Source organism: Spea bombifrons, chromosome 8 (assembly GCF_027358695.1).
Source record: "Spea bombifrons isolate aSpeBom1 chromosome 8, aSpeBom1.2.pri, whole genome shotgun sequence".
In the NCBI taxonomy this organism is placed as follows: domain Eukaryota; kingdom Metazoa; phylum Chordata; class Amphibia; order Anura; family Pelobatidae; genus Spea; species Spea bombifrons.
This window is the reverse complement of record NC_071094.1, coordinates 41,977,316-42,117,553: the sequence shown is the minus strand read 5'-3', so window position 1 is coordinate 42,117,553 and position 140,238 is coordinate 41,977,316. Positions and strand designations below refer to the sequence as shown.

Below are 140,238 nucleotides of genomic sequence, written 5' to 3'. Positions count from 1 at the left end.
ACATGTCACAAAATTCTGTATAATACTATAATGTATTAGTGTATATGTGTCAGTGCATGTACAGTCACGTTTTACAGTATATCCACTAGCGTGTGTGGGTCAGTATTCCCTTATACACATCTGTATAGCTGATTTTTGCCACGCGTGTCATTTTGCACCTGTGTGTGTTCAGATACAACTCTTATGTACACAACAACATCACAAAGTCCCCTTATAAAGAACTGTGTGCACTATACCTGTGTACCATACCTACCTGTGCTGGGTGCGAGGGAATGAACTACAGCGTCTGGGCTTAGTGGTAATGGAAGGAAGTTTCACCTTACTGAGTGGTGATAAAAAAAAAAAGGGGAACAGCCTCCCAGCAGAAGCGGTAGAGGGTAATACAGTGAGGGGATTTATAGACATACGGCTCCTGAATCTAAGACGAGACCAGCGACTGATTAAGGTCTGACTCTTTACAGCAGGAGAAACGGGTGACTAGTCGAGGCCGAACGGGGCCGATCTGCCGGCGAGCTCTGTGTTTTTATGTAACATTTTTTTTTGTGAATTTGTTTTCATTCATCCTGACGTTCTGCGGATGGCAGCTGCACACTTACAAAAGATGTGCAGGGGTGGATGAATGAGGGGTCAGAGAGGAAATGGTATGGGGGGGGCACCGTGACACAGAGGGCTTACGATAACTGTGACCCCAAAGATTGAGGGAGGCTGCGGTGGCTGTGAAACATAGAATTTGCCAGCAGATCGGCCCTATTCGGCCCCTCTAGTCTGCCTTAAAGTCTGCCTTAGTCACCGGTTGGTCTTGTCTTAGATTCAGGAGCCATATGCCTATCCCATGCATGTTTAAATTAGTGAGGGCACTGTATTAACCCCTCTACCACTTCTGCTGGGAGACTGCTCCACTTATCTACCCTTGTGGTAGCCGGTGTGGAATTCCTTGTGCATTTTGGAGACAGCTAGCCCTAAATGTGTGAACAAATAGGATGGGGGTGGGGGGTAATGCAGCACTGGGGGTCCCTCAGTGCATGCTGGGAGTTGTAGTCCAGTAATAAGTGGCGTGTGCCACTGATGAAGAAAAAAAAAAAGCGTAACCTTACACTTTATATAAATAATGAGTTCTCATACTTTTCACAGATTTTCACCTCGCCCGTTCCCGGAGGAAAAGCGTCCCAGGGGGGAAGCAGCACAGCATGGACGCCCCCCCCACCGCTCCCTTCCGACCGTCGGTGAGTAAATGCATATAAACCGAAAAATAAAACCAATAATTTAAAAAAATCAATGAATATGCATTAACTTCTAATTATTTTGATTGAGAGAATTTTGGCAGAAGATTTGGGGGCCGTTTAACCTCAAAAGCTACATAAAGAAATAATGCCCTGCTCTGACCTTTCTTCTGTTGACCCCTCCTCCTAAAAGTGCCAAAGCCAATCAGCTTCCTCCAGAGAGGAGAAATAACTTAATTTAGATTATGGTTCGAATAGTCGCGTAATTGGTTTTAATTAGGAGATAGAACATAAACTTTATAAAAGTATTCCATTCTCAATTCACAAACATGGGTTCCCACCTTGGCCGGTCCAGAAATAACCCTCACTGCCCAAAATCTACCCCTCATCATCCTCCCCACCTCTTCTTCATGTGCCAGATATACCCCGCACCCTTTGGACCTGGTACTTTATCGCTGAACGATGTCGCTCTCTTCTGCTCTCATCCTCCATACAGCAGGGATTCCTGAGTCGTCGTCTGAAGAGCTCTATAAAGAGGACAAAGAGTCAGCCCAAACTGGACAGGACCAGCAGCTTCAGGCAGATCCTCCCGCGATTTCGGAGTGCTGACCATGATAGGTGAGACCGTCATCCTCCTAACTACCCCGTGTTACTAACTGAGAACCCTGTGTTTCCCTACCACGTACTCCCGGAATTCCCACGATTCCATGTGTCTTCTACTCACACGTTCCTCTTCCACATCTCTGTCCTCCTTATTTTAATACATCTCATCTCCTTCCGCCCCTTTCCATCCATGGCGTCCATCATGCCACACAACACCAGTGAGGTCTCCTCCCTCCGTACCCTGACCTCCTGCTCATTACTTAGCATCTTACGGTGTTACCATCAGCCAGTCTTAACCGGTCCTTCTTCTTACCTTCCACCGTACCTCATACCGGGAGCTGCCTTCCTATTTTACCCGTGACATTCTTTGTCATCTGACGGTATGAACTCGAAACCCATTAGAGTTTTAGGCCTCCTCTTCCAACGTGTTCCCGCTTCACGCCTTCACATCACCTTAGACACGATTGTAAGCATCATCTGAACTTCTCCTTGGGGTTTCTCCTACTTCTTAACCTCACATCACTTGGTGGCTCTCCCCGTTCTTGTGGTGCTTGTTACGGTATCACGCGCGGTCACCGTCCATCCCAAGGCACAGCTAGAGCTCCGTCACGTCTGTCGTTTCTTGGCACGTGGCTCGGCCCTTCCGGCCCCTCATCTTGTCTGTCCTCCTCAGGGCACGCCTCATGCAGGCGTTTAAGGAGTCACACTCCCACGAGTCCCTGCTGAGTCCGAGCAGCGCGGCGGAGGCTTTGGACTTGCAGCTGGATGAGGATTCTGTGGTGAAGCCGGTGCACAGCAGCATCCTGGGACAGGAGTTCTGTTTTGAGGTAATCTTTTTTTCATAGAGGGCCATCGGCCATGAGAGAAACGGGGGTAGGGTGACCACATCGAATAAAATGCTGCCCTGCAGAATGGAGGATGTATAACTGACTAATTGGTTCCCTTCCATGAGTCTATACATCCTGGGTACTGCAGGGCAGCACTTTACCTGTGCAGGTCACCATTTGTGAGATGGGTAGATAGATTGGGTTTCTCAGGTGGCGGTGGATGTCACCCGGTGGAGGTGGCAGATTGTGGGTCACTGTGTCAGCGCAGCACTGTCAGTGTGTAGCTGTTAATGACTTTGTAACTGTGTGACCTTGTGTCTAGGTGACCACGGCATCCGGCACCAAGTGCTTCGCCTGCCGCTCGGCTGCCGAGAGGGACAAATGGATCGAGAACTTGCAGAGGGCGGTGAAGCCAAACAAGGTACAGATTGTGTTATACAGTCCTGTGCTGTACTCGCTGCGTCTGTGCTGTAAGTGTACTTTGTGCTGTGTGTAGACCTTTGTTATGCCCAAAACAGAATTGTTTAATGTGATGTTCCGATTGCAGTGTGCTGTATTACTGTGTTACTACCTGTGTAGTTCCTTTTACACCTCTGTCAATACCTGCAATATATAAATAACTATTGCCATAACTTTATAGAGGTTTGCTATATAATATAAAGGCCTGGGCTATATAGAGCCATATGGTTCTGTATACCACAGTCCTTCTGTATACAGTATGGCATCATGGATTGTGCTGAATTTAGCTGTATTATAAACATGCATCTGGATGGTTAATCCAATTATTCTACACATACATTTTTCCCATATATATTACAGTAATAACCCCCAGCGCTGTATACAGTAATAACCCCCAGCGCTGTATACAGTATAACCCCCAGGGCTGTATACAGAAATAACCCCCAGCGCTGTATAGAGTAATAACCCCCAGCGCTGTATACAGTAATAACCCCCCAGTGCTGTATACATTAATAAACCCCCCAGCATTGTATACAGTAATATAACCCCAGCGCTGTATATAGTAATAACCCCCCAGCACTGTATACAGTAATAACCCCCAGCGCTGTATACAGTAATATAACCCCCAGCGCTGTATACAGTAATATAACCCCCAGCGCTGTATACAGTAATATAACCCCCCCAGCGCTGTATACAGTAATATAACCCCCCCAGCGCTGTATACAGTAATATAACCCCCCAGCGCTGTATACAGTAATCTATATATATATATAGAGCAGTCCATACGAGTGAAAAGCCTTGTTAAGCACGCGAGGCTATATGTTCAGTGTGATGATGTCACTGCACAGAGCTGTGATGCAAACGTTGTGTTACATGATACAGGGATATATTGTGTATGAAGCTGTGTTATATACCGGATAGAGAAGTGTTGTTATGTATAACGCTGTTGTGTGGGTAGCGGTGTGGCATGACAGACAGCCCCATCTATATAGTGCCCAATTTGTTAAGATTCTGGACTGTTGGCAGCTATGGGTGGCCCCTTTAATCCTTGTTCCTCGAGAAATCTCTCTGCGTATGATTGGATTTATTGATGAAAACGCGCAATTAGTTCATTTCCTGTTCGGACCCTGCATCCTTTCTCCTCAGTCCGCCTTCTGCAGCTGCCAGAACCAATCAGCTTCCACTGAAGGGGAGGAGCAACTTAATGATACAGATCTCGTGACCAACAGCTAAGATGGCCGCCCTCACTAGCACATTTCTAATTGATGCGGGTTTCATTAAAGCTACAAGTATTACAAAATCTGAGGCCGGGGCGCGGACATTAACATACCCCCCAACTTCTACCCCCGAGCCGGAGCTTGGGAGACAGCGTGTCACATTATTATTATTTATTGTTTTATATAGCGCCATCATATTCCGTAGCACTGTACAGTGAGATGCGCAGTATGGTTGGCAAAATGGGGACTGTCCCGTGCAAAACGGGACAGTTGGGAGCCACGCATTAACCTGTTGAGTACAGAATCTAAAGATTCTTCTATTTTATCTTGTTTCCGTGGTGACCACGTTCCCTCCGTGTCATTCAGGGACGCCTGACTAAAACCCTCAGCCATCCTAAGTGTTTCCTCTAGAATACTTACAATTATCCCGAGACGAGACTACAAGTCATGAGTCAGAGGTCGGTCCCATCTTCCTGATCATCTGCCTCTCAAGTACCAGGTCCTACCCCCCAAAACCCCGAGGTCCCCCCTATACGCCCCCTGTCACCCCCGCCTATAAAGTCTCACGTGCCCCCCAGTTCACCCCTTTTGAATGCTCCATCTGGATTGTGATGGGTTTATATTAACCCTATGATGTCCCTTCAAACAAAGAGGTCACACTGCGGATGGAACGGGGGGGAATACTCTACGCTTATCCTCAAATACCCTTTGCAGAGCGCGTTTGGAGGAGTTTATGACCATTCTGGATGATGGTTTCTTATGCCTCTGCTTGTGCACAGGTGTATCTGTCCTACTGGCTTTATAAGGCCATTTCATTGGTCAGGATCAGGTCAGGATCGAGGGTACTTGAGGACACTTTAAAGAGGAGTGTTATAAAGCACAGAGATTTAATTGGAAGTGTTAAAAAGCACAGAGCTTTAATAGGGGGTGTTATAAAGCACAGAGCTTTAAAGAGGAGTGTTATAAAGCACAGAGCTTTAATAGCGAGAGTTCTAAAGCACGGAGCTTTAAGTTAAGTGTTATAAAGTACAGAGCTTTGAGGGGGGGGTTATAAAGTACAGAGCTCTGTAATGCTTTTTGCGAATTGACCCCTGGTAATTTTGCCTTACCATATGCCTATTGTTCCTATGGGGGTAGGATAGGGGTTGCGGACCCCCCCATCTCCCACGACCCTTTATCCCACTGCCAGAGAATCGAGCAGGACAGGGACCCCCCTCCCACTATATTTATTCATTCCGTGATGGGGTTTTATAGATAAATTGGTGGATCAAACACACACTTTCTCCATTCCAGAGCTCTGAACACGATTCCGCCGCTTAAATATTTCTCTGATTCTGTGAATTCTCATTTGAGGTTTCATCGTCTTTACGGTCGTTGTCTTGCCGTCAAGATGTCTGTTTAGAAAATTTGTAGAAATGCAGTGCAAAAAATAGCAATTTCGGTAAAACAGGCAATCCAGAAGTTTTCTCGTCACATTAGCTTCATAAGCGCTGTCCGTGGTGCTGAAAAGAAACGACAATCTATGGGGACCGTCACATGTTATCCAGCTGGGGCAGAGAGCTTTGGGGTGACCCTACAGGGGACTCTCAGGGTTTGCCCCCCGAGTCTCAGCTTTTTTTGCCCCAATCTCAGGATGAAGGGGCAGTACATTATGACATTGCTGCTTGAGCACAAGTGACTCCATTAAGTGCATCTTTAACTAACAAGCATGAGGACGCCTATTAGAACTATTCAGTTAATACACCTGGTAAGTCACTCCATAGACTCTTCACAATGAGCTATTAAAGGGTTAATATTTCACGCATCTCAGGGATTCCTCATTCCCAGGTATGGCGATGAGTTAAATGCTTCCGGGGGGGAGGATGGGGGTCATTATCCAATGGACAGCTAGGGATTTACGAACTTGTGGCCCCTAGGATCCCCTAGGATCCTACAGTGCCGAGTGGATGTTGGCAATCGTCTAAGGAGCGTACTGGGTGTTTTAATTGGTAGTCATTTCGTCTACTAGAGATTATTGTGATGTTAGGCAACAGGATGTGTGGACCAATGGCTGAAGAGCATTCTGGTTCGGTATCTCCCGTAGTCTGGGATGCCCCGTTACAGGACTTTAGCTGCACGGAATGCGCTGATATGGATCGGACGTCAGCTCCTGGGGCCGCTCCTCGTTAATTAATTAACATTTTCACATCGCTTCAATGCTCCTTTTATAACTTTGGGTCACAAAGCCGGAATAACATGCCTGCGAGTGATCTCTCGGTATGACAGGAGAGCATTCCAGGGCAGTTTGATGTCATTGTATAGCGTGAGGTCATAGATCTGGGCTTTTGTAGGGAATTATATGTCCTTTCTGTAGAAGCGTTTGAAGTGATGCATTATACTGTATGTTACTTTATGCAATATGTTGTAATGTACAGCCGAGCTCTCATCGCTTCGTGTCAAGCTGTGCTATATGATGGGGAAATACAGTATACTATATATAGCCCTCCTCATGTATTAATTAGCAGCGCTGCGCTGTTTCGTTGTGCCCGCAGATGCGTGAAGTGTAGTCTATACAGGGCCCTTTTGCTTTGTACGCAGAGATGGTGTCCCTGGGGCTGATTGTTGTTAATAAACATATTTCATGTACAGAAAGAATCGGCGGTCCAAGAAACCCACCCCGTAATTTCCGCTTGGAATGCATAGGGCCGGGGGTGTCCAACCTGCGGCCCTCCAGCTGCTGCAGGACTACATCTCCCATACTGCTCAGCCAGCCCCTTCGCTGAAAGAGCATTATGTAGTCCTGCAGCAGCTGGAGGGCCGCAGGTTGGACACCCCTGCATGGGGAAACGCTTAAACCCCCCCCCCGCCGCACGTGTCAAGCTCGCCGGTCCGTAGCCCCCAGACTGCAGTCTAGCCCTTGGTTTTCAGCTCTGAAGCCACATTTGCCCCCCGCACGTTACTCCGAACCAACAGATGTATAACCATTTGGGCCTCAAAAATATCACTCTCTCTGAACTAAACTGGCCAAGTACCGCTCAGCGTGGCGCACATGCCCAGCGGGCGGCTGCCAGCTAGCATAGCTCTGTTTGAATCTGTTTGAGTTTTTGTAGTTTATACAATGAGAACAGTTGTCTTAAATTAATTTTATTTTCATCTTATCGAGAGGGTGGTAGATAAGTGGAACAGCCTTCCAGCAGAAGTGGCAGAGGTTAATACAGTGTGTGGGGGTGTGTAAAACATGCATGGGATAGACATACGGCTCCTGAATCTAAGACGAGACCAACGGCTGATTAAGGGCCGGATGGGGCCGATCTGCCACGAATTCCTTTGTGTCCCTGCTTATAAAGATTCAAATAAACAGTGGGACTATGCATAAAAAAATGATTCTGATTTAAACTTTGAAAAGTGGATTCATCACCATGGCAACCAATGAAATGCTCCAATCACTAGCAACATTCCACTGGTCGCCATGAGCGTAAGACCACCTTTTAAGCGCACGTAATCCCCTATGAGTACAAACCACGGTGGGCGTGCGCACAAAAAAACCACGCAAGAGCTTTAATGCATGGGATATAAAAATAAATAATAAATAATTTAATAATATAATAAATATAATAAATATACTAGGAAATCTATTAAATATTAAATTATATATATATATATATATATATGATGTGCGATAATGACTATATGTTATTACAGTATATAGTATACAGTATTATAGTATCCAGGCAGATGTTGCATTGTTATATGATGTGCGATAATGATTATATATTATTACGGTATATAGTATACAGTATTATAGTATCCAGGCAGATGTTGCATTGTTATATGATGTGCGATAATGACTATATGTTATTACAGTATATAGTATACAGTGTTATAGTATCCAGGCAGATGTTACATTGTTATATGATGTGTGATAATGACTATATGTTATTACAGTATATAGTATACAGTGTTATAGTATCCAGGCAGATGTTACATTGTTATATGATGTGCGATAATGACTATATGTTATTACAGTATATAGTATACAGTATTATAGTATCCAGGCAGATGTTGCATTGTATTCATGTATTGTTGGTCGGTTCGCACGGTGGATTCGTGTCCCTCGTCCACTCACACTCTCCCCCTTTTCTCAGGATAACAGCCGGCGGGTGGATAACGTCCTTAAGCTATGGATCATCGAAGCCCGCGACCTCCCCCCCAAGAAGCGCTACTACTGTGAGCTGTGTTTGGATGACATCTTGTACGCCCGCACCACCAGCAAGGCCCGGGCCGAGACGGTCTTCTGGGGAGAGCACTTCGAGTTCAACAACCTGCCCGCCGTGCGGAACCTGCGCCTGCACCTGTACAAGGACACGGACAAGAAGCGCCGCAAGGAGAAGAGCAACTACGTGGGCATGGTGAACGTGCCCATCGCCAGCATAAGCGGGCGCCACTTTGTGGAGCAGTGGTACCCGGTCTCCCAACCCACCTCGTACAAGGGCAAGAGCAGCTGCCCCTCCATACGCCTAAAATCCCGATACCAAACCATGAGCATCCTCCCCATGGAGCTGTACAAGGAGTTTGCCGAGTATGTTACCAACAACTACCGGATGCTGTGTGCCGTGCTGGAGCCGGTGCTAAGTGTCAAGAGCAAAGAGGAGGTGGCCTGTGCATTGGTGCATATCTTACAGAGCACGGGGAAAGCCAAGGTACTTATCTGTAGTCTGTGTAACACTAAGCGGATCAGCCCCCAAATATACGTATTAGAAAGCCACTCCATTTAGAGATCACCCTTACTGTCTGTGCGTTATAATTCCTCCCCGATCAATTCTCTTTCCCACTTTTTAAGCTGCTGTCCCACTCCGGTGGCAGTCCGTTCTGTCTGCTTTTGTAAAAGTGGGGAGAGGAGAATGGGAGGTAATATTTACATATTTTCTGTGACTTAGTTAACCCCGCAGGTAGTTGATGCCCCATGTCATCTGTGGGTATAACCAATGTAGCCGCCAGCTGCACCGGAGGTTCCCCGGGAGCCGCCGGGCTTATTAACAATGCCCTTTTTGTTGAAGGACGTTCTGCCTTAGTTTGTAGGAGTAGCCGTCCGACATACCCCACTAAGCGTAATGCCGTATCTGTAGGGACACAGACAGGTGATGAAAGGGTTAAAGCAGTGGAATTCCTATGTCTAATGTATATATAATGTATATATAATATATAAGTGTGTGTTATGGTAACCATGCAGCTTTTTGACGATTCCATAGGTCTGGCGTTTACTTTAATCATTTTTTGCATAATTTTGTTAGTGATTTTACAGTTTGGATTCCAAAAAATAGATTTTTAAACCTAAACTTAAAAAAAAGTTTGACAGCGTTTCCCGGGGCCGTGAGCTTGGATTGAGAGGACGTAGGAGATGTTCTTATTTATTGTTTTATATAGCGCCATCATATTCCGTAGCGCTGTACAATGGGTAGGAGGGAACTGCTCAAAGAGCTTACAATCTAGAGGAGGCTGTTTGTGTTGGTCTCTTGTGTAGCTAGAATGGCTTTCGACACACATGTTTTAATGTTCGCATTGGGGCCGATCAGCCCTATTCGGCCCATCTAGTCTCAAGAGTCAGACCTTAGGTCTCAGTCGTTGGTCTCGTCTTCAGGAGCCGTATGCCGATCCCATGCATGTTTAAATCCCCTCGTTGTGTTAGCCTCAAACACATCTGCTGGGAGGCTCTTCCACTTATCTACTACCCTTTCAGTGTGACCTAGGCTTTCTAGTCCTCGCTTTGACAAAACTATATGACGGTACTTTCCTGAACGGATGTTCCCGCACCTACCTGCAGCTCAAAGAGGGACACTTGGGGGGGGACCAGGTGTTTACCAAGATGTTTTAGGTCATTTTGTCACTGATGCTAGCTGTTTATGTACCCAAGTAAGGCATTTAGGGGAAGAATGTATTTTAAAAAGCTATTACATGCTGCTTCTATACACATTATCGGGGCTTTTAGGGCAGTAGAACCCTCTGATACCTTCATACCCAGCAAAGATTCTGAGCTCCTAGAAAAGAGGGGCATCAGGGGAGGACAGAGTGCCTGTCAGTCTTTAGGGGCCAAATATGTAGGTATGAGTTAATAAAATCCACCATCTGTGTTCCCAATTAAAGAAAATGTGTCCTTTGGTGCAGGTTTGCCAGTAATTATTGCAGATTGCGCAATAAATCCTTCCGGGCTCCGTGTCCTTGGGCTCCATCGAGATGGATGCGATGTCAGGGCCTTGCGTGCCTAATAATGATCCAGGCTAATTACGCCCTGCATCTAGCATGTCTATGCAGTCCTAAAGCTTGCTCTCTAATCCAGTCCAGTTAACCAATACATCAACTGCTGGCGGCTCTCACGTGATGGCTTCCAGGCGGTTCAGCGGTGCGTCCATAGAGGCGACACGCGTGTAGGGTGCGGATTCATCGGTAGATCGATCTTGCTTCACGTTGAAAAGCGTTGTGAGAATCTATATCAATCAGTTAAGTTCTCTTAAGGTAGGATTTGCCTTGTTTGTCACGATGGCTGCCTTCCACGCATCGGCCATCAGAACGCGTCCTTGCCTTTGGATGATGGTGAGGAGACCTGGTTCCTTCATGACATCATATGTCACAGTAATGATTGCGTCATAGTTTTATTCTAATTATCGGAATGTGACAGCTTCCTGTTTTAATGCCAGGTGAGACCATCCCAGTAATTATTGGCAATATATATATTATATATATATATATATATATGTTCTTCAGGCTAGGAAGATAACTCCTTATGACTTTATTCTATGGCGGGGCATTGCTATGAAAGCCCTTGATTATCCCACCTGGTACTAAATGGGTTTTGGTGCCCCCTCACCCCAAAATAAAAGCTGACTTGTAATCCTATGAACACCAAATCGCGCTCTTCTGTTTGGAATTGTATTTTTGGACACGTCAGGATTTCGACTTCACCTGGCCGTGCTTTGGAACTTTCTCTGATAGATACAAATATGAAGCGTTTCCAAATCCAGTAGGTATGTTCGTAATGATAACGGGCCTTACATGTTTTCAAATCATATAATTCGCCCAAAAGAACCATCGCTTGGCCACAAAAAGGTATCTGAAAAGAAAAAAATAACAACTACAATCAATTCGCTTCTCTTCCCGAGACTAATTCTACAGCTGGCACTTTGAGCCGCTTCCAGACTCCGAGAACATTTTGCATTGTGAAAATTTGTCATCGGCGCTGGGGGGGAAATAAACCTACCGCCTTCCTTCACAAAGAAATAAATGTGAGAAATCTATGGACCGCGCTAGAAGGAACTGGAACGTTACGTGGAAGTTCTGGAGTTCCCTGACTCTTCGGGATGTGTGTTCCGGGTGGTCTCATTGTTTGTTCTTCAAAATGTATATCAAGACCACATGATGGAGTGAACCACGAACCTACGGTCCAATGGAACGAGCAGGTAGAATGTAGATATAGAGATAATTTGTAAAGCGCTAAGCATCTTTCTTCAAGTAGAGCGTAGTGGAGCTGTAGCCAATGCCATTTGCCCATAAAAGTTGTCATGACTCCCTTGTCTTATGTAAGTCCTACTGAATTCTGTCACTAGGCTCATCTGGTTCACCTGTCCTCCTGCATAGAAGATAATAAAGTATATCAAGCTGTTTGTGGTTTTGGATGGGATTAAGTCATTTACCAGTTTTATTTCTGGTGGACAACATGAGGAGAAGATCGTACATGAGAAACGTGCATTCTGAAGCGGTGACCTCCAAGATCTCAAAAGCTTCTGTAACTACATCGATGATGGCCCAATAATAAGCGTCAACTTCAAATGAAGACTACATTTTACTAAAACATTGATATCCAATTACCTTTTAGATTAAAAACAGAGACCAAATACCGTCTTTCTTCTGTCGGTGAGCTCCTCAAGTTGGTCACCCCACATATTTCCACCCGTATATGCCGGCCCTTTTAGGTCTGCTTGGGTTCGGCTGAAGGACCTCATGCTGGAAGTGTCACCATAAAAGATGGAATGTGTTTAGAACCTGTGGACCTTTTCAAGTGCCGTTAATATATGACAGACGGGCAGAATTAACAAAGAACAGAACCTTGACTGATAGCAATGAAGACATTTAAGTTCCTACAGAGGTAATGATATCCTCCCAAAGTCGGCCATGAATCATACGAATTTATATTGGAACCAGGACTATGCCTCCATTCCATTTGGATCAGCAAAATAGGAGCAAGCATCCAAGGTGGACCTAGATTACATCGCTGGGTGTCAGACTAGAGGCCCCAGTAAATACCGTAATAATCAGAAGGACCGCCGCGTAGCCAATAATCGAGGCATGAAGCCGCAGACTGCATCTTCAGGAAAGCCCTGTGGCTGAAGGTTGTGAATGCCCAACATATAGTTATTTGTACGGCTACCTGTAAAATAATTTTAGGTCGGACACAGAATGTCAGTGTGGTGCGTGTGTGTGCGTGTGTGTGTTGCGTGTGTGTGTGTGTGTGTTGCGTGTTGCGTGTGTGTGTTGCGTGTGTGTGTTGCGTGTGTGTGTGCGTGCGTGTGTTGCGTGTGTGTGTGTGTGCGTGTGTGTGTGTTCAATCTGTCCTAAGCAAGCAGAAGTTGGCATTTTAAATGATTATTATTTACTTTGGAAATATTCCTCCATATTGAGCCATTCGTCAGATTCCTCGGCCGGCTGTCCCCGACGGCAGGTTATCTGCTATTATTGTCTGGTCTATTAAAGCGCCCTATAAATATTACCCTTATTCTCCTGGGCATTTCACGCGTGTAGACTCAGCCTTCCTCTCTTTATGGTACCTGCTCATCCTGGGTCCCAAATATCTTCTCTCATGATGGTTCTGCATTGTCTAAGTCTGTGCTAAACCACTTTAGTCTGTTTGATAATAACAACACCAAAAAGAGCGTTCCGGCCCGTCTAGTCGCTCGTTATTTCTGCTGTGAAGACCATTAATCAGTCGCTGGTCTCATCTTAGATTCAGGAGCCTATCTCATGCGTGTTTAAATCCCCTCACTGTATTAACCTCTACCACATCTGCTGGCAGGCTCTTCCACTTATCCACCACCCTTTCACCCCTGCACACTGTGGTCTGTTTCTAACATTTTTTATGTGTGTGGCTTTGTATAGAAGAGACGCGTTTAGGAACATACTCCAGATATCGGTTGTATGACCCCGTGCATGCATGGGTGTGGGCTTTATAAATCTGTCCCTTTTGCTCTCAATCTGTCTCTATCCCTACTTTTTCTCTCCCTCCGCTCCCTCCATCCTCAGGATTTTCTTTCGGACATGGCTATGACAGAGGTTGATCGCTTCCTTGACAGAGAGCACCTTATTCTCCGTGAGAACACACTTGCAACTAAAGCCATAGAGGAGTATCTGAAACTGATAGGACAGAGATACCTCAAGGAAGCCATCGGTAAAAGCTCCCCCTCGGTTCTCCGAATGTCCTCCTCTCCTGCTGTCTTTCCTTCGCTCCCACCTTCTCTTTGGCTCTTCCTTCTCCATCCCTGCATTCTTCTCTTCCCAGGTGAGTTTATTCGGGCTCTGTATGAGTCGGAGGAGGACTGTGAGGTTGACCCCATGCGCTGTCCACCCTCTGTACTGCCCGATCACCAGGCCAATCTCAGGATGTGCTGTGAACTCGCACTTTGCAAAGTCTTCAACTCCCATTGGTAAGTTCTTGGTCACGTCTTTCGGTTCGAATCAGTAAACTCTATCCTCCTCGCTCTAGTATTCTTCATTGTCAACTCTCTCGGCATCTTAGCGTATTTCCTCGGGAGCTGAAGGAGGTCTTTGCGTCCTGGAGGATGCGCTGTGCAGAGCGCGGCAGGGAAGACATCGCAGACCGACTCATCAGTGCCTCGCTCTTCCTCCGCTTCCTGTGTCCGGCCATCATGTCCCCCAGCCTCTTCGGCCTGATGCAGGAATACCCTGATGAGCAAACATCTAGGACCCTCACACTCATCGCTAAGGTCATCCAGAACCTGGCCAACTTCAACTTCAAGTGAGAGTAGGGGCAGTGGGGGGGGGCTTCGGGACATAGAGACCGTCCTAGTCATTGAACACAGTGTTGGGACAGAGACACTACTAACAGAAATGAGTGCTTCAGACAGTTGGGTTATGTGGGACATGGGACGCCATGACCTTTTCCTTTTTTGGGGGGAAATCGAAAGCAAGTGACAATGCCCTGACATCATTACAGACTCCACATGACTTCCTCTGCCGTCACGTAGCGCATGCATACGATGTAAACGAATCCTCATTGATTAGATATGTTTACACGGTAATAAATTGACTGAGCTTGGGCAACATTTGGCAGATACGGTATGGCAAGTTCTCGATGTGGCCTGGAACAGAGTCCCGTTGGCTTTCGAAAGCCTGCTGAACGTAACTGCCGATTGCAGAGTCACTTCAGTGATTATCCATGTTTCTAATGGATACTTCTGTCCAGAGGGTTTGTTAGCTCTTTATCTGAAGAGTTAGTTACTCCTCAATTGAAGCTCGTTCAACTTGGTGATTAGGAACCAATTCAAGATGGTCATCAAATTATTGCATGCTGTCAGCGTATCATTTTCCCTATAACGAAGGAACTGAACACAAATTTACTTGGCAGGAGAAGAGCAGCAAATCTTCTTTTTGTTCATTAATCAAAGCTCATGGCCTAGTATATATTGTGATCTTCATTAGTAGTAGGGGATCACCTGTTGCACTTTTACACAATTACATCCTACACTTGGGGTCTCGGCACTTGACACAACAGACTGAGAGACAGGGTGGGGGTAAGTAGGCCTTCTGTATTCAGGGTGACACAGTGGAACTACTGCTCTGCTTCTAGATCAGTACTGAGATACCCCTCTCAGCAGGTTCAGCAGTAAGGAAGAACACATGTCCTTTATGAATGAGTTCCTGGAGGCAGAATTGGCCAATATGCAGAATTTCCTGTACGAGATTTCCAACATGGATGCGCTCACCAACAGCAGCAACTTCGAGGGCTACATCGACCTAGGGCGGGAGCTGAGTACCCTGCATGCTCTGCTCTGGGAAGTGATCCCCCAACTTAGCAAGGTGAGTGCATGCTTGGTAAGCAGGTACGTGCCTCCATTCTTCCGTAGGTCAGTAAAGGGAAAGGTACTAAGGCTTGGTAAGTCGGCACTCTGGCCCTTCAAAGAGTTCTACGCAATTTGTGTGTTACAGTAAATGGTGGATATATTGGCATTAAGAATATTCTCCAGGATAAGGACCATATGTCCTGGAGGGAGCTCTCTCCAATGTATCACACGTTTATAGGGTTCCCTACAGAGGTTTAACCATTCGCTGACCACGTACGACATTCACTTTTCTCTTGTTGAGATGTTACTTCCCTTTTCCATAATATCAGTTTCTGTGTCATCGAACCCCAGGATGCCCTCGCAAAGTTGGGTCCTCTTCCGCGCCTTCTCAACGACATCAGTCTTGCGCTCAGGAACCCCCACATCCAGAGACAGCCAAGTCACCAAGAGAGGCTGCCACCCCCCAAACCCGTCATCCTGAGGGGGCCATCTGCTGAGATGCAAAGCTATCTGGCGCGAGACCTCAACAGGTATACACACATGATAGAAATAATTATGAAGGGGGTTATGGAGTCAAACTAAGGAGACTTCAACCATTTCATCCCTTAACAAAGACTCCTCATTCTATTTCACCAGAAACTGTGGCCTGCGAGGTCATCCTCTGACCTAAAACGCATGGACAGTTCCTAGTAGCAAGTAACCGGGTCCTTGTGTGTGACATCAGCCGTCTCAATGAGATTCAAGAGGCAGGAAAGATAGAAACCATGGAAATTGAGGGAATTTAATAGCAGACAGCTGGAGGAAGTAGGGGAACAGCAGGGAGAGCTAGAACAGATTGGGAATGAACAGCGATAGAGACAGAAGCAAGGAGGGAAGAGCTCCATGATCCTGAGCGTATCCACGGAACGTAGACATTTTCATGGACATAATGACTGCCATTCAGCGACGTGATTGTTCTGGGATATTATTTGGTTAGGGATATGTTATTTAAATGTATATCTTTTACTCCAACGAACGTGTCTCTCCCTCCCTCAGCTCCATGGACATGACCCGTCTCCCCTCTCCAACGAAGGATAAGTCCTCCAAGGACATGTTCTTTGTGTCACGTCGTCCCCTCACACGCTCCTCGCCTGCCTATTGCACCAGCAGCTCGGATATCACAGAGCCGGACCAGAAGATGCTAAGCGTCAACAAGAGCGTGTCCATGTTAGACTTGCAGGACAGCCGCATGAACAGTGTGTCCAACCTGCAGGCTGTAGGGGACTTGCTCAATTCCAGCCAGGCCTCCATATCTGGTGGACTACGCCCGGGAGGCCGGCTCTCCCAGGGAAGCGGGTCCAGCATAGCGGCCGGTCTGCGGCTCAGTCAGATGGGGGTCACGACCGACGGGCTCTCGGCTCAGCAGCTGCGCATTCCCTTGTCCTTCCAGAACCCGCTCTTCCACATGGCCCCCGACGGTCCCACCGGACCTCCCCCTCACGCGGCTCCTCACAGGCCGGACCCTGGAGCAGACGCCTTCGCCCCTTTCCACGGTTACAGCAAGAGCGAGGACTTGAGCTCCGGGAAGCACCTGCTCCACAGTCACAGCTACAGCGACGAATTCAGCCGGCAGGGGTCAGAGTTCAGGTACCCGCCCCACTAGGGGGCAAACGAGGGTGCATGGACTGTGAGATGGGGAGAGTAGGAGGGGGATCCCACACATTCACTTATAGGAGAGAACATTTCAACCAATATGCCATTACTATACAAAGCTCAAATATATAGTACATGGGTGAGAATGGAACTGGTGTGTGTGTGGAACTGTTTATAGAATTCTGTTTATAGGCTTCTGCAAAAGCCGTAAGAGGCTAAGTATGATGAACACTTAGAGGAAAAATATGAACGATCACCAACGTTCAGCGTTCATTGGCAGGACCTGGTCCCAAAACCTGCCACAGTTATTCTAGGGCCTCTAATGAAAATGTAATGAAACAATTTACACTGGACATTCGTTAGCCACGTATTGCGTGCCAAAAGCTTGTTGGTGGCTGTAATTGTATTCAGTCATTGCCTACGGAAGCCGACGCCACTGAGGATCTTACCAGCACAATGCAAAGTAATACACGCTGTTTGGCCATCTTGGAAGGGATGCCATTGATGCACCGTAATATTTTTTGGAGAACCACAGCCGCAGAAAGTCTTGATAATGGTCAGGACAGCCGGCCGGTGGCCCATAAACCCTGCCAGCAAGTATGAATAGCTGGGCTGCTAGGACTCGTAGCTAATACTGGGAGAGCCCACTTTAAGTCTGAGACAGAAACAGCTTAGGCAATTCATCCCCATCCTTCATTGGGTCCTCCTCCACATACATGTGTCTCCTTACCGGTGGTAGGGTTGGCCTTGCTAGCGCGCATGCTCGGGAAGACAGAACTGGGCCTGGCTCAGCCCCAGCTTGGCTTGTCCTGCACTATAGTCTGTTCACCCAACTCTATCAGATATTACTGGCAACCGGTACTGCTGCGTACATAGACCTGCTGGACAGCAGAGCATACTAGCAGACGCTGATGTTGATGACTGTGTTAGGTTTTGCAGCTTTGCACATGGTGTGTGTGTGTGTGTGTTATCCATACAGGACTGCATCAAGTATTAGGCATGAATAACCACAAAGGGCTGCATTTAGACCTCCTGTAAATGCGTATATTCATATGTTTTCGTTTTTTGGAAGGATTTTCTGTTTACTTTGTACGTCTTTATTTTGCAGCAAGAGGCAGCTTTCCCTCCAGGATAATCTCCAACACATGCTTTCCCCTCCACAAATCACCATTGGCCCCGGAGTGCCACGCAGGCAGGACTCTCAGCCTCCTCCCCTACACAGGGGCAAGTCCCAGCAGCTGACGGTACAGGCCGCTCACAAACCCCGTCCTAGCAGCGGCAACCTCCTGCAGAGCCCAGAACCCATGTACGGAGCACCACGAGTCAGGCAACAGTCGGTCGAGAAGGACACGGGGGGTTTAAAACCCACCATAACCAAGCAGGTACCTTACCCAGGGAGCCGTATACTACGTGACAGGGCTGGCCCTGCCTAAAATATGTCTTTTAGCGTTTCATTCATTTTCTAAAGCGCTCTTTCTCATTCATTGTCTGCAGCATTCCCACACGCAGTCCACCCTGAACCCAGTCACTCCGGCCTCAGAACGCACCGTGGCCTGGGTGTCCAACATGCCCCATCTGTCTGCCGATATCGAGAGCTCTCACATAGAACGGGAGGAGTACAAGCTGAAGGAGTATTCTAAATCCATGGACGAGAGCCGCCTTGAAAGGGTGAGAGTATCTGATGCTACACGTGTATTTCTCTACCTCCCTCTCCTAATCCCATTTAATTTCTAACCCTCCCTACATCTTCCTTTCTTTTCTCTGTCTGATCCCCAACCTTACTTTCCATGCCAATGTCCCTCGTATCCATTTTTCCCAATCCCCTCTATCTCTCTCTCTCTCCATGTTCTATCTTCTTTCTCTTCCTCCTCTCTGCCACCTCGTCTCTGGTTCCTTTTCCCCCCACCCCACCCCAGGTCAAAGAGTACGAGGAGGAAATTTACTCCCTAAAAGAACGGTTGATGATGTCAAACCGGAAGCTGGAGGAATACGAGAGGCGCCTTCTCACCCAGGAAGAACAAACTAACAAAATGCTGCAGCAATACCAGTCCCGCCTGGAGATCAGCGAAAAGCGCCTGCGTCAGCAGCAAATGGAGAAGGACACGCAGATCAAGAGCATCATAAACAGGTTAGAAATGGTAAATACTCTATTAATTACTTCTGGGGACTGGGGGGAGGAGGGCAAAGTGGGATCCACAGGTCCTGGGATCCCCGCAGGAACTGTCCCTTCCTAATCACCAGTAACTTCCCATTATATATCCCCAATAATATATCGAGAAATGCAACACTACTAGTATGAGAGCTTCGAGAACCCAACACATCATCCTCAGAGCGCCTAACAGCATAATAAAGTATAAAGTTACCCTGTGCATATCTGTTACGTGGCATATATAACCCGTATAGAGTTCCTTCTCTAAACCCAATATATATTTATATATATAGCAATTACTGTCCCTTTTGCACCAGAGAACCCACTATTAAATAATGATGGAGGGGGCTAAAATAATGATGGAGGGGGCTTGCCCCAGTCTGTATAAATACCCCTGTTATTTTTATTATTATTTATTATGTCCAAATTATTAATATACATTAATACAAACACGTCAGGCATTGTTATGGGTTTATATATATAATATATATATTCCAAGGAGAGACACTGGGATATCTCAGGCACCTCTTTCACCCAATCTGGTTGTAATATTTTATTCCTTAAGCTATAATACCTTTATAATGTTAGGTTCCCTAATTTACACGCATTACATCCTACTGCGCACATCTCTTTAACCCCTTCCCTTCTCATATGCCTGGTGATTGGCCACAAACCACATGTAGCATACACCAGAGGGTCATGTGTGTGTAATGTGTATGTGTGTGCATGCTGGAGAGAGACAGTGCTGTGAGTGTGAGGACACGCCACAATGGGTTAACTTTACCTAGCCATACAGCACATCAAAAGATACCATTTAAGCAAATGAGAATGACAGAACGAACAAGCTAATCACGTCCTCGTAATTATCATAGCACATTTATCACTGCTGAGAGGCATAATTAATGAGCTAGAGACTGATCCATCCATCATGATGGAGGGAAATACCAAGTACCAAAGCCAGCATGCGCAGTATCATCGCAGGCCTGCGGGAGGCGCTCAAACAGTGATCTTCTACCCATGTTAAAGACCTTCCAATCACTAGAAGAATAGAAGGTTTGAGAAAATGGAAACAAGTTGTTGGAGTTTATGGTTCAGGAGCAAGGTGGAGGTCCAAGACCAGCATGATCTGCAACATCTCCTCTGTGCTGCACTAGGAGATGTGATTAGAAGTCAGAGGTATCGTGGTTTACATCGCACTCCCCAAAGGATTTATGTAGCCCCTTCCTTTCCTCCCTGGAAGAACCATGCGGGGAACCACTGAGATCTTCAAGGGGTTATGGAAGCCAAAAGGCCAACCCAACTCCATCATCATAAACTGAGTCTTCCGGGACCTGGTACTTCCAGCGGCCATAGGCGCCCATAGCCTGGGCCAGTGAGGCAAAAAAGGTACAAGGAAGGTTTAAACCGGCGGAAAATACCTTACAGCCGCAAAGTAGTTCACATCCCGAAAAAACGTAACACCAGACACACGTTAATGCAATTATATGTGATTTATTATGTCAAAAGGGGACAGCCCAGTGTCAGCATCAGCCAGCGGCTACAGTCCAGAGTACAGAATGTCTGGACACTAAAACACGCGGTCAGACGTTCCAGAGCTTCACATTCATAACCGGAGATCTTTTCAGACTGTCTAGGTAGGGAGGTAGCGGCGCGGTCTTCTCTGAACAGACAGCGGTCCATGATCCAGCGAGCACCGTGTGCCGAGAAACAAGTAAAGCGCGGAGAAAGATAAGAAAACACAACAAGCAGAAAGAGCAGCTGCACGCAATAAAGAGCCATAGAACACAATTTGCTTTTTGTTATGCTTTTTATTCTCAAGCCTCGGAATGTTAGTTTTTAGACCAATAGGTTCTCAATCTTTGTTGCCACCTCTCCTGATACAACGTTAGATAAATCTTTTTCGGGTTTCCTGTAGATTCAGAGCCTGACCTCTTGTTGTCAGATGAGTCCCTCTGAAATATCCCTCTAACCTCCTGACTGCCAGAGAGGCAATAAAACGATTTCCAGCGAGCCAGCGTGTTATTGAAATGGTTGTCACTCTTTCTCAGGAGGCCACGGTCAACACGGCAAACCAAGAAACCAAGATATTGAGGCTTAAGTAATGTGACACCGAGCACGGTATAAGAAATCCCTTCTCACCCCCCAGACAGATAACAACCCCACACTTATTAGCCCGGGAGCGCAGGTTGCAATTTGTGGAGCGCAATAGAAGAACGCGGCTTTTGATTTACAAGAAGCAGGACTTCGGAATGGTGACAAAGTGTGGCAATCCTTAATACCCACCTCATGCTACAGAAGGTATTCGGAGATTGTCCATGTCCATCATACATGCTCCACGGGATTATTTCTTGGAACTCATGGAACCCAGACAGGGAGAATGTTTGACGCATGAATATGTAACATGCGGTTTGCGGGCGGCTAGGACTTGTGGCCAAGCGCTCGAATGTGGACTACTGGCTGTTAGGGTGTACAGCTACCTCCATTGGTAAAAAGAGTCATATGAACTGGTTGGTCAAAAGGTTTTGGCCCAAATCCTTTACATATAACTAAGTTCCCGCAGGAACAGCACTCATATGAGAAATAAATGCCTGGGAACCCATCCTATCGTAGCGCCCACTGGTAATTCCAGCGCTTGTACTGAATGGACTACGATTCCCACCACCTTTAGCGGGCCGAAGCTGTTAATCGATGCTCTGGTTGACCGCTCTAGAATGATCTCCCTGTATTTTCTAGTGTATGTGAGTGAATGGTGCACCAATGCTTGTGCATCCAAGAGCTATCTGTATGAACGGTCTGGCATGTGGTGTATGTGTTGTTACATATTACACACATGTGCCTCGGTGTATCCTGCGGTCATCTTTGGGGGCACGAGCAGTTCCAAGCACATGGAACAAACAGATGGTGGTGCTTTCAGCGGCCTTCTTTGTTTCTCCCGCAGGTTGATGCTGGTGGAGGAGGAGATCAGGAAGGATCACACCCAAGAACCCATCGATATGAAGAGGAGACTTATCGAGGCTCAGGTGGAAATTACAATGTCATTGTGCCTTTCTGTGTCACATCGTCATCACACCCTGTCTCTGTCTCCCATCTTAGGTGAGAGTATGAGGGATAAGTATTGAGTCAAGGGATGTGGGGTTTTATGATGTGCGTGATGTAGGGTCATCACTGGAAAGTATCTTCTACACAAAATATCGGAGCTGGCCCCTAGAGAATGTAAACATGCGCGGGATCGGCATATGGCTCCTGAATCTAAGACGAGACCAACGACTGATTAAGGTCTGAGTCTGATGGGTCTGATCTGCGGCTAAATTCTATGTTTCTAAGAAATCTCACTGATTTATCTATACATTATCCAGGGCCAGCCAAGCCCTCCCTGCAGCAGAAGCTCACTTCATGTTGTATATAGTATAGTCAGCAAGAAGAAACTGCAGACTCTCCTGCAAACTTCAACGTTAGTGAATAAACCACAAAGAGTAGGAAAGGAAAACAGCGCAAGAGAGAAAGAGGCCACATAAATGGTGGCTGGCAGAAGGTCACAGATGGCTAATGGTTATGCCAGAAAGATGTATAAAGCCAAGGAATGAGACAGAGTAGGAATGTTGCAGGAGCATGTGAAGCATATGGAGAGTCAGTGCAGACGGCAAGCAAATAAGGATCTTAACCACATCACAGCCTTAAAGTGGGCCACGTTTGAACTATGCATACTGCAGGGCTGTACTGATTACAGAACAATGTCTTTCACATGGGTCCATTAAAAAGCGATGATCAGGAGAAACAGATTATAATAAGAATGAAGAGGGACAGCAATAAGAGGGAGAGATTCGTAAGCAGAAGAGTAAGGTGGATTTAAGCATCGTCGAGGTAGGTAGGGAGCCCATTAAATCACCTACGTCTCGTCTGCATCATTACATTCCCATTGTGTTATAATGAGACTGGAGAGTTTATTGCGTAATATACATAGGAAGTTAAGGTTTAATGCTTTATGTAAAATGTTTGATATACATAGGGGGTTTAATGTATATTATGAAATACATTATATAGATTATGATATTCACTACCGTTCAAAAGTTTCCATGGAAAACAAAGAAATTTCTGGCTGTAGCATGATTGCCAAAAGAGTTTAAACCTAAACTAGGATTAGCGAACACAACGTGCCATTGGAACACAGGAGTGATGGGAGTGATAAAGGGCCATTGGAACACAGGAGTGATGGGAGTGATAAAGGGCCGTTGGAACACAGGAGTGATGGGAGTGATAAAGGGCCATTGGAACACAGGAGTGATGGGAGTGATAAAGGGCCATTGGAACACAGGAGTGATGGGAGTGATAAAGGGCCGTTGGAACACAGGAGTGATAAAGGGCCATTGGAACACAGGAGTGATGGGAGTGATAAAGGGCCGTTGGAACACAGGAGTGATGGGAGTTATAAAGGGCCATTGGAACACAGGAGTGATGGGAGTGATAAAGGGCCATTGGAACACAGGAGTGATGGGAGTGATAAAGGGCCATTGGAACCCAGGAGTGATGGGAGTGACAAAGGGCCATTGGAACACAGGAGTGATGGGAGTGATAAAGGGCCATTGGAACACAGGAGTGATGGGAGTGATAAAGGGCCATTGGAACACAGGAGTGATGGGAGTGATAAAAGGCCATAGGAAGCTAGGAGTGATGGGAGTGATAAAGGGCCATTGGAACACAGGAGTGATGGGAGTGATAAAGGGCCATTGGAACCCAGGAGTGATGGGAGTGACAAAGGGCCATTGGAACACAGGAGTGATGGGAGTGATAAAGGGCCATTGGAACACAGGAGTGATGGGAGTGATAAAAGGCCATAGGAAGCTAGGAGTGATGGGAGTGATAAAGGGCCATTGGAACACAGGAGTGATGGGAGTGATAAAGGGCCGTTGGAACACAGGAGTGATGGGAGTTATAAAGGGCCATTGGAACACAGGAGTGATGGGAGTGATAAAGGGCCATTGGAACACAGGAGTGATGGGAGTGATAAAGGGCCATTGGAACACAGGAGTGATGAGAGTGATAAAGGACCTCTGTATCCCTATGAAGATATTCCATTCAAAATCAGCCGTTTCCGGCTACAATAGTCATTTTTAATATTAACTGGATTTATTTTCTTTCAAGAACAAAGAAATTTCTAAGTGACCCCAAACATTTGAGCGGCAGTGTACATTGGAAGTTTCATGTATAACATGATTTTTATATTAGGCCCGGTTGGGGACTTGAAGGCTGGCAATCAGTTACGCAGGGTATAATTAACTGTTGTGATGTTCCTTTCAGTATGGTTACGTTTTCCTTTACATCCAAATATTAGACGGGTTTTCCTTTTTTATTTATTTTTTATATTGTTGCGTATATTTTTTCTACGTACTGTCATGAAACTTTAGTTACAGCAGCTTTACTAACTTACACTGTTAACTGACTCCTTTTTGTAAGATGGAGAAGACCTCTTATTGAGTCCTGTTGGACTATAACTCATTCCATTGTCTTGATAGTGATGATGGGAGTTGTATTGCAACCTCTTGGTTAATCCCCCAGTGGCAACCCAGACCCCACAGCACAGTAGCTCCTAATCGCCGGTGATTAGACAGATGGCAGGTATACTGTTGCCACCAGTGCATATGCGCTACTGGTCCTATTAATGGGTAACTAACGTTTGCCTCCCACCAGGAAACCCTTTCCTGAGCCAATAAAGGTAGGCAATGGGGAGGAGGTAAGAAGGTATTGGGGTGACAGAGAGGAAGTTGGGGGTGATATTTTGCTCCCCCTGAAAAAAATCCCGCAATGTACATGGTTTCGGGTCAATTCTGTGAGACCCTGCTCTGGTGACTCAATTGGCTTCTGCCACAGTCACTCATTAATGATGTCATCACCCCCATCGCATACAATAGTAGGTAAGGTAAGACGTGGGAGGAAAATATTGAGTCATGCCAAGGGGGTAGCAATGCCCTGACAACACAAAAAACACAACCAATCACCATACCTGGCTGCCGTGTGAAGGTGGAAATGATGCATTATGGGGGTAACACTATGTCACTAGTCTGGACCAGATACTATGCCGCATAAAGTAAAGACCTTATTGTAGGAATAGACACACAGAAACGTCTTATTGAGGCAGAACTCTACCAGTTACACGGAGTGCTAGGTCTCATACTGGTGGGCCAGTGTGGGCTCATGCCCTGATATCTGGCTCAGCTTGAAAGAACTTGGCCATGTCTAGCTTCAACCCACCACATCATACCCCAAGTTACTCCCAGTTCTCCCACCTTAATCTATAATTTGGCCAATATTTGCCATATTTTTACCTTTTTCCATAAGGTTTTGAAGACACCGTATATATATATATATATATATATATATATATATATATATATTTAAAGGAAACGTTGCATCCAGTAGCCAGGAGGTTACTCCATGCACCCACCATCCACCCAACAGGCACTTGTCACTTAGGTCTAAGCTATCACGAGCCTTCAAGATCCCTACAATCGGGATCTCATACCCTTCTATTTTTTACACCCAAATGCATAGTTCTTAGCCTTGGATTCTGTCTACTTAAAGAGAAGAAGGCTACCTGGGCATGTCTTGGTGCTTTAAATGACTCTGTCTACAACGTCTCATCACCAAGTACAGCCCTGGTCCCAGTGGACTCTTTCCACTTCAAGACGTCACATCCAGGGGCAACTTTCCAAGGTTTCCAGGGCAACACAGCATCTCACTCATACCCACCCACACAGAGACGGTGTTATCTGCGGGCCACTCCACGTCTCTGGTCTCATCTCATTCCCTGCTGTACAGCACTGCGGCATGCATTGTCACCTTATGGAAACGAATTCATGATAATTAGGTGGCGTGCGGGCATTTGGGAGGATATCACACGTCGCCTCCTGCTATCCAACGGGTGTGCGTTTGTTGTAAAAGAAGGAACAGGAGATTTCTCTCATCTCACTAGATTCCGAATATTTATAGTTTAAAAAACAACAGTGATATCTAGTAGAAGGAACTCGGATGCTTGGACAACCCATGGCCACATTTTTGCCCCCTTTTTTTTGGCCTAGATGGGAATACTTAGGAAAATAGTCACATTCCCATTAACCCAGGACTGAATATCTAGGAAGACGTTCCAGAGAAGAAATTGAAAAGGACCTGTGAGGAGGCAGTGAGGTTGCCCTAGTGGTGATGAGAAATTCCTTTGGAGATACTTGATGTCCATGTATATCCGGGTAATGGGGGTATTTTTGAATGTACAGATTCCATACGTGCCTAGTTATGTCTGAGCACATGTTTATCCATCAGAATGATTAGCCCAGATGACCTGGCGACCACAAAGTGGTCCAGGATCTGCAGAGAATGTCCCTGTCCATTCTCAAAGTGCCGCAGTACATTCTTTGGACTTTTCTCCTGTTCTCTTGTCTTCTTCTGTGGCCTCTTCCAGGGTTTACACTAGTATTTAGCTTCCTTTGTCCCTGGAGCTGCTTATCATTCTCAAACTCCAAGAACCCATTTGTCCCTGGTGGCCTAACCGGGGACACTGATGATGACATCAGACACCCTTACAGGAAGTCGCGTATTGGCGATAATAATTGCACAATTTGCAGCGTTATTGGCAATGCGCGCCCTCCGTACACAAAGACGCTGCATGCGGCAACATTGCTGCAGTGTTCTGAGCTCCAGAAGGCTTCAGGTTCACGAGGGAAGACGCTGAGGAGTACTAGAGGAAATAAAGAATTGACTTAAATATACGGTAGCTCTACCTTTAACGGGACAGAGACGGGTGAATGTTGCATAATGTTCAGCTGCTGAAGAAGGGCCTGATGACAGTGGCCCTGGGGCACCCGGCAGCTGCACAGATGTGTGGGCTGCTTGAGTCATGAGAAGAGGGGGCAGAATTCCCTCCAGGCTTTTTGGTGCCACCTGTTAGCCAGCAGCGCAGGGAGAGTGCCAGCTTGTGGTGCGGCATGTAACGTAAGCAGAACATGCCCGGCTTATTAACACAAAATATTCCCACAAAGGATTACGGGAAACTTAAAAGTCCTTTGTGGCTCTGCGGGTAGAAGACGTTTATGTGACTTGTAGTCCACTAACAGCAGGAGCCGCACATCTGACAGAAACTGCCCCATCCAGTGGGGGAAAATGAACAGAAACGAGGGTTAGGAGAAGAATGTTCTGCAGTCAGAAGGTTTACATTTATCACATTATCTAGGAAAGCTGCTCTTTGTTGATTTACTTATTCGTTTACATCATTTTATATACCGTAAATTGATATGACTCTATTAGCATTTTTTATATGTTATATATTGTTATGTTTGTTATATCAGCCTCATACCTGGGAACTCCCCAAGGCGGCTCATCCGAAACTACCCCCCTTCCTGCTCTTTAATGGGAGGGAGCAGCCATTGTACCCCTTGCTTGGCAAGCCAAGCACAATATGTCAAGTATGCCCACTAGGTGGCGCTAGCCCAATACATGTTATATAGGCGGTGGAAGAGGGCCGAACAAAATGTCACTCCCCACTCCCCAGGAGTTCAAGGACTGCCCCAGAGGATCAGTAATCAACTGTGATTCCAGAGCCTATGGGGCAAACCCGGAGAGTTCCCAGGTATGATCCGCCCTACCATTTATCACATTAGGTACCATGTGCATACTCGTATATTATATGTCCACCAGCTATTTATTAAATGATTTATTGGTATTTCCCATTCACTGGGTGAGATAATGTAGGGTTAAAGAAAAATGTTAAATCTTTTCTTCTCTCCCCTTGTACCCTCCGGTCTGATGACAATCTCTGCATTTTGCCACATTTGTGTGTATCTTATCCATTGCTAATGTGATGTGATGATTGCTACCCTTATCATTTCTTACCCCCTTGCCCCTCTTGTAATCTTCTTGTCAGTTTTTGTCCTCCCCCCTAACCTTTCCAGTGCCAGAGGGGTGAGCAACACATTGCGTTCAGGTGCATTGAACACCCTTCTGGCAATCAGATGGTTTAATGTACGAATCCCACTTGCCACCTTGTCCCCCGTTTTCATTACCTGCATACCTTACTGAAGTGGGGAGGGGTGCTCTTCGGCTCTTGGAGGTGCCCCCCTATAACTAGGGGCCACTCATGCTTATGTCTCTGATGTATGCCCTGTGCTGACTTCATATCACAGAGTCTGTGTCACAGACCTGGCATCGGCGGATGCGGCTGATTGCCGAGGGAACTCCACCCAGAGCCAGAGATTACCCCTACACCACTATGCCCCAGCCCCACCGATTCTCTCGGCAGCACCTGCTGGAAACAGGTAAACAAGGACGAAAGACGGATAATTACCCGGCAGTGGGGAGGAATCACACGTCCACAATCTACCCTACACACAGACGCACGGCTGAGACCAATTACCCCGCACCATAAATACAGCCCCTGACACACCAACAGAGAGGTCTCTCTTCCAACAGAACGACCGCGATGTTGTGCAGTATTACCCCTAGATACACGGAAATAGTCCTCCCGTGGAATGTAATCGTTCCATTTCTATCAATTAATGCTGCATGGGGTCTCTGTGTTCTGTTTGCGTGTTTGCCTCCCGTGATAGTTAACATTCCTTTGTACATAGCGGTTTCTTGGTGTTAGTATGTAGTGCTATGTATATGTGTATGTATACTCTTTAATAGCTGTGTAGTTTTGCGAGTGAGTGTGAATTCTGTCTGTGTACTCTATATATATCTTGGTATAGATATATATTCTATATAACAATGTACATCTGTACGTGACATTAGTAAGTAAGCTCTACCTCCATCTTTGCTCCTACAGGAGAAGAAGTTTCCCTCCGTGGGTTCAGCAGACCCGCGTCTGAGGCTGGCGAGTCCATGGAATGGGGCCCTTCCACCTCTGCCTCCTCGACTCCAAATCACAGAAAATGGAGACTTTCTAAACTCAAGTGACCATCACTAACCGGAGCTGAGGGGTCCATCCACGAGCCTGGGTGGGAGGAGGAGGGGAGATTGGGATTTCCCCACTGAGGCATCTGTCCACGAGCCTAATGGGTGGGGGGCCGGGATCCTCCTGTCCAACCCTGACTCTGACCCCCTCCCTCTGTGCCGTCCAGACCTGCGGCCGACAATCTGTGTGACCCCCAAACACATGTGGGAAGTAGAGAGGAGAGAGAGAGAAGGGGACAGCGCACTGAACTATACCTAATCATGTAACCCCGAGCCCTACACCTGAGTTTACCTTGGTCTTCTCTGCTTATCCGTTTCTTTTTCCTCCACTCCAAACATTTGTTTATTTTCCTCCAATCCCTTTGTCTCCCTGGCTTCCCTCTCCAAGCTCTCCGTCTCAGGTCCGAGGCCCTGGGATTCGCACTGACAGATCTGCACTGTAGGGGACACCCCCCAACTGTACCACACACATATTTCCACTTCTCACATCTCTCACCATCTTTTATTTATTATTCCTTTCTCATTGATCCTCCACCCAAAATCTCCCTCTACCAATATAATCAATTTTCTTTTACCTCTCCATATATCCTCGCCCCCCCCATCGATCTCCCCATATCCTCCCACTTTTCTGTTCTGTGTGAAATGAGAAAAAAAAAATTCACATGAGCCAACCAGCTGAGGCGACTCCTGTCACATGGGAAATAGGGAGAAGGCTTGGAAAGAGAGAATGAAAGGGCAAATGGAAGAAAATGTATGTACATACTAAAGAACACAAAAGAAATCATGGTAGAAAGGGTGCAGGAAAGAGTCGAACAAACCCCATTGCCCTTAGTGTACGGAGAGGAAGGAAAGTGATTGTGTAAAAGCAAGAAATAAGGAACACAAGGTGTTTGGGGATCTAGAATGAAGCTTGGTGGAGTGAGGGAATTCTATGGATCCAGAATGAGGCAGCTTGGTGGAGTGAGGGAATTCTATGGATCCAGAATGAAGCAGTTTGGTGGAGTGAGGGAATTCTATGGATCCAGAATGAAGCAGCCTGGTGGAGTGAGGGAATTCTATGGATCCAGAATGAAGCAGCTTGGTGGAGTGAGGGAATTCTATGGATCCAGAATGAATCATCTTGGTGGAGTAAGAGAAATCTAGGGGTCTCAAACAAAGCAGCTTGCTGGAGTGAAGAAAGAGTCCTAGTGAGGATAGTAAAGGGGTTCTTGAATAAAGTAGCTTGTTGGTATGAAGAAAGGTTGATATTTCCTGAACACGGCTGTTTTTGAGATCAGGGATTGAAGGATTTCTAATGGTTCCAGAAAGATGCAGCTTGTTGGAGCAAGAGATGGCGGTGGCTTCCAGGAGGAAGCCTCATGCAGGGGTTGGGGATGAATCCTTCCAGCTGGTTATACAGGTACATCGTACATTTTACCTCCTTACATGGGCAGCTGATCTGGGAGACTAAGGATCGCTCAATTTGTATGATTATTATTATTATTGAACTTTATTTATTTCGCTAAACCTGTCAATCCACGTGGAGCCGAACGAGTGATGTCCTTCGCCCAAAGAGCTTACAATCTAACTCCGCTTCCTGTGACACGGGGAGATTACAAATACCTTGGCCTCAAAGGTCGCATGGAACTTGCGGTTGGATGGGGAGGGAGGCGGGAAGGGGGTAGTTCTACCCAAATCAGAGGTCGATGCCATAACCCGCAGGGCCCCTCTTCACCCTGGTGACAGGAGCTGCCTGCCCTGAAATGAATGTGTCAGTAAAGATATTCTGATTGTATTTGGTTCTTTTTGACGTTATGTGTAAATATAAAACATTTAAGAAAACGAGAATTCTGAGTCCTTCTGTAACGCGGGAAATGGGCAAGTCATCGATGTTCCATTAACAACATGTCAGATAACACGGATAAGCGCGTTGGGATTATCTGTTCCTCGGATCCAGAGCATGTAACTAAACGTGCAACAACCTTTAACGTGACAGAATTTCCAGATTCATATAGCCACTTATTTCACACGAAGCATGCGCAATATAAGATAAATAGAACATGAATGAGAGATAATACACACGCCCTCGATAGATAACAGTTGACACTTTTGTGTATTACTAAAACACGCTGTTTTTCCTAAAGATTACATACGGTAGATCCGATGCGCGGTTTAATTCCACGGCCCTCGAGATCCCAAGAGATAAAGTTTAATAGAGCCTCCTGCTGGGTTTTAAGTTATTAAGACACTAAGATTTGTGGGTTGAACTTCCATTGACGTACATGTGCTGCAGTCCCTTTTTCTGATTAAGGTTTGAGGATAACCTGATATGGATGTGTAAGTGTGTATTAGGATGGGTGTGTAAGTGTGTGTTAGTATGGATGTGTAAGTGTGTATTAGTATGGGTGTGTAAGTGTGTATTAGTATGGGTGTGTAAGTGTGTATTAGTATGGGTGTGTAAGTGTGTGTTAGTATGGATGTGTAAGTGTGTGTTAGTATGGGTGTGTAAGTGTGTGTTAGTATGGATGTGTAAGTGTGTATTAGTATGGGTGTGTAAGTGTGTATTAGTATGGATGTGTAAGTGTGTGTATTAGTATGGGTGTGTAAGTGTGTGTTAGTATGGATGTGTAAGTGTGTGTTAGTATGGGTGTGTAAGTGTGTGTTAGTATGGGTGTGTAAGTGTGTATTAGTATGGATGTGTAAGTGTGTGTATTAGTATGGGTGTGTAAGTGTGTGTTAGTATGGATGTGTAAGTGTGTGTTAGTATGGGTGTGTAAGTGTGTGTTAGTATGGATGTGTAAGTGTGTATTAGTATGGGTGTGTAAGTGTGTATTAGTATGGATGTGTAAGTGTGTGTTAGTATGGGTGTGTAAGTGTGTGTTAGTATGGATGTGTAAGTGTGTATTAGTATGGGTGTGTAAGTGTGTATTAGTATGGATGTGTAAGTGTGTGTCAGTATGGATGTGTAAGTGTGTGTTAGTATGGATGTGTTAGCATGGATGTGTGTGTATTAGTATGGATGTGTAAGTGTGTATTAGTATGGATGTGTAAGTGTGTGTTAGTATGGATGTGTTAGCATGGATGTGTGTGTCAGTATGGGTGTGTAAGTGTGTGTTAGTATGGATGTGTTAGCGTGGATGTGTGTGTTGTGTATGGATGTGTATGTTGTGTATGGATGTGTAACAGGAGTGTATACGTGCTTGTTAGTTATTATGAGGACGTGTAAGCATGTGTATGTGTGTGTGTGTTCATATGTGTGCCGGTGCATATGTTGCCGGGGCTGATGGGGCCATTTGGCTTTACTTGCTTCCCCCGGGGGCAGAAGGTGCAAGGTCTAACCTGCCTACCACAGCACTCAGGCTTGTTCTGCAACAGGATTGCCCTTAGGGAGGGGGCAAGAAGGACTCCAGCCCCAGGTCCCAAATTTAGGATGGGCCCGCAGTACCCCTGCTTAGCGTCTTCCTCACACGCCACACTTCAGCGCCCCGCTTCTCTCGCTGATGAAGAGATTGTGAGCATGAAGGAGACAGAAAGGGACTGCGATCCCCGAGGACAGCCCTGGAACGAGAGGAGAAAGGGGAGAGAGGAGAAAGCGTCCCACAGAGGGACGGACCCTCCTAAGGACAACCAGATGGAATGCATTATATTTACTTGGAGTTTATTTTGTGTTAATTGTGCAGACATTTTGGGGTAAATTACTTTAAAATACAAAACCACCAGTCATTGAATACTGAATGCCCCCCCCATTATCTCCTTTAATCCTTTCCATTTTATTTCTCTCACCGGAGAATCTTTGTGTTTAAGGTGTTTGTCATTTAATAACCTGCTGGTGACTGTATTTCTCCGCTGGAACGCTGGGGATATCAGTAACCGGGGGTTAAGATCTTTTAATTAAGATCTTTTAATTAAGCTAGATTTCTTTTCAAAAGTACATCGAGATTGGGACACATTTTTCTTTGCAAACAGCTATTTGATGATTATTGTATAATAGCAATAAGCCCCAGCTTTGGCAACGAACGGATATATTATATATATATTATTATATATTATATATATATTTTATATATATATCGCTACACGTTCCACTGCTGGGTCATGCTACAGATAAAATGTAAAACTGGATTAAAGATGCTGTTCCACTTAGACAAATCATTAATTGTGCTAAGCAGATCTGGCATTCTATCCCCCCCCCCCAGAGGCTTCAAATAAAAACAACCCAAAAATGTATCAAAAGCCTTTTCAATTTCTATGGCAACAACCTGTTCCTGGGAAAACTGATGAATGAGGCAAAATGTTACATGATTTAATAATAATTTCTGGGAAAGGCTAGGGGACTGATAAGCACTGGGAATGCTACTTCTAAAGCCGCATTCGATTCAAGTTCTAATGTTTAGAATTAGTAGCATCAGATTATATATTATTGCATCACAATATATTTTTAGAAATCACATTCCTTTTAAAACCATTCTGGTTTTTGAATAAAAAATGCAGCTGCATATTAGCCATGCTTTCTCGCTCTGTTATCTGAGCCCAGTCTACTTACCAAACACCCCGACTCCTTATCATACTGCCTGTGAGAAACAATAGAATGGCTCGGTCTTAATCACTCAAGCAATATATATATATATATATATATCTATAAATACAATTTTTTCATGGGACTTCTCCTTTAAGTTAAGTCAATGTCAGTGAATATGATCTTGTCGATTACTACATTTGGAGCCACACTGTATACCCTGAAATAATCCGGAGATCAAAGAAAAACATTTTCTTTCAAAATTTCGTAAGCGATGCGCATGCCCACGAAAAGTGCGTCATCGTGCCGTTATTTTCTCCAGCCCCATCGCTTTTTACTGGTAAAAGGGAGCATTTTGAGCTTTATTTTTTCTCTGTTTTAACTCATTATAGCATGAAATTATCTCCCTGCTGCTGGCTTTCATTTGTAGGAATTATAAATAAATCAGATTAATTAGAATTCCTTTTAAATCAATGGAAAAGCTATTAGCTGTCATGTAACAGTTTTCGTTTCATGTCCTGTTATGATAAAATTATTTCTTAACGCCTATGGGAAATCTACAGGACTTTTTTTTTGGGGGGGTGGGGGTTATTTTGAAGCCACCCTTAATAAGGGAGACAAAGCGAAAGAACTGGCATGTTAACGCTATGACACCCATATACCTGACGAAGCGATGCGCTCATTCATTTATCATCGAGCAGTTAGACACTCCAGCCATCATATACACTTTTATATTACATTGCATATAATAGCTGAGAGGTCCCTTTAAATGTCTTGGATGTCTCCCTTGTAAATACATAGAGGGATTCTGCGGAGGAGCAGGAGGTCCTTTTTTTTTTTTTTTAAATATACACAAAACGACCAAAGGTATGTGGACACCTGACCATCACACCTATACGAGCTTGTTCGACATCCCATTCCAAAACCATGTACGTTATTACGGAGTTGACACAGTTGTAAAAATGTCTTTGTATGCTGTAGCATTAAAATTACCCTACACTGGGACTAAGGGGCCCAAACCCTGAAAAACAGCCCCTGACCATCACACCTATATGAGCTTGTTGGACTTCCCATTCCAAAGCTATGTGCGTTATTATGGAGTTGATACAGTTGTCAAAAAAGACTTGGTATGCTTTAGCATTAATATTACCCTTCACTGGAACTAAGGGGCCCAAACCCCGAAAAACAGCCCCAGACCATAACCCTTCCTCCACCAAACATTAAAGTAGGCACTGTGCATCCTGGCAGGTAGCTTTCTTCTGGTAGGTAGCGTTCTCCTGGCTTCCACCGACCCCAGATTCGTCCATCACACTTTGTGAAAGTGAAGCGTGATTCATCACTCCAGAGAACGTTTCTACTGCTTCAGAGCCCAGTGGCGGTGGGCTTTACACCACTCCAGCTGACGCTTGGCATTGTGCACAGTGACCTTCCGCTTGGGTGCAGCTGCTCAGCCATAGAAACCCTTTTCATGAAGTCTTAAAAAGAATTTGAATATTACGCGTACACAAATTTTATTCTAAGCAGAAAATGTTCAATGTAACACAAAGAACTAAACGGCACGGGCGATTCTGATAAAGTATAGTAATCGACGGAAATAACATACATAGCAATGAGGAGCTGTTGAGCACTGCACCCCTGCATGCACACATCCAGCTGCAGGCTATGGGATTGTATGTCCCCAAACATTTTGATGAACCTATTCTTTTCTGACTCCTTATTGCCCTCCTTGGTAAACTCCTAATTAGCGAGGAAGATACAGTATAGACAGACAGACAGACTAGATTGTAAGCTCCTTTGAGCCGGGCCCTCCTCAGCTCATCTGTAAGTCAAACTGTTATGTTACATACTACTCGTTATGTCCTGTCTACCCATTGTACAGCGCTACGGAATTTGATGGCGCTATATAAACAATAAATAATAGTAATAATATATGGGACGGGATTGCAGGAGCTTCATCCTTCCATCTACAGCTGTTTGATCCTATAGCTTCTCAATGTACATAAGAGCAGTGCTGACCCCTGCAGGTGAATCCGAGGCATTGCACGTGTGCGTATTATATATTCATGTATACGTTTCCGTCTTATAGATCTGTCACTTTTCCCAAATACTTCATTTTACAGTTTATTATAACAGATACAGTAAAGCGAACCTTATGTGTACCCCATGGGGGCCGCTGTTCTTTCCTACCGGTGTGATTATTTGCAATGAGGTAAGGTCAGTGGCCTGAACGCGTTACTTACAAGCGATCTGTACCCGGAGCCTACCCTGGCTGGACGCGGCCAGGACTGCCCTGACGTCAGAGGGCGGTACCGCTGTCAGTGGGCTGGCCCGTTGATGTCGGAGGCGTTCCCGCTGGCATCGCGGGAAACACCCCCATTTAAAAGAGACACCGCGCCCCCGAGGATCCGGGTGTTGAGTTCTCCGGGTCAAACCCCAAGAGTTCCCAGGTTTGCTCATTCAGGGTGTCATAAAGCGCCCCCGGGCTAACCCCCCCCCACGTACCACCAAATGGGCAATTCCTATAAAAACGGGGATCCGAGGGACACGCTTTGAATTTCCTCCATGACTTTTACATCTGGTGATTCCCACAGAATTCTGTTTGTGTTTATTTTTATACTTTTTTTTATCTCTTTTACCGTTATTTTTTGTCTCTCTGACCCTTTTTGCTCACATTAAATATAGATTAATCATTTCTGTCTTTGTGCTCCGATTTTAAATTCATAGATTTTGGGGATAGGCGGGTTTATCTCGTTACAATGTTTCTAATCTGCATTATACATTTTTTCTCTAGAATTTGAGTAATTCGGGGGGTTACCGAAGCCTCCTCAGGTATTTGTAAAACCTTTAATAGAAGTTGGTGGTGACAGCGAGTAACATTTGGGGTCGTGTCTGGGTTACGATGTAGGGGCTCCGGGCCCTGCGGGGAGAGTAAAGACTGAGTCTAAGGGATAGTTTTCACGCCCGTCACGGTAGGGTCACCCGGTAGCAGCCCCACGTCTGACACCTCCAACCTTCACGTCCTCGGAGATAATTACCTCAGGTCTCTCTCTTCGGCTGTCACTGGCTATATCTTGCCTTTGGGTTTTTAGGTTCCAAGTGCATTACTTTGCATTTTTCAACATTGAACTGCTGCACCCCCCCCCACACTCAACCATTCTTCATTTGACTTATTCCACCAGGAATGTCTTCCCAGGAGCAGACCTTTGTATAATCTGCTGGGGGTTATATCACTGTATACAGCGCTGGGGGGGTTATATTACTGTATACAGCGCTGGGGGGGGTTATATTACTGTATACAGCGCTGGGGGGTTATATTACTGTATACAGCGCTGGGGAGTTATATTACTGTATACAGCGCTGGGGGGTTATTATTATTATTATATAAAGCACTTCGGGTTATTATATTCAGCGCGGGGGGGTTATGTTACTCTATACAGCGCTGGGCGTTATTACTGTACACACTGATGGGGGGTTATATTACTGTATACAGCACTTCGGGTTATTATTATATACATCACTGGGGGATTATATTAATATATACAGCGCTGGGGGATTATATTAATATATACAGCGCTGGGGTTATTGCAGTAGCGTACCTAGCGGGGGGCGGCGGTCCGCACCGGATGCCGCTCATCAGGGGGGTGCCAACTTGCCGGCACCCCTCCAGAGACGGACAGTAATGTCGCTGCTGGAGGAGAAGGCTCGCAAGGGAGCAGTATCGGAGGTCTTTAACAGACCTCCGGGTCCCTTGAGTGATTTTAAGCATGTTGAACCGGCTTAAAATCACTCAAGGGCGACGGAGGTCTGTTAAAGACCTCCGATACCGCTCCCTCGCGATCCGGGCGGCAACTGCTGCTGTGCGCCAGGGTTTGTTGTCAGATCCCGGCGCACAACACTGAAGCCGCGCCCACCGCCGTCCGTGCCCTCTGAACCGGAAGAAGACAGAAGAAGAGGAGCGAAAAGGAAGAAAAGGAGCTGACTGCTTTAAGAAGAAAAGAGGAAAGGTAGGAAATCATTCAGTGAGAGTGGATTGGTATGTGTGGAATCTGTTGATTGGTATGTGTGGAATCTGTTGATTGGTAAGTGTGGATTGGTATGCGTGGAATGTGTGGATTGGTATGCGTGGAATGTGTGGATTGGTATGTGTGGAATCTGTTGATTGGTAAATGTGTGGATTGGTATGCGTGGAATGTGTGGATTGGTATGTGTGGAATCTGTTGATTGGTAAATGTGTGGATTGGTATGCGTGGAATGTGTGGATTGGTATACGTGTGGATTGGTAAGCGTGTGAGAGTGATGGGTGTTATGCTGTACCATTTCCAATGTCTTTCATTATATAATTATGCTCTAAAGTACATCATAACTCCCATCACTCTATACTGTTCCATACAGTGGCAGAGCTGGAAGACAGAGGCCTTGCACCCCCACCGCAGGACTCCTGAAAGGTAAGTGAACTTCAAAGCGGGGAGAGGGTAGATAGTTAGGAGGGGGTAGATAGTGAGATGGGGGGATAGGGGGTAGATAGGGAGAAGGGAGTGAGAAGGGGTAGATAGGGCAGAAGGGGGTGAGAATGGGTAGATAGGGAGAAAGGAGGGTAGCAAGAATATTGAAATAAAGAGTCAGAATGAGAGAGCGAAAATGAATGGATTAATGTGTGGATGAATTGTGTGAATGAGTGAGAGAATTAATGAATTTGTGAGAATGCATCAATGAATATGTGTAAATAATTTGTGTGAAAGAATAAATGATTGTGTGAATGAAAGTGAATTAGTGAGTGACTGTAAAAGTGTTTGTGTTAATCATAGGTGTATAGTTGATTTGTCAAAAAGGCAAAGATGGTATAAGTCCTATGTGTGTGTAATTTGGGTGCTGGTCAGGTTCTATGTGGGCAATGTGGGCGCTGTTTTTTTTGGAGGGTTATTAAAGAAAGCACTATTATATGTTCAGTAAATGTTATTTAAACATATTTATTTTGCTTATAAGTTATTAATTTATTTTTTCAGATTTCTTGTTGTTTACAGTTTACAAATTGGTGCAATACATATTCTTGCCAACATAATTTTGTAAATGTCTTTACATTTTGGGGGGGGGGGGACGGTGCCACTTACAGGATCCGCCCCGGGTGCCAAATACTCTAGGTACGCCCCTGGGTTACAAATACTCTGGGTACAGCCCCGTTAATGCGTTCGTCCACCTGCCGCTCTCCCATGGTTAGTCGCTGTTTGTCCCTGTAGCGGCTCGTCTGCTGTCTCTCATCCTCGCGTCTATTGGATGGCTTCCTACAGGTCAGTCTCCTCCGGTCCGCTGAGCGAGCCGCTTTCGGCCAGTTAAATATCGTTATCTTGTTTTCTTTACCCCGGTTGCTCGCCCGGTTACTGTATCTCCGTCCTTGTTTCCCCCCGCCGTCAGCCGCAGCGCTTCCCTGTGACGCGTTTCCGCGGGTAGGTCATGTTTGTCCCGTGTGCGCGTTTCCCGGGGTTACTTCCTGTTCGTCCCGCTGTCGTTTCCCAGGGTTTGGCCATGTTTGCCCCCGTGGCGGCTGCAGTCTCGGGCTGATTTATTCGGCGCTGCTGGGAATCAGGTAACAGAGAGAATAATGACGGCTCGGGGGGCAGACTGAGGGCGAGTATACGCGGCACTCACACTATATATACACCTACCGGGGGGTGGGGCCACGGTATGGGGCTGTGGGCGTGTACCTCTGTGCATATATATATATATATATATATATATATATATGGATATGCATCTATAGAACTGTCACTTAATGGTTTTGTGTTAACCCTTTCAGTAAAGTTGCCACCTGGCCAGTGTTGTACAAGAAGGAAGGCAAACGAAAAAAAAAACCCCCAAAATAACAAAAATTACCACCTGGCCATTAAAAAAAATGCATTAATATGGGCGTATTACAGGCTGCGTCCCTGCGTTTAGCTGCCATATGGATATTCGCAAAGAGCTGCGGGTTTAAGCCCCCGAAGCATAAAATAATATTTGCAGACAGTACTTAAATATTTAAAACTAAACTGAACGGACGTGTCTGTGCCGCGGTGTCTGCATGCTGCCGGGGGCGCGCGTTTCTCGTCGCACATCCTGTCTGATCGCAAGCTCCTGCGTAACGGTCTGAAATAAGTCACTTGGGGGGGTTTGCGTGCGATCTTTGGAAACGTGGCCGTGTCATCGTGGCAACGCTGGAATGGTCCAAGCAGCAGAGATGCTCTGTCGGTTGCTATGGTGATAAGGCCACTTTTTCAGATTTGGGGCTAGAACGGGTGCGTTTTATATCGGGACCGCGAGCCGCCGTACCGCAGACTGTCGGTTTTGTGAAAGTTTTGTTCCACCCATGTTTATCTGTCTCGTTTCTCTGTCATTAGACGGTCACCATGCCTGGCAGCGAGAGAGTGCGCTTAGACTTTCCGCATTACAGTTCCGTGCTGCTCGATACCCTCAACAAACAGCGCCTGGAGGGGAAATTCTGTGATCTTTCCGTCCAGGTTCAAGGACGCTTTTTCCGCGCTCACAAAACCGTCCTGGCCGCGTCGTCGCCGTACTTTCACGACAAGCTTCTCCTGAACGACACCAGCTGCTTGGTCCTCCCCAGCGTCATTCAGCCGGATGCCTTTGAGAACCTCTTACAGCTCATCTACTCTGGGAGGCTATGTCTGGACATAGAGTCTCTGCCTTCTCATCTGTTGGTAGCCAGCGGCCTCCAGATGTGGCAAGTGGTGGATCGATGTTCCGAGCTCCTGAAGGAAAGAGAACTTCACCCGCCCCAGTCGTGGTCGAGCCGCGCCAGCGAGAGCCAATCACCCAGCAGCAGCTTCCAGCCTCCTAGGGATGATGTGCCCCCCGCGCCGCTATCACTGGGCTGCTCCGACGATGAAGAGGTGATAAAAGTAAGGGTCTCGGAGGAGGAGGAAGAGGAGGAGGAAGAGGAAGACAATCAAAGCGGAGAAAATGCCTTGGAAGGAGTTATCCCTGTTGGCTGCTCCTATTCCCTCCCTTCCTCTTCTTCTGCAGGTAGCCCTAAAATGTTCTACATCAAGCAGGAGCAGATTGACGAGGACAGCCACTTTTTGAAGGCTTTTGAGGTGGCAGAAATGCAGTCCGAGTACTCGTCCGACCTGAGCTTCGTCTTTCCCCCCACACCCTCGTCCTCCGACGTTTCTCTTTGCCTGCCGCGGAAACTGCACGGCGTCACCGAACCGCAGTCGTTCACTCTCTCCAAGCCTCTGGACCTCCATGGCAACGAGATCATTGCCCATGCCCTCCAAGCCCAGACCATCCATGCGCCCGTGAAGCTTGTGGCGGCTCCGGATGGAAAGAAATTCGGCTGTTTGTGCGGCAAGCGGTTTGCCGTGAAGCCGAAGCGGGATCGGCACATCATGCTTACCTTCAGTCTGCGTCCTTTCGGCTGCTCCGTCTGCAACAAAAAGTTCAAACTCAAACACCACCTAACGGAGCACATGAAGACCCACGGAGCCAACCTGTACTCCTGTGAAGACTGTGGCCGTAAGTTCAGGGTGGAGAGCTGCTTCCAGAAACATAAGGAAGCTTGCAAGGGGCAGAGGTGGGCTGGGGCCTGCTGGACCTACAAATAGATATCGTTTTCCTAAATTGTGGAACTAGGACCCCTAACCCAGGATTGCCCACAAAGGTCCTTGTGATAGACTCTAGTTTGGACCATGCCATAGCTTTTCTCCTGGACATCAACAAAACTTGTCAATAACCGTAACCTCTCTAACAAGGATTCTAAAAGTAAAGACTTAATCACCTGTCCATGGGAATTGTGCACAGAGACGGGGGGGCAAAACTGGATGCCAGGGGGGCTTCTGCAGAGAGGAATACGGAGTCCTTCAAATCTCTTGGTGTGGTATGTTGGTCCAAATCAAAGACCCAGTTACAATTGGTTTCCATGGTGACTGCCGGGTTTATCAGTGGGACTGCAGCTTTTCCTAAAACCCTGCGGGGATGAATGCGTTTAAAAAAAAAAAAAACATCTGAAAGAATTTTCCATAAGGAGTTGTTGGTACTTTTTTTTTGTAAATATTTTCTTGCAAGCTTCCCGAAGCACGAAAGGGTTGAGGCATCTAACGGTCTCTGTAAATAAACTTTTACACGTATGCATCACGTATGTTTTGTGTGCGAGCGGAAACAGATATAGAGCGGTTTGTCTTACAAAACGAGTTCCAGTAGCGCTGAGTATCTGCAATAAGGCTGTCTTTTTTTTGTCTGTGTTGTAGGGGTGGGAGCCGCTATCTAGCGCTGTGTGCACAGCGGGGCCGTCTGGCAGGTGGACACATTTCCCGGGAGGGTTTTTACTAAACATTAGTTTTACGGTATTTTAAGAAAAATTGTCTTAGAAAAGTAAACATTGAATTTTTAAAACTGTGAGCACTTTGAAAGGGCCGTGGATTATTCAGAGCAGACTCCATGCCTCGGATCACCTTTATGCAAATCGAGAAATTTCCATGATGTTTGACACAAACTCAAAGGCTAGGCGGCCACAGCTCCTAAAATCATGCCTCCCAACTGTCCTGCTCGGTGTGGGACAGTCCTGAGAGCTCTAGCTCTGTCCCGCAATCTCCCGGTTTCATTCTTCGGTGTCTGGGACACTGGAGAATGAGCGCACGCGCAGAATTCTGCACATGCTCAGTAGCGCTGCCCGTTTGCGGTTGGGAAGTATGCAGAAATCCTTCCGCTGGCACCCAGCTCTCCGCTCTTATTCCCGTCACCACGAGTGTCTCCCCTCCCTACTCCTAAAAAGAAAGAGGCTTCTAAATTCTTCCACCTGGTTTCTAACCCTGCAAATTGCAGCGGGGGGGGGGGGGTTGGGTAGTGGAAGATTTGTTCGTTTTGATAGTACACAAAATGGTTCACTTAATAGCAATGAGTTCATCTGTTTTTTATTGTGGTCTGGCTCTATGCAGACTTCATCGGTGCACGAAATAAATATTGCTTGTTGCCATTCATTGTGTTTTTTCCTTATTTTCAGAAAGTTGTACCCATTTTGTAGTTGAACATGGGGAGAGCTGAGGGGGTGAGGATTAAGCGTTAGCCAAACCCGGTGAGGATGAGTTTCTCTGCGCTCCCCGCATCCGCGCATGTGCCTCACACGTTAAAAAGTAACAGAGTGCACCTGGTGGCTGTTCATTGTCCTCTGTGCATTCATGCTAATTTCTTTAATAAGGATAATCTTGTAAATATGCAAAAAAAATATACAAAAATAGCTGAGTGCCCAACCTACAAAGCATGGGCCTCGCGCTATTACAAAAGGGAGAACAAAGGCCTTTCCCTTGTCACCGGCATACTGGGGAATTTTCAGGCTACGTGGAGCTTCGTATGTGGGTGGGGCTAGTTACATATGTGGGCGAGGCTATCCCCAAACCCATTAAATTGTATAGGAGTGGGTGGAGAATAACAGGGAAGTGGGTAACCCAGAGATTTACCGCCGTGGCCCTGAGAAGCAGCTCTTCCCCGGACTCTCCTGACAAAACCCCAAGAGTTCCCGAGTAATCACACTCACTTTATACATCATTTAGTTTGCCGAAAGCTTCCTCTGCCATGCCTTCCCAGCTGCGCTTTTGACTGCTTTATTTCTCAGGCCGTATATGAATGGGTTTAACATTGGAGTGAGCAGCGTGTATCCTATTGTTGCTGCCCTCTCCCCCACCCCCGAGGAGCTGGCATAGGGACGGAAGTAAACAGACACAATCGTCCCGTAGAAGAGACACACGGTGGTCAGATGAGACGAGCACGTCGACAGGGCTTTTAATTGAGCGCCTTTTGAACGCAACCGGACAAGGGCCACCACTATCTTTGTATAGGACATTGTGATACAAATAAACGGGATGCCGACCGATACGGCCCCTTCCGTCTGGATGAGCAAGAAGTTAATACTGGTGTCTGAACTGGAGATAGACAGGAGCTGAGAGATTTCACAGAAGAAATGGTTGATCTGCTTCACGCCATTGAACTCCAGAGCGGCGACCTTGAGTGTGTGAAGTAGGGAGTGTGCGAAAGCTCCAACCCATGACGTGAACACCAGCGCAACGCACACGCTAGACCTCATCCTCTTGGTATATTGCAGGGGGCTACAGATTGCCACGTAACGATCGTAGGCCATGACAGCTAAGAGGTTATTCTCCAGGTTTCCAAAGGTGATGAAACTAAACATTTGCGTGATGCATGCTGGGAAACTGAGGGACCGTGCGTCCGACACGAATGATGATAACAGGGTGGGGATGGTGGACGAGGTGAAGCAGATGTCCACTAGCGAGAGGTTACCAAGGAAGTAGTACATGGGGGAATGGAGACGTTGGTCGAACACAACACAGGACAGAATAACAAGGTTCCCCAGGACGGTCAGCAGGTACATGATCAGGAAAATCAGAAACAGGTACATCTGCATGAAAGGGAAATCGGAAAATCCCAGCAACGCGTAGCGAAGGGAGGAGTTTGAGAAGAACATCGCTGAAAGAACGGGAGAAAAAACGGGTATCGTGAATGAGGGGAAGACAGAGGGAACAGAACAAATAACTGGTAGCAGACAGACGCTTTAGAGTTAGCCAGATCTGTGTGTAGCCAATGGGAGATGGCGTCTCTAACCTGACGGTCTCTTCTTGGTTACCTTTATTAGGAAAACTAACATCCAGATCCAAATTCCATAGAAAGAGAATCTGACGGCAGATCAGCCCCATTCAGTCTGTAACCAGTTTAACCGTACAGGCCACCCTCAGCCACACTGACACTCAAACAAACATACCGCTCTCGGCCAAACTAACACATACAGTATTATCAACCAAATCACACTCACTCAAACGCATATCGCTCTGCCACACCCAGCACACTCAGCCAAACCATACACATTACACCCAGTCAACACACACTTAAACACATGCACCCGTTGGTCACCCCAGCCCTCCCAGGCTCCCGAGTACTGCCTCCGACACCCGCTGTGAGCTGCCCCCGTGTAATATCATGTAATCAGCCATCACCACTGATCCGGCCTGCACCCCGTACATGGACACCTTATGGTAGATATATACACAGTACATATATATATATATATATATATATATATATATATATATATATATATCCTATATACTGTGTATATGTATATATGTGTGTATATGTATATATATATACTTAGATAAACAAACATCTCCAGCAGTTAATATTTTCTTCTTTAATGTGTAATATATATATATATAGATCTTATTGCCAGCTATTTAATTTTTTTTAATTAATTTTGTAAGCCACATGGAATGAACGCACTCGCTGAAAGCATCAGTGAATTTATTAGTAATAGAGATCACAGGAATACGTACGCTCTATACATTCAGAGACTTTAATTATAACTTAATCCCCTACCCATAGACAGCCTCTGCTTTCCTCTTCTAAGATGTAAAGAAAATGGTGTTCATTTCCTCTCATGTAGTATATTTTTTAATTATTTTAGAATTTTAATAAATTAAAAATCTTAAGATTTTATAGATATTGTTGTATAGATTTTATAATCTACTTAATATTTATTTTATTTTTTTATTGTGTTAGGATACAAAAATATAGCAAACATTTGAAATAATAATCTCACCTTTTTATTGCTATTTCCCAAAAAAATATTCACCAAAAACAGCAATTACAAAGGCTTGTCTTATTTTTTTAGAAAAAAAAAATTGTTTGCAGAGAGTGTTGATCTAAGACATAGGGTGAAAGCATATATACTAAGAGAAATTAATAAAAAGGATGAAAAGATGAAAAAAAATAAACGCAAAGTAGAAAAACTCAGTAAAGGCTGTGAGAGCGGAGCGAGCGGAACTGGAGTGACTCCCGAATGAGTCGGAGCCATGCGAGGAAAAATATTCAGAATAGCCTAGAAGTGTCTTGGAGGAAGAAACAAGAGTTTTACAGAGAGTTTAGGAGACGACTATCAAAAAAATGAATAAGTGGGAAGAATAAATAAACACATTCAGGTGTGATGGGCGATGAGCTTCCAGATTTAAATCTCTTATTTGCCCTCGGAGAGCTCGATCCCAACAGATAAGACAAGATAATTAGGAGGAAGAGATGGCGAGCATCATGAGATTATACCTCCAGCGGCTCTGCCCTGGGCTCATGTGAGAGTCTCATTTACGGGTGATTCGGGTTAGAATGTGACGTTTCTGGATCGGTGGGGCGATTTTCCATGCAGATTTTCATCCTAGAAACCCAACAAGTCACGTATATATCTGCAGCTACTGCGGTCCAAATATCTAAAGAAAATGTGTTTATTTAACTGAAATTTCAGCCCACTGGACCGAAGTGACCGGTTCTTCTTCTGCTGGTCCTCCGTTTGCACGTGACCTTCACACACAAAGCAAGTATAAAGACACTGAATATAATAATAATAGATATAACGTGCACCCAGACAACAGATGGCGCTTTTGATTTTGTCATTTTATTTCATTTATTTGGATAATAAACTCGATGCTCCCATAGTCTTCATATATTTTTTCCCCTTCAATTTTTTATAAATTGGGGCTGCTTTCCAAGTCATTTTATGTTCCGAGTAACTCGTCGTACCTGCCGTATAAATGTAAAGCAAGCAGCCCAAATATGGTGTAAAAAGATGCTTTAACTTTCTTTTTGCTAGGTGAAAATGTCTTGTTAAATAATAATAATAACAATAATAATAAATAGTAGCATGCCCCAAAATAATGCCCCCGCAGTTCTGGTGTTAGGAAGGCACGTTGTCTCTGTAGTAGGCACGGACAGTATGAAGGGGCAGGTGGTTATGTTGGGCATTGTGAGAAATACATAGAAGGTACAATTTCTCTCCGGTGTCCTCTTGACGCGTACATTCAAGCTGGCGGCACTGGCGTTAACATTTATTAATTTATATAGCACCAACCTATTCCACGGCGCTGTACAAAGGGAATCCTAATACCCTGGACGCCTTTGGACAAATTTGGGCACTGGGTAAATTGTAGGCTAAAGTGGCAAAATACATCATCAACAGTCCTCCTTTTCTCCATTTTGCATCCACTTCTCTGCTTTTTTCCTACTACGGCCTATGGCCTTCTTCACAGCAGCTTTGACCTCCTTGTTTCTTAGACTATATATAAATGGGTTGAGCATGGGGGTAATGACACTATAAACCACGCTGACGATATGATCGGATGTTGGGGAATAGAGAATGCTCGGGCGAAAGTACATGAATATAACAGAGCTATAGAAGAGGATGACCACCATGAGGTGTGAGGAGCAAGTGGAGAAAGCCTTTCTCCGGCCCTCAGATGTACGCAGCTTCAAGACCGCCCTGATGATCAAGATATAAGAGCCCAGGATAAAGAGCATGGGCCCCATGACAATAAGGGAACCTTCGATGAAGACAACCATCTGTTGAGCATAGGTGTCTGTGCAGGAGAGCATCAACAAGGCTGGGACATCGCAGAAGAAATGATGGACAACCCAATCGCAATAAGAAAGGGTTGAGGTCATGGCAGTGAACAATGTAGAATGGAGACTGGCGATAAACCATGAAGTAGACACCAAGCAGAAACGCGTCCTTCTGCTCATGATGGACGAGTAACGGAGCGGTTGGCAGACAGCAGCATATCGATCCAGGGCCATAACAGCGAGAAGAAAGCTGTCCATGTTCCCTACCATGTGGAATAGAAAAAGCTGCAGGAAGCAGCCACTGTAGGAGATGGAGGGGTTTCCAGAAAGAAATCCACAGAGAGCTCTGGGAATGGTCAGCGACGTCAGACAAATATCAACTAGAGAGAGGTTGCCAAGCAGGATGTACATGGGAGAGTGGAGTTGGGGTTGAGTTAGGATGAGTATGGAGATTAAAGAGTTCCCCACTACGCAGAGGATATAGGCAACCAGGAAGACAGAGAAGAGAGGAAGGCGAAGGTAAGGCTTCTCGGAGAGACCCAAAAGCGTGAAGCTTCCTGCTGTCTGGTTCATAAATTCCATTTCTACGGCAGCAACTTACTGGGCTGGAACAATGGGGTCAGAAAGGGTCTCATGATAAGGGGAGACATGTCTGATTGAACAATAAGGGTTATAGAAATCCATTGTCTGCTTCTGGAATATCATCATTAAGAGAGGTCTGACAGAATGATCCTTTAAATGACACAGAACAGTAAAACAAAAAAGGCTTTTATAGATGAGGTTTTGCCAGAAAATAACTCTGAAAACAAAATGTAAGTGAAAGTTACCCAACCAACAAACCAAATCACAGAGTCCGTCATATTAACCGTGAGATAAAATAAAGGTTACAGAGAGGACGGTTACATGAGCTGCGCTTTGCGAACGACCCAAAACAGATGAAGTAAAGAGATGACAATTGTCACATTCCTTCCATGTCCGGCGCGAAGCAGTGAGATCCTGGAGATGATCACATTCCGGACCCCGGCATCCAACACAGATACCAGAGAGGGGGGAACTGCGGATGGGAAAAAGAAGCAGAAATTAAAAGAAAAAGGTTCAATAAAAGGAAGTAATGAGAGAAGGGCAGCAAGAAAAGCTGAACGAATCAATAAAAAAACTAGAAAAATAAAACCAGTCTCCGTTTCATCCACCGGCGTCCTCTCATCCCAGGAATGGGTCACAAGTGCCTAGTATGACAATATAAATAAGGCAAGGTGAGACAACGACATGCTTTCCAAATGCCCCTCTTTTCCAGGAGTTCAGAATGTTTGCTGGGTATGAGGGGATCGCAGGGTTCTACAGCCTTAAAAGCCCCGATAATGTGTATAGAAACGGCAAGAAATTGGTTTATTAATGAAATTGTGTAAATTAAATCCGTTATTCTTCTAACTGCCTTATTCAGTAAGATAAAATAAAAAAGCTTGATATGTTGTATACAGGTGTAAGAATTAGAAGAAGGGGAGCTGCCACATTATCCCTATCTTTCTAAATAAGGCAGAAACTGAATATGGACAATTTTAGAATCAGACACAAGTCTGCAAGGAAAGTCATCTCTTCTACAAAATCTGAAAAGATCTTCAGCCCAGTGCCATGGAATAACTTCCTGAAACTTCTTTAGGAGGTTATCCCGAAGGAACAAATTAGACTGTAAGCTCTGTGGTCAAAGGGAATATATATTGATTATGATCACCAACTACCAAAATCAGACTAATGCCACCCCCCCCCTGGCTCTGCAGTCTGATGAGAAGCCAACTGCATGCTTCAAACCTAAAAATCTGTAAATGAGACTGAGATGGAATAGAAAGATATTGGAAAGACAGAGAGGGCTGCAGAAGCGATCTCAGATAAAATGACAGAACGACGTAGTCTAATGACACGGAGGTTCTTGTGGTGGATGCCAGGCTGCTACATACCTAGTAGGTGAGAGACACATAGACCTTAGTTCCAGCTTCAGACCTGGAGTTATAAATCCTGCGTCTCCTCTCAGTCCAGGTTTATAAAGCGCGTGAGACCCCAGAGGAAGACATCTCCCAGTCAAGCCAATTATAAACCATTAGGGCGCGTTGGGAATAGACAGACGCAGATGGAGTAGGGATGATTGTATATTAACAGGACCAAGGTGCCAGTCAGGGAACAGATGAGTAACCAGGTGGCCAAGCCTTACCTTTAAGTTTGACTTATAGTGAAATGTATGACTACAGGTCGGGTCACATAATAACCCCAGATAATGAATTCCACAAACTTCCCGGCTGCCCTGGTCTACTGTCCTTAACTTATAGAATTCATACGTTTCTAGTTCTCAACAGCTGTCTGCTGAGTTCATATACATGGCCAGCCTAAGTACCTGTTTCATATGCCAGTTAAATCTCTTTCTGGGGCAAAAGATAAATCCAGAACATATGAAGCCAATAATGCAGGCTGGGCAACAACCAGCAGAAAGTAGAGCAGGACAAGCATAGATGTGAGAGAAAAAAGAAAGGAACAAGGGAAGTGAAGAGCAAGAGAGCAGATAACACCAAAAAGGAGAGGGCATCAGGAGAGAACCTTTTAACTAGCAATGAGTGGTGGCATTTGGACCCCCAGCAACTTCATCAGAAAAATTATTCATAATAAATAAAAATATTGCTATTATGGCTTTCTGAGGGCCTGGTAGAGCGGCAATTAACGTTTTTCACTTTTCCAAAGGCTGCCCAACCCCCCTCTGAGTAATGCCGATTCACACGGTGAATATATGATACATTTAGCTCTTTCATTATGCAAAATTATCTAATTTATTCTCGTCTTCTGTACTCCTTGGTTAGGTTATTCCCATGTTATTCCCATGTTATTCCCATGTTATTCCCGGCTTAGCTTTGACAGATTGTACTCCTCTTCTCCGACCCTTTGACTAGACCTGGGTTACAATTTTCTCTTCTTCTTCAGCACCTCGCCTTATTGTACAAGTCCTGGGGTCCGGAGAGCACTCAGGGGATCAACCTCTGGAGATAAGGTGCAGGTCTTCATTAGACGTTCTATTCTGTAACTCAGGGTCCAAATATTTAACGGCTGTTGTTACATTCTGTCCCCGAATCCCATGTATGCAATGCGAGGACTCTGGAGCTACGAAGTGTCTGTGTGTCTGTGCGGACATCACTTGCCAAAGATGGATTATCACCCCTCTCACTTCAAAACCAAGCGGCGGATGGAAGAAGAAACTTGATAAAACCCCATTTAATTTACTAGTGTCTATAATTCCTCCTAAAGATCTTCTCTAGCTCCTTTAGGGATCTACAAAGACCCAGATAATATGTATTATGCCCCATCTAAAGATGGTACAGACATCGTGATATAAGCTGAGGGCCATTGGAAGGTAAACCATGTCTGATCTATGTTACTGTGTTACTGATCTCTTCCTCCCATGGTGTCAACTTTATATTATTTGAGGCTCTGGGCAGAATTAAAGAATATCCAATATCCATTTCCACCCATACTTCAGAGGAAACGGCCACGATGTGTCCTGCCCCCCCCAGAGGACCTGATGGCTCAGTCAGCGTCTACATAGATCTTCCCTATCATGTTCCCTATAAGGCTTCCTCCAAATATTATATATGTTTTTACCAATGTTTTGATCAAGGAAAATAAAAGTGTCTGTATCAGGGCATCGGGCAGGACATGTAGCGGTCATCGAAAGGGAAATGTCCACCAAAAAAACTGCCTCTGCCTAGCAGTACCATTTTCTTCTCTTTGAGTCTCATTCACTAAAGGGAGAGTTGTGCTTTCAACTTCCTCGCTTCACTATCCATTATGAAGGGCCAACACTAGCAAGTTCCACCAGCAAAAGGGACTGAGCTGGCCCTGTATAATGTATCATTCAATGAGTGAGGAGGCCTTGAAGACATCTTACTGATTTCACTATACATTATACAGGGCCAGCCAAGCTCTTCCTGCAGCAGAAGCTCACTGGGGTTGGACCTTCATAATGTAAAAAGTCAAAAAGCTGAACACGCCTGATAATGCTCTGTTTAGTGAATAGACCCCTTAGTCGCTCATGTCCTCCATATTTAATTACCTGTGATATTTATCCTGTGAATTCTTTTAGGAATCATTGCTAACAACTGAGTTCTTTCTCGGCTTCTTCTCTGTATTCTATGTTCATAAATGATTCCAAACGTCTTGTGAAGTGAAGCTGCTATTTATTTGTATGTAAAAACAGCTCAAAAGTTTTATTAATAATCATTAACACGCATATCTAACCTCCCATGGATTTAATTTGTTAACATTGTGCAAAAGTACTTTGTACCCATTTTATCTACCCCGCGTTTTAGAAATGTCATGGCTTTTAGACAACTAATCATCATTCTGTATTTATTTCTGTACTTTCAAAAAAATATTTACCCATAACAACATTAAATGACATATTTATATTAATACTTTTTGCATATTTTCTGTTGTATGGTGTATTTCCCTTTTAATTCTTAATTTACATAAATAAATTATTATAAATCACCTTGAAGCAGTTATTCTATTATTTTTAATCCATACAATAGTCATTTGTGTATATAAAACAATAACACGATTATTTAACATTTTAGTGATTTAGTTATTTTTCACATGAGGATGATTTACAATTTTAAAAATAAAGGGTGGATAAACAAAACACATTTAATGGATATTTAATGGCACCAGATATTGTCTGAAGCTGAAGGAACCTCACGAGACCCAAAACCTTTGTCTTGGTACGGAATGTTGATGTTCTTCAAGGGTTAACACGTTCTTTGTTTAACTATTTGCCTTCTTTCTGAGTAACCTTCGGGTAAGAGCCGCTTTAACCTCGCTATTCCGTAGACAGTATATGTAGGGGTTGAACATCGGGGTCACCGCAGTGTACATGAGAGTAACGGGTTGGCCCTTCTTTCTTGAGTTTGTAGACGAGGGTCTGAAGTACATGGACACCGCGGAGGCAGAGAAAAGGGCAAAGACAGTGAGGTGGGATGCGCATGTAGAGAAAGCCTTTTGCCTACCAGTGGAAGAGGAGATGCTGAGAACGGACAATGTGATGCGAATGTATGAGAGGACAATAAGCAACAAGGGGATAAGAGCCACGACTGAGCCCTCGGTGAAGATAAGAAGCTGGTTGAACGTCGTATCGGATGAGGAGATGTCCAAGAGAGGTGGGATATCGCAGAAGAAGTGAGAGAGAAATGCAGGGCGTGGGAAATCCAGGAGAGAGGTTACCATAGCGTGAAGGAAGGCATGTAATGAGGCTCCTATACAGCACCCACCACATAAGGACAGACATGTACGGGTACTCATGAGCGTGGAGTATCTTAGAGGATGGCAAATTGCTGCATATCGGTCATAAGCCATGGCAGATAGCAACAGGTTCTCGCTGTTCCCAAAGGCATGGAAAAAGAACACCTGGGCAATGCACGACTCAAAAGAAACTCTTCTATCGTTGGATAAAACATGGAGCAGCATCCCTGGGACTGTGGTGGAAGAGAAGGAGAAATCCATGAAGGAGAAACACCACAAGAGTCGATACATTGGGGAATGGAGGCGTGGGTCCACCACGATCACACCCAACATCATGAGGTTGCCTAAGAATGTGACCAGATAAATGAGAAGAAAAAGGAGGAAAAGTGGAATGCGTAGGGGTTCGGAATCCGATAGAGCGAGGAGGACAAATTCAAAAGGAGATGTGAGGTTCATGTGTATCCTGAATGAGAGAAATATAAAATAATAGTGAGAGGACATAATATTCACGAGCGCCCGTGGCCTTATAATGGTTGGAGAAAGAACAGATTAATAAGATTTCCATTGTTCACTGTTCATTGTTCATTGGTTGTTTCCTAACGAAAAGTATGATTACTACAAAGGCCAAACTCTGTGATCTGCTAATGTATATAATGTATATTTATAAATAAGGCGTAGATTAGATTTTATATAAGGCGTAGATTCTAAGATTTCTCCTCCTTTGTAATAAACTTCTCTCTTGTACTTTGTTAAATCCCAATTAATATATAATTGTGCTGTCGCAATGCTTAATTGGTGGATGCAGTAATGTCAATAGACATTGGCAAAAACCTGGTTTTATCTCATTTTGTCCCAATTCTTTTCAGTCATGTGATATTTTGGCGACTTTCACCACACTGAGCTGATACTTTATGGCAATGCTAATGAAGTCCTTCTTCCAAAGACTCCATAGAGCAGGTAATTAAGAGCCATTCTATTGTTTCCCACAGGCAGTATGATAAGAATTTGGGGTGTTTGTCTAGTAGATCGGGGATCAGATAACAGAGCGAGAACTCATACTAACGGCTGATATGCTGCTGCCTGAACACATTTTATTTATAAAAACTTTTGGTGGGAGCTTCCCTTCAAAATCTTTCACTGGGGTAACCACTTCTGCTTCTTTATAGAATGAAAACAGTTCATTCTCTGATCATTGTAATCTTCAATCCAGAAAGAAAAAAGGTAAAAAAAAAAAAGATAAAAAAAATAAATGGAATATCAGCCGTAGTGGGGCTGGCAGAGGATTATGGGGGCTGGAGTGTCGAGATTATCCCTAGATAAACAGGGGTGAACTATAACTAGCACGGGTAACTGGATCTGCCGGCTGTCTGCCTGGCCAAGTGGAGTCCATACTCCTTCCAATGGCTGCTTCCACTCCGCCATTCACCAGAATATTGGTAAGTCTTGCCCTTGTTCATATTGAACTTAGGAAGGAACATGAGTCGGGTGATAATTGTGTTGAAACGCACGTAGGATACAAATTGGTAAAAAGTAAACAACAACCACCTATAACACGGACACCATAAAGCAACCTTTCCAATTGGCCCACTTTGCACCATTTTGGCCGTATTTTTGAAGATCACATCCAAAAATTGTATGTAGATATTAATTCTCACAATGTATATTGTTCCAGTAAACCCCACCAAACCAAACACTTACCTTACACATAGAATTTGAGCATGTAAATATAATAAGTGTGCCCAACAGCCACAGATACGCTGTATATATGTATATATATATAACTATGTACCTCGGTATATTTATGATGAGATGATGCATTGAGAGCCGCATTGTGTTCATTATAATTAATGAGGTCCCTTAGTGCCTCTGATTTCTGAAGAGCATTATCTGTTTTGTTGAAAATAGCCAACAGTAATGATCTTTTCTTCATTAACCTCAACAATCTCAATCATGGTGGAATTCTGGGGACAGTTTCATTAATATCAGGGTTGACAGACTTTAGTACCCAACACTTGATCCAAAAGGCCAAATTTATTCAGCTGCCCAGGGTACCGGTCTGCAAGGTGCCATCCCAGGGGCTGCGAAGGGGCCTTTGCCTCTAGGGGGCCCGGGGCAACCCCTGCGACCATTTGTTCCGGTCTCCTCATACTGGTTCAAAATACTTTAGAAAGTATGCATGTGTGTGTGTGAGCATATTGCTAGGCCCCATTGTTCCACCCATTGCTGCACCCATCGCTCCTCTTTAAGATCCTCCAATAAGCATACCTTATGAGAAGATCGGCAGGCCTTGGGTTAGTGGCGTCTAACAGGAACATACTAACAGGAAATCTCGCATTAACAGCCGCTCTACCACTGTACACTCACACTCATTCATCCTTTCTCCTGCTCATCTCTCCCCTTCCCAGGTGCCACTAACAAGGCTCCCCTCTGACAGTCCAACACCATACGATGACACAACCACACTCATGCTAACACCACACACTTACACACTCAAACACCACCTCTTACACACACATTCAAGCATCATATGCTTACAAATATTAACACCCTATAGTAACACACACATGCTAACCCAGGACAATTGTATGTTTTGGGCTTCTTTATTCGTAAAAAGAAAACTTTCAAAACAAACATTCTTACCCCAACCCTCAAAAACTGCATTAAAAACCTGCTTATGTTCTCCAGATAAGAGTCGTTATCATGACTTGGTTCATCAGATTACTGAGAAAGTTCCCAGGTATGTCTATTGTTGCTAAAATAATTTTAGGAGTCAAATTATTCTAGGGACTGGACAACCATAATTTATGAAGGACGGCACAATGGTGAAGTACTTTTATAGTAAGTGTATAGTATACTAAGAAGGGAAAATTCACAAAAATTATCGAGGCCCAGACCTCCCAGCATCCCAGACCTTTGCCAAGTTCAGCTTGAATACAAATGGAATAATCCAAGTTCTAGGCTTGTGGTTCGGTGTCTAAAAGCCGGAAGGAATAATAAATGAATTATAAAACAAATACAACATTGCATTGTTATGTTTTGTTTATTTTAGAAAACCAGCCCTGAAAATACAGAACTATACTGCGTCGCGTGTGTTCATTTCTTTCTTCTCTCGGGCATCTTCCTCTTACCTTCCATGATGTCATGTTTGTTGTGCATGATCAGATGCCATGCTTTGTTCACAGCCCCCTTAACCTCCTGGTTCCTTAGACAGTATATAATTGGGTTCATAAGTGGGGTCACCACACAGTAGAAGATAGAGATCACTTTGTCCATTGGAAACCTAATGTGGGAGGTTGGACGTATGTACATGAAGATGACAGTGCCGTAAAAGATGGACACCACGGCCAGGTGAGAGCCACACGTGCTAAATGCCCTCTTCTGTCCATCACTAGAGGGTATCCTAAGGACCGCAAGAATAATAAGACTGTACGACACCATGATAAGCACGAAACAGCCTAAAATAACACTCCAGGACATGACGATGAAAGCAAACTCCCCAGCGGACGTATCGTCACAGCAGAGCTTTAGTAGAGGGGCATAATCACAGAAGAAGTGGTCTATTAGGTTAGGGAAGCAGAAATTTAAGGTGGAGATCCAGACAGCGGGAGGAAAAGCGGCCAACAGTCCACCCACCAAGGCACCTACAGCAAGATGGATGCTAGTTTTGCTGGGCATCAAAGTGGCGTAATGCAGAGGGCGGCAAATGGCTACGTAGCGATCATAAGCCATGACGGCTAACAGGCAATTTTCCGAAGCCCCAAAGCCAAAGAGGAGGTAAAACTGCGTAAGGCATGAGGGATATGAAATCTCCTTGTGCCTGGTGAGAAGAGCATCCAACATTTTGGGGACAGTGACCGTAGTGTACAGGACTTCCAGCAGGGAGAAGCTGGCCAGAAGGAAGTACATTGGCTTGTGAAGGCGGTGATCCACGGCCACCAGCATGATTACTGTTAAGTGAGCCCCTATGGTGAGTACGTACATGCCAGAGAAAAGAGAGAAGAGGAGCAGCTCCATCTCTCGTAAGGTCTCAAAGCCAACGATGATAAACGAGGAGACAATGCTGTGGTTTCCATTATGCAACTTTTGCATACTCCCTGTAACACACGAGAAGGTGGAGAGGTCACATCAATACAAATATGATTAATAATCAGCAGGTACAGCTCATGCCCTCCGTATAAACCTCCTTCAACCTCATTAATAGAAATGTCTTTCATAATTCTGTTGAGATGCTCGTTACGTAGAACTACAAAATTTGACGGCAGATCATTTGGCTCCTTTAGTTTGTAGATCTACTATGACCAGTTGCACCAGAACAGCATCACCTCATGTTTAAATCTTTATTCACACTTAGCTACCCATTTACAGGGAAAGTAGAACTAAAACACGGGTCACACCGAAAGAAATTAGTATTTATAACATTAAAAATGTAAATTTTAAATCTTTAAAGCAGAATCTATGATTTTTTTAGTTCGAAACAGCAGACTGGGGGGAAGGCATTTTCGTTTGTACTCGTTACTTCCTGTTTTCAAATGTTCGGATTCCATAGGACTCACCAAGATTGGGGTGCTTTGACGAGGTGGCGCTTTTAATGTGATGGAATCCCCAGTAGTTATGCTTCAGATCGGTGCTTTTAAATCGCATTTAAATAAATCATTTATTACATTTTTTTTCATGTATCAAAAATGATAGTTTCCTGAACCAGTACGATTTTATGTTCACGGAACCGATAGTATTATAATATAAATATACTAATTCTTTGTGCTCGGATTGATTTAAAAACTTTTAAAATTTTACAATTTAATTTTCAAAATTTTAGGGATTAATAATAGATATGTGATTAATGAGTTATATAATACTTAAAGAGTAGAATTACATCTATATTTAATCAAGAAATATTATTGCAAGACAAACCAGTCATTTCATGAGAACACGCTTCAAATATTCTGTAGCCACCAGGATTGGCTAAATATTTTCAGCTATTTTAGAAGAAAGCAGCCTTATTTGTATTATTTAATCATTTGATTATAAATGTTGTATGACAGGGGGTGGCTGTACCTATAAATCCTCACCGTCCTCCCCACCTTCAAGATCTCCAGGCCACCGACTTTCCAAACCACCCTCGCTACAATCAAACCCTCGTCACCCAAACCGTTCTTTTCCTTCCGTCTTCCGTTCCCCCTGAACCTCCTAATAGATTGTAAGCTCACCGGAGCAGGGCCCTCTTCTCCTGCTGTACCAGTTTGTCTGAATGTGAGTTGATATTATTGTAACTGTATCTTGTCAGTTGTAATGTTGTTTATTTTCCCTGTCCTTTATTATAATAGCTCCAGGATCTGCCGGGGCTCTATTAACACATTTTATATTAAATATCTTTCATTCATTAATGTAGAGAAGCCGAGACTCAGCTCCTATCTTCAACTCCAAGTCCATAGAAAAATGTTGGGTGAATTATACCGATGCCCATGAAATCGACACTCACAGTATTTAATACGACAGAATAACGCTTACACACCTGCGTACATCGGGGATCCTGCCTTAATGAACCCTAAAGAATCCGAGCACCAGGTTTTTTATAATGTGTCAACAACAATTTCTTCCTCCGGGGAGTTTCACTCAAGAGGTTCACGCGATCATCTCACCTCGGTGTCCTTCTCTTTTACTAAACCAGGAGCGACACCAAAAAGTTACAGTGGAACGTATGATTATTTTACATTATCTGTCATACGCCTGGCTTTAGCACCAACATTTCATTAAACGTTCAAACGTATCAATGACGTCAACGAGTCTTTCCATTATGAGCAGACACCTTATATTCCCCTGTCCTCATTATAGGTCACATCTCGGTTCTAGATCTTAGAAGTTCTATGTTCAAAAATCACAGGGTAGAAAAAGAGGACACCGGTCAAGGAGTGTCAACCTTCTCAAGACACTAGATAGGAACAAATGCAGATAAGAATCTTTTGGCCCTTGTAGTCTGAGAATGTTATTTGGACCGAACAATCTAGGGACTCCGGGCTATCCATTGATTGGGATCGCCGCTCGCTCTGGATCACCCCAAAATGAACGACTTGGGGTTACCCGGGCATTTCTGTGTTTGGTCTCAGACTGAAGGAAGCAGGTCGTCCCATCACAGCCGTCACTAACCCGGTATGAAAAATACCCAAAATACTCCCTATTATTGTCAGCGCCCCTCAGAGCTTTTTCCTTCCTAACGTCAAAAGGACGTCAGATTAATTTCTGCATCAATCAGATTTTTACCATTAATTTACATTCAGTTTCCTTAGACAGCATTCACGGGGGGAACTGTATATTTTCCATCCTAATGAGACGGACGGCGAGGAATTCTGTTGTGTTTATTAAGTTTTTCTGGCTAGTTGTTTCCATTTGAATAAAGTCTAGCCTCGGTGCCTTATTTTCAATCTCATGTAATACAGGAGATAGAAGTTTATTTATTCGTTATTTATTCGTGAAGTTGATATTTTATGCATTCCGCTGCCCAGTGGTGGGGGTTTAGGAGATGTGTCTGTTGATCCGTTGATCTGTGAAGCTGGCATTAATAATGCATTGGGTTTTAAGAAAATAGTCAAATCGCGGCAAAATCAGCCGGCGGTGTAAGACAGAGAAGCACTTGCTTTAGCACAGGTGGGTCATTGAGATGGATTGACACTTTCATTGCCCTGGAAGAGAAAACCTGCACTATTGTAAATATTTGGGAATAGCAAATGGTTAGAATTACAAAGGAAAACAGAGAAGTGTCGGTCATATCGCTACAGAGCTGCATGAATACAACTTTAAATAAAAAAAACACAGCCTTTTGTCTGTAATTCTGACAGTTGACGGCGCTGCTGTCTTTCATTCTAGCAGTTGATGACTCTATTCCGTGGCAGTCGAAGTCTGTAGATACGGGGAACTCTCTCCATCATAGCTTTAACATAAGTTGATTGATTAAAACCACCCTTCTCTCCCTTCTTCTTCTTCCACCCTGCTATCTTCAACTATAATCTATTTCCAAGCATGACATTTAAGATGGCTGCTCCCATGGTATACAAATAAATTGGATTTTATGCTTTAAATCCGTTCCAAATTCACTTAAGATCTAGATGTTTGGCATTTGTTTGTTCCTGTAAGCCAAACTTCCAACAAATGTACAGATGTAATCATCACAATTCCGTGAGACGATGTTTTTTTTACATCCAGAAGGCCACCTGCTAATCCCTTCATTTTAACAATAAAAGTGGAGATAGGGGACAACCTTTTCTAGTATCACTGAATATTATTGATCAGCCGTCAAACATGTCACCTAATATAATTTACCGGACAATTACACTATTATTACACAATGATTAAACATATGTAACACATTTTTAGGTTTAAAGTGGCCATCATAAAGCACGTCAATCTTAAAGTGTCCTTCAATCTGCTTCCTTGATCTCAAGTTTAAAGTCTCATCCCTTTTTACTCGGGTAAAATGGATTAATAAAGTCCAGTGAAGGTAAATCTTAACTCTTGAATAGAATCTGGACCAAATATTCAAATTGAATCTCAAATCGAATCGACCAATCAAAAAACTCCCTTAAAATATCAGAAAATAAAGAAAGTAACAAAATATTTAAGATGTTTACATGTTTTTTTAAATAGGAAAAAAAAATAGCTGGTATAATGCCCTGCTCTACACTTCAAAACAATTCTTATAGAAAATAATTAGCCAGATTCTGAATACAATAAATACAGAATAATAAATATTCCTAATCTATATATATAAAAAAATAGCCAAAAAAAGATAATAAAAAGACAATGAAGTGAGGCAGATAAATTAGATAAATTGAGTCTCTGCAAAGCTTTATTACAGACTTTAAAATGTATTTAATGTTATATTTAATATTATATTTAAATATACTCCTATATAGTGAATATATATTTTACAATAGATACAATAGTCAATATTTTCATTACTAATGACAGCGATGAAAATTGATTCTATAAGGAATACCTTCTTACCACCTCGATAGCCTCAAGGTAATTAATTAGAGCTTTAAATATCATTTAGGGATGCGTTTTCACAGCATAAATCAGTTCCCAATTAACAAGCCCGTGGAGGGGTAATTAATGAGTTGTTTACCGCACACACGCACCGTCATTTGAAACTTTTTTTTTTTTGCACATGGTGTCGTGTCACTAATTATCTAAACACCGGAGGAAGTCTCGTCAGCCCTTAATTCCTCATTATCTTACTTGAAATTAAACTGTTGCGCTTAATTAACTTTTTCCGAATTAGATCCGTGGACCAGAACTGGTGGACCAGGACACAGAACAAAATGGATCTTCGCTGGCAGGGGGGTGGGCACAGTCCCTAAAATGCAGGAGACACTGATATCAGGGGAAGACGGGGTAATGGGGGGCATCGGCCAACTCCCCCCCCCCACTGCCCTGATTTATACACTTTTGGCCAAGTACCTGAAGCTTTGTCTGTTATAGGTTGGGTACATTATTTGTTGGGCCACTTCTCCACGTGACTGGATTTGCCCTCGGGGTTGAATGTTACCTGCCTTCCTGCCCCCCCTTGCCTTCTGGCTTAAAACATCAGAGACCATCAGACTTCTGCTTCGTTTCAGCTATATTATTTCTTCTGTGTTTCTCCGGCACTCTCACTCATTCCCTGCTTTTTCACATGCATACGATAGCTGGAGTGTCTCTTTCATTTAATATGATCACCCACGATGCAAGTAGTGCTGGCAGGGGTGAGCCGAGGGTTAGTTGCATACATAGTAACACGCAAACTCGCTTTAACACCCTCTCACTCTAACGCCATACCCATATATACACAGAGGCAATTCCTCTCCCTCTCATGCCACTAATCCTAGGCTCACCCCTGATGTCTCGCCATACAGGAGACGCACGCAAGCTGACACCAAATGCTAGCACACATACACTCACGCTAACACCCCACACTCCAGCATACACTTACACATACGTGCATGCACTCTACCGCCATACAATAACATACTCTCACACTAACAAATGTTTAATTTCCCACAATCCCTCAGTGAAGATTGTATTGGTATTCCTACTGTCAGCTCCTGGACTCTTTCCGCATTGTTTCAGCAATATGTGCATTCGGCTTTATAACTAGGTGTTAACAGCACCTCCTCTCCTCACCCCCACTATTTCCTTTTGTCTAAACCTTTTTTGGGCCATCACCTAAAGTTGTCTTGTGTTCAACTTGCAATTCCACAAATGTCCACCAGGGTGCTTAGCAAACAAACCTTGGCTAAGCCTGACCCAGAGCAGCACCCCAGCTGCCTCCTGCCACCTGCCTCCATGGAGCTGAACACCCAGGTATGACATCATAAATCCTGAATAAGGATGGTCAGCATGCACTTCATTATTGAGGTTGTGCAGGCTGGTGTATAGAGACTGGTCTACGAGGGAGCTCTCTGCTCTCCGTAGCCGGCCCATGGAGCAGCGACACGCCACTGAGCCTGATCACCCAACAGGTCGATCTGCCCCTTGTTACATGGAAGAGGGGCTGCTGTCCAACTAGACCAGAATATGCCGCTGCTGACTCGAGTAACAAGAATTTCAGGCGGCATTTATATCGTTTCTGGGCTCCTTTTGTTTGATGTTGCCTTTCTGTACACATGTTATGGAAAGTACTGAGCATATCTGACTTACGTCAACGACTGCGTCACTAGTAGACCACATGGCTGGAATTGCCCCACAGGGGGCAAATGCTGAAAATTGAACTGTTTTTACACTGTTGCTGCTTTCTACTATGATTGATGGCAAGTTACACTTCTGTGCTGCTCAAGCCAGGATGATGCGAGGTATCGCATATATTCCTACAGAAAATAAGATGTGTAATATACATATATATATATATATATATATATATATATATACACACAATAGGTTTAAGAACTTTAATTAGGAATACTCTGGACTGTGACCTTTCTCACTGTTGTCTTTTGTAATTGCAATTCCTCCTGAAGCCACTAGGGGTTTGGAATAAAAATACAGAGACCAAGAGTTCCCCTTTTAAAAAATAAAATGCACGTGAAAAAAATTATAGTAGCATCTTAATTGCTAGAAAATTCAAAATAGTTTGAGTAATTAATATCAATAAAAAAATGAATCAATAGTCAATTTAAATTTTTAAGTCTTGAACAAACATTTTCTTTTATGTTTTTTTTATTACTTAAAATCATTATCAATTTTGACCACACGGTGTCACTACAACACCACACATTACATACATCCAGCACACCTTAATGTATCTGTAACATAATGAGATCCATGCCATGCAATAAAAGACACTAAATGCATATTCTATGGGTCATCCAAGCACAGGGTCTCGGATGTTTAGGGAGCACTCAAACTACACGTTCTAATTTATATATCCAATTTGAATAAACGTAAATGTATTTGTATTGCGGTCGTTTATTGGAGACTTTAGTCGAAGAGCAGAAAAAGATGCATATGGGGGGGGGGATTCTGAAGACCATACTGGACTCCATGCAAATGTAATGAGACCTCTCAGCTATCATATTCATTAAAGTGCATATCATATGATGACTGGGGTGTCTCTTTAATAGTGCCAGCGTAATTGCGCACCCCCTCTGGCACACGAAGGGTTAATACCGGACTTTTCAACCGATCACTCCTCTTGACTAATTTATTTTAATACTTGTGTTTGACGAGGCCCAGGAAATCTTGTTGCTTAGGGATCCCAAGAATCAGGAATGTAAAAGGTATAATTTGCCTATATATATATATATATTATAGAAAGTGTCAGCCCACGGGGTTAGAAGGTTCATAGAACCAGCACACCGTGCAAACTGTATAGAGGGGGAGCCGCCACTGGATATATTACCCTGTCTGTGAATGTGTCATCTCGTGACACTGTGATGACATCATAACAAATGGACAGAGCAACAAGATGTACATAGTAACGGTATCCAGAGAGACACATACACAGATCCGGGGGGAAGGGACAGCGAGGGCATCGAAGAGACAGATACACGGGGCAGATGCCAGCGGCAAAGAGGCAATCACTGACTACAGGTAAGACACGGGTGACCGGTTCGCTCGGTAGACCCACAACGTCTTCGGGGTGACGTCTCAATACCAAAAGGTTGCAGGAACTATTTAAATCTCACTATTATAGTATACATCATGGAGGGTGGCTGGAAGATGGGCTGAGCTGGCCCTGTATAGTGTATAGTTAAAGGGACGCTCCAATGTCCCCCGCTGCCCCATTGAGGAACGCATATTCAAGTATTTTCTAAGTATTCTTCAATTGTTTGCTGCGGCGTGGCACTGTCCGCTTATTGAAGTGCTTTTTACACACATTGGGGGGTTTCGTTAGACCCCCTGGAACATGAGCCAGCGATGGAGCTGGCTGGCAGTGAGTACAATGCGCATGCACTTTAGTGAGCGGGTACGTTTGCTGAATACACCATGAAGATTTAAAGGGCCCATTCATTAAAATGGATATGATGGCTGCAGTGCCATTTAATGCCATGTTTCATTGCACCAGTTTAAGTATACATTATACAGGGCCAGAGCAGCCCTCGCTGGACAAGCTCACTGGATGAGATGTCCATCCCTCATTTTATTGGGTATACCTGGGGCAGGTGCCGGGGGTGCTACACACCCGAGGGATGCCCCCCTATGCAAGGACTTTCGTTAGGATGACTTTATTATTTCTCTTGTCTAGCGGTTCACTAAGGGGCTTTCTTCTCAGTCCCTATGGCGGCCCGGCCGGTGGGCTCTGCCTCATGGCGCGATGCCTCATATCAGACAATACGGCTGGCACAGAACCTGCAGCTGCTCCCCTTTAACGCCGACGCTCCATCAAACACCGAAAAGAGGCTGATGAGCCCTCAGAGCGTCTCCAAGAGCCTACAGAAAGAACGCGCGGCTCCTCCACCCTTCCACCGGGACCTGATCTCTCAGAAGTGCGACTCCCTGGCGCTCTCCTACATGAGACAGGCGCAGCATTCCGTGTTCGGCCTGAGGAAGGCGCTTCTCGAGACCAACCGCCACATCCAAAGGTTACAAAGGGTGAGGGACGCCGCGGAGAAAGCTCATGGCAACGTCAGGAGAGACATCATCACCAACCAAGAAACCGCTCAGCTCCGGGCTGCGAGGCCAAAGAGCGAGAGGGTGAGACGTTGTCTTGAGTTTCTTCCCTTATTCTGTTTCATGAGACGGAGAGAAGGCTGGACCTTCCAAACCCTGGTATCAGGACTGGTGGAGAGAAGTCTCTGCCGTGTATCACCGGTCAGTAAATCCCGCCTGATGTCTCCATTTCTAAACAGCTGATGGTTTTTCCATTCTTTCCAGCGTCCCGATGATGCCGACGCTCTACTGCAGGAGGAGAAGCGCGCTCTTCAAGACCAGAAGAAGCATTTGGAGCACCAACTGCACGAAGTCTCGAGACAGCTTAAGGTGAGAGAGGTGCCCCGGTACTCTAATTACTTGGCGTCCCATCAGTCTTCTGCACTCTCGCGCCGCCTCTCTCTCGTCGCGCAGGTTCTATACGATCATCGCCAGAAGCTCTCGGAGTTTTGCAAAGAGAAGAGTTCAGTCCTGGAGGTTGTCGGCGAGACTTCCAAACCACATTCGCCAGGAGAAGAAACAGCATGGAGTGGCCAACGTATCTGGCAAGATGACGCAGGTACCAAGTCACCTCCCAATGTACCAATAAAAACGAGATCGTGCACGGGTCCAAGAGAAGACAGAGGCTTTTACTGAGTCAACGTACAAAAAAGAATAATGATGTTAGCTTCTTGGACCTCAGCAGTCTCTTCTTTAGATGGAATGCGCATGTGACGACATATTTTTTCTAGGACCAATGCTCTCTTCTGGCTGTCTGAAACTGCAGCTCTCCTGCAAACTCCGTCTGTAATTAATAAACCCCATTATTTCCCGCCACATCGTAGCCTCTTCTGTATTCTGATCAATGATCGATACTTTGATAGATTCCGTATCGGCTGTCTCCGTAGATCTCCGGGCCGCCGTTCAGGACGCGCACCTCACCTGTCAGAGGCTGCGGAACGCGCAGTCACCACGTTGGCAGAAATCAGCGGGGGGTCCGGACCTGAGGGCAAGTCTCACCGGCGCGCTTCGCAGGAAGGCCGAGGAGAGCGCCCGCATTCGGGTAACACGATGCAACGCCACGTAGCAACACGCGATACGAACATTTAACAAACATAAAAAACATTTAACACAGACTCAGGAGCCAAATGCCTGTCCCATGCATGTTTCATTTCCTCACTGTATTACCCACTACCACTTCTGCTGGGTGGCTGTTCCATTCATCTACCACCCTCTCAGTAAAGCAAAACTTCCTTACATTGTCTAGATTTAGATTATGACCTTTTAACCCCTTCCCTACACCTGATTCCTTGCTTCCTAGGATGACGTGACGCTCGCTTTGGGAGGTGTAAGGAATTATATGCAGCGACAGCAGAGACTTCAAGATGAGATGGAAACCAGCTACCAACTTCAACTGGTCCGTATACCGCATGCAGGGCCCGGGGCACATCTGCTAGTCTCTTTATACATGCTCCTGTTCTGTGGATGCGCATGTGCAGATGTGGTGGTTAATTTTGGGGCGGGGGTTTGGCATATAAAAAAAAAACCTAACCTCTTTGACTCCAAAATGGCGTCAGATTGAATGTTGTGTAAAATAACGATGTCATAGATTTTTGATGTCATGCTGTTATGTCACCACGCCTCACACCTTTCTTCTCGCAGGGTCCTGTGTGCAGCACGGATGTCACCACGCGAGAAAGGCTCGATCGTCCATTGATGAAAATTCTTCAGAGGCACCCGGTGACCCAGCTCCCGGAGAGCACACTCATTTCCAAAGTATGATGTCATCATTAGAATTAATACCGTTTTGCTCGATTGCAAGGCGAGGTTTTTGTTTTATCAGAGATAAGACCTAATATTTTATTCACACCTTAGATCTGTGGCACCGCGGCACAGCAGACTAAGCCTAGGGGCTTATCACTGACCCGCACTCACTCTCTCTATCAATGTCTTCACTGCTTCCGTGTCCCTGTCTCCTTTCCTGCAGCTCCGCTTCTTCTCTTGCCTCTTCTTGTTCTTCTACCTTCTTTCTTCGCCCGCTTCCCAGGTAGCAGCTCCGTTATGCCCTTAATTCTGCAAAAGGCCACAACCTCCGCCTCCGATCTTTTTCTAACGGGGGTCGTCTTATAGTCAGGACTTTTCTTTTTTTTTCATTAAGATCCAAAGTTCGGGGCTCGAGTAAATACGGTCCGAGTCACTAGACACGGGCTTATTCACCAAAGCGAGAGATACGGTTTCAGCTCCGTGACTTCGTTATACACCATGAAGGTTTAACTACAGAGAGCTTCTGCTGTTGGAAGAGCTTGACCGGCCCTGTATAATGTATAGCTAAATCAGGGCGATTGCTCCTCGCTCATTGATTTATACAGCGGGGCAGTTGGAAGGGACGCCAAAGCCTCTCTCACTGGCTTTTTTTTGCCTTCTCCTTAAGGGCTCGGCCTCCCTGCAGAGATCTCTTGAAAGAACGCGTGAAAATACCGGGGTCGTGCAGAGCGCCCGCCAGAGATTAAAGGACGACGCGGGGAACAAAATGTGGGGAGAGCGGCTGGACCGAGCGGCGGTCAGACTGAGAGAGAGGAGCGCCAAGAACCGGAGAGAGAGACTGCATCTGTGATTAGAGCGCAGAGCGTCGGCGAGAGACGCAAAACACGCAACCCTGACTGAGTAATAAAGAAAGAAACGGAGCGATAACAGAGTTATTGTCTGTGTATAAAAACATATCGCATAAAAAGAGCCCCTAATGTACAGCGGCGGGTACGTGTTCTAAACACAAGAGACGTGTACCCCGAAATCGCACGCTTCCCGCCATGTGCTGCCGAGAGGGGTTATGGGGTTAAGGCACACCGGGAACTCTCCGGGTCTCGTCCGTGAAGAGACGCTCCTCTGGGGGGGGAACACTCCACGTCCCACTTCCTCTCCAAAAATGGCGCATGTCCTGCGGCGGCCTACAAAGGGGGGGGACTCCAGAGCCACAGAGTTGAAACTTTATTTCCACATACATTATCGGGGTTTTAGGGCTGTAGAACCCTGTGACGTCTTCATACAAACATTCCAAGCTCCTAGAAAAGATTCCCAAAGAGGGGCTGCTGAAAAACATAAGTTATTTTATACCGTGTTTGACAGCATGTTATACAGAGTACACGTACCTGATAAATAATGTCCTAACAGGCCACCGTAGTCCGAGTGCAGGGAGGGAAAACAACCGACACGCGTGGTTCTGTACGAGCCGGAATAAATGTCAGAAGCCATGCAGCTATAATCTACTAACATTTTGAAAAAATCTATTAAGATACTATAAGGCCAATGATACACATTATTAGAGGAGGACAGGGTAACCCCAAATTAGCATGAACTGTACAACATATCAATAACCCCCCCTCCCCCCAAAAAACCAAACAAACACTATGGGTTATTTAGCATTTATGATATGGAATTACTAATTTTCTTTCAGTGTTGAGATATACTCTCAAAACTGATAAATACAATAAGGGTGCTGTTCATAAAAATTAACTATTGACACGAACCTAAGAAATTGGTTAGTAAAGCTACGTAAAGTATAAGATGCCCCTGTGCCAGAGACCATGCCTTTACTTAAAGCGTTAAAATTTGCCAGTATCCAAAATGGAAGCTGGATTTGCAATACGTATGTGATGCCGGCCATGCGCCCACTTTTTAAATGGCGCTCCAGACGTGACGTAGCGACGCCTTCCCTCATCCAAAATGGCGCTTTTTTGCTGCGTTCGTCTATTATAGTAAGGGTGATGTGAGGGCAGAGCTGGCGTAGTGAGGACTGGGAGGAAGTGTGGGCCCCTGTATAACTGGCTAGGAGACCCCGCCCCGGCCTCTTTCCGCTCCGAGCGCCGACCGGTGAAGACATAGTCGAGGAGACACGTGAGTGTCCAGTGTGGTTTTATACTCTCTTTGCGGTTCTTACAGCGGTGTTATATCGGTGTATACGGCTTACTGGGCGGGTTACCGAGTCGGCGCGCGCGGGGTTTTGGGCCCGACGTGTAACTCTTAGCAGGAGGAATGGAACGCGTGTTAGAGGCCTGGCCTCCATGCCCCATACAGTGCATATTACATATACCCGCACATATCACACGAGTCTGCCAATAAACTCCCCTGTATATCGGTGCACATCGGGGCTCTGTCTCCCTGCTTGTTGTATATTTCATTATGGGTTTCTGGGGCTCCTTGTGCTAAAATGCGAGTCTGACTGGGACGGAGTGTGAGTGCGCTCACTGGAGTGTGTCTGACTTGTATGTATGTATATGTGTCATATATGTATATGTGTATTATACACAATCTTTTATATTACGGCCCCCGCACTCTGGATGTGTAATTGACAGGCAAATGTTTCTTGCTAACTTAACTCCTTTGTAACCCTCTCTATATAAGTGCTTGTATGTATATATGGTTAGTATGGTTCCTGCACTCCTTATGTGGATGCGTAATCCTGTGTATATTGAGCATATATGTGTGTAAATGTGCGTGTGTATGGATGTATATATGTTCATACATGTTCCCAGGCTCTGTGTAATCCTGTGTATATTGGATATGTATGTATGTGTGTATGTATATATATATATATTACACTCACCCTGATCTGTCCTCCATATACTCTTCAGTTCTATACGTTGCTTTTCAGCAGTATAAAGTGTTTGCTCTGCCTGATTTTATACACACAGTATGGCAGTGAAATGGTTAACTTTCCACCCCTGCTGGGGCTGAATGTTTTCACTTATTGAAAATTACTGATGGTATTCTTTGTGCGCTTCATGGATGCTGAGAGTCCGTAGTCTAAGTACCCCTGTGTGTTGCCCATCTGCCCTGTCCGTGGGTGGCCCCATTGGAGATCTGAGTTACTGGGTCTCCTTGAATGCCCCCCCTGCTTTGGACTGGCAGAACTTACAGTAAAGGGGGTCTCAACGGAGGCTTTTATTAACATTAAGTAGAAGCCTGACGTTCTTCCTTCTTCCTGGCAGCCTCATTATTTATATAGCGCTTTCATATAGCGCAGCGCTGTATGACGGTATCGGCATTTGCGTTTAATCTCGTGTGTATCTCTGGCTGAGCTGTCCGATATCGCGTTTCTTGATCTAATCCGTCGCTTGTTTCTTGCAGGATGGCAGACTGGGAGGGCGTTCCCGTAGGGGCCGAGACCCCCGAGATCAAACTGTTCGGGAAATGGAGTACAGACGATGTTCAGATTAATGACATCTCCCTGCAGGTAAGCATGCGCAGAAAGGGGAGTCTCTTTATGCTTCATATGGATTTGTTGCGCATGTTTGACGTACGTCTTACATCACTTCCTGGTTTTCACACAACTGGCGGCTGATTACCGTGATTTTGTGTCTTTCAGGATTACATTGCTGTAAAGGAGAAGTATGCCAAGTACCTGCCCCACAGCGGAGGCCGTTATGCTGCCAAGCGCTTCCGCAAGGCTCAGTGCCCTATTGTCGAGCGTCTCACAAACTCACTCATGATGCACGGGAGGAACAACGGCAAGAAGCTCATGACCGTCAGAATAGTGAAGCACGCCTTCGAGATCATCCACCTGCTGACTGGGGAGGTAATGACATCACAACCTTAGTAAAAAAAAAAAAAAAGACAGACCCCCTGATTGGCCGGTTTTGTCATACGGCTGGCTCGTATTTTAGCGCTACTGTCGTGCGGAGGTTAATTCTGCAGCTGTACGGCATACCGTGTGTGGTCTCGCTCTGCCCTGCGCGTACAGTGATTACCCCGTCTATTGAATATTTTTGGCGCTGAGGGTTGGGAAGACCTTAAGACAAAACCTGATCCTGGATAGAAGCAGCTTGAGTAAAGAAACGCGTTTTCCCGCTTGCCGTGTCGGACAGCTGGGGGGTCCTGGGCTCCAGAAATGTTATTCACGGGCAGCCTGGTTTTCCCCGCTCCTGCACATCGCACATAACTGTGTTGGGTGCTTTAAACTAGGAATACATGTTTCTTGGTGTGATGGGAGTTGCACTCTGTTTCTCACCGATTTGTGTTCTGGTTTTAGAACCCCCTGCAAGTTCTGGTGAATGCCATCATCAACAGCGGACCTCGTGAGGATTCCACTCGTATTGGAAGAGCTGGAACCGTGAGGAGACAGGCTGTGGACGTGTCGCCGCTGAGAAGAGTTAACCAGGTGATGACGGAGGGAGGGAAATAAAATGATGCGCGTAGTTCTGTGATATGGAGGGTCGTGAAGGAGTGCGTTGGGGTCCATGGAGAGTGATCACTGCGCGAGTGAGAATATTAACCCTCCGTCTTGTCCGTAGGCTATCTGGCTCCTGTGCACCGGCGCTCGTGAAGCTGCTTTCAGGAACATTAAGACCATTGCAGAGTGCGTGGCTGATGAGCTCATCAATGCCGCTAAGGTGAGCTTCGTACGCCGCTGAATGCTTAATAGCATTAACGGTATTTTAATATGGGCTCTAAATTCTATTTTTCTTCTCCCCGCAGGGCTCCTCCAACTCATACGCTATCAAGAAAAAGGACGAATTGGAGAGAGTAGCCAAATCCAACCGTTAAGCGCGTCGACATCCTAACGGGGGCATCCGGTGTCTCGTACAATAAAGAAATCTGTTATGTATTTGCGTCGCCTGTGTATTTTTTGTGTTCATAATCTTGTATTTCGTCATCTGCGTGATGACGCTGTGAGGCAAAGTAAGCCTTTTTGGAGTTGGGTGTTCATGAGAGGCGCCCCAGGATCCAGTAAAGCTTTAAGGTTCATAAGGTTAGTTATAGAAGGAGAATCTGAAGGATTGCATAACGTCGGTGGTAACTCAAAGATTATCTGAGAGTGAGAGCTGAGGCTTATTGAGTAAGGTTTGCAGGAGTGAAGGGGTTCCAACTCCCAAAAAACACTTCCAGCCCCGCTGAACTTCTGCTAGAAGCCCTGAGCTGCCCTGTATAATGTCAGTTTCAAGGTGCCTTTAAGATTTCACTATACATGAAATATTTGCTGCGAATGAGCCATCCTCGTGATGTACGCAGGAGCAGCAGAAAATGTGCTTGGGAATGAAACTGCCTCAAATGCCCTAACTATATAAATAGTGGTCAGGTCGGTACTAAAGCTCTCGCTGCACCCACAAAACGATTGCCCCGTCAATTTAAATAATGGGGTAACCAAATGTAGTAAAGAACACGCTATCTTGGTGATCCCCAGGGTTCCAGGTATCGAGGTAGGAATTTTAAAAATCCAAATGGCTGCTCCATCCCCCTATAATACAGCAAGAAACAGGCTCATACGCCGAGTGCCCCCAGCTAGCCGTCGGTGTGAGTGAGAAATGCCCCAGGTACTGATCACTCAATGCTGTAGTGCGGTTACTCTGGGGAGGGTAATGGGGGCCGCTTGGTTCTTTATTTCTGGTTTTGGTTCAGGTTATAAATCCTGCATCGTGGGAAGCGCCCATGACACCCAAATTTACCAAAAATGAAGAAGGAAAGTAACAGCTGTCTATGCAGTTACCTGAAAAGTGTTCTTGGTGGATGTCGGTCCTTCGTGATGGATACTTTAGCCAGAGATGTTCCTTGAGTTTCGTCTCGCTGGATGAGCTGTCAGACGGCGCGTCTTAATGCTTGCGCCGTTCTCTGAACTAAAATGAAGCCGGTAGCAGTATTTACATAAAGGCTTCACCGTGAAGTTATATGATTCTGTGGATTCTCCAGTATGGCTGCCTGAGTGCTGCGCATGCATACAGCCTCCCCCAGGGCATTTAGTCCCAGAATCCTTTATGCCCAGGCACGTGCATAGCATCCGTGACAGAGGAGTGGATGATGGGTCCGTGCGCATCCGCACGCAGCCCACGTGCTAGTGTAATCTGTATAGCGGCTTTATGGGGTAACGGGATTTACATTTCCCCTATACATTTCCTAGTCAGCGTAATGTATAGGCAAAAAGATACATCCTACAAAGCCATACCTTGTCACTTTTCAATAAAAGATACGCTTTCAGTTAATTTCATAATTTACCTGCAAATCCATTAATAGTTAATTGTGTACAGACCGTATTTTTTATTTGCATTTGGTGTCATTTTCCTCCTCCAATTTCATTTTTTACACAATTTATATTGTGCTGGTTTTGTGTCTCTCTGTGGCCATTTGAGTTATAGACTAATTAAAGTTTTTGTAGGAACGGACTTCATTAGCATCGCCATAAAGCATCAGCTCAGTGTGGCGTTTGAGCCGGGAAAGTCACCCAAAATATCACATGACTGACAGCAACAGCGGCTCCAGGTCTGCAGATAAAAGGGGTTTATTGGAACAAAATGTGAGAAAAACAGGTTTTTGTCACCGGCCGACATTACTGTATATAGCGCCGGGGGTTTATTACTGTATACAGCGCTGGGGGGTTATATTACTGTATACAGCGCTGGGGGGTATATTAGTGTATACAGCACTGGGGGTTATATTACTGTATGCAGCACTGGGGGGTTATATTACTGTATACAGTGCTGGGGTTATATTACTGTATACAGCGCTGGGGGGGTTATTACTGTATACAGCGCTGGGGGTTATATTACTGTATACAGTGCTGGGGTAATATTACTGTTTACAGCGCTGGGGGTTATATTACTGTATACAGTGCTGGGGGGTTATTACTGTATACAGTGCTGGGGGTTGTTACTGTATACAGTGCTGGGGGATATACTACTGTATACAGCTCCCCTTGCGAAAGTCTTGGCGTGAGAAGACGAGGCGGGATTCAGGGATTCGTCAGTAACAGGGATTATGCTTAGAACAGTATATTTAACCGAATAACCGATTATTATACATGACATTATACTGAGTTATGATATAATACTAGTGTGATGAGAGGGGCAGTAGGGTAGAAGGACCTTGTGCGACATCCCAGTTACACACAAAAGACTGCATGGCAGCTCCCCTCCAAGGTTTATGCGGTCCTTTGCTGACTTAGAATAATGAGGTTTTTCGTTATATGACAGGCACATCCTAAATACATCTTCCTCCCACACTGGTTTGAGTGAATCGAAGTCTCCATGGTAACAAAAAGGCACTGTTCTTCCTTTCCGGCACCACACCGGAAGTAATTTATCGCAATCGCCAACATGTACGAAAAAACTAGTAACACCTTGCACGAGGAATGATTTTCCGCCATTTTGTTGTACGTACGGCACATTTAAGCTTCACGCTGCGCACCCGTACGGAACCTTTTTATATTTCGCCATTTTCCCGTACGGACAGATTTACTTTTCCGAGGGAATGCCGTGCCCCATGTTGCTGTACGGAAACCTCGTAACTCTCTCCACCCACCTTAGTTTGCTATACCTGGCTTCCGGTTCCGGTGTAGCCGGGCGCTGCCGAGATCTAGGCAACTGGCCTGAGACTCCTGTGTAGTGTTTGGGGGGCCGCATGACGTCAGTGGCCGACCCGTGACGTGACGCGGGTGGGTCAACTCAATGACGTCTAAAGAGACTGTATAGGTGGGTGACATTGCACTGTTTACCTTTAAGAAAGCTGTATAGGTGTTTATGTTGTAGTAACAGATGTTCTAATGCCTCTCAGCCTGTATGATAATATCATGGAAATTAATGTATTTAGTTATTGATCTGATGAACATTTTAAGGTGTTTCCAGGGGTAACCAGTCGCAGGGGGAGTCATTTACACCCCAAAAACCGTCACATTGAGACCTTCTCCAGAAAGATCCAGACATCCTAGGGAGCGTTCAGAGGAGGGCGACTAAAATGGGGAAAGCCTAAGGGATCTCAATAGAGAAGAGAGAGAGAGGGAGAGGAATCTAAATACAAGAGACCATCATCTAAAACTAGAGGATCACATGCTTAGATGGATTGCAAGGAAGTTCTACTTTATTGAGTGGGTGGTAGATACATGGAACAGCCTCCCAGAAGAAGTGGTAGAGGGTAATACAGTGAGCGGATAGGCATATGGCTCCCGGATCTCAGATGAGATCAAAGACTCATAACTAATGGATATAAAACTATGGTGGGACATTTATGAGATTCTTAAGATATAATATTTATCGTTGTGTAGGTGTGATGGTAATGACTAGCGATGAGGGCTGTTTAAATAGTAATCGCTTTATATAACACTTCAGTATTGTTTACTGCGTTGTGCAATAACTCCATTCATTCACTAAACTTTTTCTCTCTATTGTGTAGGCTGTGAGCAGTTAGGCCGTCTCGCCATGGATGGGAAGGATCCATCTGAGGTGAGACTTCCGACTCCAGGGGCCGAGAGTGACAGCCACCCGGAGCTGGGGGAGCGCGGAGACAACACCCCTGACGCCAAGAGACAGAACGAGAGTGCCGGTGACGTAAAAAGAGAGGAAGGGGAGCCGGAGGAAGAATTAGATCCCAGAATACAGGTGTGGAGTCTGTTCTTTAGTCTTTCATTAGTCAGTGTGTCTGGCTGGGCGATTAAGATCTAGCCATTCTATTGTTTCCTGCCGGCAGTAAGATAAGGAGTCGGGGTGTTTAGTAGATCGGGGATCAGATAACAGAGCGAGAATCATACAAATGGCTGATATGCAGCCGCCGGAAATCATTATATTCTGGGGCAAAAACTACAACTTTAAAGAATAGAAAACAGAATGAATTCAGTGGTCACTTAGTTACTGCATTACTTGAAATTCCTCATTTTTTCTGGTTGAGCTATTTCTTTTCTGTTTTTCTTGTTCTGCTTCTCCACCTCCCTGGTCTCTTCATGTTAACCCTTAATATGTCACTTTTATGTCTGCCGTCTCAGGAGGAGTTGGAACGCCTGAACCAGGCAAGCGAGGAGATCAACCAGCTGGAGCTACAGTTGGATGTAAGTTGTGTGGAGACGTTTACTGGATTTCCACCTCTATTCCGGCGGCGGTTATTGAGTTGTCGCCCCTCTCTCTCCCTGTAGGATGCCCGCACGGCATACAGGCGGATACTCACTGAGTCTGCGAGGCGACTCAACGCTCTAGCCACTCAGCTTGGAGCGTGCATAGAAAAGGCCAGGCCGTACTATGAAGCTAGGCGACTGGCCAAGGAGGTATTTATATAAATATAATATATATATATATATATATATATATATATATAAACTAGCTTCTTCTGATTGTCAGAATGAAATAAACCATATCATACCCGTGCAGGCTCAGCAGGACACGCACAGCGCAGCCCTGCGGTACGAGAGGGCAGTCAGTATGCATTCTGCCGCCCGGGAGATGGTGTTTGTAGCCGAACAGGGAGTCACCGCAGATAAAAACAGACTGGATCCAACGTGGCAAGAAATGCTGAACCATGCAACATGCAAAGTGAGGGGGGAGAGTGTGATTTGGGAGAGAATTATCTGATGGGTGAGGATAGAGGGAGGGATGGTAAGAGGGCCCTCTCTGTGTGCTGTATACAAAACGCTAAGCCCTGTAATATAATGCATCAGGGTTATCTTGTTGGCACAACATCATCTATCCCTTGATTCTCCCTTTCCGTCTCTCTTGGTTAATCTTCCTCCCTCATATGCGTTTTCTGACCGCTCGCCAGGTGAATGAAGCGGAAGAGGAGCGGCTGCGCAGCGAGTTTGAGCATCAGCGAGTGACCCGTCAGTGTCACGAGGCCGAAGCTCGAGTGCAGACTTTACAGAAGAGCCTGAGACGCGTCATCATCAAAAGTCGCCCCTACTTCGAGCTGAAGGTCCAGTTCAACACGGTGCTAGAGGTGAGAGCTGTGGTGTTACTCGTCAAAGGGCATAAGGTTTCGTAGGTTCTGCGTTACCCAGGACTAGAAGTGCCAAGTATATGACTTTGCCCCAAGTGTCTCTGCCGTACAGGACCAAGGTGGTGTCTGCGTCACTGTTTAACAATGTGGTGGTAGAACGCCTCGTATTCTTGGAACCTGTCCTTGCGAGACGATGGCCCGTGACCAAAAAGTTAATTGCCTTTTAATGTGTTACCCTCATCTTGATCTATGAGGGACATGTCCTGACCTCTGCATTTTAGAACTGAATCAGAGAGTTCGTTTTACTCTCCTGTGCCTTTTTTTGTTGCTGTGTTACAGGAGCACAAAGCTCGTGTCACTTCTCTGGAGGCTTCTGTGGCCCAAGCAAAGCTCCGATACTCCGGAACGCTACGTAATTTAGAGTTGATCAGCGAGGAGATCCATGCTCGCCGCACTCAAGGACCTCTCATGACCCTTCGCGCTCCTCCGCTTGGAGCTGAAGCCCCTTACTCCATGCAAGATGGAGAAGGGGGTCCGTCGGCCGATACAATATCTCTTCTCAGCCTGCAGACCATTGCATCTGATCTTCAGAAGAGCGATTCCGTAGAACACTTGAGGGGCTTGGGGGACGTAACTAGTCTCGACGGGAGGGTAGAAGATGAAGAGAATGATGGGGCAGGTAGGGAGAGAGCAGGTGAGAGAGGGGGAGGTGGGGCATTTAGACATCACAGGAGTGTTAGTCTGTGAGAGAATAAATTAGGTACAGAGACGTATCAGTCTATGAAAGGACTTTGTTAGATTTTAGAGCGATCAGGGATAACCAGGGCTTGCTAGAGACATCAGAGGATAGGTGAGGTTGTCCAATTGCCCTGGGTGAGAGCAGAATTAACTTCATGACAATTTAGCTAAAGGCTTGGGGTTTTGGGGTAGATAAGAAAGGGAGACGTCTTATTACTTAAACAGCAGCCGCTGTGCTCCTGACTATGTAATAAGAAAGCTGCTGCCATAAACTTCTAGGAGCTTCTGGATGGGGCTATATAATAAACCCCATCTTGACTGGCATAGGATGGTCGGGGGCATGCGCTAATTGCTTACGGTCTAGGAGAGAGTTCTCAATTTATAAACCTCGCAAATGCTCGATTTCCTCGCAAAAACAGGCGGCCGTCCAGAGAGGACCCCTCTGTGCGGAGTAATCGTCACGGGCCCCAAATGTCATGCCAAGGAAACCTGTCAGTATTGGAGAGCCCCAAAGAGACCCTACTTTCTAGATTATCTTAACCATGTTTTGTAGCCGAAGATGACGACATTGGCCCAAGTACACGCAGAAGGAGAAGACAAGGAGATGTTCCGGTCCTGGCGACAGGGTAGGGACAGACCGGAGATGTCTCGCTGCTATGAGAACGTTGTCTGTTTGATGCAGCGCTACAAACTGTCTCTTTAAACGTACCTCGGCGTGTCCTTGTCTGAAAATTAGCGTATGTGTATATAGATGCGGGCGCTGGCTAATGTATATATTACTGTATAGCACAGGCTGTGTAAATATACCCAATAAAACATATAGTTCAAGGCAAAAGACCAGGCTGCTTGCGTTTTTCAAAGGGTCCCTTTTGGGGTATTTGAAGCCGGATGGTGACTGTGTAGGAAGAGAGTATTTATTTGTAAGGGGTATTTATTATAATGTTATTACATATTATTATTACATATTATCTTCACACAATCTTATTAAAAATTAATAATAATTAGGAGCTCTCTAACAATGTTACCCAAAGATACGTTATCGTGAGACGTTTCATGTCTGTTGGGGGGCAGCGGGCTACTTAATTGGATGATCGCCTAGATTCAGGATCGATTTATGTCTTATGTTTACGTTCACTTATTGTATTAACCATACATCATCCTGGGACCTTACGCTCCTTCCTGCGATGGCATCCATCTGGAGCTGCCATCTTGGCCATTTAAAACGGGACACTTATATATTCTACGCATTGCAGATCAGGCGGTACGCACTTTGGGGGCATGCGTCAGACTAACCAGCAAGAAGGGGGCCTTGGCCCCCTTCTCCAGGACACGCCACGTTTTCAGATATTGCTGAACACCACGGGTAAAGTGCTGCCCCCGCAGCGCGAGGAGTATAAACTCAAGGAGAGGAACCAAGTTCTCCATCCAACACTCCATGCCCTACTATAATCCAGGTGTCCAAATTGGGTCTGCCTTTAGGGGGCGTGGCTAGATACAGGGAGTGGTTGGCCAGGACCGCCCACCATACCTTAAGAGCCGCCCCATATATCCAGAGCGCTGCCTCCATTGGGCTCCTTGAGCTGGTCCAGGGGAGTTCAGATGATCTCAACCGACCCACTGCCCCAAAATCAGGACTGTCTCGCAAAACAACTTGACACTCGGAAGTATGCCCGCACCGCAGGGCAGCATTTTACTATTATATTTATCTTGGTAAAACATGGCTGGGGTGGTCGTCCCCACTCTACGTCCGTCTAAAAATCCAAACCCGCGTGGCCAGATCATGAATGTATCTGAGTGTTTAATCCTGCAGTGCTATGAACCTCAAGGTTACGTCTGCGTTATCTATAGGAAAATCCACCAAGGTGTTCAAGGTCAGTACGGAGAACGAGCGGAGCGGAGGATCGTTTCATCCCTGGATCTCCACCGAGGAGCTCCCTGGAGATCAGAGGAAAGGAAGCGAGAGGCTGCTAACAGCAAGGAAATAAAAGGCGTGGAATTCACCGCCAAGCGGCGTTCCTGCGTCATTCCAACTCATTTAGCATGAATCCCAAAACACAAAGCTGCCTTGGACTGAAAAGACGTTCCGACTTAAACGTGTCGGGCTTATTAGTCAACGTAATTGCCTCGATTTAACCCTCTCAGCTCACACCATAGATTCGGGGAAAGAAGCGCAGAGAAATGACATGGTGACGATTCCAAATTGGAATCTTGGAATCGAAGTGTTTGGGGCGAAGTCCCAGGCGCTGCAGCTGAAGACTTTAAGAGAGGGTTTCGTTAAAGAGTGATGGGATTGGAGGAGGGGAAATGTTACAACAAGAGGCCATCATCTACAACTAGAAGGCTTAGATGGGATGTAAGGTAGTTTTACTTTACTGAGAGGGTGGTAGATAAATGGAACAGCCTCCCAGCAGAGATGGCAGCGGGCAATACGGCAAGGGAATTTAAACATGGGTGGGATAGGCATACAGCTCCTGAATCTAAGGCGAGACCGACGACTAAGGTTTGAGTCTTTACAGCAGGAGAAACGGGCATTAGGGTTACTGCTGTGGTCCTATACAAATGTTTAATATGCCTGAAGAGACCTTGAAAGCTTGCAATTTATTATACTTCACGTCATCCTTCCGTTAATCGGATTACCATCATATATGTCCAGCTGACACAAATTTACATCGCTGGATGCTGGCGCGCGTATGCACTACTTCATGCAGTCACTTTTTACATGCATAATGTAAGCCATTATGTGGAATCTGTGCCCAGACTGAGTCACGGTGACTATTATGCGGCACGTGACCCCGCGCTGCTTTCATGTCCTGATTATAGACTCAGAGATTCTGTGCTGTATGAATAGAAATGACCCATTTCTGTTATTCTTCCACATTTTCGCCACCATTAATGTTTATTGCACTAAATAACTAGCGGCCTATTAGAACAGAGGATCGACCGCCTGGCTACCGACTGCCGTCGGTGCGGGGAGCCGGCAGGCAGCGCAGGGTTATATTGGGAATTGGGGAATATAATATATAGGCTTTGGTGCACGCTGAAGATCCTCCTCCAAAAAGCACTGTGTGTGGGACACGGTCTCCTGGTGTTGGGATCTCGCTCGTGCTTCTGTAGGGTAACCTTAGGCGGATCATCCTGTTCCCTTTAGGAGAAGGATAGGGGGAGTAACGTGAAGTCAGGGGAGTCCGCAGGAGGAGAGCAAGAGGTGGAAATTATCCGTCTTAAATTTTGCGCATCGATCAATTGAATAATTGTGTATCCTACTGAGCATGGATGGTTCTGGACGACCTGCGCCAAACCAGGGATAACTCTATTTCAAGCTCTCCGGCCTCCGGGTTCCTTCCCAGAAGATCGCCGCCAAGTAGGATTCCCACACAAGGCTAGCGTGACTGTCTGTGTTCTGTACAGGTGAGGCTACTACAGCATCAACCGCGATCAACGGCGTTGGCCAACACTCCACAACATTCTGGTGATGCCTCAACTGGGAGGTGGGATTTCTGCAGACATCACCCGTTTCCTGCCCCTGTACCACCCCTAGGCCAGCTTTCTCACATACCTCCTGCCCCTCACACACAGGCAGTCTCTCCCTCTTGTGTTTCCTCAGCCCGCATTATCTCATTATCCCCTCTGCTCTCTGTCTCAGCTAATCTCCTATTTCATGTCCCTTTCCCCTGGGCCTGTCTCTTCCTACCCTACACTCTCTCCTTCTCTCCATCACATCTGCTCGTCGGGATGATGCTACAGAGGTCTCTTGAGGAGTCCAATTTGGCAAATCCAATTCCGGGACGCCTGGGACCATTATGATGGGGTTACCAGAAGGTCCCATTGACCAGGAACAGGCTTCAGGAATGGTGCTAGAAGCCCAACGGAGAGCTCCGTCTACTGAATTCACTTTTACGCCTATGAAAGGCGACGAGGAGCAACTCCGCCGACAGTGAATTTGGCAGACTGTACCTGCTGAGCTGGCCTAAAAAGTCACCGGATATCAACTCAACGATGAGACTGTATTGGAAGGAGATCCTGCTCAGGATGACTCCGTTGGGACGCGGGTCTTATTATAGCCTCATGCAATATTATGAGCGTATGATGTCATTGTTACCGGATTTTATCTGCATTCTCCGGTAATTTTCCAGGTTTTAAGAAAGGCAGCTAAACGGTTAAGCTTATAAAATAGCCAGGAAAGAAAAAAATATGAATGCATCTAAATAGGAGCAATTTTCTTTTCTTTAAGAGTAAGAATTGGCCAGAGGCGATCTGCAGGGAGAGCGAGCGGGGAGGGGAGAGCGAGCGGGCGGGCGGGAGAGCAGGCTGTGTGTGTTGGGAGAGATCAGAGAGGCCCAGCTGGTGACAAGGTGACACACTGGGCACTTGCGTACCCGCTGAGCTCTGCCTGGCCTCCTCTGCCAGCTACTCCCGGCCCCATTTATCTCACCGGCAGCGTCCCCTCTGAGCTGACCCGCGACCAATCAGCCCAGAGGGGTTTCATTACCCCAACCACACCCTGGCGTTTTCCGCTGGAACCATTGAGGTACAGTGCAGCCCTGCACCATGCATGGTTCATAAAGAGTCCCTTTTAACCGTTTCCACGCTGGAGCCCCTTACACACTGCCTCTGGTCTGCCCCATGCTTTCTAGTTCTGCCCCTGTGCCGGCTCCTGGCCCCACACATTTTACCCTTTTATCTGCCGTCCATAGTGAGTGCCGCCCTGCCGCAGAGCGAACGCAAAACCCGACAGCCACGATGTCTCTCATTCTCTTATTGGTTTCCCAGTTCTGTGTTCACCTGTCTCCCCGATACCACCTGTCTATCCCCTCTACAGCCCCTTTTCATCCCCACAGCCCTGTCTCACCCTTTCCTGCCCGGTCTCACCCCTTTCCTGCCCCTGTGTCACCAGTTTTATGGCCCTGTACACCTGTCTCACCCGTTTTTTGCCCCACTACACCTCTCTCACCCATTTCCTGCCCCCTGTACACCTGTCTCACCCGTTTTCTGCCCCCTGTACACCTGTCTCACCCATTTCCTGCCCCTGTACACCTGTCTCACCATTTCCTGCCCCTGTACCACCCCTAGGCCAGCTCTGTCACACACCTCCTGCCCCGCACACACAGGCGGTCTCTCCCTTGTGTGTTTCCTCAGCCCAGATTATCTCATTATCCCCTCTGCTCTCTGTCTCAACTAATCTCCTATTTCATGTCCCTTTCCCCTGGGCCTGTCTCTTCCTGTCCTGCACTCTCTCCTCCTCTCCATCTATCCCTCTCCGCTCCCTGTCTTGGTCCTCTTCCCAGTGTGGTTGTTTCTCACTTCTCCCCCTCTTCTCTATCACTCTCTCTCTTTCTCTCACTCCCTCTATCTCTCTCTCTTTCTCTCACTCCCTCTATCTCTCTCATTCTCTCTCTCTCTCACTCCCTCTATCTCTCTCATTCTCTCTCTCACTCCCTCTATCTCTCTCATTCTCTCTCTCACTCCCTCTATCTCTCTCTCTCCACCCCTGTCACACACACTCTCGCATCCTCTGTCTGTCTGTCCGTCCGTCCCTCTGTCTCTCAGTGGGAGGTTGATGTAAAGAGACAGGAGGGGGAGGGGGGAGAAGGAGGAGAGAGGGGAGGAGAGAGACAGACAGCTAGAGAGAAAAAGAGAGGGAGGAGGGAGAGCGCAGGATGAGACAGCCCGAGACAGCCTGTCTGCCGAGCTACTGCGCTGAGGCCTAAGAGAGCCCCGGCCCGGAGAGTCAGGCGCTGCCGGAAGAAGAGACGTCAACTTTCCCCAGCATTCACACCCGGGGCAGGAAGACGGCATCCGCATCCCAGGTCGGGGCAAAGAGACGGCACCCACACCCCGAGCTGGTGCAAAGAGACGGCACCCACACACCGGGCTGGGGCAAAGAGACGGCACCCACACCCCGAGCTGGGGCAAAGAGACGGCACCCGCACCCCGGGCTGGGGCAAAGAGACGGAACCCGAACCCCGAGCTGGGGCAAAGAGACGGCACCCGCACCCCGGGCTGGGGCAAAGAGACGGGGCAGCAGGTACAGGGATCCATAACCTCATCCCTGCAGGCAGCCAATGCAAGCCAGGTCACCCCCGACTGTGTGTACATCATATAAATGTCATGTGTGTATCACATATGTGTATATATATATTGTGTGTGTGTGTGTACATCATATATGTGTAGACTATGTGTGTGTGTGTGTGTGTGTGTGTGTGTGGATATGATATATATGTGTATTTATAAATACACTAAGTGTGCGTATATATTATATATGTAGATATACACTATGTGTCTACGGTGTGCACATGCAGTGGCTGCCTATATACCCAGATATATGACATATAAATCTATATGCACACAGCGCCCAGGTGTACTTACTGTCTCTGTGTGTACCGGTGATGGAGCGTGTACCTGTCTCTGCGTGTACCGGTGATGGAGCGTGTACCTGTCTCTGTGTGTAACGGTGATGGAGCGTGTACCTGTCTCTGCGTGTACCGGTGATGGAGCGTGTACCTGTCTCTGTGTGTACCGGTGATGGAGCGTGTACCTGTCTCTGTGTGTACCGGTGATGGAGCGTGTACCTGTCTCTGCGTGTACCGGTGATGGAGCGTGTACCTGTCTCTGTGTGTACTGGTGATGGCGCGTGTACCTGTCTCTGTGTGTACTGGTGATGGCGCGTGTACCTGTCTCTGCGTGTACCGGTGATGGAGCGTGTACCTGTCTCTGCGTGTACCGGTGATGGAGCGTGTACCTGTCTCTGCGTGTACCGGTGATGGAGCGTGTACCTGTCTCTGCGTGTACCGGTGATGGAGCGTGTACCTGTCTCTGCGTGTACCGGTGATGGAGCGTGTACCTGTCTCTGCGTGTACCGGTGACGGAGCGTGTACCTGTCTCTGCGTGTACCGGTGATGGAGCGTGTACCTGTCTCTGCGTGTACCGGTGATGGAGCGTGTACCTGTCTCTGCGTGTACCGGTGATGGAGCGTGTACCTGTCTCTGCGTGTACCGGTGATGGAGCGTGTACCTGTCTCTGCGTGTACCGGTGATGGAGCGTGTACCTGTCTCTGGGTGTACCGGTGATGGAGCGTGTACCTGTCTCTGCGTGTACCGGTGATGGAGCGTGTACCTGTCTCTGCGTGTACTGGTGATGGAGCGTGTACCTGTCTCTGCGTGTACCGGTGATGGAGCGTGTACCTGTCTCTGCATGTACCGGTGATGGAGCGTGTACCTGTCTCTGCATGTACCGGTGATGGAGCGTGTACCTGTCTCTGTGTGTACCGGTGATGGAGCGTGTACCTGCCTGTGTGTTCCGGTAATGGAGGTGTGTACCTGTCTGTGTATACCAGTGATGGAGGTATTTAGTGCTCTGTGTATACCAGTGATGGAGGTGTGTAGCGCTCTGTGTATACCAGTGGTGGAGGTGTGTACCTGTCTGTGTATACTAGTGATGGAGGTGTGTACCGCTCTGTGTATACCAGTGGTGGAGGTGTGTAGCGCTCTGTGTATACCAGTGATGGAGGTGTGTACCTGTCTGTGTATACTAGTGATGGAGGTGTGTACCTGTCTGTGTATACCAGTGGTGGAGGTGTGTAGCGCTCTGTGTATACCAGTGGTGGAGGTGTGTAGCGCTCTGTGTATACCAGTGGTGGAGGTGTGTAGCGCTCTGTGTATACCAGTGGTGGAGGTGTGTAGCGCTCTGTGTATACCAGTGATGGAGGTGTGTACCTGTCTGTGTATACCAGTGATGGAGGTGTGTACCTGTCTGTGTATACCAGTGATGGAGGTGTGTACCTGTCTGTGTATACCAGTGATGGAGGTGTGTACCTGTCTGTGTATACCAGTGGTGGAGGTGTGTACCTGTCTGTGTATACCAGTGGTGGAGGTGTGTAGCGCTCTGTGTATACCAGTGGTGGAGGTGTGTAGCGCTCTGTGTATACCAGTGATGGAGGTGTGTACCTGTCTGTGTATACCAGTGATGGAGGTGTGTACCTGTCTGTGTATACCAGTGATGGAGGTGTGTACCTGTCTGTGTATACCAGTGATGGAGGTGTGTACCTGTCTGTGTATACCAGTGGTGGAGGTGTGTACCTGTCTGTGTATACCAGTGGTGGAGGTGTGTAGCGCTCGGTGTATACCAGTGGTGGAGGTGTGTAGCGCTCGGTATATACCAGTGGTGGAGGTGTGTAGCGCTCTGTGTATACCAGTGGTGGAGGTGTGTAGCGCTCGGTGTATACCAGTGGTGGAGGTGTGTAGCGCTCTGTGTATACCAGTGGTGGAGGTGTGTAGCGCTCTGTGTATACCAGTGGTGGAGGTGTGTAGCGCTCTGTGTATACCAGTGGTGGAGGTGTGTAGCGCTCGGTGTATACCAGTGGTGGAGGTGTGTAGCGCTCGGTGTATACCAGTGGTGGAGGTGTGTAGCGCTCGGTGTATACCAGTGGTGGAGGTGTGTAGTGCTCGGTGTATACCAGTGGTGGAGGTGTGTAGCGCTCGGTGTATACCAGTGGTGGAGGTGTGTAGCGCTCGGTGTATACCAGTGGTGGAGGTGTGTAGCGCTCTGTGTATACCAGTGGTGGAGGTGTGTAGCGCTCGGTGTATACCAGTGGTGGAGGTGTGTAGCGCTCGGTGTATACCAGTGGTGGAGGTGTGTAGCGCTCGGTGTATACCAGTGGTGGAGGTGTGTAGCGCTCGGTGTATACCAGTGGTGGAGGTGTGTAGCGCTCTGTGTATACCAGTGGTGGAGGTGTGTACCTGTCTGTGTATACCAGTGGTGGAGGTGTGTAGCGCTCGGTATATACCAGTGGTGGAGGTGTGTAGCGCTCTGTGTATACCAGTGGTGGAGGTGTGTAGCGCTCGGTGTATACCAGTGGTGGAGGTGTGTAGCGCTCTGTGTATACCAGTGGTGGAGGTGTGTAGCGCTCTGTGTATACCAGTGGTGGAGGTGTGTAGCGCTCTGTGTATACCAGTGGTGGAGGTGTGTAGCGCTCGGTGTATACCAGTGGTGGAGGTGTGTAGCGCTCGGTGTATACCAGTGGTGGAGGTGTGTAGCGCTCGGTGTATACCAGTGGTGGAGGTGTGTAGTGCTCGGTGTATACCAGTGGTGGAGGTGTGTAGCGCTCGGTGTATACCAGTGGTGGAGGTGTGTAGCGCTCGGTGTATACCAGTGGTGGAGGTGTGTAGCGCTCTGTGTATACCAGTGGTGGAGGTGTGTAGCGCTCGGTGTATACCAGTGGTGGAGGTGTGTAGCGCTCGGTGTATACCAGTGGTGGAGGTGTGTAGCGCTCGGTGTATACCAGTGGTGGAGGTGTGTAGCGCTCGGTGTATACCAGTGGTGGAGGTGTGTAGCGCTCGGTGTATACCAGTGGTGGAGGTGTGTAGCGCTCGGTGTATACCAGTGGTGGAGGTGTGTAGCGCTCGGTGTATACCAGTGGTGGAGGTGTGTAGCGCTCGGTGTATACCAGTGGTGGAGGTGTGTAGCACATCATGATTGTAATTTCCTGCAGACTTTGATGTGACCTCTGCTGTAAATAAATAGAACCAGGTGTCTGGGAGAAATAAATAAAGTCCTGAGCTGGACTGTCTGTGTATATGTTGCGCCGGGGATCTGTCTGCAAGTAGAAGTGATATGTTGGTATGTTTGATTAGTATATGTGTGAGTGATGAGGAGATATGTTTGATTAGTATATGTGTGAGTGATGGGGAGATATGTTTGATTAGTATATGTGTGAGTGATGAGGAGATATGTTTGATTAGTATATGTGTGAGTGATGGGGAGATATGTTTGATTAGTATATGTGTGAGTGATGGGGAGATATGTTTGATTAGTATATGTGTAGATGATGGGGAGATATGTTTGATTAGTATATGTGTGAGTGATGGGGAGATATGTTTGATTAGTATATGTGTGAGTGATGGGGAGATATGTTTGATTAGTATATGTGTGAGTGATGGGGAGATATGTTTGATTAGTATATGTGTAGATGATGGGGAGATATGTTTGATTAGTATATGTGTGATTGATGGGGAGATATGTTTGATTAGTATATGTGTGAGTGATGGGGAGGTGATATGTTTGATATGTATGTGTTTTGTAGATATGGGGCTCCCTTTTACCTTGTGAATGAGATCTGATATTTGGATGGAGGGATCCATCCTATGGCTATAATTATCACAGTGCGGATCCCTTTGTTTTGTGTGTGTGTGTGTATATATATATAGTACTGGGGGGATCTGTTTGATCTGTGTGTGTGTGTGTGTGTGTATATATATATATATTAGTACGGGGGGGTCTGCATATAGCACTGAAGGGCACTATCTCTACGTATAGGATAGCATTTGCCGTACATATAAGAACAGCTGGTATTCCTAATCCGTATACACTGATGTGGGCAGATCTCCTAAACGCCGCGTATATCTGGAATGCATCACATTTTTGAGGATTCATTGCATTTGTTGCTATTTTTTCTGCATAGATTAAGGTGGATTCCGGCATTATCCGGATCTCTCCTCTCCTCTGCTCTATTCTGTCAGTATACTCCGCTGATGACATCTATTATATATATATATATATATATAAATATATATATATAGCACTTAAACGGGATCACTTCTGTCTCTACATTAAGGGGGGGTCCCTATATAACAGCCAGCTTGCCCCCCGCTTTGCCGCATCGCCTATCCGTGTGCCGAGGATTCTCATGTATGACTAACGAACTCCCGTGTTATGTTCCAGGGCATGTGACCCCTCATCGTAAACCCCGCATCATGTGACAAGACCCCCGGCCATCGAGCTCAGGATTCGTAGACCGTATACCGAAAATTACCATAAAGAAAAGTAAGTCCGCCAGAGATATCGCTCCCGTGTGCCGGCGCGCAGCATTCAGACCCGTCCGGCCCGTATGGTCACCCGTTATTCCTGCTGGACTCGTCTGAGATCCAGGAGCCATATGCCGACCCCGCGCATGTTTAACCCCCTCGCTGTATTACCCTCTACCGCTTCTGATGTTAGATTCTGGACTCTGTGCTTTGTTAAATCCCCTTTTGTATTTAGATGTCTCTCTCCCACCCCCCTCTGTCTCTTCTGCCCCCCAAGCTCAGTAACCATCAGTGCGTCGAGGTCATGGATCTCTTGGAGAGTTAATCTTGATGGACTGTTGTGACCTTTTTACACTCATCATGTGACCCTTTAAAACATGAATTGTTCGGTTAATTATGCCTTTTATTCATCATTAGTAAATACACTCTCTCTCTCCTCTTCTCTTTGCATGTCTCTCTTTCTCCATACTACTCACTCACTCTCTCTCTCTCTATGTCCCTCCCTCTCTTGCGTTCTCTCCTTCTCCCATACTGTTTTTTTTTATCCATCTCTCTTTTTTTTCTCACTTTCTCCCATTCTCTTTTTGTATGCCCCTCTCTCTCCTTTTCCCTTACTGTTCTTTATCCATTCTCTCTGTCTCTGTCTGTCTCTCTCTCTCCCTCTCTCACCCTTTCTCTTTGTTTGTCTCGTAGATGCGTTGCTGCATCGCGCTGTTTATCGCGGTTTCGCTCGCCCCGGTTTATGCATCAACGGGAAATACCACAACAGGTGAGAAATGGAGAGAAATGAACGAGTGCGGCAGGAGAATAGAGAGGGAAGAGCTGGAAGTAGCGCAGAGGGATATGACGCAGCGTGTTTAGCTGCACCGCGCATGCGCTGCGAGGGTTTTACGTGCGCTTTTTATGTAGAAACAGCGGGGAGGACAGCGTGATGTAAAAAAAACCAGCTATTTTATCAAATTGAGATAATTCTTCCTTTGAATGACATCTGTTGCGTACAAAAGTAACCCTTCGTGTAAAGAATATGCCCACGGCCGTTTACCCACTAGTGTTATGCTTTGGCCACTCTGGGCACTCGTTTCAAGTTCCTCCTACGTTACAAAGCTGAGCCTAAGTGAGGAGCCAATCAGGAAGGGGGAGGTGAGGAGCATGCTGGGATACATAATACTCTCCTACTCTCTCTTATTCCGCCCCCCCCCCCCCGAGCAGGCTGCCGCATCATACACCCGCCCCGGGACGGGGGGATACGTTACCGAGGCCTGACGCTGTCTCAGGTGAAAGCCGTGGAGTCTCTTCCCGTGGATTATGAGATTGAGTTCGTTTGCCGTGGAGAGCGCGAGATTTCTGGTCCCAAAGTGCGGAAATGTCAGAGCGATGGGACGTGGACCGACATGGACAAACCCAGCCGCTGCCGTGAGTATCGCCCCGGTGAAGGGGTCTGTCTCTCCTGTCACTAATTACACCCCCCCCCCTTGCACTCGCCACATTGCTCTACTGCTCATAAAGGAAAAAGGTTGTCCTCCGGGTCATCCGGTGATGGGGTCCACATGCAGAAAACCAATCTGGAGGCTGGGGCAAGAGCGTAGTCAAGGGAGGGGCTCCTAGGGGCCATTTTTTCATTATTAACTACAATGACATACCTCCCAACTTCTACCCCCCAGTGGAATGAGATGGAGGGGTCACTCTTACAGTGGGATAGAGTGGCAAAGCCGGGACAGTTGGGAGTCCGCTCTAATTGTGTACGGCGTGAATGTCCACTCTTTTCACGGGAGCTCCCGTCATGCGCTTCCACCCTTTATGGTTGTGAGGAATATATCTGTAATATCTCACACATGTGCTTCCCTACATCCTCTGCTACTCGTGAAGATCGTTCTCATGGCTTGGAGATTGGAAAAGGGCTCAGTTGGCATCATACATGACATATTGTAATATATGAGCCCGAAATGGCTTTAGAATGCCTTGAGCGGGCTAGGAAAGGCGACACTCAGCTGTAGCAAACACTAGAGAGGCAGGTAGATAAATAGAACAGCCTTCCAGGAGAAGTGGTAGAAGGTAATACAGTGAGGGTATTAAACATGCGTGGGATAGGCAACAACGAGACCAAGACTGATTAAGGTTTGAGTCTCTACAGCAGGAGAAACGGGAGACTAGACGGCATCTACTGTTTCTTTTTACTACCTGTAAGTCACGCGGGAAACGGGAGCCAAGGGACGCCCTGCAAAATCTTGCTTCATTTTTCTTTCTCTACTGCTACAAGTAACCTACTTAGCGCTTATCACTGGGGACCCCACTCACAATACAGACAGGACACCCACAGGAAAAAAACCACCAGGACTTCTCTTTAACGTACGTTGCATTATTTAGCGGCTGCCTGCCGACTTCTTCATGTCTCTTTGCTGTAATGTGACCGCGAACACGGCCTTACTCGCCGTAATGTGACCGCGAACAGTTATAACAGGCTTTCCTGTACACTTCTATATACTATCCCACGTCCGGCCCCCTCGGCCCTTCTGGCTCTGAGCTCAAGGATACAAGATTGATTTATTCCTTTTAATGCTTCCTTTAGTTGCTTTAACAGAGAAATACAATCTCCTCCACCTCCCCCCCATCACCACCTCCTGAAGGCATGGAGTGTTGGACTCTCTGACGAGGTGGTGGCCACCGCTGCTTGTGTTACCCTTTGGAGAAAACCTGTACCCATCCCCCGTACTTATCTCAGTCTCGCTCTCCTTCCTCAGTCCACATCTGCCCTCGAATGCACTTGAAACTGGAGAACGGCCAAGCGGAGGTGAGAGGAATGGGTCGGGTTCCTATGGAGGGGACGAGCGTCTCTTTCTACTGTGATCCTGGCTTCCTGCTTGTGGGCTCCAGCCACAGCACCTGCACCAAGGTGGGCAAGTGGGACCACCCCAAACCTACATGTCAAGGTGAGAGACGCAAACAGAAGGTAAAGGAGATGGATGTTGGGGGGGGAGTGGGAGTCCACAGAGAGACAGATAAGAGTGTTGCAGGGACAGAAAGAGGGCATTTGGTACTGAATTTCTGTCTATATCTCTGTATAAAATGACTAAATAGAAGCAAACGCCTACTTGCATGTAGTCTTTAGTCGAAGGTGATGCCATATATTGGGCCAACATCTTAAAAGCTATAGGCTTTTAGGACCCCCGAGGTCTCTTCTTTATGGAATACATAGTGCTAAAAAGAAAATCCTGTACAGAAACCTTTGAAGAGTAGGTGGGCAGAATAAATGAGGGCTGAGTCCTGGCAAATTCTTGCTGAGACCGATTGTATTGTTATGGCGTGATTGTTCAAGAACTATTGTAGATGTCCATATGCAAGGTCTTATATCCACCATGAAGCGTCTGGTAGAGGGTTTTGATACCCAGCACACTGCAGCCAGAATGGTTGAGGTTCTCCATCCCTCACCTGCTCTTAATAAAGCAAATGTAAAGCAATGTAGTTAGCACTAAACCCTCTAGATGGCACTGTGGTCACTTTATGCTATGGTTACAGGAAAGTGTGTGTGTGTGTGTGTGTGTGTGTGTGTGTATAACACCATCACAGTCTTCAATAGTACTTTTTATTGCAAGACGCTAAAATATCGCTGTTTCAGTTGGACTGAAACATATTTTAGCTTCTTGCAAGAAAAGCTAAGTACTATTGAAGACCGTGGGTGCCAGCTTTATTATCATTTGATTATTGTTATTTTGCTAACAGCCAAGCACCATTTTTATACTAGGGAAACTAGTATTTGTGTGTGTGTGTGTGTGTGTGTGTGTATATATGTGTGTGTGTGTGTGTGTGTGTATGTGTATATATAAAATATGTGCATATATAGTAAGTACGAATTGTCCCGGTATTTCTGAAAGATCAGTTTGGACACGTTTGTGGGCACCACAGATTTTTCTTGTTGGGTTAGATAACAGCTGCCACAGCAAAAGTGATGGTGTATGTTCATTGAATTCCGTGACATTATTAGTCCTGGAAACATGCTGATGCATTATACATTATGTGAGTGACCATAGTTTAGAGTCTATAGGGGGTGAGCCTGTGATCATCCAGTACCCAGGGTACATGAAATGTTAGTCTGATTTAGCCTGTTGACAAAATAGTCCCAACCTGCCAGCTTATAGCTAATTAAATCCATACTTGAATTCAGAAAGGAAACATGTAGTATGTTGTTAGTAGTTATGTTATTTTTTTTGTTTAATATTCTGTTTTAAGCTTATATTCAGTTCAGCAATGAGAGTGGAACTGCGCTGCCCTCACTCACCACTGGGGGGCAGCATATGACTGCAAGGGACCACTGCAGTAATTACTCAAATGCAGTACACAGAAAGACACGGAGATCAGCAATTTGTTTGAATCATTATATACAAAAATTACAAAACCCAAAGGCAACCCCCCCCCCATCAAAGCAGCAGGACCTGCTGACAAGTGCCGAGTGCAGGTGGAAAGTCAGCCATGAATTCTGGGCTCACATTTACATGGAGGGGACCTGCATAACCTACTACGCCAAGCTATGAGCTGGCAATATTATACAATAAGTGACAGGAGCAAGTCTACATTTAATACAGGCTTTCACTACTGTACCATGATGGCATACCGGTGCCACCTTCATTGATAATCTTCTCCAGCTTGGCAGGGCTGCCAACAGTCCTGAATTTTCATGGCAGTCCAGACGGCTGGCCTTAAGTCCCAACTCTGCCTGCTGTCATAGCAAGTGTCTTAATCTTTGAGGCTATTGTCACATCAGTTCTTCATGCCCAGTGTTTGTCAGGCACAATGGGTACAAAAAAAAATAAATGAGGCAGTGGTGGAGCGCTTTGTGACCTAATGTGGCAGAGCATGATATAAAATCTAGATGCTTCTCAAGTATTGTGAATAGGCCCTTGTCCAACATCTCGGGAACACCAGGGACACCAGGTAATTTGTATGCATGCTGGTACAAAACGATTAGGCTATATAATCACTTATCTATTCCAGGAGTGGGTTTCCCCTTATATACAGGTAATAAACTGCGATCTTCGGGCATGGGGACACAGGAAAGGAAGATGAATGTGGGTACACGAGAGGGGCACATGGACACGGGCAGAAAGCGAGGGTGATGGACATGGCAAACGTAGAAAAAGGGGATAATGGACACGGGGACAGGCAAAATCTTTTGGGGCTGATCTGGTGAACTTGCTCAACATAAGGGTTTGTTATTGCATTACGGGTTACATGGCAGTTCCTCGTTTTACCACTGGGTGTCGCGCCTGTCTGCGGCCGCTGGGACGATCCGCGCATGTTTTCAAATATATCAGCGCAATAAAGATCATTAACAAAAATTTGTGTTGTCTGTAGAGTATATTTATATGCTGGGAAAGTGGCAGCTATGGAAGAAAACACGGGCAGACTAGATGGTGATTGGAGTATCTCTATCTGTCTATTTAATGCAAATGTTATATACACAAACACAGTATTATAGAAGGGGATCTGTTGCCATCACAGCTTTAAGCATAAGCAAATTCATTAGTTGGAGTGGAAGCCTCCTTCCTGATTTTATCTCATTTTGTTCCAATAAACCCCCTTTATCTCCAGACCTGGAACCACCATTGTTGTCAAACACCACACTGAGCTGATGCTTTATGGCAATGCTAATGAAGCCAGCTCCTCCATAGACTTTCATTACTAAATGTTTCTCTCCTTGGGGGGTGAGGTCAGGGGCAGCAATTTGATCATTTTCTCTATCCTGATGCCCCCCTACCTCTTTCAAAGGCTACATCTATTTTGCATTATCAACATATGACACAGAAGAAGACTGTGATAGGTTGTTGCCATAGAAACCCCCCCAAAAATCTTTTAAGTACACTTGATTTCTGGTTCCCTTAAATCACGTTATTTATGCCCAGAATCTGGGAAGGTTGTATGAGAGGTCAGTCAGGCGCTAGCTCGAGGGTCTTTGGCTACAGCTCCCATAACCTCAACTCGCATGTGCTTGGCTCAGAGCATTCGGAGTTGTAGTCCTGCAACTACTAAAGCAATAAAGTGCGCCCAACCATTTTAATTTCACACGTCTGTGACATCCCGTGTTATCCTCTGCACATGGCTCTGATTAACCTGTCTCTTTTCCACCTTCCTCTCTAACACAGTCAGGCGCATGGATTCTTCACGTAAGTCTGACACCTTTCTCTCTGCCTGGTAAATGCTTGCATGATATACCCCGTGTGTCTCCGCGCATGGTGTAGTCTGCTGTCTCTGTGCATAGTGTAGTCTACTGTCTCTGTGTGTCTCTGCGCATGGTGTAGCCTGATATCTCTATGCATGGTGTTGCCAGCTGTCTCTATGTGTGTCTCTGTGTATGGTGTTGCCAGCTGTCTCTTTGTCTGTCTCTGTGCATGCTGTTGGCACCTGTGTATTTGTGTGTCTCTGCACATGGTGTAGCCTGCTGTCTCTGTGTGTCTCTATGGTGTTGCCAGCTGTCTCTTTGTGTGTCTCTATGTATGGTGTTGCCAGCTGTCTCTTTGTGTATCTCTATGTATGGCATTGCCTGCTGTCTCTATGTGTGGTGTTGCCAGCTGTCTCTGTGTCTCTATGTATGGTGTTGCCAGCTGTCTCTTTGTCTGTCTCTGCGCATGGTGTAGGCAGCTGTCTCTTTGTCTGTCTCTGCGCATGGTGTAGCCAGCTGTCTCTGTGTCTGTCTCTGCGCATGGTGTAGCCAGCTGTCTCTTTTGTCTGTCTCTGCGCATGGTGTAGCCAGCTGTCTGTGTGTACATTCTGCACAGCTTGTATCTGTCTTTCCTTCCCCTCTCAGGCTGTCTTTAACGCTCCTTCCGTTTGTATCTATGATTTCCTACGCTATCTATCTAAATGCCCCTCTCCATCACCCTCGGTCTCACAGCCCTCTTTGACTACCCTCTACTTCTTTATGGCTGTCGGGCTTTATAGTTTGCCGCCCACCGTCCCTGTCTACGTTCCGATATCACTCCATATCGCTATCATTTTATCTTTATTAATATGCTGATCCCCGCACGCCGCCTGTCACTCTGATTAAGGTCCCTGGTAGGGCTGTGAGAGTGTCAGCGCTCTCAGAGCTCAGAGATAGGGATGGGGAAATGGGTTCATGAATGAGTTATGAGGAGGACGGTGGGGGGGGGTAGTCTCCAGGGGTCTTCTCTCAATCCGCAGCCGCGGGAGCTTCAGCTTGTGATCTCCTCTCCTCCCGGGACAGCTGGCAGGTTTGGCTCCTTCCCCGCAGAGCTGACCTTTTTTGATTCAACATTGAAAGCCCCTAACAGATGATGGAACAATCCTGTCTCCCATTCCTGCCGTCAGCTTGTAATATACACCCGAACTAAACCCCCCAAATCAACAACACACACATACTGTATGCACGCTGACCTTTTAATTACCCATCATTCACACTGTGTCATTGTCATTTTCTCCCCTGTTTTTCCTCTTCCCATCCTGCACCTTCTATTTTTTTTTTTTTATTCTGTATTTAATTCTCTGCCGTTGTCATTAATTTTCCATTTCACGCCTCATTCCTTCGCCCTCTCTGTCCCGTCTTACTGTTTCTTATCTCTTTCTTTTTCCTCTCTGGCTTTTTCCATGTTCCTTATTCTCCGCATTCTGTTATCGGTATTTCAGTCCTTTTTCTCTGCGGTCTGATTCTAAAGAGGGGGAGCCTTACAGGGGTCATTAACCCAGTAATACCCCAAGGGGTTATTTATCTTATTGCCACCCTCAGTCTTCTCCTCTATTTACATGCTTCTTTACGTAGTCCTTCTCACACCCCTCGCATCTTTCCTTTCTCGTTATCATCATAGTTCGTACATTGTCTGTCTCATTCTCTTGCTCCCCATTTCTCACCATTTTACTCTCCCTTCTCTCGCCTCTCCTTTCTATTGCTTTGTCTCTTTTTCTCTCGCCTCCCCATTCTTTCTTTCTTCCTTGTTCTTTCTGTCTCTTGGCCCTATCCCACTTTATTTGTGTCCTTATATCTCCCTCTGTATCCCCCTGTCTTTCTGCCTCCATGTCTTTCCTTCTCCTCCCGTCACACTCCTACCTGTCTCCTTCTAATCAGCTTTTTCTTTAAATAAAATTTTAAACGTCCAAAGACTGTAATCATCTCTATTCCCCAGTCTTTCCTTCTCTCAGTTTTGACTTCATTCTTTCCTCATTTATGTTTCTAATCTATTGTACATCCCCACGGCATATGTCGGGGCTGTATAAAACAATCAATTATAATAATCTCCCACATCCTGCTTCATTAAGCCTCTCATTTTCCCTTTTCTTTGTCATTAATTAACACTTCCTCCCATTTCTCTCATTTTCTCTTTCTCCATCTATCTTTATTTGTATTCGTTACTTCATCTTGTCATCTCCTTATCTTTTCTTTTTACTCTTTATGTTCATTCTTCTCCTTGATATTCTTTTACTTCTCTTTCATTCATGCTCAGCGTTCGTTTGAAATTAGAAACCTAGTATTTTAAGACCCGTTTGTCCCATCTAGTTGCCCGTTTTTCCTTCTGTAAAGACCCAAACCCTAATCAGTCATTGGTCTCGTCTTAGATCCAGGAGCCAAAAGCCGATCCTGCGCATGTTTTAAATTCGCTCACTGTATGAGCCTCAATCGGTTCTTCCTAATGGCTGTTCTACTTGTCTACCATTCTCTCAATAAAGTAAAATCTTCCTTCCATTCCGCCTAAGCCTCTGACCCTCTAGCGTTAGATTATGGTCTCTTGTTCTTCCTTGAGAAATAAACTTTCCTCCTCTGCTTTGTTAAATCTCTTTAGATCTTTCCATCACATCTCCCCTCTCTCTACTCTCCTTTAAATCATTCATTTTAAGATCCTTTAGTGTTTCTTGATAACACTTCTCACTTTTTCAGTAACTTTATTTCTTTCCTTCTCCATTTAAGATTCTGTAAAAATCCTTTTGACCTAAATACAAATTAATTTGAGCGAGAAGCGGAAGGGGAGGGAGAGAGGGCAGAAGGGTAACGGCTGGTACGGGGTGGGTGCAGTCACGCACCTCTCTCTTCTGACAACTGGCTTTCTCAGTCTGTCTAATTCCCCTATACCCAATCCCTTTACTTTGCTTACCCCCTTTACCCCTTATGATCCTTTCCATCTCTATTCCCCAGTGTTATTCCTTTTCAGGTTCCCTTACCTTCATAACCCGGCACCACCTCTCTTTTACCTCCACTGATTCACCACAGGGTTTTCAACTCGTTTGCCACCTCTTAGCACCTTTACATCTCTAAATACCCAAATTGCGTATGTCTCCTCCTAGCATACATTCATTTGTCCCTCCTTCATTACCCCTTCCCTCCTCTATCACTTTCATTTACTTTACCTCCATGTCCCTCATTCTCACGTCCCTCACCTCTTTGCCTTGTTCCTCTTTTCTCCCCAACACTGCATTGTCGCCCCCTCCTCACTATATCTTGTCATCTCTTTCTTCTTCTTCTCCTCACTTTTACTTTTAAAGTTCATTTTTAGAATTTCCTAATTCTCCAGTCCCCTTCCTTAAATTCTTCCTCCTTGTATCTCCTTCTCCCCCATGGTTGTCTTCTTGTTCTCCCACTGCCTTGACACAGAGCCCCATTACCATCACACTCATTTCCCCACCGTTCATCTTTATAGAACTTCCATTTCACTCCATTTTTCATTTACCCCCTTCTGCTTCTATATAATTATAGATCTGCCTTTTTGGAGAACTCTCACCACTTTCTCGAATGGTTTTTCTCTCTGGGTAAACCCTCGTCCTATCTCACATATTTCCTCATCCCTTAGTATTACGATCACCTTCATCTATATCACGTCTCAACCTCTGCCCTTAATATGTCTATCCCCCACCCCCCCGTCTTTCTATTCTCCTCACTCCTTATTATTTCCCCTCTGACGGTCTCTCCCTGTTATGTCTCCTTTCCCCTACACTTGCTCCCTCTCCCCTCAGTTCTCCATCTCTCCCTCTGTCCATCTCACATCTCTCCCCCTCCTTGCTCCCTCTCTCATTTCTCATTCTCTTTGTAATCCCCAGCTCCCTTCGGCGTGGGTGACATCAATGTGTCTCCTCCCCCCTCCTGCTCCCTCTATTGCTCCCTCTCTCCCTCTCCATCTCTCTGTCGCTCTGTAGACTGCAGAATCAAATCAGGAATCATGCAGATGCTGCGGCTTTCTCGCTCCTCATCCCCGGGCTGCTTCTCTCAGCTCTTCCTGCCCGTCTGATTCAGTTTTTGTTGCTCTCTCCCTCTCTGCTTGTTTTTTTCCGTCCATTATCTTGCTTGTTCCTCTGTTCAGCTCTTGTTCCCTCCTCCTTTCCCCTTCTTTTTTCCCCACATTCTATTTGTTTTTCCTGCCCGTCTTCCATTAACCCGATCTCTCCCCCCCCTGTTGATCATCTGCCTTTCTCCTATGTCTCGGTTATTGTTCTATATCCCTTTCCGCTATTAGACGTCTCCCCGTCGCCTGCACCCGTTTCCTTGCCCCACTCCATAATCCTCTCCGATCTCTTCCTTTCTTGCCCTGCAATGCCTCCTTCCTACCCTGGTCTGCCAGGCCTCCTCCTTCTCTTTTGCTCTTCTCCCCCTCAATGATGTCTCCCCATTTGGTCATGTCTGTCTGTCTGTGCGTTTCTGTCCTGACGCTCTCGCTGTGTGCTGTGGTCTCAGGTAAGAGAGCGCTGAACGTGGGTGCTCTCTTCCCCATGAGTGGGGGATGGCCCGGGGGGCAGGCCTGTCAACCTGCTGCACAGATGGCACTAGAGGATGTCAATAACAGGAGGGACATTTTGCCGGAGTATGAACTCAGACTTATACACCATGACAGCCAGGTAAGGATGGAACACATGGAATAGGGGGGAAGGACATGTTCATGTACCATGTGTGTTGATAGAAGGGTGACGGGGCACGGGTGTTTGAAGAGAACGCTCTGAGGGTATCAAACCAGGTGATCACCACTAGCGAGAATAGCTGGGTCCTCTGCATGGTCGGCATGAGAATAGGGGGCTGACATTGCTAATAATTGGTGACCGTGTGATGGCACATCGGTCGGACAAGTCTATTAGATCATGACTAATGGTTAGAAGAATGATTGAAATGCCAGGACACCACATAAAGGTGCAGGGAGGGCACACGGTTAAATATGGGGTGAGGGAGGAGGACAATTTATGTAGGCGTTGGGTGCAGGTGAGGAAAAGAAGGTGAGGGTGGGGTATCGGGAAGTTAAGACAGAAGATGATGAGAAAGCAACAGACTGATAGACAGCAGGGAAGAAGTAAGAGACAGCTGTTGCTGGAAGGAAAGAAAGACGAGAGGGGTGGGGGGCAAAGACAGAATGACCTTTTAGCAAAAGTATCTCCAGTGTGGGGGGGGCAGGGGGTGCAGCCGGGCTCTCTCTCTCAGGATTACCCCCTGCGCTCTCATTATTCCACTCAGTTCTCTCACTGTTACCACGGCAACGGAGGAAAGAGTAAAATATTCCAGAGAAGAGAGATAAACGGGAGAGAGAGAGAGGAATGGGCAAAGAGGGCTTTGGAGGGGGAGAGACAGATGGGGAGAGAGACAAGATCAGGAAAGGGAAGACTAGAGAGAGACAGATTGAACACTCTCATTATCTCTCTGAAATCTCTGTTTCTATTCCTGTCCCATCAATAACGCGGTGATAACACATGGGCATCTCTCTTCCCCATCACATTCTGATTACTATCTCCTCTTACTGTCTCTTCCCGTGTGCCCCCTCCACATCCCGCTCTCATTCTCTCTCTTTGTGATACTTCACTCTCACCCCGCTGTCCCTGCTCTTCATTGCCTCGATCTCTCCTTAGTGTGACCCTGGCCAGGCAACCCGCCACCTGTATGAGTTGCTCTACAATGACCCCATCAAGATTATGCTGATGCCCGGTTGTAGCAGTGTATCCACCCTTGTGGCAGAAGCTGCGCGGATGTGGCATCTCATAGTGGTGAGTAGCATCTCCTGTCTCTTGATGCTCCTTTCCAACAACTTTCTCAACCTTCGTCTCCTACCATCTCCAGTCGGCAAGCCTTTCACTTTCGCCCCGATTCTCTTTTCCTCCCAGACCCTGCTTTGCCTTCTTTCCTAATTCCGTAGTATAATCCCATTCCTCCCCCTCTCCAGCTTCTATCCCTCCAAACCCTGCCTCTACACCACTTTTCCTTGCTCAGCCCTTCTCCTCCTCTTTATTTCTTCTCTTGCCCCCCCCGCTTCTGCCCCTCTCCTAACTTCCTTTCATTATTAGTCCTCCCCACCATACTTGTCCTCATCATTTTTTTCCATTCCCCCCCCTTTATCACCACGCAGCCGGAATTTGCTACAAAAAAAGAGTAAAATTATACATTCCATTGTCTTTCAAATAAATAGTGCCTAATTAGCATACGCCAGCTATTACATGGCAGGCGGAGCAGATCCAGCGGCGTGAATGTACTGCCGTATCCTTCGTGTGTCTATACATCCGGAAATACAAGCAGGCACTAAATATTTAAGCGCATGCTATAAGTGGGTCACGGATTGTTCTATCCATCTCAGTATCTTTCATTATATAGGCCATACAGCCTACATTTCCATATTTTTCTCTATTTTCTAGATTGTCCATTGTATTTAAGTCCTTTTTGGATTAGTTCTTCTCCGATTCTTTCCTCCCATTTTATTCTTTCCAATAGTGACCATACTTTTCCTCCCTCGTCGCTTACGTTCTTGCCTTCACATTCTAGCTCTCTTACGGCTCCAGTTCTCCTGCGCTCTCCAATCGTCAAAGATTCCCGACTTTCTTCCGCACTCACCCATCGGCCACTTTGCACAATCCCACAAGAGTCCAGCTCTTCAAGAAGTGGGGATGGACTAAAATCGCGACGATACAGCAGACCACCGAAGTCTTCACCTCCGTGAGTGTTTTATAGCCATGAAGATCTCTAGACCAAGAGTATATTGAACGCTCCAAAGTTCAGAGGGTCTTTAGACCAGCTAGAGGTTACCAGTGAAGGAACTCATTGACCAAAGGGTCTCCACCACGGTCTTCATGATAATATGATCAGAAGAGGAAGCTCTCGTCTTGTAGAACCTGATGTTGTGAGAACCCGAGAGTCTTCACACTTGAGATTACCTTACAGACGCCGTGTGTCGGTAGTTCAAGGGTTCGCTGTGGCCCTAATTAGATTTCCGTAGACTGGATTGTTCCATTTACACCTACAGGGTCTCTCATAGTTATAACGCTTACGGTAGCCCACAGGGAATTGAGAGCGATCGCTCCAGTTACACGCTGAGAGGAGACGTCGGACAGACAAAAACAAGGGAGTCATAAATTAAATATTTCTCGGGGATTGTTCATGGAAATTGTATCGCAAAGAGAGTAGGAGATGTCTCATACGGAGTTGGAGGTTGAGCTTTCATTATCTAAAGATCTAGCAAGTGGTGATTATTTTCTTCAATGTTCATAGAACATTTTTAATAGATTAGCTAAAAAAATAAAAATTCTAGCCTCAGAATGTAGGGTTCTTTGCTTATTACTGTACATTCTATGCGTTAATTAGAATTTAATGAGATCCTCCCTCTCGGCCAGACCCTCGATGACTTGGAGGAACGGGTGAGGGAAGCCGACATCGAGATCACTTTCAGGCAAAGCTTTTTTTCTGACCCAACGGTGCCGGTCAAAAATCTCAAGGTAATTTCCTTTCAACTGGTTGAAACTCAGACGGGTATCCGTGGGAATATTCCATCGTGTTCCAGATTTATTGCCTTCAACGTGCTCTCCATCACCACGTATCCCGTGTGCTGAAGGAGGCGCTCTGCCGCTTGGTGGGGTTTCAGGTCACCTTAGCCAACCATCCCCGTTAATTATAGACTTCTCGCCTGTGATTGCGTCATAGATTATAGCGGCAGTCATGGCGCCCGCGGTTCCTTGAAAATGTTAAATAGGTCACTGAATTCACAACATTCCTTTTAATTTTTTATAGAGCTGACAAAGTGTTAGTAAATAACCCTTGAGTTTACAAGCCTGTACTTTTTTTATCGTTTCCATGACCCCCGCTCTCTCTTTTCTATACCGCCATTATTTGCGTTGTTTATGAATTCACTTGTCTTTCTCTCTTTTAGAGACAAGATGCAAGAATAATAGTTGGATTATTTTATGAAACAGAAGCCCGTAAAGTCTTTTGTGAGGTAAGCTTTTTTATCCCCCCCCCCAGCCAGTGATTTTCCTGATGAGTTATCTCTTCCACTCAACCTCAATTTCATTACATAAGTGAAATGAGATTATGTCTTTACAATAAATCCATTGCTTATATAATTTCACCACTAAATCCCGCTATAAACCTTGTGCATCCATTTCTGCCCTTCCAGGGCCGACGACTTTTTTTTCCCCTCTAATGTTTCTCCGAGGCCACGCAACCGTCTTACAGCCTCCCCCCGCTTCACACAGGTGTACAAGGAACGTCTCTTCGGTAAGAAATACGTCTGGTTCTTAATCGGTTGGTATGCGGACAACTGGTTCAAGATTCCAGACCCGGCCATCAACTGCACGGTTGAAGAGATGACCCAAGCAGTTGAAGGCCACGTGACCACAGAGATTGTGATGCTCAACCCCGAGAACACACGTGGTATTTCCAACATGGTACGGAAATAGCCTTTTCTCACTTTTTTGAAACCTTTCTCTCTCTCTTTATTTTCTTTTATTCTTTAACACAGTTCACCTTCTCTCTGGTGCTCGTCTCTTTCACAGACCTCTCAGGAGTTCATGGAGAAGCTTAAAAAACGTCTTGGTACAAACCCCGAAGAGACAGGGGGTTTACAGGAGGCACCTCTTGCCTATGACGCAATCTGGGCCCTGGCGCTTGCTCTCAATAAGACGGCCTACGAGCTGTCTAAGAAGGGACTGCGATTAGAAGACTTCAACTATAACAACAATATCATCAGTCAGGAGATCTACAGGGCCATGAATTCCTCGTCCTTCGACGGCGTTTCTGTGAGTCTCTACTGTCCATCACCTGATTAACCTCATCATACCTGATCTTACCCACCTTATTAATCATCCACCCAACCACAGCCATGTTCTCTCTTTTGACCGAGACGTCTCATTGTCCCTAAGGAGATCACTCATGGTCGCCTATCTTCTCATCATGTTCCCCATCATCTCTTTCCTCCATTCTTCTGGTGTCCCTTCTGCCAGGCGATTGTGTTCCTCGGGTGTGTAATTGTCCCCGAATCGCTATATATTACCGTTTCGCTACCTTCTGTTTTTCAGTTTCCTTTCATTTATTTCATTATTCCCACCAGTCAATCAATCGGTCTCGGGTTCCATCAAACCATTCGTTATCTCACTCTGCCATCATCTCGTTATCTGCGCTCGTATATCGTCACAGCGCTGTAATTACTATATTTCATCTCTTGGCTGCATTATTAGAAATTGATTAATTGTTTCTTTTTGTGTATCTGTCATACCGGGCTGGCTGTTTACTTTTTATGGTTTGGCATTTGATGAGCAGACAGTAGATGTCAGTGAGATTTATGGAAAAGAAGGGAAAATTGGCAGCCGGAGTGTATGAATCAGAGTTTTCTAATCAAATCTGATGGAGGTAATCTAAAAAAAATGTGTTTTAATATATTACTATAAAACATTTTATTTTGATGATTAGGACGGCCTGTTTTGTGCCGGGTAAGTAGTCTAAAGAGCTCCTAAAATCAGTTCCTGCGCGATAGTTGTCTTCAGAGCCTAATAATTAAAGGAGCCTGACGAAGAGGGGCTACGAATGCTATTAAGATTCCAGAATAATGGTTATCGGTTTGGATTTTGTAGATATTGAGGTTTGGGGCGAGCAAGATTTGAGGCATGTAAAGAATTGCCTGCTTATTTCTGACCCGTTGAGATGAAAGCCCAGGGGCAGGTTGTTTGACCGCCGAGGGTAAATCATTAGCCGGCGGGGTACTTTTGACATGTCCGCAGTGGCTCGCTGCTCTGCGGTGTTTCGTTGCTCGGCTCTCTCCTTAAACGGTTATTACGATCCGTTTTCCGCTTCAACGAGTCGGCGAGGAATCATCCATCGCCTTCAGGGCGTTCGGCCACCGCGCTGCCCGATATCTTCGTGTCTGAGATATGGAACGGATCACAGGAGGTTACACGCTACTTAAGAGGCGCTCTGTGCCTTTAACGCGGCGCGGAGGTCTGAGAACGCGGCCCCAGGGATTCTCCTTTATGTGCTCGGCGTGTTGGCGGAGAGAACCTTGCGGTTATTTACTGTTGATCGTTTCTTAGATGTGACGTGCGGATGTTGGTTTATACCTCGCCGCTCCCAAACCGTCGCCGTTAACCGCGTCTTTGCCGGACGCTGCTGCTTGTACCTTGATCCCCGGCATTGTCTGTATTCTGGGAATCCGCCGTCTGTCCTCCTGTTAATGTTATTAGGCGAGATAATTCAGATACCGGGAACTGCGAGCTTTGGGTGTATCTGCCGACCGGCGTGTTTGTAGATCTCCTTCTAGAGTAATAAATGCCGTGTTTATTAGGGTAACCGAACAGGCAGCGTCAAGTGAGAATAATAATAATTATAATTATTATATTTATTATTATTATAATAATAAGTGAGAATAAGCAATATTAAAGGTATTTGGGGGGGTTTGCTATCATTCTTCGCAATACATTTTCTGGTACCTTTTTCCAAACAAGCGCTGTTGATTATTTTCATGGGCGTCAGCCGCTCTTTTCTCTCCGATATATTCTGCAGCTGGAATGTGAATATTTTCCATGCCAAATGACTATTATTTACGCATCGCCCCAGTAATGTCATCATTCATGCTGCAGCTTGATGTCCTTTTGCCTCCTTCTTTCATGATCGTATCCATATCCTGACCGATTCTGAGGTCCTCTCATGTCCAATGTCCGTGTTCTTCCCTATCCCCTTGTACAGGGCTGCGGAATACGTTGGCGCTATATTCATCGCTAAGTAAAAATAAATTCCCAACCTATTCTGGTGTGCTCTTCCATCCTTTATTTAGAAACCCTCTCTGATGATGTGCTCCATCCCAACCTTCTCTCCCGTACCCCACCATCACCTCCTCGTTGTGTATCTGTGCCGTTTCTTCGTTGTATCACCTGGCTCTTGGCTTTTATGGCTCCCTGCTTTCCTCACTCTTCTTCTTTCTTCCTCCCTCCTCAGGGTCATGTGGTTTTTGATGCCAGTGGCTCTCGTATGGCCTGGACCCTCATTGAGCAGCTACAAGGTGTGTGATCGTAGGCCGCGGAGAGTCATACCTGACGTGTCAGCTCCTGATAGTAGGGGGTGGTTAATATGCACCAAGACATCCTTGGACCTGTGGAATATCGGCCATCCTACCAGCTAAACCTTCACCATCAGTACATATATTTGTGTCATTTATATAGTGGAAGTGCTGATGTGTGTTCCCAAGAGCTCACAGTCTAATCGTGTAATGAGGCAGATCAACAGGCACAGAACGAGGTCCATGTTGTGGGCTGCTAAACTATTGGGTTTTAGTACCTAATACCTTTAATAGTTGGATGAGGATGATAAGAATTGTAGTCAGAGAACTCTTGCGAGGATCCATCTGTGGATTAGAACGGCAGTGAGGGTTGAGGATCTCCGGAGATATTTCATGTCTTCGTAGAGGTGACCTCTTGCTAACTCCTTGCCCTGATCTTCGCTTTCTCTCTTCTGTCTTTTCCTCTGCTCACTCGCCCTCGTCTTCTCCCTTTCTCCGCTCCACAGCTGCTCCTCATACTTCTTTCTTTCCCTAGGTGGCATTTACAAGAAGATCGGGTACTATGACAGCACAAAAGATAACCTATCCTGGTACAACAACGACAAATGGATCGGTGAGCAAGCTGGGGCTGGACCGCCTCGCCTACACTTGTCACATTGTCATTGCGCTCTCGCATTCATTGCCTCTGTCTATCACATAAAGCCTTTGCGGTCACATTGTTCCGACTCCTCGTTTACTTTTATCTCTTCATTCCTTTCTTCTCTTCATTCCTTTCTTCTTTATTAACTCTTTTTTTTTTCTACAAAACCTCCGATATCTCAGACGTCTCTTCTATCCCCGGTTTGAACCAGAATGTCAGACTGAATTCTCTGTCCATGATTTAGTTCCCTTCTCCCATTGTTATCCGTTCCTTACATTCTTCAATTCAACTATTAATCTATTCTATCCTTATTTTCCTTTCTCCTTTGCCCGCTTTTCATGTTCTGCTTCCTAATTCTTCAGATCTTCCTTCGATTCTCCTTTCTCTTCCTACCCTCTAATCCTGTCGGTTTTCTCTCCGGCTCTCCTAGGGGGGTCTCCTCCAGCTGACCATACCAAAGTTATTATCACTTTCCGGTATGTGTCTCAGAAACTTTTTATCTCCGTCTCGGTTCTCGCCGGTCTCGGGATACTCCTGGGGTTTGTGTGTCTCTCATTCAACATCTACAATAGCCACGTGAGGTACGTTTGGCCGCAGGTGTCCACCAGAAACAAACATGAGGGTAGAGTGGCAAAATCGGGACTGTCTCTTGCAAAGCGGGACAGTTGGGAGGTATGCATTTTAAAGCCGTGCATATGCCCAGTAAATACATACAATAATGTATCGAAGCCAACGTATCGACATGATACAAACCATGTGATTCTAGGATTGTAGCGCCGTGATATCCGGAGCGCGGTACTATCGCAGCTTTCTCTTTCAGATACATCCAGAACTCTCAGCCCCACTTGAATAACGTGACAGCCGCGGGATGTATCCTCGCTCTGGCGGCGGTTTTTCCGCTCGGCCTTGACGGTTATCACATCGACACGTGGCGCTTCCCTCTCGTGTGTCAGGTGAGAGACAGCCCAACTCGACCTCACAGAGACGTGCTCAGAGAGATCACAATAAGGAACAGCCGATCACAACACTAGCGCAGATCAAACTGGGTTTTCGATGTAATTGAAGGACGTTTTACTTTGCTGAGAGGGTAGTTGAGAAGTGGAACAGCCTCCCAGCAGAAGCGGTAGAGGGTATGAGGGAATGTGAACATGCATGGGACGAGACCAACGACTTATTAGGGTTTGAGCTGATCTGCCGGCAGATTCTAAAACGTTAAAAGAATAGGAATCCTGAAAAGCAGGAACAGATTCCGCTATGGAGAGACACCATTAGAAAAGTTCTCGCACTTCAGCTCCCATCATGCTCTTCCATCTAAAAGGATGAGTAACGATCATGGGAGTCGTAGTCCTCAACCACAGGGCACTGCTGGTTCTCGCATACGATCAGAAATGGCACCAAATGTTAGGGGGGACGTTAGTTTAGTACAGCATTGACCTCTTCCCGTCTCTTTCTTCTCTGTTCCTTTGCCCCTTGATCACACGCGGACATGCGCAGGCTCGTCTCTGGCTCCTGGGAGTCGGCTTCAGTTTGGCTTACGGCAGCATGTTTACCAAGATTTGGTGGATACATACAGCGTTTACCAAGAAGGATGATAAGAAAGAGCGAAGAAAGGTAAGAGGTCATTCTGTGAGAAAAAAATTAACGTAGAAACGTGGGGGGGGCAAAAACATAAAATTAAAATAAATATAATTAAGCGTAACTGATGTAGCTTTAGCTTTGAAACTATCTTTTTTTCATTCAGTTTGACTTTTTTAATGAATTATCACATAAAACACATTGTTTAACATTTTGGTGATGATGTCATCGGCTCTCCATATAACATATGCTTTTACGGCCCTTTAAATAGTCAGTGGTGCTCGGAGGCTAGACAGGAAGTGAACGCAGGAACTTCGTAAACAGGAAGTGGCTGCTGAATAAAGTTTTATTATAACCCGTGCTCCAAAAACATATTATATATTAAAAAAGTTAATCTGAGTATTGATGCGAGCTACATTAACCCATTAATGGTATTCATATTAATACTAATATTAATATAATATTAATACTAATGATGAATGAATAATAATGAATGAATAATGATGAATGAATGAACCAGTGTGAATTAGATTGATGTAATCGCATACCCCACAGGGGGCAGTTATTTCTCTTCGCCAGGGATGAGTCACATCCCGTCCAACGGAGCGCAGCGTTTGGGGGGCGTTGGATAATCGCTCGCCTGCGATTCCGGTGGATGAGTCAGAGATGGAGAGGTGAGGAGGTGTAAGAGCGAGGAGAGTTTGGGGTTTAATATAGAAAAACAAAGCTGTAAGTAAATATATAACTCGCCCGTACGACCTTATATTAAGATCAAATACCGCAGGCGGGAATTAATTTGCATGTGAGGCCGCACAGTAAACTGACAGGGCGGGGCCAAACAATAAGAACCCATTTATCGATTCTCTTAAATTTCATGCCAGAATAATCACGGATCAGCATGCGCCACGACATGCCGGCGACTGCGGGAAGGATTAAAAAAAAAAAGCTTGTAAGCCGGAGGGAGGGATGCTCGGTGTAGGATGCAGTATGGACCTGAAGTGTTCGCGTAGGGTTGCCTTGGCAACAGACGGCTACGCAATGCAGAAACTTCATATCTGCACCTTATTCCTTCCCCCTCCCCCTGCTCGCATTATAGCCAGTATAGACTGGAAACCGGTCGATTCACGCCTTGGCCTGTATGTCTGCTACGTAGCAAATTTAACCCTTTAAGCGACAGGGAGCTGGAGAATATACATGTGTTGTAACGACGTGTATAAACCCAATTAGGAACCTTCTGGAATATGTTGTTGTTCACATCGCTGCGGTCGGAGTTTTCATTGTTTTTTGTGGTTGTCTGTAGGCCTCGGTGCCCCTTCTCAGACAAACAACCCAGCATTTAAAGAGTTAAGAAATAACGTAGGGCGCTATACCTTAACCCTAATGCCCAATGGCACCTATAGCCATACACAGCCCTGATTTTAACCGCTTCAGTGCCGAGCTCCACGCCTTAGAGGGGACACAAACCGTTCTTATTTATAAGGAGCAATTCTAGAGCCGGGTTTAAAAATGGTCTTGTCGCCATAGCAACCGGTGGACTGTTCCTGCTGCCTGATTGGACCATTCCATCGGTTGCTACGGTTATAAGCATAACTTCATTCTTGTCCAGTGGGACTCGGCTTCCCCCCTCCGGTTAGGATTTTGACCCCCCACGTCTCGCCCGACACCGTCATCCATAACCAGCCATTAATTCACCCCGCTCCGGGGCAGAAATACACCTTTTGGTGTTTGTTTTGTTCCTGGACGGACGGTATGTGAATATCTCGCTAGTCGTGATGACGTCGAGCGGCTTCACCCTCTTTATTTCTGCTGGTTTATTTTTAGGATGTACCGTCATGGTGTTATTCCTCCCCTGTTGTCAGAGATGCACGGTTTTGGTCGCACCCTCCTTAGTTTGAGGAATTTTGTTTTTGTTTTTCATATATTTGGAAAAACCTGCAGCCCGGGTTTCTCAGAGATGATTAACGTGAGTCTCGGGCGCGCAGGTTCACTGCCTCCCACAACGTGTTTGCTTTCCCTCAGTAAGGGAAACACCTGGCACGTCATGGAGGACAAGCCCCATCATGCTCAGTGGGAATTGGAGTCCTCCAGAGCCAACGGCCGCCTATGTCTGCCACATCCTGTCCTCATGACAGCCTTTGGTCTGGCTGAGCATGATGAGAAGTGGGTAGCCTTTGTCTGTCTAAGCATATTGGGAGTTGTTACATCAGCGGCCAGGTGGTCTAAGGTGGGACCGTATTTCATTGTTAGATTAATGTAAAATAATAATAATAATAATAAAAAAACTAATTTGGTTCAATAAAAAAAAAGTGAATCTTATCACCATAGCAACCAACAGAATGGTCTTGTCAGCATCGGTTGCTATGGTGATCACATTGTGCATCATATCGATCTGGAATCCTTGGATATGGATTTTTTTTTTGTTGTTCCTGTCGATATATGGTAGTCATGGCGATCGCATTTTCATTAATTAGCATGCATCGTAGCCGAGATATTTGGGGGAGAATAAGTGATAATTACATATTTTTCTCAGCGTCGCCGGGAATGGTCCCGAGAATCCCGTCGAGGCTGTGCAGACAGCTGTCTGTTTCGCAGAAGCCGTAAAGCGCTCTCAAGCTGCCAGATTCGCCGTCCTTTTAATGAGCGACATGCTTCATAAAGGAATACATTTCCGTGTAATTCCTCCCCAGCCCCCAGCGTGGAATCGCTCTAATTAATTGCCGTCCCCGAGGCAAATTTGGGAAAATGTCCTAAATTTTCGGGGGTCTGGGGAAATTATTATTATTTTTTTTAACCCTATTAGATGGTTGCACTGCATTTGGTTCTCGCGGGGTTAATTGTAGTGAGTATTGCGTCATATCGGGGGTCTCAGAGCGCAGGCTCGGCCGTTGGTATTTGGTAATCATCTCTGTAGCAAGGAGCCCCCCCGGCCGCTGCAGCTGTGGGAACAGATGTGACGGAGCTCGTGAAGCTGCAGCTCTGCCCCCCGCCCCGGCGGAAAGCGGAGCCGCAGGCAGGATTTGTTGCGGTTGAGACCTTTTCCGCGAAACAAACTTAACCCAGTTCTGTCAGCGCGCTCTACGCGGCGAGAGCGCCCAGACAGTCGAGCGCCGCGGCAGCTCCAGGACAGACGCGCTGGATATCGCCACCTTCGAGAGCCCCGACCACCCCACTACTCCAAAAATAACTCTCCACGGGGGTTTGAACCCCAGCCTGCCAGCGCGTCAAACAGATCTATTTCTTCAATCCGTCACGAACGATACGAAAGATCTGAATATCCCCTCAAAAATCTTATTCTTAGTAGAACAGCCTCCCAGCAGATGTGGTAGAGGGTAATACAGTGAGGGGATTTAAACATGCATGGGATAGGCATACCTCTAAAAGCTGCAGCAGGGGTGAGGAAGGTTTGCTCCCGAACCCCCCAAAAGCTCTGCGATTGTGTGAAAAGACTCAATAAAGTTTGATTGATTTTAGACCCCGGCTGGCTTCGGAGGGAGTCGTTTTTCTCACCTCTTACCGAGTGATTTTCTCACATTTTGATAACTTTGAGGAGAGACTTTCGTTTGTCGCGTCTGGAAAACATTAAAGCGGCTTCTAGGACAATAAACTCATACAATATAAAAACATGCAGAAAAAAGTGCCTACTGTATAAAGTAATAACCCTGAGCGCTGTATACAGTAATAACCCTGAGCGCTGTATACAGTAATATAACCCCCAGTGCTGTATACAATAATAACCCTGAGTGCTGTATACAGTAATAACCCTGAGCGCTGTATACAGTAATATAACCCCCAGCGCTGTATACAGTAATAACCCCCAGTGCTGTATACAGTAATATAACCCCCAGCGCTGTATACAGTAATATAACCCCCCAGCGCTGTATACAGTAATAACCCCCCAGCACTGTATACAGTAATATAACCCCCCAGCACTGTATACAGTAATAACCCCCAGCGCTGGATACAGTAATATAACCCCCCAGCTCTGTATACGGTAATATAACCCCCAGCGCTGGATACAGGGGTGCTTGGGGAGGTAAAAAAAAAAAAAAACTAATTCAAGAATAATCAGAGGGTGTTATTAGAAGACACGGTCTCTAATTATCCCACGAAGAGTTCAGGGGGTAGAGGTCTCGTGAGGCTCATTGTAAGAGGGTCATAATTTCTTACACACTCATGGTCACAGATAATCCCACAGCAGCCACATCCGCCCGTCCAAGAAGAAGCTGATATCCAAGACATGGTGCAGGGTGGTCACCGGCAGCCACGCCGGCTCCAGCCTCCCCGACAGCCGAAACCTGAGCGGAAAATCACTTGGATCTAAGAGAAAATCTGCTGGCCTGGGATCTAAACTACCGGCTGGAGCCGGCCATGTGCTTCTCGCTCGTCCTTCTTCCCAATAAACCGGCCTATTACCTCCCGGTGAGAACATGTTGGGGTCCGGCGGACGTCCATAAAGAGGGCTGATTTTCATCAGGGTTTTTACATTTACATAAAGGTTTGGGGTCACTTAGAAATGTTCTAGTTTTATAAAGAAAAGAAGATTTTGTCCATTAAAATAACGTGAAATGGATCAGAAATCCAGCGCAGACGGGGTTAATGTAAATGACTATTGTAGTTGGAAACGGACGACTTTTTAATGGAATCTCTTCATAGGCGTACAGAGGTCCTTTATCACTCTCATCACTCCTGCGTTCCAATGGCCCTTTATCACTCCCATCACTCCTGTGTTCCAACGGCCCTTTATCACTCCCATCACTCCTGTGTTCCAATGGCCCTTTATCATTCCTGACACTCCTGTGTTCCAACGGCCCTTTATCACTCCCATCACTCCTGTGTTCCATAGGCCCTTTATCACTCCCATCACTCCTGCGTTACAATGGCCCTTTATCATTCCCATCACTCCTGTGTTCCAATGGCCCTTTATCACTCCCATCACTCCTGCGTTACAATGGCCCTTTATCACTCCCATCAGTCCTGTGTTCCAGTGGCACGTTGTGTTCGCTCATCTGAGTTTAGGTTTACATTACTGATATTTTTTTACAGTGGCCCTGTGGGTATTTTCCTCTTATCGCGTTCACTTCCGTACACATTTCTGACACAGACTATGAGGTCATCGGTCGCCCAGATACGCCACGTTCGCCACGTTCATCATTTAATCATATTATTAGTGAAAATAAATCCCCCCCCCACGGTGGGTCACCGTCTTCGATCGGACACAGCTCGCCTGCAGTGGTGGCCGTCGGTTTATCTACCCAGATTCAAACTGAAAGTGTTCGGATTGAGAGCGGGTGAAAGCGGAGCCGGGATGGCTGACCGCAGGCTTTCGCTCCACGCGGGAATTATACGGGCTGAGCGTTTACTGCCCTCATTAAATGTTTGCTTAGAAAACTATTATTTTATTTGGCTTCCGGATACCGCGGTGAGGAATTGGGCAACCTTCACACCGCGTAACCTGTGATTACTGAAAAGGCCCTGGGGTTGGTGTAACGTTGAGCAGGTCCTGGAGTGACGCTGCGGGAATAGACAGCAGATTGTATATACAGGAGGTATTTGTAATGCTCCTCTATTGGCATACTTCCCAAGTGTCTCGGTTTTTGTGGTACGGTCCCAATTTTTGGGGGCTGCCCCATTTATGTGGGCCAGCTCTGGGAAGCGTAAACTCAATGGAGGTCTGTGCCGTTGCAGCCTCCGTAAGGCCACCTCGCATGCTCTGAAGCAGAGTGCGACGAGGCGGCTCTTCAGATATAGTGATGTGGGTGGCCCTGACCACACCCCCTCCTAGGTCTAGCCACACCTCCCTCTGATTTGGTCCGGTCCCTGCAGCCTATAGCCACACCCCCAACACAGGTCCCCATTTGGGCGCCTGAAATGACCTGGTTTAACCTAAGTATTTATATTTTGCCCTAGAAATGTGTTTATTACTGACCGTACCGGATACGGAGTATATAGGTGACCCGACGAGCGTTTACATTGTATAGATATACATTTCACTGGAATTCAAACAAGACGTGGAGCTCACAAGTACCGATATATACCGGTATACACTGTATGTGATGCGTTATTTGCATTGTGTAATTCATTGCGTTTCCTGTAGAGGGCAGCATGCTGAGCCTGCACTGCATTATGTATGCATGGTATAGTAATGTATAAGATAAAGATAAGCAGGCTTGGTAAAGGGGATTTCTTTATTGGCTAAGTTGGGTATTATATGCTCGACGAAGAGACGTAAGTAGTCCTGAAAGCTTGCAATCTAATGCAATTTAGAGAGTTCCATTCTTATTCTTCTTTTGCCTTATCTGCAGCAATCTCAGACTCTGGAGCCCTGGAAGCTGTATACCACAGTCTCACTTCTCTTGGGGTTGGATGTGATCACTTTTGGGATCTGGCAGATTGTAGATCCCTTGCAGCGAACTATTGAGGTGAGTGACACTAAGAAAAAGCCCGTAAAGACTCCATAGGAGAAAGGATGCGCTGGGCGTCACAGACAAGGGAATGGCGATGTGGTTAGAAATCGAAACGATCTTTCATTAGAGATGTCCGATAAATCATGAGAAATGGCAGAGGTCCTGCTACGGAAACTCTACAGCGGAATCTCCATTCGCCTCCAGTCCTGCTAAGCACTTCGGATAGATTGTAAGCTCACGGTGTGCATCTCTGCCCTTCCATATTTCTAAATTGTCCTTTGGCAAGTGCCCATGCGCAGCCCTTTAGAAAATGAAGATGTTTCTCTGATGTCTTCATGTCCCCTCATGTTACAAAGTTTAGATTTTTTTTGTCTTTTTATTTGTTTCTTGTGCACCCAAAACGTTCTCCAACCTCGAGAACGCTTATACGTATCTCCTGGGAATAAACCCGTAGCAGTCTAGCTCTAACGCCTCTCTCTAAACGTTCTGTGTGACATCTTCAGGAGTTTACCAAGGAGGAACCCCGAGGAGATCTGGATGTACTTATTCTCCCGCAGCTGGAGCACTGCAGCTCTCTCAAGATGAACACGTGGCTTGGTGCGTTAATGTCTTTTCTTCTTTTTTGGCAAATTATTTCTTTTCTGTGTGCATCTTGGTTGTTATTTTTTGCATATGTTGCGCAACTTCCGCTTTTTTCCACCATGAAGTAGACCTTTGGACCGCTTTTTCACCTCTCTGTCTTCTTCCCATCCTCTCCAGGTATAGTCTATGGCTCCAAGGGTCTCCTGCTCTTACTTGGTATATTTCTCGCTTACGAAACAAAGAGCGTCTCGACTGAAAAAATCAACGACCACCGCGCGGTAGGGATGGCCATCTACAACGTGGCCGTAAGTACTGGAGCCGGTCAGTCTTTGAGAGGTCCGTATGGGGAGCACCAAGGTCAGGAGCACCTGGAGACTTTTAATTCTGGAGATACCTATGGTTTCCATTCCAGTAATAATTACAGACAGACTGTATTTTTGGGAGCCCCTTCAGTATCTGATCTCTAGGGCTTCGGCCCTTCCGGGGCATTAAGGAATCTAGTGCTTAATGTCTCTTGTTAATGGTTTATGGAGCAGTCTTATCTACATCTGATGTTTTATGTCCCCAGGTCCTCTGTCTCATCACCGCGCCAGTCACAATGATCCTGAGCAGTCAGCAGGACGCGTCTTTCGCTTTCTCCTCTCTGGCCATTGTCTTCTCTGTCTACATCACCCTCGTCGTGCTTTTTGTTCCCAAGGTGAGGGCGAAGGCATCCTTTTTGTGACACGTCTCCTTAGGGCCGGGCATTTTATTTTTATAGACGGAACCCGGGCGTTGTAGTGATCCCTCTTGGCCGATATTCTGTGCAACGCATGAATCCCTGGGGTTTTTATCTGGACGCAGCTTTATCAGATTGTGTCTTTTTTGTTCTCAGATGCGACGTCTCATTACTCGGGGAGAGTGGCAGTCTGAGCAGCAGGACACTTTGAAGACCGGCTCTTCCACCAATAACAACGAGGAGGAGAAGTCTCGGCTGCTGGAGAGAGAGAATCAGGAGCTTGGGAGGATCATTGCCGAGGTGAGACGTCAAAAGGACAACCCTAGGACAGGGTTGTAGGAGCTTCATCCATTATACTGTAATGTATATCAAGCATTGTCCGGGAACAAGCAGACCACCCAGCCATTCTATAGGACCACCGTAACCTTTTCTATGTGTTTTAATTCTTTTCTCTCTTTTTCATCCCTTGTTCTTTTCATTTTATCCACTCCTGCCTTGCATCGTTCACACCTTCCCCACCTTCCGCCCTTCTCTCCACCACACCATTTTTTTTTAATTTGCAGAAAGAAGAGCGGGTCATGGAACTGCGCCAACAGTTAAGGTCTCGCAGGACACAGTCGGTCACGGCGCGAGACAACTGCTCTGACAATCATTACCCCAACTCTTCGGGGGCAGTCTCTTCTCTCTACCAGCCTGGCCTCCCACTCGCTCGATGCCTCATAGCAGAAGGAGGGGACAAGTTGGGCAGGAACAGCTGTGACGGAAGCCGAGTGCACCTCCTCTACAAGTAGGGAGACATCTCGCTGGAAATGGGCTGGGGCGCTCTCTTATTCTACATAGCTGTAAATACACTGTGTGACCTCTGTTTCATCTCAATCAGTATGTCTCATTCCTTCGCTCTCAGATCCTGTGTGTCTTCCCTCCTTTCATCCCTCCTCACTCCAGCCCACCACGCCGTCCGCCTTCCCTACCCCCCCTTGTGTCTTATTACATCTTTCTGTCTCATTATTATTCGGTTACTTTCTCTCGCACCCAGTTCTCATTGAATTTGGCACCTTATATTACACAGCAATCCCTCGCTATAACCTTCACGTTCTGGGACTGCTCGCTCGCTCCTTCCGCCGCCGTCTTTCCATGAATCTGTATATTCTCCCCTTAAGTTGCTTTCCCTCAGGGATCGTTACCGTCTCTGTTATATAGAGTCACCCGAAGTCATCTGCATCAACACATCGCTCACAACATGTTTTCTAAGCTGTGATTGACTGTTGCAATAAATAAAAGAGACACATTTTACTGTTTGGTTATTTCTGTGTTTTTTTTCGTATTTTATTTTTTTTATTTTATTTTGTGATCTGTGTGTGTAAAACAGCTAATAAGCTAATTCTTACACCTATACCCATTAATAGGATGGCTTTTATTTTAGCCGTCGTGATACCGTCTGCCATGGCTTACAGTAAATTGCTTAGAAACAATGTTTTTGGAAGTGGAATTGAATGCAACCCCAAGACAATGGCATGAATGACGTAGGCAGTTCTAGAAAAAAATTATTATTTTGGGGTCTCCTTTTTCCCCATTTACAAAATGGTCCCGGATGACGCAAAAGGTTCCCTTAGAACTAAGCTAAAAAAAAGCTAAAAAGTTAGTTTTAAGCTGACTATATGTCTTAAAATAAACATATATATTTATTATTATTTTTTTGACGGAATTAGTTCTTTTTATTAGGTGATTGGCACATACACAATACCCAAAACTAACCTTTTTTTTTTTTTTAGCTTTTAGCCTCAGGAGAGACAGCAATTGTCTGGAGGTGACGTGCAGGGACAGCACTGTCCCTTTAAGAAGAACAAGGCTGGTAATTCAGCCCAAACCCTGATTTTCTGTTAAGTCCAAAGGTTCCAAATATGATTTTTTTTTACAAGGGTCTTTCTTATGCCTCATAACCTTCCCAACCCAGGAACGGACACTGAGACTCTTCAAATATTCATAACACTTTAATCAAACTGATTCTATTGCACATCTCGATGATGATGATGATGACAAAATGGTTATGAAAACAGTGGCTTGTGTGAAAATTCCAAATGAGATTGTTTCCGCTGTTTGATATAGCAATGAGAAAAGCACCAATCAGGATGCTCGGATATCATTAAATCAGAGTATGAAGTAATCGGCTGCAGACTGTGTGACCCCGACAATCTGCCCTTTAACCCCAGATCTGAGACTGGGGTAAAAAAAAAAATCCATGTGTTCATATTACCGGATGAAGATGATGGAAGTGGTGCTTCAGCTACAAGTTCTCTTTCAATGGAGCTGAATGATGAAGTATAAGCAGCAAGATATTACCTCATTTCAGCGATCGAGGTCCGGCCGAGGTAACATCCAAAATAACAGGGCCTATTTATCTGGAATCAGTAGGGTTTTGGACACCAAATGATCATTAAGCCTTCCTCCTTCAAATAATCCAAATATTCATGCCCCCCACATAGACCTCAGAACAAAGTTAATGTATGAAGATGGGTATTGCACACTAACATTCAAGGAGCTCAGAAAGGATCTAATCACATTGGAAAATCCGTCGTGAAATCCTATGTACTCTTGAGAAAGAGGCAGTCGGGGAACTGGAGATACTGCGGACCGGATTTCAGCCTGGATTTAAACAATTGCTTTTATTGCTTGTTACAGACAAAAAGCCGGTGACAATTGCGTCTTAATTTTAGCCTTCGTTACAGCCGTCCCAGATGAGAATGGGCTGATAATTGCATGACATTAACTTCGGGGAATTAGCACGTTAGCACTGCCTAATTATAAGTCTTTGAGGTTACGGTAGTGCAAACAATGGAATTTTCTAGGTCACCTAGACCTATTATGGGCAATAAACTGAATGGAATTTCAATGTTCCTACGTAGAGGGAGACAAAGACATCCAGAGGCTGCCCATCAACCATGACTGCTCCCCATGTAACAAGGTGACTTCCACACAAGAGACACACCTCCGTCAACTGGTGCCTTCCATGAGTGATGCCCAGTAAGTGACGTAGCCTTGTACCTGGATGAACATTGTCCAGAAAATGACTTCAATGTAGGCTTCCAGCATCTAATGCAGTTCGAGGATATCCACCATTGTGGAAAGGTCCCAAATTCCCTTAGTGGCCCATATGGTTTGTGGTGGTGTTGAGCATACTCCCAGTTCCATTATTACCACCGTTTCCTGAAGGTACCCCTCCTGCATTGCTACTTATGTTCCATGGAACCAGGTAGAAGATGTACACGCCAGCCAGGACAAGAGCGATAGTCAACAAAATGGCCATAGCTATAGAGCCATAGAAGATGCAACCTCCAGTCCTCAAAAGAGAACACAAATTCCGGGGGGATCGGGGATCAGGTGGAGGACGTCCCAAGTCGACACTGAGGCTGACGGTGCTAAGGTGGAGTGAGTTATTCTTGTGCACATACAAGAGTCCACGTTTTCTGCTAAATCTCAGGGAAGGAACTGGGCAGCTTGATGGCTTACTCACTTTACCTAATAATTCTTCATTGGTGGACAACCCCGGTGGACCCTTCTTGGGTGGGACTGAGGTAGGAAGACGACAGATGGGGCAGGAGAGCACATCGGGTTGCGTTGACCCCACAGTAATCCGAGAGAGGCATTCCAAACAGAAGACATGACTGCAGGACAAGACTTTTGGAAGGTGGAAGACGGTATCGTATGGAGTGAAGCAGATGATACACTCAGAGAGGCCATCTCCCTCGGATGCTTCATTGGGGGCCTCCTCATCATTCTTTGACATGATGGAGGAGGATCATGAGACGTCTGCGGAAACAAAAAGGTCATTAAGCTGAGGAGAAAGCCGAGCAATGATCTAATGGACCTTAACATCTGAATGAAACCATTCCCACTCACCTTTGCAGGCTCCCATCACCTATCACCATCCCCACAACCACACAAGATCTGGAAGTGCCTCAATGTTTTATGGACCCCAAGGCGACGTGTCCTCTTGTGGCTCACGTACTATTAAAGAGAACCTACTGACGGCTTTTTCCCGATATATACAAAAATATGCAGCAGCCTTTTTGTGTTGGGAATGCTCCTTGTAGCAGGTTATTCTAGTTATTGCTTTCTTGATAGATATTTATATCATAATGTTACACAATGGTCCAAATTTCTTGCACGGCACAGAGGTATTTAACTAAGGGCCACGTGCTTGCACCTTTTCACTTAATGCTTACAGTAAGCGTGTGGGACCATATAATATCTATGGTGACCCAGGATGGGACCACCCTTATTTCCAAGGGGTCCTGAATGTTGCCTATGATGCCATGTTGGTCACCCCCCTCTGGCTTTGTACCTTTAAATGAGATTGCCTGTTACCCCAACGTTGGCCAACAAGGTATTGTAGTAAAAGCCGCACCTGAGTTCAGCTGTTGGAATGAATCCTTCTCGGCATTATACTGGTTTTATTCATGCATGACGGGATCATACGTGTTACAGATCCAACATGAGGACGTTCTAGATCAATGAGTCATTTAACCGATTCGGCAACTGTTTAGGAGACGTGGACTCATATCGGCCAAGTATTTAGATGCAAAGGTATTCCATGGATGCAAATGGGATTACAATGGGATAAAACTGCATGGAACACTATATTGTGCGAGGCTCATACCTCCGAACTGTCATGATTTCGCCTCCCCAGTCTCCACATATTCTACTCTGGTATCTGAGCATCCCAACTGGTGCCTTCGTCGCTGCTTTATCATACAGCTGGAATCCCTGCCTGAATAAAGGTGACTAATCAAAATATCTTTACCTCCCGACAAGTCATGTTTTTTTTTTTCCCGGTAAGGACTGTTATTATGAGACTTTTATTGCCTCCATTAGTGAGTCACTACGATAGAATCTCTGTGCTAGGCTATTATAGGGTTAATATCGGCCTCCGTGCAATGTGTTCCTGCCGTTAACCTTTTGATTGCCCGAGTGACGCTCAATGCATTTTTTTAATAGTCTGCATTGGACGGGATTAGGCTTTTCTGTGTCATCGGGGGGATAATGAACAAAAAACCTTTGCAGGGCTTATAGGGTTAATGGGAACGCAGTCTCTTTCCTCCCGCTTCAGTCCCTCTGGGCGCAGTCTCTTGTTTGCCTGGCTGGCAGTCTCTTTATCTGTATGTATGTGGTACTCCTTGCTCTGTACACTTGCTCTGTACACTCGCTTATCTTTTTGTTTCTCTCTCATTCCCTGTTCCGTACCCTCCTTGGTCTCCAGGCATCCTCCCCACCTCTCGCTTTACATTCTCTCTCTCTCTCTCTCTCTCTCTCTCTTTCTTCTTAATGTCCCCCCTTTCCCCTTCATACTAAACACAAAAGCTTGCAATTAAATGGCCGATAACCAGTAGGCGGCTGCAACCTCTGGGCATCTGCTGGATTATAACTCCCATCAACCGTAATAAATAAATTGCAAATCTTTGCCGTATTGCACTCTGCTAGACAGCCTGGTTGCTGTCTCTTTTCTCCTTGCATGCGGTGTTATATCATATATATATATATAATACTCACAGTCCCAGGATGCACAGGCGTCTCGCGCTCTTCAGATCCCAGGCTCTGGCATTGTCACGTTCCCAATCGGATTGTGAGCTTCTCTGCTCTGCAGAGTAATTTTTTCTTCTGTCACCTTTTCTCAGCTTTGGGGCAGTCTCATGGGCTGTCTAATCTGGCCCCGGGCAGCTTCGGGAATCTCGCCCAACCTGTCTATCTGGATGTCTCACCCAGTGCGAATTCGGTTTCTTTTCCGTGTTCCCTCCCTCTTGGCAGGTGCATTGATAAGGAACCCGTCACCTACAGCAATTGGCACCCGGCCACGTGACTCAAACAAAGTGAACTTCACGGTCACAATGACGGAGGGCGGGCGGTGGAATAGCTCCTCCCATTACAGGGCGATACACTGATACAGGTAAAGTAAGGATTAGCCCCTCCCATTACAGGGTGACACCGTGACGGGGCACATGTGTCCCTCTACTTGTAAGGATGACAAGTGAAGTTCTGAAGTTTTTCCTTGTTGTGCCACATTTTGCGGTGCGGCACGTGTTACAGATATGAACACACACCCGCACTTACACACACACTTACACATACTTACACCCACAAACACGCAGGGCACGCAGACAGGAGGCTGCCATTTGCCATTCTCCGCGCAGAACAATATAGTGACTCGGGTAATGGGGGGATCTGTCTGCAAGATGGACTTTTGGCTTTCTCTTTTGGCATAAGGGCGATGAAAGGGGCTTTCTGGCAGTAGGCCACGTGGAGGCGGATTTCACACTTGCCCCAAGGGCAAGCAGCCTAACAGTACATTTTGCAGCATCCCAGGAACCCCGTCTGGCCCTGAGAGAGATTTTCACTATTTTCCACCTAAGCACCACTTGTGAGATATTGCACCCCCCGCCAGTCACTGTACATGCGTGTAGTAGGGTAGCACAGCAGAACATGGGTGTGCAAAACAGCCCTCTCTGCAGGCACAGCGTCCATTGCTCCACACGCAATAGTGGATGGGGGCAGTATACCAAGGTGGGCGTCTGACCGTCTTCTATACCTACCCTTCCGGGGCACTTCAATGGGAGTCAAAATGTACAAAGACTTTCAAAATGACACATAACTTTTTATTGTAAACCAAACTTTTTTTTTGTCTTTTCATAATTTTTATTAATTTCACAAAAAAAAAATAATAATAGAACAATCAAAAAACAGAAAGAATAAAAAAATAATTAAAAAAAAACCTTACAAATACAAGATCCATGTAATATAATAGTCTGTTAAACATTAAATAGACCATACATTGAATTGGTGAATACATTTTATTGTAACCCAATAATTTAACCCTTTGTTCCTATATATATATATATATATATATATATTTATGTCCCTGTGCTCTGTGTTTATAATAAAATGTATCACAAAACCCAAAATGCATGCGCTGCGTGGCTTTCTTTGAATAGAGAAACGTTCTTTATATAATATTCAGCTCCACCTAGTGTTGTATTCTGGCATCTTCTGACCATGAATGGCAAGGAGTAGAAGACCTACATCTATTCCCTAGACAATATTTACCCATTTGTAGAACTTTTACAATAATGAGAGCCGGGATCATAGCTAAGATCCCAAATACTCCGATTTTACAGGACACCGCCGCCATTGAGGTTGTGTGTAGAACCAGGAGAAGAACAGGAAGAGGACTCCAAATGTAGAAGACATTCAGTGTCCTCTTTCTGTTGTTCTCCCGGTTCCTCGTTTCTCTTTTTTGTTTCTTCTTTCTCTCTTTCTTCTCCCTCAGTGGCTTTCCCTCGATTGGTCTCGATCAGCCTTATTTTCTCCCCTGTATTTCCCAGCCAGAAGAACGGACTGAGACTCTCCTGTCGAGTCACACTGAATTTAGCAATGCATTCCCAGGAGTGAACATCATAGAAGGATAACTCCCAGGGACCTTTGAGCTTTAAGTAGACCCCAACCATGTTCAGAGTACCTCTTTGAAAGTTAAGTGGCTTCTCCGGTGTATCTAACACTTTGTAGGTGTTAACAAAATTAGCAATACACCAAATATGCTCCTGGGGGCTGAATTGATATGCTCCTTGTCTTCGTATCTTTGGAGAGGCAACACCTACTGCCCATTCCGGCCCTGTCCCCACGTCTACCTCCCAGTAATGGCAGCCGGAGGAGAAGGAAGGGGTGCCGAGACAGCAGCGCTCAGTCTCAAAGCGGGCGTTATTGCTATCCGGTTCAACATCGGGAGGTTGATTAAAAAGGGTCATGCAGTCTTCGGACACAGAGAGGTTTGGTTGGGTGGTTTCTGGGGAAAAGCGGATGTTCTCTGAAACAAAAAGAGGGTACGGTAAGAGGGCCAAGAATGGACTGAGATAGAGACATCCTAACATGTCCTATCCTAACATTATCGGCCTCCTCTGGAAATAAAGTGCAGAAAGAGTGACTGGCAGAGCCCGGTTTTGTCTCTTGTATAAATACCTGGTTTCATGACGGCTTTTCTCCAATCTAAAATGAGTAAAAAGAACGTCATTAGCTTGAAACAATAGAAACGAGATATAGTTCCATCTAAGGGGTGCATTCACCAAACTCTCAGTTTTAGCAGACGAGTCGAATGATCCATGATCTGAAGGCAGCAGACCCAACTCAAGAAAGCCACCTGGAAGGAGTTGAGTCTCCATTGACTTAAAAGAGTAACTTCTAAAATGTTATTTGTGATATAGTCATTGGGTTAGTATGGGGGTAATGGTAGTGAATAAACTTCGTGCCCAGATGATATCAGGTTCTTATCCAGCGATCATCATGTTTGGAAAGAGCCTAAGACAAATCAGCATTGAGTGAGGTTTGATCAATACGATTATAGGTTCTATGGCAAATGCGCCAGCTTTTTGGGACCCCAGTGAAGAAAGGATAACAGAGAAATGGCGGGTTTGGGCCACCATGTGCAGTAAACTCTTCTTGGATTATGTAGTCCAAGAAGAGTTGAATGTACTTGGTAGCCCAAATTTGCCATTTTTTGTCGTCACAGGTGTCCCAAGTTAGAGACATCCCACCAGAATCTGAGGAGGAACAATAATTTGAAGGTCAACACAGCTTGCCCAAAGTTTCTGGATTAGATATGAAGTTGGTTCTTGCCAAGACATACCGATTTCAGCGGACAGACGACCTATAAAGGCAAGAGAGAGGAGACATGCTTGAGACATTTACGTCCAAAAGTCTTCTACTCGGTTATCATACACCATCAACACCATCACTCACCGACTTCCACCGTCAGTGCGTCTAAAAAAAGAGACAGCCAAAGCCATGGTTAGTAGGCATGTCGCACACCCATATCTTCCTACTTATCTCCCTTTCCCAACATCTCTCACCTTTCTCATTCTGAAGCCTCCGGATAACGTAAAACGCTCCAAACCCCCCCATTAAACAGACCAAAAAAACAAAGACGAAAGCGTAGAGCCATTTTGATTGTCGCGGGAACAAAGAGTCTGCGGAGAGACAGAAAAAGATGAGGTCGGGTATCATAAAACACCGCTAGAGTGATCCAAATCATTGAAATAAACAACATAACAACTGGCAGCCCCCATGTTATGCATTTGAAACCTAAGGTTACCTAAGTGTTACAGGCTTAAGTTCCCGAGATTAATAACCGAGGTCCCATGAGCACCAAGATCTGACTATTCATAATATGTGGACAATGATGCCACCAAATGACCCAAACTTAAGAGTTTAACTCAACAATGGAACTGTAGGAGGAGAAGTAACCAGCATTCGAGACATTCGTGACATACATGAGCAGGAGGCATTTAGGATAAGATGGAACCAGCCCTTAATGCAGCATTCCATCCATGACTGGATCCCTTAGTTCATCTCCGTTCTCTATTATGAAGGTATGTCAGTTGTCTATCCCATACCTTCATAATATGTAATCACCAAAGCATTGAGATACCAACCTGCGATACGTATATAGAAGCCGGTGTCATTTAATGTCATGGCGTTTCTCACCGCACAGTAAAGGTTACCCTCCAAGGAGTCTTTGAGAAGAATGCTGCTTTCCAGTCGAAAGTGGCCGTCCGTTTCTTTGGTAGATATCTCCGAACCGGGGGTGATTCTATTTCCATCTGTTCCTTCCCAGTATACTTCTGGTTCTGGGTACCATCCAGAGGTAGACAAGGAAAGCATCAGAGAGTTTCCTGCCACGGAGACGGTCAGGTTTGGAAGAGATCCCACACCTGCAAGAGATCGGTAAGAAAAAGAGAGAGTCTTTGAGCAAGACATGAGGAAAAGAGAGAAAACCGGAGGTTAGAATACAGGATTTAAGGAGACCAAAGCGAAAGACACTTGGTAACCAAGTCTTCTCACCACGTAGAGACCGGTTCTCCGCTGTTCTGAATTACAGACCTGTGACGTTGAGTTGCAGAATGGCCTCTTCGTATATCTGACTGCTTGTGTTCTCCACAAAGCAGTGATAGATCCCGGCGTCAGATAGGCGGATGTTACGCAGAGACAGTCCCAGGTCCCCAACCTCAGGACAACCTCGTAAGGATGCCCTCCCACGATATTCTGTAACTTGCTGCTCCTTTTCCTCCCGTCCATCCTTCAGTAGGACCACAACTGAGTGATATAAAGTCCTGAACCAACGCACCTCTAGTCCGAGAAGACTCAGAGGGGGTGAGAGAGTGCAGGGCAAAACGGCATCTGATCCCACTTCTGCCACCAATGCGCTTTGCGATTTCACCTGAAATTGACCTGTGAAGAAAGTGCGAGAAGGGCCGTTACTCACACATAAGGGCCGCCTGGGTGGTTTTGACATGCTGTCGCCCCCAGGAACATGAACTCAAGGCTCATTGGCCTTTTATGAAAGTATTACGTTAACATAATATATGTTTTTCTCAGCAAATCCTTTGTATTTCTTACTTGCTGATTATTTAGAATTATTTAGACCACATAACGGCGGGACCGAAACAACATGGAGGAACCCCAAGAGTTTAATAAAGTTGTATGAACTTTTTGTTTGCGGTCTTCCTTTTGTTATTCACTTGACTGTTGTGACGAGCTGTATATTTGTCCTCGGGGCTTGTTCCATTTTACTTTCCTTTCAACAAACCAGTATAAGCTCGTTCAAGCAGGGCTCTCCTCGTCCAGACTGTTAGATAAAGCGCCAGTTAGACCCTTATCCAATGTACTGCGCTGCAGAACACGGTGGCGATATATAATTCATTTAATAATAAGTTATATTATTATATATCAATATTAATTTAGTCATTTGGAACATGTCTGTAGCAATATTGTAGCATGGTTGTAAAAGAAAGTTAGAACGCGTTTATTAAATAACTTTACCACTCGTATAAGCATACCTGAGAGCGCTCGAGGTTTCACCCTGAGCTTCAGGATTTTCGCCCCCATCTAAGGGTCTCAGGGTGAAGGGGCAGATTCTTGGGGTCACATAGCCTGCACTCTTTCCTATTACCTCGCTGTGATCATATAAAAGACTGCCAACTGATGCTTTTGCCCCCTGTATGTTATGGTCGGTATCCCTGCTTGAACTCAGTTAAGTGGATCTTTAAATAATGGCAAGTCAAGGTTTCCGTGGGGGCCGCTATTAGAGTCTCATAGGCGGCTCATTGAGAAAGTTCCCAGGTTTGGATGTATAGGTTTACGAATTCCGAAGGTCCCTTTAGAGCGCTTGTCACTAATTTAGAGAGATGTTGAAATAGTATGGCATGCCGCGTGCCGATAGGCTGGGCGTACGGCGCATGCACGGGTTCCGGGATCGTAATTTCTCAGCCCATCGGCCTCTGCCGTGTTTCTCTTCGAAGGGACAGGTTGTTGCCACATCGGTATGAAGCTTGCATTAACAAAGAAACAGAATTTGATGTCAGAGTCGGCCCACCTGGTCTGCCCATTTAGCTATGAAACCTCTCGCCTTCTTTATTTGGTGCCAGGAGACATCGGTTACCAATCAACAATGCTCATGGTGGACGATGTTCTATGGACCTTCACAAACCTGTCCACGGACACCGGTGTCCTCGTACGGACACTTTGCCTATACATGCCAGGAAGCCCCCTAAAATGCATATGGAAATATTTTGTAAATGCATTCTTTAAAGCTGTAAAAATATGTTTAATGGAAGCTGCAGCTCCTGGGTTGCAGTGCATTGTCTCTTCTGTGTTCTGACGACTTGCGCTACCGATCGATTGCTTGAATCGGCCTATCTGTCCTTTGATATCAATGGGAGTGCCAGGGGAGTGCGTGGGCACAGGGGTCTCATCAGACCCCAGGCAGGGCCGGCCCAAGACTTAATGCCGCCTGGGGCGAAGTTTAAAATGCCTCCATTGTAGGCAGAAGGTGGACAATTGTTTAACACCATTCTTGGACCAAACCATTCCATGTGAACAACAACACCCCTCCCTGCCGGCTACGATGACAACAAATCAGAAATATGTATTGATAATTACTGGATATCCATTAATATGCAGATTTTTGGGGGGGTATTGCAAGCGTTAGTGTTTTGGAAATGACCCAACATCTGCCTGTCTACGAGGCCCAGGGCTTGTGTAACCCATGAGTGGCTCAGCTATTTCACGGAGGCCATTTCCAGTCCGTCCTGTTTGTCTACAATTTATATTACTGGTAAAAATAAACCAGAAATAAACTGTCTTGCGCCGTAACGATGACCAGGCTCTGGCGACGCCGGGTTAAGCCGGCAGAACCTGTTAGGCTTGGGTAAGGTTTGTGTACTTAGTGCGGTATGTGAGTTATGTTTGGTTGTAACACGGGTGTAAGAGGTAAGGGTCACGCGGTATTATTTCAAGGAGGTGAAATGTTTCCAATTGCAAAAGATCAAGGGCACAAACATGACCTTGAGAGTTCCACCAGAATGTTCTCGGCAACAATGTATCTCCCACTTTGCACTGCATTTAGCCACATGGAGGGCTTTATTCACTAAAGTGAGAGCTGATGGATTCAGCTCCTTGACTTTACTATACATTATGAAGGTCCAACCTCAGAGAGCTTCTACTGCAGGAAGAGCTTGGCTGGCCCTGTATAATGTATAGTTAAATCAGCGAAATGTCTTCAAAGTCCCTTCAACCATTGAATTATACATCACACAGGGCCAGCTCAGTCATTCACGCTGGAGAAACCCGCCAGTGTTGGCCCTTCATAATAATTAGTGATGTGAGCAGGGCCGGACTGGCCCACCAGTGGGCCGGCCAGTCCGTGGGGCCGACGGCCGGCAGACCAACATTTAAAACAGCAGCTAGCGGGATTGAAAGCGGCCGTTGTGCGGCAGCCTCCACCGGCGCCTAATGAAATTAAAGGGGCCGGCGTGCATGCACCGCGCCGCCCAATGGCCGTGCCTCAGCACTTCCTCCCACGACTTAAAAAGGGTTGGGACGAAGAGCTGAGGCGCGGTGCATGCATGCCGGCCCCTTTAATTTCATTAGGCGCCGGCCTCCACCCGCTGCCCCCACCAGACACCAGGGAGTCAGAAGCAGTAGCAAGTCTGGTGTGTGGGGGGGGTGTTATAACAGGGCAGAAGGCTTTTCTGGAGGCAGAGTGCCCCATGATATGCCCTTTATGCCACTCTGCCTCCAGAAATGCCTTTTAACCCTCTATATGCCACTCTGCCTCCAGAAATGCCTTTTAACCCTCTATATGCCACTCTGCCTCCAGAAATGCCTTTTAACCCCCTATATGCCACTCTGTGCCATGCTATGCCTTTTAACCCCCTGTATGCCAGAGTACCACATCTGGCCACAAGGGGCTTTTGGAAGAATGAGAGTCTGTAATAATAAGCATGCAGCCCCTGCGGCTTGTTTCACACACACACACACACACACACACACACACACACACACACACACACACATTAGCAAGATATACTAATCATCACGGCCAGGAATTCTAAACAAAATTCGCGGCCCCCTGCGGGATACAGTTATACCTCCCACATACTGCAGGGGGCAGCACTTTACCTGTTCTGGTCTTGCAACATGTGAAATGTACATACGTGCCCTGAAATATTTGTTCTCCCTTTTTTGGAAGAGTCGTTTTTTAAGTGAAGACATTTGTGCAACGAGGAAATTGCTGTTCTGTTTTTCTAATTTGCAAGAATTCTGAGAGTTACTGAGGAGGGGAAGTTCCTTTTTCCCTGCTTGTCTCCAGTTTACCCCCCACCTTGCTTTGACCTTTTGTGTTGCCAACTTTTTAGTTGTGTCTTTTTAGCCAGATGAAATGGTCAGTTAACACAATGGCGCAGCCTCCCCCAATATTCCAGGTGTTCCAGTCGGGCCACCTGTGTTGGGAGGTGTGGGGACGGGTGGGCGCCCTGGGAAGTAGGTAGTGTCAGAATGTGGCCACCTGCCTTAGAGGAAGAATCACTTTGTGGTGCTCAGTGAAACTCTTCTTCCCCAGGTCAGTTTCTTCTTTCTCTGGGCAGGGGAGCACAGTTTGGCCATGTGTTACGCCTCTTGTCTTAGGTGACCTTTTCTTTCTCTGTATTTCTAGGGGAGGTGCCGCTTCGTATAACAGACCCCGGGAGTGTATTGTTTGTTCTTTGTTTCTCGTGTTTCTACCTTGATTTTCTTCTTTTTTTCTGCCAACTGAATTAACCCTTTATCTCTCTGTCATAAAATATATTCCAAGATTATCTACCGAGGGCTGGATTTCCACGCGAGGGTCACAGAGTGGCAGCCTAGCTCGCCCAGGTGGTAGGGCCAGTACTGCAGAGTACAGGGAATTCAGAAGGATAAGAAACCCCCCACACACTAAATTTTACATATATGACCGTCTGCCCAGAGAAAGTGGAAGCTGTTCCCAGAGGCACAGGGAAAGCAGCACATCACTCGGAGACTCCGGGTCATACCCGGAGAGTGTATATTGTATACACATATATATAATATCTAAACATCTTCACTGTCAGCAATGTGGACCTCTGAGAACGCTCATAGATCCCGGATCTGCCATGAAATGTGGGGTATACAGCGATCTAACAGCGAATGCAGCGAGCCACCCCAACGTAGTTTGTTATTAACATCTTAAATACACAGACTATAGAAATTATTAAACACTTTAAGGAAGCTATTGAATAAACGAGGATATTCTGAGCCTTCACAAATTTTATGGATTTCCCTGTTACAAAAACAACAGAGGTCGGCTGAGTTGTCCATCGGTGGCATGATGGATGGATGGATGGATAGATAGACAGCTAGGGTTAAACACTTTACATTAAGAGAGGGAAAGCGAGACATGAAGATTTGGAGATACCTTCAACCAGGGCCAGAAATACCGTCCTTATAGTGACGTCAAATCAAGGCTACCCTTGCCAGGTGGTCCATAAATAGAGGGGATCTGGATACAACGGAGGAAAAAAGTACCTGAGACCGCTGCGGCCAGAGTCATTATCTGGAGACAGAGATGAGCCAGCATTCTCCCCGTTCTCAGAAGTGCCTCTCTTCTTGTTTCGCTTTTGTAGTTTTTGTTTCAGGAAATAGATTTTGATATTTTTTTTTTTAAATAAACGGGGCGTGGAGGTTTTGGAAAAGAGACGGTGGGGAGTGCAGAAAAGAAATACCAATGCACTAAAGGCACAGGAGCGACCTGAGAAAAAGGGGGGGACAAAAACTATCGAAGCAAGAGGAGAGGCATTCGAGGGACTGAGAAAGGGATCCTAGCGACGTTGAGTAACCAAGATGCAGAGACTGTTCGGAATACTGGTCTGTATCACCGTGGTTCTGCCGACGACTGCTGCAGGTAAACCCAATGACTCACTCAGATTAAGTATGCATTATGCAGGGCTTCTAAAGGGGGGGGGCTTCTAACGCAGACTTTGAATACCCAGCCCATGTGTAAATATGTATTGCCTCCATAGATCTCTCCTTTTTGTACAAGCCTCTTATTTTTCTATTAACAGCACAAACCATAACATTAGTATAAGCAGGGCAATAACTGCTTGATGTATTTATTCTGGTGTGGAAAGTGTTAAAGTAATTCAAAGGAACCGCGAAACACACCGGCAGTCCTACTTACTTTACAGAACCGCATTAGGGATTGTATGGTTTGAAGTTTTGCAACTTAACCCCTTAAGGACAATGGGCGGTCCCAAAACCCATTGAAAACAATGCATTTTGAGCCCGTACATGTATGGGCTTTGTCATTAAGGGGTTAAAAATGGTGAAGGTCAATCTCATGTTTGTGATCCTTCCTTTTTTTTTTAGTTGTGTTTCGGGTGCTGTCTCATGATACCTTGTTGGTGGCAGAAGTGGGATCAGATGTTGTCTTGCCATGTACCCTCTCGCCTCCGCTTAGCCCTGTTGGGCTGGAAGTGCGTTGGTTCCACAATCTCTATCACTCTGTGGTCTTCTTGATGAAAGACGGGAAAGAGGATAGGCAGCAACAAAGTGCCGAGTACCGTGGGAGAGCTTACCTGCAAGCCGGACCAGACGCAGGCAACCTGTCCCTTTCTCTGCGCAATGTCCGCCTCTCTGATGCTGGAAAATATCACTGCTTCGTGGAGAACACAAGCAGCTACTCTTATGAAGAAGCTGTCATGGAACTTAGGGTGGTTGGTCAGTTTAATAGTTTTTCTTTTACTAACAAATGATAATAACTCTCTCTACGTTATCAGAAATACACAATGATCGAGGTATGTGTATGGTCCGTAAGTTCTTCTTTGCTTTTTTTTCCTGTGGATCATTCGGAATTTGTTTACTACAGGGCTAGGTTCCGCACCTCTGGTGGAGGTCACACACCAAGACAGCTCTGTTCTGCTCTCCTGCTCCTCTGACGGTTGGTTCCCGAAACCCCAGATGCGTTGGGAGAAAGAAAGCCGCGATGTTGCTACAGAAGTCCAACACATGAACCGGAGCGATGGTCTTTTGAGTGTAAAGAGTAACATTCTCCTGAAAGATTCCTCTGAGGGTCTCGTTTACTGCGGAGTGAGACATTCCATCACCGGCCTCGAGAAGGGGGTCTACGTGAAGATCTCAGGTTTGGTTTTGAGATCTTTGGTGGTCTTTCATTGATGTGCTGTCAGAACGCATGATCTGTAAGGATACTGATGATAATTTAAACAGTTATGGAGCGTCTCAGAGAGTGTTGTACCATTACTCCATGGGTAGAAACTTAAAAGTATCTAGATTTTCAATAATCCACTAATCATGCGTAGTCAAAAGTAACATATGTAGCAAGATTCTGATGAATGAATGTTATTTTACCCATTAGGCCGCTGTTTCTGGCTACTTTCTTTAGACTTGTTCATGAGAGCGCTGGTACCTCTCAGGCTGGGCATAAAACACGCTATACAGCCCAGAATTTGAGAAAACCACATTTGGCTGACAACACACCCAGAGCTCACTATTCAGTCCTGTCCTTATTCGCTGAAAGGGATTAGAACATGCGCATTCTCATGGAACACTCATGAAATGATCTGCTCTAATGTCAATGCTGCTAAGAGACCTTTTTGCTGCTTTAGAGTTGATTGTATATGCAAATTCAAGTAGACAGTCAAAAACAATTGTTTTTCTTTTCCATGGAGCGCAGAAGATATGTTTCCCCGTCTCTCCTTCTGGGCAGTTTTGTTTCTCCTTCTGCTGGCCATTTTGATAGCCGGCTCCGGCACCGCGGCCTGGTATTTCTACACTTACCGCAAAGCCCAAGGTAAAGAGAGGACAGGAGTGCCTTGGACTAGCAGAAGACAGTAGGAGACCGCTTTGAGACAGAAGACAGAGACAAACTGAAGACTGTAGCGGTTACTATCGAAAGAGACAAGAGATAAAGGTCAGCGAGGTACTGAGAGGGACAGCAGAAGACAGCCATTACTGAAACTGACCAAAGTCTTATTTACTGACTGCTCATCCGCTCTCAATTCATTTTTTTTTTTGTATTTTCAGAGAGAAAGACCGCCGAATATGAAAAAAAACAGGGTACGTTTCTTTCCTCTGTAGCTTCTGTGATTCTGGTATTTTCATGCCATTACTTTTCTTGGCGCTGGGTAAATTCGTCCTTTCTTAGAAACACAGAATTTGGGGGCAGGAAGTTAAATGGTAGAAGAAAATGTTGAATGTAGGCCACACTCAGCCGCATCCTCCGGTTACCCAAACCCACCGCGGCTCTTCAGTTGAGGTGACAGGTGTTTCCAGCAACACAAATTTCCAGCCTGCGTATGAATGAACGGCTGTGTTATAAAGAGCCATTCGGCAGAAAAATAGAATGTTTGTGAAGATTGCTCCAAACTCAGCGTTAGAATTCATGATTATAAACATAAAAAAAACCCTTTGCACCATTGATATACCCACTAGGCCGCTGCCTATTACCCTGAGCAGTTAGGGGGCACCGCCATCACGTTCTTCTATATGTTTGCAAGCAAGTGCCTGAAGAAGAGATAAACGGGACGGGTCCTGGGGTGACGTAATCTTTTCTCTCTCTGTTTCTCAGGATTTTTTTTCTGATTATTATTTGTATTATTATTATTTGCAGAGCGCCTGATCCAAGAGATTGGTGAGTGTCCAAATACGCAGAATAAAACATAATAATAATAATAAAAAAGAGCATGGAAAATGTCTCGGACGGCGACAGTTTGGGTAATCCTAGATGAGACAACAGTAGGAAGACGAAGAAAATGATTACGGGGGCTACTTCGCGCATCTAGAACTTGCTGCTGTGCGTCAAACGGTGAACCAGATCAAAGACGCTCTCGCAACTCTCCTTAAAGTCTTATTTTTACCGCTATTCACCCCATCGCGCATGTTGGAAGACATAATTTATTGTACACCGTACCACCTCTTTCATCCATCAATAACTGACTGTAGTAATGAATATATTCAGTATTATTTATTTTTTCCCCCACTATTTTACTCTTTTTCTCTTTCCAGAATGGAGAAAGATTTCTGCTATAAAAGGTACGAGTAGAAAAAAAATATATAGAAACCTGGATTATAGTTAAATTCTCGATCTACCTTAACTCTACGTTACTCAAGTTTATTTTGATCACATCTCCTAGTCTTTCATTCCAGAATGACCCATCTTTTTTTTATTTTTATCATATAACCCCCGTTTCTTTTCCTGTCCTTCTCCCAGAACCTATTCTGTTTAACTCAGAAAGCGCGTTTCCTGGACTGCTCGTTTCTCCGGACTGCCGCTGCATTTCGCCCACGGGAAATCTACAAACGGAGTTAAATGACGAGCGGTTCGACACAGAGCCGTGCGTCCTCGGGATACCGCTGTTCGACTCTGGCGTTCATTACTGGGAGACGGAGATTCGAGAGCAGGGAAGCAAGTTCTGGTCTGTGGGGGTAGCAAAACAGTCTGTGAGACGGACCGGCGGACTGCGGGAATCACCTGAAGCCGGAATCTGGGCGATGAGGTCATCTGAAGATGGATTTTATCTCCTTAAAGACGTTGCTGAAAAAATCCATCCCTCAGAGACGCCGCGTATTTTGGGAACTTATCTAAACTTCGAGGGCGGAGAAGTCGCGTTTTATAATGCGGAAACGTTTGAGTGTCTCTGTCGCTTCCGCGAGAACTTTGCCGAGCCGGTGTGTGCCTTTTATTACGTGGGCTCGGGAATCACATTTTTGTTGAATCCAGAAGAACCGGCAATCCCATTTATAGCCCAACAACAGCTGCAAGGTTTTCATGAACCAGACTTGGTCAACGAGGACGTTTTATAGAGTAAAACATTCTGAGAACGGAGTGTTGATGTTTACCAGAATTTGCCAATTCATGCTGTTCAGAAATGGTGTATTTTAAGCAACTACTTCCTGCTGCTTCTCACCTTCCTCAAACAAGGTCATGCACTTTTAAGAGGCTCTAACATCTTAATTTGAATATGTACTGTTCCAAGCAGTTTACGAGCTCACTGGTTCTAAGCAATTTAATAGCTCACTGGTTTTGTAAGCCCCCCTATATCACGAAACCAACAAAGGGGTGCTGGGACAGCCAGGGATGAAATGTATGTAATAAACCCACAGGATTACCCCGTACGGGACAGTATATCGGAGGATTTATTGTGTCTTTAACCCCTTCAGGACCGGGATTTTGATACTAACGTGTCGCTAAAGGACCAGAGCCGTTTTTGTGTTTTTGCCATGTCTTTCTTCAACTGTAATTTCTCTCTTATCAATTGGTGCACCCACACAAATCATATATTGTTTTTTTCAGCACAAGTAGGGCTTTCATTTGAAACCATATTAAGCTGGGTAGTACATTGTTTTGTTTGAAATAAACTGGAAAAAGTGGGGAAAAAATGAAAAAAAAGCATTTTTTTACAGTTTTGTATACATACAAATTGTACACACATTGAACCAATGGGAAAAAATTATCCCAAATATATTCATTAAGTTGTCCTGATTTGGAAACCACCCAACATGGCCAGGATTTTTATCTATTTTGACCAGTATAGGGCAAATATTGCAAGGCATGCATCACGTTTTTGAAATGTAATTTTTTGCAAATTTGGCATGGTAGTCTAATAACTGCAATAGTTGTCACAGATACTGATTATCCCCCCAAAATTATATGTTTATGAACAGTAGATAAGTCAAGGTGTACAACTAGGGTCATTTTGACACTTTTCAAATAGGGATTTTATCGCCAATTGCTGCCAAATTTTGAGGTATTTTTATATTTTTTTGGTTTTTTTTGCATATGTTGAAATGTTGCTTTAGATTTTATATTATATTTTGTATAGAATATGTGCAACTGCAGAACAAAACACCAAATTGTGTTCACCAACATCCCCCGGTTCCAACAAGGCCTCACATGCATGGTTCATGCATTTTTTGAGGAAGCTATGAGGGCAAAACTGGAACATGCGCATTTTCCTTTTCAAATTTGGAATTTTCAGAAATTGGTTTGCTGAGCCCATATCCCATTTGGGACATTTTGGAAGCCCCCCACTGTAAATTACCCCATAAAAGTATATATTTATGAACAGTAGACGAGTCAAGGTGTTCAACTAGGGTAGTTTTGACAGTTTTCAGCCAGCCATTTCTTCACTGATGTCTGCCAAACTTCACAGGGAAATTATTTGATTGCATTTTTAACGCATACATTTCAATGTTGCACTGAATTTCTTGCACACCATAAGTGCAACAGTGGAAGAAAACACCACATTTTGTTCACCAAGATCCCCTGATTCCAACAAGGCCTCACATGCATGGTTCATGCATTTTTTGAGGAAGCTATGAGGGCAAAACTGGAACATGTGCATTTACATTTTTTAAAATATTTTTTTTTATCAGATTACTTGTAAGTGACAGGTTTAGGCCGCTGACATCAATCAGGGAGACCGATCAATAATCAGCGACTTAAAATGTCACCGACAAGTGATCAGGTAATAATTATGATTTTTTCATTTATTAATAATTTGTGTTTTTTCATAATTAACCTAGATGACCCCTCTCTCTTTGTAGAGCAGGGTCATCCATGGGCTGCCATAATGATCCGATCACTCCTATTGGCCAGGAGCGATCTGATCAGCCCAGCCCAGCATTTGACCTGGAAGCACCCTGGACTTTCAGGTCAGTGCTGTTATTTTTTTTTATTATTATTATTTTATTAATTATTTATTTATTTTTTAATTTTTTTTATTTTTCTTTATTATTATTATTTTTTTAATTTTTTTTAACTCTTTCAATGCTGATGCTCCATTGAAGCACAGCATTGACTGATATTTAGTCCCCACAAGCTTGTGGGGACTAATATTAACCCCTGCAATGCTGCGATGGGGGGTCATACACAATCGCAGCATTGAAGGGGTTAATTGAGGAAGAGGGGGGGTAGGGGTTAACTGAGCAAGGGAGGGGGTGGGGGGGCTGGTCTCCACACTCATGTGGAGACCAAAGAACCCTGTCTCCCTGTCCCTGAAGCTGCCTCTGGCAGCTGGGACACAATCTCCAATAGACTGGAGATTGTAGGGGAGGAGTCTCTCTGATCAGTCCTACAGGGCTGATCAGAGGACTTCTGGGGGGTCGTTTTTGCTGTTGCTGGTCTGCCTGGGCTTCCAGGCAGACCACCAGCAGCAGAGCCCCCTACAAAACGGCAATTAACCCCTTCAATGCCGCGATCGCGGCATTGAATGCCGCGATTGCGGCATTGAAGGGGTTAACGCTGCACTGACGCTCTCATGGAGCGATCAGGCAGCAGGGGGGTGTTGGATCAGGTCCCCACACTTGTGTGGGGACCCATTCAACACCCCCCCCCCTTCCCTGAAGCTGCCTGTGGCAGCTGAAACCGCGATTGCAGATTTTTCTGCAATCGCTGTTTCTGCCTACAAAATCACTCCGTGGGAGTGATCGTAGGCTTGGGGGCGGGTTTAGACAGGCTGTGCTGTCTGCCCAGGAGTCCTGGGCAGACGGCAGCAGCAGCGCCTCCACGATCACCGCGATTGTGGTGATGTGGGGGCGTTTTTTGGAGGAGACGTACCTGGTACGTCCCGGTCTACCGGTGACTGTTAACCAGGAAGTACCAGGTACGTCCCGGTACGGAAGGGGTTAAACCCACTCTATGTTTACGTTCTGGGACATACAAACGCTAACATACGTTAAGGTTGACCTGTCATTTTTTCCAGTTCAGGACACTAAATAATAGATGAATATTTGCAAAAAACAAATGAAAATCCCACGTTATATGTATATCAAGGGACGAGTCCACTAGATTGTAAGCTCTTTGGCCTCCTCACCTGTTGTTTGTTAGTCAAATTGTTATGTTATATACTACTTGTTATGTCCTGTCTACCCATTGTACAGCGCTACTGAATATGATGGTGCTATATATATATATATATATATATAATAATAATTAAGCCTTTTAGTACCAACTGTATGTGTGATATGTGGTTGGTAACCAGGCATGTATCTCATACATATACCCTCGTTTAATGATTGCAGTGTAGTGGGACCGGCGCTTGCCTCTGAGTGCCGGAAAGCACACGGGGTTCAGTTATGTGTACTAAGCAATTCTTGTGCATTCCGTTACTTTCTATGGTGACCGCACAAACTTTTCAATTTGTGATGAATCTCTCATTGTAGGTTTTGCATATTTTGTACGTATTTTGTTTGGTTGTGGGGTTTTTTTTTCCGTTCATCTCTATAATGCATCATTTAGTATGAAAAAAATAAAATAAAAAGTATAACATTTTTGAAAACAAAACACATTGTCGTACAGTTTCTCAGAGAAATAAAAACTGTATAAAATAAAAATAGACAAAATAATAATAGTAATAATAATAATGACAATAATAATAATAATAATAATAATAATAATAAAATCTATTCATATATACCTATGCTGAGTTTGGATGTGTGTCACATGCCTGTCATTTTCACTTATTTTGGTAGGTAAAAAGCCCATATATTTGTTTTATTCTAAAATTTGGTATTCTGAGTCCATAACTTTAATAGCGCTCACAGATCCCGAAACCTATGGTCATTTTGACGTATTTCATGCGTTCACGACGCCACCGATCTGATCCAAAAGAAACAAAAAACTTTTCAAATAGACTTAGTAATGCCGTTTTGGATTTTTTGCCCAAAATATATCAACTTGCAAACAAACACTCGTATTAGCCTCTACCACTTCTGCTGGGAGGCTGTTCCATTATCTCCCACCCTCTCCATACAGTAAAACTTACTTGCATCCAATACTATTCCTGTGAGACGAACAATAACTTCTGAGCAAGAAGCTGCCACGAGAATCATGCTAACTTGATTAAGATGTTGATTTCAGCTTTTTTTTTTATAAAAAGAAGGTAATTTAAGAAGCATCAATATGTTAAACGCCCTCTACTGGGGATGCTCTTTATTACCAACACAGGAGGCTCGCATTCACCCCGGGGGTAATAAATATGAGTGCCACTATTTCCTGTTAAGCCATAATGTACCACGGAACACATATCGTCTATCCCCTAACTCTGAAACAGATTAGGAACATTTTGTTGAACGTACAGGAAACAGTCGTCTTGTGAACCAGATCATTTCCTGTTGCTGAAGCGCAACGTGCTGACGCTTGTGTAAACCACTCGTCGGCTGCGGGCGGCCATGTTGTGTGTGGCTGTTGCTCCGCCTACTTAAATTACAACTAATCTACATGTATTGGCGCCTAAATTCACAAAACGATCGTGGTTTGCATTTTTGTTCACAGATTCTTTACTATTACCCTCTTCTTTAGTTTATTGTTAGGAAGAATCCTCACATATGCAGTACACCGCCATCTTGCTATGCCGCGCAGTGACGTAATGACGTCAGACGCCGGCGCGCTCTTTCGCTCACTATATAAGGCTGCCTCTGCGTTGCCTCCGCCTCTCTCCGGTCTTTTTGGGCCCAGCTTTTGCAATCTGCCTCCATCCGGCATCGGTGGAGCGTCCCCGGACTCATCGCAATCATGACTGAGCAAATGACCCTTCGGGGGACCCTTAAGGGTCACAATGGCTGGGTTACCCAAATTGCCACCACCCCACAGTTCCCGGACATGATCCTCAGCTCTTCCCGGGGTGAGATACATGTGTATACACGGGACTTGTCATGTACAATAAGACATTCTCCCCGCCGTGTTGTATTGCTGTGTAATTGTAACCTGTGAATGGTTTCGGGGTATAAATGCCTGTGTGTGATGGGAGTGGGCTCTATGCATCGTTCTATAGAGTTCCACTCTCTCCTCATTCACACCAAGGGTAGAGCCAGAAGGCCTGGGAGGCCATGACTTCATAGGTGCAGCTACTTCAGTAACATGGGGCAAGTTTACTCAACCTCTTGAGTTGTATTTGCCCTGGAGTGGGTAGCAGTCCATGCCACCTAAGGCTGGTGGGGTGGTTGTTTGGTTCTGGAGCTTTTCTGAGCTGCACCATTCTGGGTTGTTAGGACATCAAGATATTCCCAACCGTTCCTCGGCCTCTGAGTTAGAAATGTAGAATCTGCATGCAGTTCGGCCCCATTTGGCCCGTCTGGTCTGCCTGATCAGAGAAGATACAAATCTTAGTGGCGTTTCGGTTAACTTAAGCGCTGCAGCCTTTGTAACAGATCTGTTTTTTGTGATGTTTACTTTCTATGTTTCTTGGGTGTGCCAGCGATGACTTTATGCAGTGTGGTTAAAATCGGCAATATTGTTAATTGTTGCTTGTTTTCCTTGGGCAGATAAGACCGTCATCATGTGGAAACTCACCCGTGATGAAACAAATTACGGTGTCCCTCAGCGCGCCCTGCGTGGTCACTCTCACTTCGTCAGCGACGTGGTCATCTCTTCGGATGGACAGTTTGCCTTGTCCGGTTCCTGGGACGGTACACTCAGGCTGTGGGACCTTACAACGTGAGTATGAGTGATGGAGCGTGCATGCGCGGGATGTGTACGGCGTGGTGGGAGGAGGTACAAAAGTCCCCTTTCCTCGAAATGTTTATGGCAAAGCAGAGGGAAGTTGTGAATCTGTCCCTCCTCCCCCACAGGGTGGCACAGAAACGATTATTCAGAGGGGAGAGGACACTGTCATTGTGTCATCGTGTCAAATGTCCCCCTGCAGTGGCATCACCACCCGACGATTTGTTGGTCACACCAAGGATGTCCTGAGTGTTGCTTTCTCCGCTGACAACCGTCAGATCGTGTCGGGATCCCGCGACAAAACGATCAAGCTGTGGAACACACTGGGAGTGTGTAAATACACCGTCCAGGTAAGAACCGGCACACAAGCCTGTTATATGGTCGCATCCCAAACGCCTCTCATTCCCTATGAATGGAACAAACACTCCTGAGTGTCTTCAAAAGAGACAAATTCAACCCATGCGGACACCCCTGCAATTATGATGGGAACAGAGAGGCGTCTTCATGCCCTCTGCCCGTGATGCAGATCTCCTGCTGCTGTTAATAACCCACTGTCTGTTCCACAGGAGGAATCTCACAGCGAGTGGGTCTCCTGCGTCAGGTTCTCCCCGAACAGCAGCAACCCCATCATCGTATCCTGCGGCTGGGACAAGATGGTGAAGGTGAGTCTGCCTGTGTCTGTAATGTTGGGCTGTCTTTTCTAAAATAAGATGGTATCTTGGCTA

The 140,238-nt window shown here is 45.7% G+C and overlaps 13 protein-coding genes across 23 annotated transcripts in view; 8 read left to right on the top strand and 5 right to left on the bottom strand.

The window, feature by feature from the left end:
* SYNGAP1 (synaptic Ras GTPase activating protein 1) overlaps positions 1-30,909 on the top strand; it is a 59,541-nt gene extending 28,632 nt beyond the window's left edge. The window contains exons 4-20 of one of the 9 annotated variants that reach the window (XR_008355188.1): positions 1,132-1,223; positions 1,717-1,838; positions 2,497-2,650; positions 2,973-3,071; positions 8,451-9,005; positions 13,594-13,738; positions 13,850-13,994; positions 14,087-14,326; positions 15,183-15,387; positions 15,723-15,901; positions 16,407-16,997; positions 18,112-18,385; positions 18,498-18,671; positions 18,920-19,131; positions 22,091-22,172; positions 28,320-28,451; positions 28,961-29,088. Coding sequence is in view for 8 of the 9 variants with exons in the window: in XM_053472939.1 (XP_053328914.1) it covers positions 1,132-1,223; positions 1,717-1,838; positions 2,497-2,650; positions 2,973-3,071; positions 8,451-9,005; positions 13,594-13,738; positions 13,850-13,994; positions 14,087-14,326; positions 15,183-15,387; positions 15,723-15,901; positions 16,407-16,997; positions 18,112-18,385; positions 18,498-18,671; positions 18,920-19,131; positions 22,091-22,245; positions 28,320-28,451; positions 28,961-29,091 (3,605 nt within the window). In the remaining variant the exon portion in view is untranslated. Of the gene's footprint in view, positions 1-1,131; positions 1,224-1,716; positions 1,839-2,496; positions 2,651-2,972; positions 3,072-8,450; positions 9,006-13,593; positions 13,739-13,849; positions 13,995-14,086; positions 14,327-15,182; positions 15,388-15,722; positions 15,902-16,406; positions 16,998-18,111; positions 18,386-18,497; positions 18,672-18,919; positions 19,142-22,090; positions 22,246-28,319; positions 28,452-28,960 lie in introns of all 9 variants that reach the window. The other 8 variants (XM_053472942.1, XM_053472941.1, XM_053472939.1 and 5 more) reach the window with 8 other exon arrangements.
* An 8,179-nt stretch (positions 30,910-39,088) lies between these two features.
* Positions 39,089-41,968, top strand: ZBTB9 (zinc finger and BTB domain containing 9). Of its 2 annotated transcripts, none has more exons than XM_053473270.1 (2): positions 39,089-39,164; positions 39,955-41,968. In XM_053473270.1, the coding sequence occupies exon 2, from the start codon at positions 39,964-39,966 to the stop codon at positions 41,179-41,181; it is 1,218 nt and encodes a 405-aa protein (XP_053329245.1). In that variant the 5' UTR covers positions 39,089-39,164; positions 39,955-39,963; the 3' UTR covers positions 41,182-41,968. The 2 variants fall into 2 exon arrangements, with proteins under 2 accessions (XP_053329245.1, XP_053329244.1); XM_053473269.1 differs by lacking the exon at positions 39,089-39,164 and adding an exon at positions 39,779-39,814.
* A 1,150-nt stretch (positions 41,969-43,118) lies between these two features.
* Positions 43,119-44,280, bottom strand: LOC128503892 (olfactory receptor 1361-like). The gene is made up of 2 exons (XM_053474086.1): positions 44,211-44,280; positions 43,119-44,053 (listed from the first exon to the last, which is right to left on the bottom strand). The coding sequence occupies exons 1-2, from the start codon at positions 44,278-44,280 to the stop codon at positions 43,119-43,121; spliced, it is 1,005 nt and encodes a 334-aa protein (XP_053330061.1).
* Positions 44,281-46,576: 2,296 nt separating this feature from the next.
* Positions 46,577-47,545, bottom strand: LOC128503891 (olfactory receptor 1L4-like). The gene has a single exon (XM_053474085.1). The coding sequence runs from the start codon at positions 47,543-47,545 to the stop codon at positions 46,577-46,579; it is 969 nt and encodes a 322-aa protein (XP_053330060.1).
* A 7,767-nt stretch (positions 47,546-55,312) lies between these two features.
* LOC128504005 (olfactory receptor 6F1-like) lies at positions 55,313-56,323 on the bottom strand. Its single transcript, XM_053474215.1, has one exon. The coding sequence runs from the start codon at positions 56,321-56,323 to the stop codon at positions 55,328-55,330; it is 996 nt and encodes a 331-aa protein (XP_053330190.1). The 3' UTR covers positions 55,313-55,327.
* Positions 56,324-63,204: 6,881 nt separating this feature from the next.
* CCDC105 (coiled-coil domain containing 105) lies at positions 63,205-67,024 on the top strand. Its single transcript, XM_053473202.1, has 8 exons — positions 63,205-63,295; positions 63,951-64,399; positions 64,580-64,684; positions 64,769-64,913; positions 65,242-65,396; positions 65,655-65,750; positions 65,996-66,109; positions 66,765-67,024. Exons 2-8 carry the CDS (start codon positions 63,983-63,985, stop codon positions 66,945-66,947), a joined length of 1,215 nt encoding a protein of 404 aa, XP_053329177.1. The 5' UTR covers positions 63,205-63,295; positions 63,951-63,982; the 3' UTR covers positions 66,948-67,024.
* A 1,147-nt stretch (positions 67,025-68,171) lies between these two features.
* Positions 68,172-70,934, top strand: RPS5 (ribosomal protein S5). The gene is made up of 6 exons (XM_053472659.1): positions 68,172-68,224; positions 69,458-69,563; positions 69,696-69,905; positions 70,359-70,487; positions 70,621-70,719; positions 70,805-70,934. Exons 2-6 carry the CDS (start codon positions 69,459-69,461, stop codon positions 70,871-70,873), a joined length of 612 nt encoding a protein of 203 aa, XP_053328634.1. The 5' UTR covers positions 68,172-68,224; position 69,458; the 3' UTR covers positions 70,874-70,934.
* Positions 70,935-73,643: 2,709 nt separating this feature from the next.
* On the top strand, positions 73,644-77,585 carry SH3BP5L (SH3 binding domain protein 5 like). Its single transcript, XM_053472658.1, has 7 exons — positions 73,644-73,788; positions 74,486-74,691; positions 75,072-75,134; positions 75,219-75,347; positions 75,451-75,612; positions 75,839-76,012; positions 76,352-77,585. Exons 2-7 carry the CDS (start codon positions 74,512-74,514, stop codon positions 76,757-76,759), a joined length of 1,116 nt encoding a protein of 371 aa, XP_053328633.1. The 5' UTR covers positions 73,644-73,788; positions 74,486-74,511; the 3' UTR covers positions 76,760-77,585.
* A 10,663-nt stretch (positions 77,586-88,248) lies between these two features.
* Positions 88,249-115,979, top strand: GABBR1 (gamma-aminobutyric acid type B receptor subunit 1). 2 transcript variants are annotated; one of them, XM_053472812.1, is made up of 22 exons: positions 88,249-88,318; positions 88,759-88,962; positions 90,288-90,476; positions 93,684-93,704; positions 98,210-98,370; positions 99,364-99,498; positions 100,268-100,438; positions 101,113-101,214; positions 101,646-101,711; positions 101,971-102,162; positions 102,271-102,513; positions 104,702-104,765; positions 105,298-105,375; positions 105,833-105,983; positions 106,223-106,355; positions 106,897-107,013; positions 113,280-113,396; positions 113,885-113,978; positions 114,141-114,268; positions 114,532-114,660; positions 114,838-114,981; positions 115,245-115,979. In XM_053472812.1, the coding sequence occupies exons 2-22, from the start codon at positions 88,941-88,943 to the stop codon at positions 115,470-115,472; spliced, it is 2,685 nt and encodes an 894-aa protein (XP_053328787.1). In that variant the 5' UTR covers positions 88,249-88,318; positions 88,759-88,940; the 3' UTR covers positions 115,473-115,979. The 2 variants fall into 2 exon arrangements, with proteins under 2 accessions (XP_053328787.1, XP_053328786.1); XM_053472811.1 differs by lacking the exons at positions 88,249-88,318; positions 93,684-93,704 and having other exon boundaries at positions 88,810-88,962.
* Positions 115,980-116,454: 475 nt separating this feature from the next.
* RNF225 (ring finger protein 225) lies at positions 116,455-120,474 on the bottom strand. The gene is made up of 2 exons (XM_053473053.1): positions 120,229-120,474; positions 116,455-118,488 (listed from the first exon to the last, which is right to left on the bottom strand). The coding sequence occupies exon 2, from the start codon at positions 118,463-118,465 to the stop codon at positions 117,821-117,823; it is 645 nt and encodes a 214-aa protein (XP_053329028.1). The 5' UTR covers positions 118,466-118,488; positions 120,229-120,474; the 3' UTR covers positions 116,455-117,820.
* A 1,367-nt stretch (positions 120,475-121,841) lies between these two features.
* On the bottom strand, positions 121,842-129,713 carry LOC128503890 (butyrophilin subfamily 1 member A1-like). Its single transcript, XM_053474084.1, has 8 exons — positions 129,583-129,713; positions 124,603-124,950; positions 124,155-124,433; positions 123,573-123,689; positions 123,463-123,483; positions 123,350-123,370; positions 122,686-122,712; positions 121,842-122,533 (listed from the first exon to the last, which is right to left on the bottom strand). Exons 1-8 carry the CDS (start codon positions 129,605-129,607, stop codon positions 121,842-121,844), a joined length of 1,530 nt encoding a protein of 509 aa, XP_053330059.1. The 5' UTR covers positions 129,608-129,713.
* A 146-nt stretch (positions 129,714-129,859) lies between these two features.
* LOC128503888 (butyrophilin subfamily 1 member A1-like) lies at positions 129,860-133,875 on the top strand. The gene is made up of 8 exons (XM_053474083.1): positions 129,860-129,958; positions 130,423-130,773; positions 130,922-131,194; positions 131,747-131,863; positions 132,097-132,129; positions 132,683-132,733; positions 133,009-133,104; positions 133,283-133,875. The coding sequence occupies exons 1-8, from the start codon at positions 129,898-129,900 to the stop codon at positions 133,873-133,875; spliced, it is 1,575 nt and encodes a 524-aa protein (XP_053330058.1). The 5' UTR covers positions 129,860-129,897.
* Positions 133,876-138,503: 4,628 nt separating this feature from the next.
* LOC128503078 (receptor of activated protein C kinase 1) overlaps positions 138,504-140,238 on the top strand; it is a 3,558-nt gene continuing 1,823 nt past the window's right edge. Inside the window, exons 1-4 of the mRNA XM_053473092.1 lie at positions 138,504-138,695; positions 139,336-139,507; positions 139,716-139,863; positions 140,080-140,175. Coding sequence (XP_053329067.1) covers positions 138,587-138,695; positions 139,336-139,507; positions 139,716-139,863; positions 140,080-140,175 — 525 coding nt within the window. The 5' untranslated portion in view covers positions 138,504-138,586. The remainder of the gene's footprint in view (positions 138,696-139,335; positions 139,508-139,715; positions 139,864-140,079; positions 140,176-140,238) is intronic.

Coding starts and splice junctions, on each gene's coding strand:
- CCDC105 (XM_053473202.1), top strand. CDS start 63,983: ATGGCGGCCCGGCCGGTGGGCTCTGCCTCATGGCGCGATGCCTCATAT. Junction 64,685..64,768: donor AAGTCTCGAGACAGCTTAAG/GTGAGAGAGGTG, acceptor CTCGTCGCGCAG/GTTCTATACGATCATCGCCA. Junction 65,751..65,995: donor CCAGCTACCAACTTCAACTG/GTCCGTATACCG, acceptor TTCTTCTCGCAG/GGTCCTGTGTGCAGCACGGA.
- RNF225 (XM_053473053.1), bottom strand. CDS start 118,465: ATGTCAAAGAATGATGAGGAGGCCCCCAATGAAGCATCCGAGGGAGAT.
- LOC128503890 (XM_053474084.1), bottom strand. CDS start 129,607: ATGACTCTGGCCGCAGCGGTCTCAG. Junction 124,434..124,602: donor TCTGCAACTCAACGTCACAG/GTCTGTAATTCA, acceptor GATCTCTTGCAG/GTGTGGGATCTCTTCCAAAC. Junction 123,371..123,462: donor CGCACTGACGGTGGAAGTCG/GTGAGTGATGGT, acceptor TTGCCTTTATAG/GTCGTCTGTCCGCTGAAATC.
- RPS5 (XM_053472659.1), top strand. CDS start 69,459: ATGGCAGACTGGGAGGGCGTTCCCGTAGGGGCCGAGACCCCCGAGATC. Junction 69,564..69,695: donor TTAATGACATCTCCCTGCAG/GTAAGCATGCGC, acceptor TGTGTCTTTCAG/GATTACATTGCTGTAAAGGA. Junction 70,720..70,804: donor AGCTCATCAATGCCGCTAAG/GTGAGCTTCGTA, acceptor TTCTCCCCGCAG/GGCTCCTCCAACTCATACGC.
- GABBR1 (XM_053472812.1), top strand. CDS start 88,941: ATGGACAAACCCAGCCGCTGCC. Junction 101,712..101,970: donor CCCGTAAAGTCTTTTGTGAG/GTAAGCTTTTTT, acceptor CGCTTCACACAG/GTGTACAAGGAACGTCTCTT. Junction 114,661..114,837: donor TCGTGCTTTTTGTTCCCAAG/GTGAGGGCGAAG, acceptor TTTTGTTCTCAG/ATGCGACGTCTCATTACTCG.
- SH3BP5L (XM_053472658.1), top strand. CDS start 74,512: ATGGATGGGAAGGATCCATCTGAGGTGAGACTTCCGACTCCAGGGGCC. Junction 75,613..75,838: donor TGAACCATGCAACATGCAAA/GTGAGGGGGGAG, acceptor ACCGCTCGCCAG/GTGAATGAAGCGGAAGAGGA. Junction 76,013..76,351: donor AGTTCAACACGGTGCTAGAG/GTGAGAGCTGTG, acceptor GCTGTGTTACAG/GAGCACAAAGCTCGTGTCAC.
- LOC128503891 (XM_053474085.1), bottom strand. CDS start 47,545: ATGGAATTTATGAACCAGACAGCAGGAAGCTTCACGCTTTTGGGTCTC.
- LOC128503888 (XM_053474083.1), top strand. CDS start 129,898: ATGCAGAGACTGTTCGGAATACTGGTCTGTATCACCGTGGTTCTGCCG. Junction 132,130..132,682: donor CGAATATGAAAAAAAACAGG/GTACGTTTCTTT, acceptor TATTATTTGCAG/AGCGCCTGATCCAAGAGATT. Junction 133,105..133,282: donor AAAGATTTCTGCTATAAAAG/GTACGAGTAGAA, acceptor TCCTTCTCCCAG/AACCTATTCTGTTTAACTCA.
- LOC128504005 (XM_053474215.1), bottom strand. CDS start 56,323: ATGCAAAAGTTGCATAATGGAAACCACAGCATTGTCTCCTCGTTTATC.
- LOC128503892 (XM_053474086.1), bottom strand. CDS start 44,280: ATGGGGCTGATCTGCCGTCAGATTCTCTTTCTATGGAATTTGGATCTG. Junction 44,054..44,210: donor TGTTAGTTTTCCTAATAAAG/GTAACCAAGAAG, acceptor CCGTTCTTTCAG/CGATGTTCTTCTCAAACTCC.